General features: G+C 41.4%; 1 protein-coding gene across 1 annotated transcript; it reads right to left on the bottom strand.

Moving 5' to 3' along the window:
• Positions 1-5,921: 5,921 nt before the first annotated feature.
• On the bottom strand, positions 5,922-65,373 carry PRKX (protein kinase cAMP-dependent X-linked catalytic subunit). The gene is made up of 9 exons (XM_083502052.1): positions 64,769-65,373; positions 31,148-31,316; positions 28,185-28,448; positions 19,221-19,340; positions 14,231-14,326; positions 12,865-12,922; positions 11,680-11,757; positions 11,002-11,152; positions 5,922-10,249 (listed from the first exon to the last, which is right to left on the bottom strand). The coding sequence occupies exons 1-8, from the start codon at positions 64,953-64,955 to the stop codon at positions 11,027-11,029; spliced, it is 1,098 nt and encodes a 365-aa protein (XP_083358178.1). The 5' UTR covers positions 64,956-65,373; the 3' UTR covers positions 5,922-10,249; positions 11,002-11,026.
• Positions 65,374-144,179: the final 78,806 nt, after the last annotated feature.

Genomic DNA, 144,179 nt, shown 5'->3' on the forward strand with positions numbered 1-144,179 from the left:
TCTGTCTTCCACTGCCTCCCGCAGTTTAGTCAAACTCATGCTGGTAGCCTCGAGAACACTATCCAACCATCTTGTCCTCTGTCGTCCCCTTCTCCTTGTGCCCTCCATCTTTCCCAACATCAGGGTCTTTTCCAGGGAGTCTTCTCTTCTCATGAGGTGGCCAAAGTCTTGGAGTCTCAGCTTCAGGATCTGTCCTTCCAGTGAGCACTCAGGGCTGATTTCCTTCAGAATGGATAGGTTTGATCTTCTTGCAGTCCATGGGACTCCTCCAGCACCATAATTCAAAAGCATCAATTCTTCGGCGATCAGCCTTCTTGATGGTCCAGCTCTCACGTCTATACATCACCACTGGGAAAACTATAGCTTTTACTATACGGACCTTTGTTGGCAAGGTGATGTCTCTACTTTTTAAGATGCTGTCTAGGTTTGTCATTTCTTTTCTCTCAAGAGTTGCTGAGCTATAGTCCTTTAATCTGTAACAGAAGCCCATGGTGTTTTCTTGGAGAAAGACATAGACCAGTGGCAGAGGATCTGCTTAGCACACAGAAAGTCCCAGATTTGATCTCCAGCCTCTCCAAGTAGGGGCTGAGATCGACTCCTTACCTGAAACCCTGGAGAGCCTTTGCCACTCAACACAGACAATGCTGATCTAGGTGGACCCATCTTCTGACTCAGTATAATGCTCTGTATTGCAGTGTTCATTGGCTGAAGGTGACATGTGGTTTTAAAGCATAGTTCTATGTCTGCTCTACACCTGGGATACACTCGATTGCTTTTGATGCCACGCTAATAGCACAGGAGAGAATCAATGGTATCATCTGTGCTGCTATAAGCAGGCCTTATGTCCCCACTCTCTCCTCTAGCTTTAAGTAGCCTCAAGCTGAGATACATCACCATCATATTTAAGTTGAAAGAACTTGAAAGGAAGCTACTTAGGCTCTGGATTGCATTGCCCAGAGTTTAAATATTCAAATATTATTTCATGTCTACCCCATAAAATGCTTTCCCCATTCATCTTGGAATCTTTTACAGTGGAAAGATAATGTTTTTTGATACGGAAGTGCACTCTTAAACTACTTGGCTGACCAAACAAGGATGAAAGGGAGCACAGAAATATGTGTTCCCTTTCATCCTCCCTAAATTCTAATTTTAGCTTTTCCCACCCGAGCACTTAGCTTATATTTAACCCAATATCGCTTATGTTACTTATCTTTTATTTAACTCTATCTTATATTTAACCCAGCACCTAGATGATGATGATGATTAACATTTATATAGTACCATCAAACGGGGTCCCAGGATTGCTCATGGAACTCAATGTGTAGCCTTGGAAAAGTCATTATTTACTGCACTGAGCTGTTGGGAAGATAATGCAGCATAACCACTGGGACCCTGGCCTCAGATAATGATGTGATTCAAGTGCGATGACTGAAATTTCCAATTCTTAGAGATCTTAGCCTTAAGTGAAGACTGGAAATCTATCGTTAGAAGAACATCGCTGGCATAAGTTGCTCAATCTTGGTACGCTGCAGTCCATTTCCTTTTTGAAACACTTCAATGGGATGCACAACAATATCAAAGAAGGATTTCACTCTGAAGTTTCTTGCCCCTAACTTGTCGGACTAGTTTTGTGAGGAGGCACAGATGAAGGACGTCTTGATCAAACAAGCATAACTTAACGTCACTGAGTGTAGCCTGGGGGGCAATCATGAAAATGAAGCAGGCGCTTCCCAAGCGAAAGAGGAACAATGAAGTATTGATTTTTGTAAAGTAAGCCACATAAAGGGGAAATAATAACTGTGGTCACACATATATTTTAGGTGCAAAAACGGGCAATCTGATTGTCAAGACACACGTACCACATGGCTTTTTTCAAGGTACAGGATGTTACGATGAGGTTATAGTTAGTAAAACAAAATTCACAAGAGGGAAAAACTTTAGGCAACACATGTTTTGAGAATCACTTATTGTTTCCACTCACTTTTTGAAGCTTTTGTCTTTTCAGTTGTTTCAAAGTGTGCCAAGACGTTTTAAAGATGTTATTAATGGACTATATTTTCCTGCAATTTTTAAAAGAAACAAAAAAGGGGCGGGAGAAGCAGCTTTAAGTTTCATAGGTAACTGCTGTTTGCTGTTCATATTTTGGTGAATAAAAGGCATTAGAGAATTGTGTTAAAATCGAAGAGATATTTATAAGCATCTATATTTTTAAAAATATGAGGAATAAATAGCAATAGGCAGTCCTGAGATTTAAATTCAGGAAATGTTTTACCAAACACACACACAATTAAAGCACTTATAGTCCACCCTTGTAGCATAATCACTCAGATATATAACATTACAGTTCAATAAAACAATGTCAAATAATGGCCAAAGAAGTCAGGATCAGCAGTTAAAAACATCAGTAAGACATTTTATGCCTTGTAAAATAAATGTCTGCTGGAATATAAAGGTCTCTGGTAATCAGAAAGATGTTGAGGGACCAACCACATTTTATGGGGTGAAATGTTCCATGATCTGATTGCAGCCACTGAGAAGCTCTGAGATTCAGAATTTAAAAGGCCCCCAAATCCTCTGGGACTAAAGTGTACATTGGGTATTCTGAAATGAGAAATATTTATCTATTTTGCTTTACATTTATATCCCACTTTTTCTATAAGGTGCTCAAGCTGGCACTCACGGTTCTCCGTATCCTAATTTTCTCATAACAACCTTGTGAAGTAAATCAGAGTCTATGAAGTAAATCAAGGTCTCCCAGTGAGATTCATGACTGACAATTTGAAACCGGGTCTCTCAGACCCTAGTCTGATGCTCTAACCACTATACCACACTTATTATCACAATATACCCTAAAACATGTATACTATCACTTTCCTCAAGCAGCACAAGCATGTTTGGCCTCAGTATATAGTATATAATAAAAGGTTGTATTAAATGAAAGTGTAAGGAGAATATAGAATATATGAAATCCTATTTTTGTCCGAAGACAAAGAGTGAATATTGTGATATTAGAAGGATGTTTATGGATGAGGATGATGGTGGATAGAGAAAGAGATGATATGAAAGACCCAGGAGTGTAGAACGATTGCAAGTTAGCATAGCTCATTCTGACTTACCTAGAGAAATAATCTAGTCGGGTAGATAGACGCTTTCTATGTTCCAAGCATCCAATGGTTGCACACCAGTTGTGTCCCAATATTCTGAGCTCCAAATTTTCCTCTTCTGACCAGTGTAAAAATAAGCAAAAGTGAATGCCTATAGGGAGCATTCATGCAATGTCATCAATCCACTCCAGTAGCCACAGATCTCCCAGACTGAATATTCTAACTCAAACGGCTATAAGGAGCATGTTCTGCATACTTGTATAGAAGTACTTTTGCACTATATGGCTGAAACATGCAGTGTGTTTCTATATAGTTACCTTTCCTCACACATCAACAAGCCCTTCACCCTAGCACAGTAGAAGGGGGCACTTCTGAAGGTGCCGTATGTGATGGGAGTACAGTGATACCTTGGTTTACGAACTTAATCCGTTCTGGAAGTCCGTTCTGGAAGTCCGTTCTGGAAGTCCGTTCTTAAACCAAGGCATGCTTTCCCCTAGCAGCAGGGGACTCAATGTACAGTGGTACCTCGGGTTACATATGCTTCAGGTTACACACTCTGCTAACCCAGAAATAGTGCTTCAGGTTAAGAACTTTGCTTCAGGATAAGAACACAAATCGGGCTCCAGCGGCATGGCAGCAGCAGGAAGCCCCATTAGCTAAAGTTGTGCTTCAGGTTACGAACACTTTCAGGTTAAGAACGGACCTCCGGAACGAATTAAGTACTTAACCTGAGGTACCACTGTACAAACAGGAAGCGGAACATGTTCTGCTTCCAAGGCAAAGTTCACAAACCAAAACACCTACTTCCGGGTTTGCAGCATTCTTAATCCAAGTTGTTCATAAACTAAGCTGTTCTTAAACCAAGGTACCACTGTACAATTCCCAGGATCCTTGGCTATTGACTGTGCTAGTTGAGGATAATGGGTGTTGGTGTCTGACATCATCTGGAGGGCCACAGGTTCCCCAAGTTTGATAAACTTCCTAGTGCCTTAGTGTGCTTTTTACCTTTATACCACTTCCAACACCCATGCCACTGTGTTTCTCACAGCCGAGTAACAGAGCACACCATTGTGTCCATAAATTTGCAATCGAATTCCAAAGGACCGATTGCCCCTTTCCAAAGAAACTTGGCTTCCACAAAACATAGTTCTGATAGAAATGTTGCATTTATGAATAGAATAAGATTTCTAATCATAACCAGGGCTGCAGGAAGTAGCACAGGGTAGAGGAAAAGATAATGGACATGCCACCCCAGCTGTAGAATAACATCAGAAGGCTTTGCCACGGAAGGAGACACGGCTGAGAAATGCCAGATAAGTGCATCTAGCTCTGACATGGAAGCTCTGGAAGTTATTTAAAACATCACTTTTGATTTATTTTAATCTGTGGGCCATGCGTATTACGAGTAGGACTGTTGCCAAGAGCAGACATGGCCCCCAACGCTCCCAGCCAAACGGGTTGCAGTAATGCATTTGATGAGGTTCACATCAAAATGTAGCTTTCCCAAAAAACCCCAGGAGGAAAGCTGCCAAGAATAGGCTCCCCATTCTGTTCCACATAATTTGAAAATAATGGCTAAATGGAGCGATGTGACAAGAATATGCCATATCATGCCAACAATCTCCGCCCCCCTCCCTATTGTTGCAGATTTTGTCTTAAGAATATTGTGATGAACTACTCTTTGTATTTAAAGAGGGACTTAGAAAAGGATGTGGCTTTTGCTTTTTATGTGGGGTGGTTAAAATGAGACCACCAGGAATAGCCATTCTAAGAATCCATTTTCATTGTCTACGAAACATTCTACTATATGGAATTTACCCTCAATATCCATTTCAAAACAAATGGGTCATTTCCAGTGTAAGTTCTATTCAGAAAACAAATGGACATGACAAACTTGGGTTCATTACTTTCAATGAGTCTACTCTAATTTAAAGTGGGTATTAAAAATGAAAAAGCATACAGACGCAGTCAAACATTTAAGAAATTACGACCTATATTCCTTCTGGGAAACATGGTCTGATTGCAGATCTAAAGCCATGCCTTCATTTTTTTCTTTTTATTATTAGACAATGTTTCTTTCTTTACCTTCCTCTTCTTTGCTCAACATACTACGATGTATATATGCCTATTTATTTTTATTTAATTCAGCAAATCAACACAGTGGGTGAGGTCCAATGTCAGACTAGTGCAAGAGGTTGGAGAATTATCATTGTTGTGGAAATGACTGCACAAGTAAGCCACGGGTTGCACAAGAATTTTCACAAGTGCAAGAAACCAATTGCAAGCAATCAATCAATTACAAGCAACCAATTGCCGCTAGGGAAAAGTTGTATGAGCAGGTTGTTGCTACAGTTGTAGATCTCCCAGTAACAGTGAGCAAATTTCTCTGTGCCTGTCATCTTGTTTCTTCTTTGAGGTTAAAAGGATGGATGGCGAAGGAGAATCTGCCTACAGGGTCTGTTTTATTCCAAGGTCGTAGATAACAGAGCAGATCCCACAAGCTGAACTCGTATCATATCTTATCCACTAGATTTTGTCTAAAAGGTTCATGCCTACAAAGAATGAATAAATTTGGTCTATGCAGTTACTCATACTTGGAGAAGGATTCATCATCTAATAAAGGGCAGCACAACCTGTCTCTGCCTTCTACTGTGTGCTGCCAGTTCTTAATTCTGTGAGTAGATCGCAGTCTCTTGGGAGTTGGCCACCCCTGTTATAAGAGATTCAAAACACTTTGTAACTTCCAATAGGGTAAAAAAATGTCTCAGAGGTCAAATATAATTAATTTCAGAACTGATATACAATTAAAGAGCTGAATAATTTTTGGACTAAGTTTTATTTACAGATCACAGTGATTTTCATTGTGCAATGAGGACTGACTTATATATTTGTACAGTACTTATACACATGAGTTCAAACAAGCAAGCAACTTCTCCGACATCAGTCCAAGTCAGCGTTGGAAGTCAAATCTGTTCAATTTGGTTTTTTACACAAACGTAACTATCCCTTACTTACTGTACAACAGAGTATTTATAAAGCTGTCATGTTTGCCATAGAAAAGTGCAAAACATAGGAAATCTGTACACAGTACAGTACAAAGGAATTATGCCACAGTTCTTGAAAGCTGAAAAATTCTGTAGTATAGGAATCACTGAATCTTAGTTTTCCAGGATGGCAAGATGACTGGCTTGCTATTTTCCACTTTCCAAGATTTGTCCATCCAGTTAAACAGTTTAGTACCTACATCTCAATAAATTAAATTTGCTCTTCTACAGCAGATCACCTTTGTTAAATTCAACAACAGCACAAACGTTTGAGCAAGCAAGTACATCTAGGCAATTTAAGGCATGACCCCCATTTCAATTATACTGCATCATGTTTGGTTACAAAATTATGCCCATTATCCACCTTATAATTGAATACAGAGAAGGCTGTAGGGGCGATTTGTTTTGGTTTCATCCATATCATGAAAGCTGTGTGTTGATGTGAAAAGGGGAATTTTTGTTTTGAGTCCCTTAAAAAAGATCTAACCATTATAAAAATAAGGCAGGAAGAATAAGAATTCTAATAAAAATAAATCAATAGGTGTATGAAAAAAATTAAGTGGAATTTAGGAGAAGCTAGGGCTGTGAAATGAATTTGTGGCCTGCCACATGTTGTTTGACTACAAACCCTCTCATTCCTGATCACTGGACATGAGGGTTGCAGCTATGAAATTTGGAATCCAACATCTGGAGAGAAACAAGTTTCCTCTTCCTGGCATATAGGACTGCAGCCTAAGCCATCTTCGGGCATTATAGTTCCCATATAAAGCAACATGGGAGCAGCAAAACTGGGCTGTGGTTCCAGATCACATGGAAGCTTTTGTGCACACCTCTGCATTTGAAAAGGTACACTTCCCAGTAGATGCCATGCTGTATGTGCAGACACAAGGGGCATAGATACTCACTGATCTTGCATCGCTCCTTTATAGGGACTATAATGCCCAAATAGAGGTTTAGCTGAACTTGACACCCACTGATTTCAATGATAACCAAGTCAAAGCTAAATTGTTCAATTTACTTCAACTGGACCAAGTTCAACTAACTCAGTCTGGATCCAGCCCAGTGTGCACAGCTCCAGTTGATGTTTTTTAATTCATTCATTTTATTTATATAAACTGTCAATAACTATTTTCCCAAGGCAGCTTACAGCAGAAAATTGGAAGATAAAAGCACAACACCCATACTGCATTATCACTTTTCGAGGCAGCCTTTTGCTGTTTCCAGTTTGGTGGTATCCTGCTAAATTAACCATAAGGCAGGCTTCAGACTTCAGTGCACAATATTTGCGAAGCATCACCAGTGCCTTGTGAACAGATGCATCAGAACAGCTCTTTTATATTGTTGTTTATGCTAAGGGAAGCTATATTCTAAAATGCACCTGTCGTTCATACAAATGAAGATTCAGTTTCTTCCTGTGCAGAATTCAATTTACAATACATAATTGATTTATTTTATGGATGATTAACTTGCCAAATGAAAGCCACAATTCTCTGGTATAACTTTTACAGCTAAGGAAACGTTACTTTCCTACTTACTTATTGGAAGCACTATTTCAGTATTATTTTTTTTCCTTGAGAAAGAAGTTGTAATAGCATAACTGAATTCAGAGGATATAAATTTATGGAATAGCAGACCAACTCAGAATACATTGGCTCAATTTACATATAACAATAAGGCAAATCATGGCTTAGCATGAACATGCATACTCCCACAAAAGAGGCTGTTCCATTCTTCCTGTTTTGAGCTACCCATGGCTTGGCTTAGTGTGTCATGCAAACCTGGGCTGGTTGTTTCTTTTGCTTTAGACAAATTATGAGCTGCACCAGGGTTTGTTCTTGGTTTACAGCTCACAACCTCCTGTCCGGGAACATGTGCATTCATGCCAAGTTGTGGTTTGGCTGAGTGTTATGTGCAAATTAAGCAGTATGTCTTCCTGTATCCACTGTTTTTCTTGCTTAGCGTGGTTCCAACTGTTAAAACTGCTGCAAGCTAGAAACAAACAGAAGTACTCTGTTTGCAAGCACCTTAATATACTGCACATCAAATGCCAAGATTCTGCAACACAGGAAGTCAAGATTTGGAAAGTTCCTCTCGGAAGAATTATGCAAGACACACAAACGTTGTGTGTTCAGAATCAGTAGATGCAGTAACAGCAAAACAGTCACTTATTCTCTGGCAGATAGATTGTGCTAACTGCGAAAAGTACAGAAGGAAAAGCACTAGAACTCATTTGATAATGAGTAGGTGACAGGAAACTGTGAAAAGTTTCAATCCCCTGCCACTTGCAAGACACGCTATCTCCTCTTTTTGGAGTCAGTTTTCCCCACAATGTGGTCTAAAAAAATGTGATCTTATGTACAATAAGAGAAATATGGTTTTTTTTGTAGCATCTCAGGTTCAAATAGTCACAGTAAAGGTCTGTGGGGAAAACTGACCAGAAGAGACCAGAAAGCTGGACAAGTCTTTACATTTATAAATTGCATATGCATGAGCCACCTAACAGTGAGGATTTGCAGACTGTGGGGAGAAGAGTCAGTCATTGATTTTTTTAAACAACTTCTTCAAATGTACAGACCAAACATCTATAACCATGGTAGGTATCTAAAGCCATCATTGGAGAGAATTTCACATACAACAAATATTTCTCTGAATGCACAACTGCTGAAATTTTATTTTTAAACATACATGCCAGTTCAAAGTTAAGCTTGCCAGAAATAAGTAAGCTTAAATCCTAGTAGTGGTACTAGGTGTGAACAACTCAAAGAACTTCTACACATCATAACCCTTCATATGTTGGATTTCCAACTCTAGTCAGTCCCAGCTGATATGGCCAATGATCAAAGGGATGGGACTTGTAGCCACATCTAGAAGGCCACAGGTTCTCCTTGCCTGTTGAGCTCAATCTTGGGATCGTGTAAGTATATAGTCCTAATTCTACATATTCTGGTTTATTTCAGCAGTATAAATGACATTAATTGACATGTAGAAGATTCTACTTCGGAATCTGTAGAATTTTAATTTACACACAAGGATGTTCATTAATTTTCACGATGATGACTCAGAAGACCATGTGAATAGCCTTGTTTCCTCAAGTGATACTTATGCAATGTGAAATCTGATTGTAGCAGTTGATCTGTGGTGAATGTTTCATGCACCAAGCCATCACCTTAGGTTGCAGTTGTTCAGTGATGGTAATTCATGTATGAAACAGTGCATATGGCAGAAGATTTATTAGATGATCTTCAGGTCCCTGTAAGTGCAACGATTCTAAACCTAAACTCAGAGAACACACCTTACCAATAGGTATGATTTTGCCATGATTTCATATAGTTAATGAAAAACATTTTACATAGTCTGCAGTAATCAAGAATCATGATTTGCATGGACAAAATTTCAACTCAAATTCATAAAGAAAACATTGTGTAATCTAAACAAAACATACAGGCCCTTTATCTTTCAGCTTTCAAATAGTAGGGCTGCAGGTGTGGAGCACTGGAAATGTTACAATTTTCTCAAAATTTACTTGTATATTTCTTTTTTACAAAGAATTATAAAACGTATAGAAGATGCTGAAAAACCTATTGATCATTTTAAGATTTTCTTCTTCTAGGGGCATCTTGAAAAAACATTTAAGAATAAAAACCATAGACTCTGTAAAGTACAAAAATTTACATTTCAGCACAGTTTATGTGCCTTTTTCTGTATTGATTTCTTTATATACACATATTCTAATCTGTGCTTTAAATGACAATCTTAGTATAAACTTATAAAGTTAGTCAATGAGATAACTATGCAAAAATATTTGGGCATAGCAAGAAACAAAACTAAAAATAACTGTTTCTTTTTTTAAAAAAACAAACCCCAAAAAACTATAACAGTTTCAAAGTCTACACCTCAGGGTAGGTGCTTCAGTATTTTAGTTTACTGAACTAATGCCAAATCCATACAACTAAACTTATTGACCCTTTCCCAACTTTTAACATTATTTCTTTATGAATAACGAAGTAACGTTCTTTCACTCATTTCAAAGAAATTCTTCATAACTTGTTTCATGTTCTTCTTTGCCGGTTCCCAACTAGCACATTAATAATCTTCCAGTTTCTACAAAATAAATAAAAACAAGTGTTCGATTAATTGATATTGCAGAGTAGTAGATACTTGAATCTCCTTATTCAAAGTTCTGGACGTTATACACTGTATAGACATAACCACAAGAAAATCTCTGCAAGGAAAGATCACTTTCTTTTTTACATGCTATTTTAAAATGCCTTTCTTGACTTTCAGTCAAGAAAGATCTCAAGGAATTACTTTTTACCAAAGGAAAAATCAGTATGGGTGTGATTCTATAAAGTACGAGAGTGGACATTCATAAACACTATCTGCTGAACAGGAATGAATAAACAGGATAAACAGCAATGAATGCAACAGGAATGAATAAAAACATCAAGATCATCATGGATGCTTTTACAATGCAGAGGAAGCAGATCTGATCCTTTTCATTTCTTTACCCCCAACAGATAAGTTTGACAAGTGAGTGGGCCTACCAACCTGCCAATCGTGTGACATCACAATGTCAGGTGACCTGTTTTCAGCAATGTGTCTTGTAATCACTCCATGAAGGCAAATGTTCAGTGCTTTGCAAGCCCTGACAATCAGCTGATCATTGGGACTTTGTGTGCCTGCAAAGGCCCTTTTGGCCCAGCTGCATCTTTACCTGCCTCACAGCTGTTACCATATATGATAGGTGTGGCTTGGCAAGGTGGGTCTAATTAAGTCATGTGCCAGAGCTTTCCTATAGATGTTAAAAAGGAATAAAAAGGAAGTAGAACTTAGGGAAGATGAGTATTCAATACCTTAACGACATTTTGTGTCTCACATTTAGAAGTTCTTGAAAATTTCTAAATCTTTAGGAGGTACAGGAGGCATTTTGTTCCAGTCATCTTCAGGATAAGCTTCAAAGTTGGATGTATCACCATCATTTGATACCTTCGGGACTATAGGAGGCTGAATTAAAAAAGGAAAATAATAATAAATTTAAATCCCATGTCAAATGAAGTATTAGTCTAGAATTTTTCACCCCCTCCCCAATTTTTTTTTGCTTGGCATAAAGTTAGCTCATTATCACAGATTAGTTTTAGCACAATTGCTTGGCCTGATCAGTTATTTATCTATATTACAGTACATTTATATCCCACCTTTCTTTCATTATGGAACTTAGGTTCCTATCTAGGCTCTGACTTGAACCCGAATCTGCTTTGCTCCAGCTGGGTGGATATCTTACCTGCCTTCTGAGAGTCCTATCACTAACTTCTTTTTGTCCAGTGGAATCCTAACTTATAGTAAGTTTGGGAAATGTTTGGTGTGATGGCTCTGGGATTTCAACATAAAGAACTCAGGCATATGACCTTCACTATAATTCTAGGACAACCTTCCAAACAGATTTTTATTTTTATTTTTAGCTGAAAAAGAATCAAATGAAGCAGAAGTATAATGAATTATCTCAAAGCTGCATTTGTTTCTGCACAATTCACCTTTAATTTTCTCTGTGGTACAGCATCCCAGTCTACAGACCTGAACCATCTGTGCCTCTTCACATCATCAGCTCCATTCTTTTGAAGAAAAATCAAATTAGATGTTTATTCACTGACAGGAAATGCCAAAATATATTCTAGCAAACACTTTATACAGACCCATATGTATTTCTGCCATCTGTATTTTGAGGGCACACTCTAGTGCACCCACTCCAGTTTGCCCAATTTTCCTGGTTCTCTCTTAAATACTGGATTCCCCAGCAGCTTTTCCTGTACCAAATTTGGATTCTGCTGGTCACAAATCATCCTTCTACATACCGCGTGCAAGTAATATTGTGAGATTGGGACTGATTTCTACAAAGCATATACTGAGTAAGGTTTTGATTCTTTTACCCACATGCAATAGTACAAGTTTTTGAAACTGATCTCAAATTTGAAATTGGTATACTATGGGTTGTTCCTTTTTGAGGAACACATGACTGGAGTCCTACTGAATGCACAGAACTGTACACAGTATTCCAAATGCAGTTAGATCACAGACTGGAATAGCAGCCGTTTTATTTTAAATTTGTCTCCTAATGATCGCCGGCATGAAATTTGCCTTTCTCATAGCTGCTTTCTACATAGAATCAACATCTCCATCAAACTATCCACTATGACCCCAAGGTTTCATTCCTGGCCAAGTCACTATGTGAAACTAAGGTGTTTTGCACTAACATCGTAACTTTATGCTTGTTTACACCACATGGCGTTTCCTACCTATTCACTCAAGTTTGGATATGCCTGTTTGGAACTTTTCGCAATCCCTTTTTCTTTTAGGGATCTTGAACCAGGGCTTTCTTTCCATCCAGAACTGGAACTCAGTTCTGGCACCTCTCAGGTGGGCGCCATTACCATTATAAGAGAACAAGAGAGGCAGTCATGGTGAGTTCCGGCACCTCTTTTTCTAGAAAAATAGCATTGCCTTGAGCCCCACTGCTCACCCCTAACTCTAGAACGATATGGCTTTCCCACACTTAAGAATACATTAATAAGATCCCCCCCCCTCCACAAAATAAATCGAATGTATTGAAATTTGGTTTTAAGTAAACCAAAAAGAGCATTTCTGGAAACTGAAGATAAGGAAAATGTTTTATGCCAATGGTTAGGATGTGCTGAGATTTAAAAGTAGCATTTAAAGCTTACCTTCATGTTTCCTAGCCGTCTTGTTCGGTCAACCACAAGAAGTTTTTTAATAAGGTCCCTGGACAAAGGGTGGGGAAAAATTAGTCAATTTTTGAAGTTGTATTTGAGTTCACGATGACAGAAAATTTATAAAGGCATCTAATGATAGTGAAAGAAGTAGTAGTAGTAGTGGTGGCGGTGGTGGTAGTAGTAGTAGTAGTAATGTAATAAGGCTAACATTCTCCCTGCAGTTATCAGCTTTCAAATGGAGAGAGATTGTAGCTTGAGCAACAAATCTCCAATGCTTAATACTCCAGTTGAGATAACTGGGGTGCAGCTGGGGAAGGTGAGCAATAAATCCACCTTTCAACACACCTTTGACAGGGATGCAGACAGAGTAACTGAAAGCGGAGTTGCCAAGAAAACATATGGGGAGGGCAGGTACATATTTCAAAATTATTAAATTCTTCGCCGATCTACTCAAACCATTTAGTCAGCATTCCAATTTGATTAAGTGACCCCTTATAAATACACATTAAGCACACAGCTGCCACCGGCTGAACTAGTATAGTTGTATCGTTTTTCAGCCATGAAATATATAGTTCCTACTCTATTAATCCTTGCTGCAGACTGGGGAGGGGCATGGTCTGGGAGAGGCATTTCCTGCAGAGAGGTTCCCATACTTGCTCTAGTGGTTTAGGAGCAAAGGAACTGTGCAATTGGTGAAGGTCAGGCAGACACCTTTAAGATATTCTCTGTAAAGCCCTACTCTGAAGCCCACTTGGCTGAGTCAGGGCTATGGCCCGATTGCTTGCATAAAGTATAGACAAAAAGATCCTGCTCGGGTTTCAGTTCACACTGGAAAGCTTCCCAAAGCTTTGTCAGAAAAGCTCAGGGGTTCTACGCCTCCCTTGTTCTCAAGGGTTGTCAGTTTCCCTGAGCTGTGCCCTATATGCCAGCTCAGGGACAACAGAGCTCCCTGGAGTCTTAAAAATAGGCTCTGTCTGAGCTATAGAAGGCAAGGTAATGTCTGATTTTATGAGATTTGCTAAGCTGTTGGGTGGAAATCTTCATCACACATGCAAATTGCTATATGAAAACCAGAACTAATGCTACTAATTAGGCTCAGCTCTAATTAAAGTTAAATATTTAAAACTCTGAGCAAGCTTTCTGAATTCACATTAGAGCCCCCTAGAATTTAATTAATGTCAAGTATATAAATTAGAGTGTTCTCTCCCCAGAATCCACAGACAGTGCACACTGTACAAATAAATAGTGGCTGCATGTGACAAGCGGCTTCACACACTGTACTTTGAATGACACTTTAAAGTAATGCTAAGGTAGAACCTAAATAGAATAAACCAGTGATTAAGGTGAATGCACTTACTTTACATATAAATCCAGATGCCTGGGGAAATCTATTTTACCAGCAAGAATCTTCTGATATATTCCAAAAGGGTTGTCATCAAAGAATGGAGGAAACCTAATCAAGAGGAGGAAGACACACAAAACCACACAGCTATAAGTTTAAAAATCTTTGAAAGTATATTGCAAAAGCCATAGCCTATTTTAAATGCCATCTGCTTCCCAATATTAGACCTGCAAGTATTTATGCATACAGCTGTACTGTACTTACTGAAGTCCAGAAAAGTGACTTAAACACACACACATATTGACTACTTATGCTGCCCCTTGGCCTGGTGTAAACCAAAGAATACACTTTCTAGAAACATACATAAAGCATAGAGAATGACAGTACGCTTATACCATGCAATGAGTGACAAAATTATGAATGGGTTTTTTAAAAACACTTTGGGTTGCCTTGCAGCCTTCACTTTTGCCCTCTGAAGCACCCTGCGTCACAGTGAAGTCAATCCTCTTGTTAACAGGCTGGGGGTTTTATGCCTTGGTGTATGCATTCCTCACAATTGAGGTACAGGGCATCTGTTAAAGAAATGGGTCTGATTTATTAAGTGCTAGCTTGTGATGAATAGGGGTCTGATCATAAAGCTTGCTATGCTAGCAAGACCTGGGGTGGCATGTTTTAAATACTGGCGAAGCAGCATATCTGTGCCATGAGGATATTACTTTAGTTAATAAACTTAGTACAAATATTTAGCACTTAAGTATAAAGGAGCTCTAACAAAATACCCAAGACCTCTTCAGAAACATGTTTTTAAGCCTTAGATCCTCATGTGTCTTGTAAATTTTGTCCATCTTGGGAAGAATTCCTCCTGCTGTTCCAATTTAAGAAATCATGGGTATTTTGGAATGGTTGATGTTATGTAGTAATAGATCAGTTAAAAATGGAAGTGTTTGTTTTATTGTTGGAGAAGTCGACTCCAGTTTAATGGCTAATACTATTATAAGACCAGCTATCGAGGGGCAGGAAAAACCTTTCCTTTCCAAATCAGGTGGAATTGGAAAGTATCTTTCAACTAATTCCTCATGGTCAAAAGAAGTCGGGGTATGCCTCTTCAAACAGCAACCCCCCGCCCATTGCATGTCTTCTGCTTAAAGGAAGAAAAGGTCAGAAATCACACTGACCATACCTAAGCCCTTAAGATTGCCTAAAGTAGCTCTTTGAACCATTTCCAAGTTAACAGACAATATATTTAGTGAATGTGCATGAAGCAAATATGCTAATTCAATAATTTTGCCACTGTCCTTTAATCTCAGCTACTCTTCCTAAATGAAGATAGTGCAATACTATCTGGTTACTTAATAACCAGAATAAATTGTGTTGAAATATTACTACCCCTTAGTCTGTGACTGGACTTAACTGTCAGGGGTCCTTTACCGTTACCTTTTTATTCTTCAGTTAGAATGGAAAGGCTCAAGTGAATTCTTGTAAAGCTAATTCTATCTTTTTGCTTATCTAATCACGGCCATTTGGATCTTTGCTCCATTCTAAAACCTTTGAATTGCTCTTACAATTACATAAAACTAAACATTAAAAATGGAAAAGCCCAAATAAAGCCTAGCTGGTGACTTGGAACCGAAGTGTCCTAATTCTTATTTCTGGAGCCACAAGGATCGTTGTTGCATATATATTTTTACAAAGCTTTTCCCTGAAGGAACACTGTTGAAGTAAGGTGAAGAAGAAGAGCTGTTTTGGCAAGCAGGCAAGAATCGAGTAGCCAGCAAAAAGCATAATTTATAGGAGCGCATTTGTAAGGAATTATTTTATACAGTCGTATCCTGGAAGTCGAACGCCTTGCGACTAGAATGTTTTGGCTTCCAAACGCCGCAACCCAAAAGTGAGTGTTCTGGTTTGAAAACGTTTTTTGGAACCTGAATGTCCAACACGGCTTCCGCAGCTTCCGATTGGCTGCAGGAGGAAGGCGGGCGGATCTTTGCAACCCAACACCACATATGCTTAAGACGGCCCTGACAACAGGTCTCTCTTGTCTGCCCTTCAAAAATGCCCAAGCCAAACCCCTCAATGGTTCATCTTTGTACTCTGAGTGGGTGAGTTTTTGCCTGGCTGAAACGTATCCTTGAACTCTTAATGCCTTTTGCTTGTGCGAGTGGAGGAGGATGTTGGTGTCTGTAGAAACCAGGCTACTGTACAAAGGGGGAAATGTATATCAGTTGCTCCTCCATCCACTATTGCCTCTGGCCACACTCATCACTGGAATGTGGTCCTCAAAAGGCTGCCCAGAAGGAAATGTGGCCTCTGGCCCAAAAAAGGCTCCCAACTCTGCTCTAGTATTTGCCTACAGGTCGAAATATCATTAGTGTATCTTCCAGTTCAGGGATAATGCATGTGAAAGGTTGCTGGCACGTATTGAAACATTCTGATCCAACTGAGAGAGCTAACAAATTAAATAAAAATTGAAGTTCTCCAGATTTTAATAAGTCCCTCTAGCCTGCCCTTCCCTTTAAGTGATGTTTTCCTTTGTCACATAAGTTTGGTATCAAGCAAGCACAGCTGGAGTTTAGGAATTGGTTTTTTTAGTGTGCCGTCTGCTGAATGCAGTATTGGGACCTGTGAGCCAAAGCAGAAGTGGAATTTTCTTTATTAATGGAAGATTCCATCAAGCAAGCTTTTCAGATTCTTTAAACATAATTCAGAGTAAGATACAGCTCAGATCAGCTTTAAAAGCCTATGGTATAATATTCATTTGATGTGCATTTAATCAGGCAACACCGTGTGGGTGTGTTAAAAATACTACTTAGGAAATTGCTTCTATTTTTAAAAAACATGTCTGTGTCTCTTTAGCTGATTTGTATAACAGATTCACAGTAATGTTTCTGCAGGAAGTACTTTGATACTAGCAGACCACATGTTGGTTTGACTTGTTTTTATCTTTTTATAGAAGGTTATTCTATAAGAAAGACAAAGCCAGTAAAAAAAGAAAGGAAAAGACTGCAGGCCTCATTTAAGTCTTATGTGCACAGGCTCTCTATTTTAGACTGTTTATGAAAAGCATACAATTCTGTCACAAACCTAATGAATCCATATTATTCTTAAGACCAAACAGATTTTTGCACTGATTCCTGAGAATTGTTTGTAACTGATTGAGTAGATTACTGCCTTAAGTTTGACCATCTTTTTAACTGGTTTGCTTGTAAAAAAAACCCCCAACATCGCTTGAACTATAGGAATGAAAATGTGTGTGCATATTCAGGACACAGATCTATGTTTGAAGTGTCTTACTAGTTACCTCCAAGAGATAAGAAGAGTTAAAGGGGAAATGCATGGATAAATTATCTGGTATGCATCCCACTTCTGCAGAGTTATACTAATGCAACATTAAGCAATGATACTTTACACAATTCTTTTATAACTGCACCTCCATCTTTTTTTAAATGCAAAGGATTAGATCTAGATTAAGTTATCTGAACTGAAATGATGATTTCTCAATGAAAATATAGTTCAGCTAACTTGGATCCAACCCTATTGACTTTGCTGGGATAAATCTAATCCAAATGCCAGCTTAACAAATTTATCTTTTACTAGTGTAGGAAATTTCTAAGAAAGCCTTTCTGCAACAAAGCTAGTTAAATCATCTACGCATTAATCTGAAAATGCTGCCATCTAGTGGATTCAAATATTCATGGATTTATGGGATACTGAATTATAATATTCTCGCTCTAACACACACAGAGATGTGTACATGCAGCAAAAAATGTTGATTAAACAGGTACCAGCAAGAAGTCCAACAAACTCAAACAGCATGAGCCCCAATCTAGCATAGAAACATAAGATTATCAGATGTATCTTCTCATACTGAAATACTGACTGCAAATATGGGATTTGTTCTCTTTTCCCGAAACAGATTCTCTTTGAAAACAGCATGCCTGATGAGTTAAAACTTCTTAACATAAATGTGAGAATGTCTTTAAAAGATGTATTGTTTTTTTAAAATTAAAAGTGTGATCTATTTCAATTAAAACTTGTTAGCAAGGCATGAAACCTACCACCCAATGACACAAGTGGATCTAAGTGAGGAACATGGGATTCTTTTTGAATTACAAGTTAATATATGTGCCCCTGAATCATCATCCAACTGAAATATTCTTGCATTTGTCTATGGGTGGCTATGACATGGCTACAGGATATATCTAAAACAGGGTTGGGGAACCTGTGACTGTCTAGATCAGAGCTTTCCAAACTGTGTGTCACAACATGTTAGTGTGTCAGCTGCAGTGTGTAGATGTGTCAAGCGAATGCTCCCCACACTCCCCTGGCTGGAAAGGGTTTAGTTTAACTTCCGGTTTGCTAGTAAAACTGAATTACTGTGTCACGAAATGATGCATGTCCAAAAAGTGTGTCATCAACATGAAAAGTTTGGAAAGCTCTGGAAAGATGTTATTTGACTCCAGCTCCTATCAACCCCAACCAGGATGGCTGATGATCAGGGATGATGGAACTGCAATGCAACAACATCTGCAAAGCCACAGGTCCCCTTTTCCTGCCACAAGCAATTCAGCCATATGAGGGCACCAATTACATGGTTCTATTCTATGAAACTGGCACCTTGCCAGGAAGGGGCCACTACCTATTGCATGGGAAAGGCACACACACAATTAGTCCCAACCATATGCCTAGGTCACTTAGATGTCGTTCCAGTTGTGTGGGAGTCTCCCATGGATATGTAATACCATGAGAATGAATGTTAAAAGCCACTGTTTTCTCACAAGGAAACAAATATTTATCATCTCAATTTTAGAAGACGGGAATTCTGTGCAGTTAAGTATGCTGATGTTGTGCAGAACAGTCTCATTTTCTGTCTCCAAAATTGCTTTTCCACACAACACGAAAGCAATGCTGGGACATGTAAAAGAACCAGATTTTCCATATTAGTTCACTGTGAGAAAACGAAAAATATCTGTACTTCACTTAATTCTATATTCCCCATTCAACTTACCCAGACAGCATCTCAAATATCAGAATGCCAAGGGCCCACCAATCTACTGCTCTTCCGTGACCTTTACTCTGTATGACTTCTGGGGCAAGATATTCTGGGGTCCCACAGAGTGTCCATGTCCTAAGAAAAAAATAACAAGGAACAGGAAGCTAAAATTACATTTCATATTTGTGATGGATTAAGCTTTCATTGAAACTGGGCTACCCAAGACCTAAAGGTTTGTAATCAGAAACAGTTCAGCATGTTTAAAGTTATAGGAGAATCACAGCCACATTCCAATACCATATAAACAGCATAACCTATTATAAAATTGATGAGGCTCTGAGAACTGTTCTGGTTACTGAATTTATTTGTATTTATTGTAATGCTGCTTATATTAGTTTTACATTTTTGTTTATTTGGTTTTTTTAAAGGTTGTAAACCACCTTGGTATTGTTATGGATGACAGTATATAAAAGATTACAAAAAGATAAATAAATGAAGTGAACACTTAGTGAATACAATTAGAATTTCCTTTAATGTAAGGCAACTGGAAGCTCCTAAATGTTTATACTCCACAATGAAAGCAAGTGAGCAGCAACTCTCACAGACTAAGCAGAGCACTTTAAAGAACTCCAATTTATCACCTGAAGCAGGAGGCTTAAGCAAAATGGCCACAAATGCTTGGTCACAGCTCAGGGATAACAGTGCACCCAGAACCAAATGGTACTGATTTTATCCCAGGGATTTCACATTGCATTTACCAAACCTTTGGCCACAAGACCATTCTGCCCAATCAGATTCCTAACCGGTTGCTACACTAGTAAGTACTGAATAGGTTAAGCTAGGTATTTTGAACAAAATTTACAAAAAAAGAGAGAAGACCTTGACTTAGCACAAGAAGAAAATATATACATATATGATAACTATCTTAATCAATGATGTAGCCAAATTTGTAAATATCTAGTATGGAATAGGAATGTGTCCCATTGACAGTGAGTGTATGAATGACAAAATGAGCATAACCGCACACCTGATGTTATTCTCCACTTCAAAATATACACCAAATCCACTTACAAAGCTGCTTTTTGGCCACACATGTCTGTTTTAATGAGGGAGAATCTTTTACTGGAATAGAAAAGCCAATCAAACAGATTTTGAGAGCATTTCTCTGTTGGTAGGTTCAATTTACTTTAGTCCCAGAAAAAGGTAATTTACACTGGAGTGGTGCAAACAAGGATAATTTTAATGCTATAGGGAGCCAAGGACAAACCCAAGGAAGCTCAGGGAAACTGGAAACAAGGATCTGTGAAATCTTTGAGCTTGTCTGACCAAGGTTCAGGAAGCTCCCTGATCTAGATAACTGACAGATTTTGAAAAGACCATCTATATACTCTATGGTGGGTCTCCTCTTCCTCCTTTATGAGAAAGCTAGTGATCAAGTCTGCCTTTTTAAGGCACAACATCAACTCCTGACTAGAAGTTTATCAGCTTCTGCACTTTTGAACTTAATATCACTCTTCAATACGAAGTTCAAAATCAACTTTTGAAAACAGGAAATCATAGCAGCACTAATGCTTGTACACTGGGTAGGATACTTTAATAAGAACTGCAGGAATGGACAATATGGTGTGTTCTGGATGTTGCTGGGACTCCACATCCCATCAGCCATAGTCAGCATGGACACTGGTCAGGATTGATGGGAGTTGTAGTCCAACAGCATCTGGAGGGTATTTACATTGGCTACCTATTCTTACTGACACTGTTATAGTAATCTGTCGTCTACAAGATCTACTCAACCGATCACAGCTGCCAATAAATACACCATGCATATGAAGACTTTTGTCACAATGTAAGTGGAACATGTGAATTTATACAAGGCAAGCTCCTTTTTAAAAGTTTTAGAGATCAAACACATGCTGCATAAAAAAAAAATATCATTCTCTGTTGCAAAAAGTAGCCAAAGGCCAATCACTAATCCCTTTAAAATACTTATTTGAAGCTAGAAACAACCCTGGATTTACAACTCTCTTATATGCTACACAGGAGCTAGGTTAGAGATCCCAGAGGATAATGCACTCTACCATTCCAAGTTTTCTATAGGAATTTATCCCAGTTTAATATAAGAATTAAAAGCTGTCCCAATGAACAATCACACTTGATATTCCTGAGTGTACCAAAACCAAAGACCAAATATACCTGGTCTCTTTTTTTGAGGCAATAATTCTACAATTCATGTGGGATCCTTTACCAAAGGTTTTCAAGCCTACTTCTAAGGTTGCATTTACTTACTTCAACAATTTATATACTGCTTACTACTGTAGTTTCTAAGCTGTGTACCAAGAAGTTATAAAAGAGGTGCAAAAAATTAAAAATGAGTTAAACCATAATCCAGGAAAGTTTACTTAAAATGCTTCCTGAAATTTTTAAAAAATGTCTGTACTTAGGCTATATTTACCGTATTTTTTGCCCTATAGGACGCACCTTTTCCCCTCCAAAAATGAAGGGGAAATCTGTGTGCGTCCTATGGGGCGAATGCAGGCTTTCGCTGAAGCTTGGAGAGCGAGAGGGGTTGGTGCGCACCGACCCTTCTAGCTCTCCAGGCTTCAGGAAGCTATCAGCAAGCCTGGGGAGCCCGCGGGAGTTCCCGCAGGGTTCCCTAGGCTGCGGATAGCAGCCTGCTGCCCAGAGCGCAGGGCGCGCTGAAGCAAAGCGCCCCGTGCTTCGGGCAGATATCATTTTCTCCTCTAAAAACTACGGTAGGTGCGTTTTTAAAAGCTCGGGCTTCCCCCGCCCCAGCCCCGCGGCTGGGGGGGGGGTAATTTTTTTTCTTTATTACCCCCCCCAAAAAAAAATCTAGGTGCGTCCTATGGGCTGGTGGGTTCTATAGGGCGAAAAATACGGTATTTACAAACAATCATTTTTTAGTTATTCCAGCAACTGGCTAGTAACATGCTTCAAATAAAATAAGGATATTGCAAAAACAAAAACAAAAAATGATTTAAATCAAGTACAGTATTTAGATGAGCATTTTTGCTTGGCAAATTAAATCTGGATATAAACCACGCTTCACTTAAAATCCATCCATCCTGGAAAACTGTATATTCAAATTAGAAGGAATGAAGTGTTCTGAATTTATGATACATTGTTTCCTCATGTTTGAAAAAAAACCAAAAACCCTCTTATTGGATTTTTTTTTTTACTTCCTTTCATCCTAAGAGCTTCAGCCCAATAGCAACACTAAATTCAAAACTCAATACATCAATAAAATATTAAACACCAAAATAGATGATCAGGATTAAAATTACCCTGTCGCTGCTTAACACCCACCTCCCCCAAAAAGCATGCCAAATAAAACAAAGCAGTCTTGCAGCACTTAAATATAGCTTCAAAGCCTGAACTTAGAAAGTCTCTAGGATATTTTTTTGGAAAAATCCAAAGCAATCATTAAGCACATCCATCTTCAAGGGTCCATAGGTTTTGACTACAAGTATATTCAAACATTACTCCCATGGTGTCCAGTGGGGCGTTCTCCCAGGTTAATATACAGAGCATTGCTTCCTTAGTCTGTAGCCTTGTGCTCCACTGGAAGAAGGGGCTATGCCTTGCTCTCCTCTTCAGCCCAATCTTTTGGAGCTGCAGGAGGGGAACAGAGTTGTTTTGGTGCTGTCTCATCTAGATGTTCTGCACCATCTGTTACTAAAACTTCCAGCTGCACCCTTCCTCTGTAGCTTGCAGCTGGAAAGGGGAGAGGAGTCCTTTTGATATTTGCACTGAGCCCTCTGAAGCCCCATGCAACTATAGGCACAATCCCCAACCCACTATCTTCCTCTGCAAAGGATGAGCTGGAGCTCCCTCCCATCCTTTTTGCCCAAGGATGCTAAAACACTTGCCATGTCAAGGAGGGGGAACAGAAATGTGAACCCCCACATATCTTCATCTACAGTCAAGAATCAGCTAGCTTTTAAATCCTGCAGTGTAAAATCAGAGAGGTGATAGTATCTGCAGCATTTAGTACACAAGCAGTTCATAGGCAGGCATGTGTGTGCATGCATGGGGAGCCAATTAACAGGTGCAATGTGCTCTCTGCAATCCAACCCCATGAGGACACTATGCTCTGCATCAGCTGAAACCACTACTGCAAGTCACAAAACCTGCTAGCTAGCCTTATCTGAGCCTTATATGGATTAAATGAACTGTCCCATATCCAGTCCATTCTCATGGCCAGATGCTGGGTAGTCAGCACTGCAAGAGTTGGATCACAGGAAAATAATACCTTGTGAACTTTTCCCATGTGTAGAAGTGGCAGCAGTGAGCAAGACTTGGTCGCATCTGTTGCCAAGGTGGGCTTACAGTGTTGTGAATGTGTCACAGGCCCTTTCTGTGTTCTATCAATCTTCAGCCAGTGTCTCAACCATCAATGATTAATAGAGCAATCATTGACTTGTTCACCTAATAACCCTGTCTCTCTGTGTTTAGTGGGTTTACTTTCATGAAAATACATGGAAGACTGCAACTGTGTTCTGCACAGCAACAGGAAACTATCACAGTGAGCAGGGGATGGTTTCAGCCTCCAGGTAGAGAGACAGCTTAGCTTTTGACAGGCCATTCATAACCTAGGGCCTATCTGCTGGATGGCATTTCACCCAGAGAGTAAAGTCGCCTTTGCTTCTGTAAACACTGTGGCACTCATAACCTTAAAAACACACACACACACACACCGCAATCTGTTATCAGCATGAATCAAGCACCAACTGCTCTGTAGTCATCTGCCCTCCTACTTAATCCCCCTCAGTTCCCCAGTAAATCACACTAAGCAGAAAGACGGAAGATGCCCAAGAGACACTGAGTCATGACTGTTGCACAAAGGATAACACAACAAGGCAGATTATCCAGGAGCTTGACCTTGTAATAATGAGCAATGGTTTTACTTAACACACACACAGCCTAATAGTTGGTGGCTCTTTCTCACATAGGACTAAAATAGATTTATTTCTATTTTCAGTTGCATTACAGCAAGCCTTCCATTTAGCTCCACTGCCTGACTTTGTGCTTCCACAGGAGGTTCCCTTTCCCAGCCCTAAGCTACAGAAGAAAGTTACGGGTCCTCTCTTGCTCTCACCAGAGGGCTATGAAAACACTCAGCTCTGGTGAGAGGGTGGGCAAGAATGTGGACCACAGGTGTAGAACTTTCACATTGTACCTTCAGTTTAATATAGTCTCCAATCAAGATTGTATTAACATTCAAACTAAAAGCTACAGAAGTCATTTTCAAACTTTCTGCTTTCAAGTAGCAGTTTCCATAACATTTTGGGCTGCTGAAGAATCCTTGCACACATAGCAAAGGCACTATATCCCACCTGAATCAACGAGATCATTTGTAGGAGCTTTACTTGAATTGGTGAGGCTCATTTGACCTCAACAAATACTAATAATAATGTGAATGCTTCTTTTCTGATAATATAAAGTGTCTCTTCTCCATCTATAGAAGGGGTGAGGAACTGGATCCAGCCTTCAATGCTAGTGGTCCACTCTCATGGAATGCTCTTCCAATACAGATTCAGCAGCAACTTTCCATATTAACCTTCAGACTTCTGCTGAAAACTTTTCTCTACTGCCAGGCTGATGGAGAAAATTGAGAAAAACTTTTCCCATAATAGTAAGCTGGTGATCTTTTTTGTGTGTTTTTTTAATTGCATAACCGTTGTTGTAAACTGTTTTGATTTTTCAAAAAATGAAATTTCGGTATGCAAGTATTTTTAAATATATAAACAAGGTTTTCAAAAGCTACTAGCCATGATGGCTATGTTGGAAGAAGGATGCCTCTGAATACCAGTTTCTGGGAATCACAAGTACTACTGAACTCTAGTTCTCCTACTGTGCTTCCCATAAGCATGTGGCTGGTCACTGTGAGGACAGGGTAGTCTTAAAAGAGTTCTTTCCAGCAGCCTCATGATGCTGAAGAGGACCAGTAGTGGTGCGAAGTCTGCCTTTTAGGTAAGTATGCCTGTAATGCTCATCTTCTCCTGGAAGAACTGAAGGTAAACTTGCAAGTAAACTTAAACACCCAGTATTTCACTTTAGATCTTCCCTTGTCAGATAGTATGCTTCTAAGCTCACTGATGATACATGGGAGACGAAACACCTTATAGAGTATGGGATGGGGAGTTATGGACTACAGTGGTACCTTGGTTTAAGAAGAGTCCAGTTTAAGAATGATCTGGCTTACAAACTCGGAAATAGTGTCCCAGTTTGAGAACTTTTCCTTGGTCTAAGAATGGAATCCAAATAGTGGAAGGCCACCGGGGGCAGGAGGCCTCATATGGGAAAGCGCACCTTGGTTTAAGAACTGTTTCGGTTTAGGAACGGACTCCCAGAATGAATTAAGTTTGTAAACCGAGGTACCACTGTATTTACATTTTGAATGTGGTTAATACTGAGGAGCATGCATGCATTGTCAACATCCCACAAAAGCTGTGATCCAGCCAAACATTAAGCCCTTGTAAATCCCATTGATTAAAGAATGCACTTAACTCTTACTGGGGGGGAAAGGGTTATAAATGCTCGACTCTGGGTGGATCACAGCCAACAGCTTCATATCCTCTATCTCTAACCAGACCTTTTGTAAGCAATGCTTGTCCTCAAATGTAACTGGGTATAGATTAATACCTGTATAGTATTTTACTTTAAAAAATATCTATCTAATGAAGACTTGCTGCCTCCTCATTAGGATACAGAGGCAATCCTCATTCATTTCTGGAGTACAAGTTGACTCAGAATCTGGCTACCTGCAACCTGGCGATATTTTACAAGCCTTGTTTGGCATGCATTGGAGTCAACAGTAAAACTGACTTCCTAATGAAGGCATAATCTGCTCACCACTACTAAAAGTAATATTGTAACCAGTACCAACACAACTTTCTATGGAAGATACAGCAATTTCCCCCCATGCTTATACAAAATACTTTGAAAATCCGAATGCAAACATTCCAGGAAGCTGACAACAAGTTGTGACTTCTGCACAACAGATAAAAACAAACATTAAAACTCTCTGCAGTTGCAAGGCCAACTTCAGAGACGCAAACAAACAAGAGAACACAGATCAAACCACTCTGTTGCAACATATATTTCCCAAATAACTCCAAAAGATTGTCAGTAATTTGCAGTATGTAAACCTTTTTCTTTCTCATTCCATCTAGCTTAGCATTGCAATACCAATCATTCCTCCATAAAAAAGAATGCTAGTTAAAAATTTAAAGAGACAGGTATCTTTTTTTTTTTTTGCCTAACGAATCAGACTGAAAAAATCTAGATTTTGAACATCTAGATTTCATGTAATGTTTTTAGGGCAAGCTACTGCCAAATATAAGCACCGTATTGTCTGGATAGCAGATAACCCGGAATCGTATGCACACTGCCTTATCCAGAATAAGAATAAGGAAAAGCACTTTACACTGACTGATTTCAGTAGCAGGGAAAGAAGCAAGGCTGAAAAATGTGTAGCTTTGGTAGGACTGCATATTTAAGGTATTAAACTAAGTGAGCCAATTTCACTAAGCTTTAGAAATAATTGTTGGTCAATATTTTTAACCTGCATCCATAGAAGTTAATGGATGGGCCTGGAGAGCAAAGTTGTATTTTTCTCACCAAGCATCTGAGACATTTGTGACCCAACATGATTGTGAGGACAAGCTCATCACCCCTTCCCCCAACCTTGACCTGGAGAAGAGGGCTTAGAGGGGTTTGGGAGACAGCAATTCATTTTGCTGTTTTCCCAAGCCTCTCATACTAATTTTGGAGATCAGGGAGCGCTTCTGCTCTTCTACAGATTTTTAAGGTGAAAGGAAAGTATACATTAAAGCACATGTGCTCACAAGAGGTGAGCTGGGCAGTGTGGAGATTACACACACACACACACACACACGAGTCTCAGGATAACCTTCACAAGAGGGGTATTTATACTGAATGGATCTTTACAGAAGGCAGTAAAGATATTCAGATTTTTCCCTGTTACATAAAACAGTGGTGGGGGTGAGTTGTAAGCACAAAATGAAACAGCTACCTATCTTGTGTATACTTACATTGTTTTTGAACTGCAGTCTCTTTTGTCTCCCTTTCATATTCCCTCATCATTTGTTCAAAACTACTTCTTATTCACCCACAAATTACGGTAATTGCTGTTTTCATAGATGTACAAATATACTTGGCTTGTGCATTAGAAGTTTTTAGATGGGAATAGAAGTATTTTTGGTTTTCAGGAATAATAATAATAAATAATAACAACAGCAAGAACCAAGGCATGATTTCCACACCATGAGAAGGTACCAGTTTATATCAACATCTTAAATCTAACCAGTGCTCTATTTAATACAGTAATATGTACCCTGAGTGCCAACAGTTCTTTAACATTGTTGGGGAAGTTCCTATTGCCAGGTAAGATATGTGAACTTGAGGGCAAGCCTAGAAAACTTTAAATGTAATTAATAATAATAATACCTCATTCATCTAACGATTTACTGTGCTTATTGTTTTTAGATGTTTATGTTTTTAAATACATCTTAATTTTAATTGTTGTATCACAGATGTGCTTACTAACCTCGGCTTCTTTGGCAGAAAGTGTAGTATATAATTTATTTTTTTTAAAAAAAATAAAGTTAAGAAAATCTCTCTGAGGATTTGCAAGACATGTTACTCTAGTGGTACCCTGATTACTGAATGCTCTGCCGCAGAAGGTCTGTTGGAGCCTACTTTGTTATCTTTCTCATGCTATGTGAAAACTTCTTAATAAATATACATACATACATTTTAATCCATGTTGCATGTATGTATAGCAGTTAACCAAGCAGACTAAAAATTGAAAATGTTAATCATGGTTGGTACCACTAGTCATGTTCAAAATTTCATTCTCTGCCCTCTTCCCATCATACTTGCATACCCCCCAAAATAATAAAGTAAAATAAAATATCAGTTAAAAAAAGAGCTTACCTATCAACCAGCTTTTTAGCAAATCCAAAATCGGTGAGTTTTATATGCCCCTCTTTGTCTAATAAAATATTTTCAGGCTTTAAGTCTCTGTAAACAATTTCTTTTGAGTGAAGATATTCTATTGCACAAATAATCTCTGCAGAGTAAAACAGTCCAGTGCTGTTATTAAAGCGTCCCATGTTGCGCAGATAACTAAAAAGTTCACCCCCTGGTACATATTCCATCAGCATATATAGAAAGCGTTCATCATGGTAAGTCCAAAATCTGCAACGAAAGAGATACATGTTTAAAAAAATACTAAGAGAACAACTTGTCAGAAAAGCATAAAATGATTTATTTGTTTTTTAAGGGTTCGAAATATGAATGAAGAACTTCCACTATTCAAAACAGAAGATGTAGTGAAGCACAAGCTCAGCAGCGTGGTCATGAGAAATTGTTCTGCCACCCAAGGCCTGAAACCCCTCAAGATATTTTCGGCATTTGTGGAGGTCCCGACACTAGACCTCAATTGACTCATGGAGCTCCTGTGGGTTGATAGATACATCACAGCTCAAAATGGAAGAGAAGCTCCACACAGCCACAGCAAAAAGCAGCTGGGGGATTTTGGGGGAAACGTCACACATGGCAGGTCTGTGAATATTCTCAGTTGGTTTAGACAGGGTTGAATTACAGCTATGGGTTAATTGCCTGTGCATTTTGGCATCACAAATGAAGTGCCACACCAGTATAAACAGGGGAAAGACCTAAAAGTAACAGACTGCTAAGGAATTTTGAGGCCATTCTTTAGGTGTCATTGCCAAGGAATTGATCATGTAGTTGTATACTGCTTTTAAGCCATTTTGGCAAATAAATGGCATATAAAAGTAAAGTAAAAGTAAAAACAAAACAAAATAATAACAGCAGCAGCAGCAGCAGCAAAAGCAGCAGCTACAGCAGAAGGGGCATTTCAGTCACAACACCCAGACAATGCACATTTCTTTCCTCTAACATTTCATTATAATCTGCTCTAGATCTAAATTGCATTTTTTTTATTTGTGACTTGTTTTTATGTTGCTTATATACATTAATCTATCAATCTGTTTTACTGTATTTGTTTTTAGATTTGCTTTTATTCTTCTTGTGTGAACCATCCTGAAATTTGTTTTGTAAGGCTTTGTGCAAACATTTGGAAATGGATTATTATTAGTAGTAGATTGCATTGAGAAAAGATCATTTATTTTTATTTTTCTGGCCTGAGGAATTTCTATACTTTGTTAATTAAGGAGTAATTTTCATCCTTGCTGCTCTTTAACCTGGGAAACTTATTGACATGTAAATAAAAAGCGATATACTGGGAGGGGAGAGAAAGCAAGCAGGTACAGGTTCAATGCACCTGATACAGGTTATATCCACTTTTTGCTAGCCTAAAGCGCAAGGTAGGACACACCTTTTTTTGCTGGTCCTACCTACCTATGGTAGCGCTTTGTGCTCTACCCTAGTCTGTTGTGTGATGGTCTCCCAATCTTCAGGAACAGTTTTTCAGGGGTGCAGCAGCTATAATGGGTAAAGGGAATGAGTAAAAACAGGATGCACCATCTGGTATGAGTTCTGTTTGCTTGAGGTTCCTAGTGGATGTGCTTTCTGCTGGCACAAAGCTGTCCACTAGAAACAATCCTATAACTCTTCAGTCATCAGGTGCTTCTCTGCTTTATGTTTTCTCTTGCCACTGTACCTCTTTCAAAACTCTTTCACCCATAATTGCTTAACAGGTTGTCATGAAAAACTAGCTGTGGTGAGCTCAGAATTAATGCGTTCATTTTCCCCTGGTTTAATTAACTTGGGAGTCTTTACTTGAACACTGGACAGGACTTTTCATTTTAACTGGGTTTGCTTTGTATTCTCTTCCTTCCCTTTGCCTTATCAGGAAGCAATCTTGCTATGTCGAAATTACTTTTGCAATACATACCCACACCCCTTCTGTTCCTATCAGTTTTCAGTGAAATGCTGACATTTCCGGTGGCATGCATTACTCCACCCTTTACCACAAGATATTCAAAGCAAGCAATGAAGCATATACACAGGGATCAGATTTCATGCAGTTTTCAAACGCAGGGAAACAGAGTGGCATGTTAAATCCACTGTACCACCAGCAAGTGCAATGGACAATATTAAAGTCCTCCATGGACAGCTGCCACATTTCCTCTGGGGTCAGGGTAGAACCAAAGTCCTTTCTTTGCCAATGAAGGCTATCAACAACTCTTAGGTTGCTCTATTAAACACATGAAAGAACATAGGGATGCATGACCAAAAATGAGCTTATGATTTGTCAGAGATGCATCACAGACTGTGAGAGATGAATAAAATTCTGCCTTGAACGCACTGATTCCCCCTTCTTTTTGCAGCACTCTGTTCACCCCCACCCCACCCCAAAATATGTTCAAGAAGGTTGGGGGATCTCTGGAACACTGTAGAAGTAGACGTATTTGAATAATTAGCATACAAGACCACATCGTTAATAGCTATAGGAATCACCCTAATTTGAAGGGTGGCAGCTTCCATTAATATGTCACCACCTATGGTATATTCTCCCCCTACTATAGTTTTTGTTTGCTTGCTTGCTTAACCACGACAGCTGTTGGTGCAGTTTGTGAGGACTTGTGCCTTAGTAAAAAGACAATGGAACATTCTGAAGTGGAATCAAACACACAACAGGCAGCCACGACTACTACACCATGTTGGGCATGTTCCAAGGAGCAGTTCTCCACCAAATAAATTTTCCGTAACACATTTTGTTTCCTAGCTTTTCTAGATTATTCCCCCCCTTTAAAAAATATGAACACAATATTGTGTATAATACAAGTGTAGCATTTGCCACCCAAAAGACTTTGAATTAATCCAAACTGGCGAGGGATTGAATGCTAGAATTGAACATTATGCCACAAAAGCTATAAAAGGGGGGGGGAGTGGGAGAGAAGAGAGCTTACAATCTGATCAGAAATGGATGATTCACTTCTTTCAAGACCGCTTTTTCATTGTGCACATGCTGTTCTTGTTTTAGTCGAATGACATCCGGAATGCTCATTACTTTCAATGCAAAGTAGCATTTGGCCGATTTCTCTTTCACCAGATGAACCCGCCCAAAAGTACCTGTCCCTGAAAATTAAAGAGCAAAATGTGTCAGTTGCAAAGAACATTATCTTGCAGTTAAGATGTATAAGCAATGTATAAATGCAACAAATCAATATAAAAGCAAGAGGTAGACATTATATATTCCTTCATAGCTTTGGCCCTTCTAGTCCTAAATATTTCATGGGAATTTTAACAGGGAACAGGCTAAACAGTCAGCTCCACCTACTCTGTCACATCTATAGAAATCAAGGCAAAGAACTCTTTACCCCCCCCCCCTCCATCAACAGTGGCTACAGCCCTTCCTTCAGATACCTCTACTGATCAGTGCCCTTCCCTAGGTTTTGGGTTTGTGAATGGATGTGAGCATATCAGATACCTAAGAAGCTACTGGTATACCAGGTTGGATCACTGGTGCATCCACATCAGGAGTAGACAAGCAGACCATCAGATGTTGTGGACTATAACTCCCATCACCCATGTTATTGGCTGTACTGACTGGGGCCGATATAGTCCAAAACATCTGGAAGGGACTAAGTTGGCAATACCCCTAATTTACACTTATTGGTAGCAGCTCTCCAGGGTTTTTGACAGGACTCATTCCTAGTCCTCCTTGGAGATGTTGGGGCATTTTAAATGCTGGGTTTGTGAGCAATAGACCTCTATAATAGCTAGAATGTATCTAACCATATTTCTCTTGCTTACTGTTCATACTAAGAAGAGGTACCTGAAGTGCTTTTTAACTTTCTCTCTGGTCAGGCTAGTTATCAGCATGCTGACAAGCACACAGGGTGGCTTTGTCTGCACAAAAATCTGTGTTCCTCTTTCTGTACGGGAAGGAGTGTTGCAGCAGCAGGGAGGGATCGGAAATGAGAAGAGCTAGATGCAACCATTATGTTTTCTCTCTCACTCTAGGAAACTACTGCTCAGAGTAAAGTTGCACATTGCATATATTTTATATTGTCTATCTGGAATTAAGCATTTTGTGGAGTCTGATGAAAATGAAAAAAAGCATTGCAAGACATTGTGCATTTGAATATTTATACCCTGCTTGTTAACTGAAGTCCTTGCAGCAGCTTACAAAATATCTAAAACACAATGAAACAGCTAGTAGCACAACTGTTAGTAATGTAGGGCAAATGCATGTAAAAGCTTTCCTCCCAGTCCAACTGCCACTCAGCAGCCTGGAAATACCTCCACTGTTGGAGGCAGCATGTCTCTGAATATGAGCTGCTGGGAACCACCAGTGGAAAGTATGCTGCTGAGCTCAGGTGCTGCTTGTGAGCTTCACACAGGAATCTGGTTGGATGCTGTGAAGAAAGCATGCTGGACTAGATGGACCACTGGCTCATCCAGCAGGCTTTTCCTGTGCTCTTATTGCTGCAAGATGGGCCAACAGCCAGATGTTAATTCCTCACTGAGCTGCTATGGTCTGGCCCTAGCGGCAGCTGAACAATGCATTTGGGGAGCCAAGCTGCCATAACCCTCTTCACAGTCCTCAGGCTATTATTTTCCATGTCAAACATATATTGCACATAGATTGGATATCCATCCTCAGTATCACTTGCACGGCCATATCCCTTGGTTATTTTTCACTTTCTTCACAATTCTCTCAACAAATCCAATTAATTTAAGGAGGAGCAGATGGAACAGCTTCTGTACACCAGAATTAAAAAGACACACAGAGAGACAAAGAAAATCTGCAGTTGGATTTAGTTAGCAAGCATTCGAGTGGATGAGCAGCACACCGTTATAAACACAGAGCAGCCTATGACTCTCTTTCACTAGCTAAGAAACTCAAGAGGCATGCTTCTGAAGTGAGATGCATTCCATTTGAAAACAGCTAGCTGTCTACAGAGCACTTAATACCAAGGATAAGGTTATCAGTTGAAGAGGTACAAAACCAAACTAGGAGCAAAGCAGGCAAGATCTAAGCATTCGAATTTAAAAGCACTTGAGAGTCCATATCACAATGAGGTATGTTTCCTAGTTATGAGTAGAGTAAACCCTGATTCATACAAATAGCAATGTAGTGGCAGTTTCAAGTGTAACCACAGACAAGCTGCTCTGTGCAGAAACCTGATCACATTAAATGATTCAGCACCCGGTTCTGGCATCAGGCAGAAAACGTTCCTCCATAATCAGGCCTTTGACTGATTAAACAATCTATGGACTCTTAAATGTGTTTGTGGAATTGTTCTTTTGGTTTTTCTGTTTGCTTGTTTTTATTATGTTAACCTCTTTTGTATTTACATTTTGTACTTTTATGCTGTAAACTGCCCTGTGATTTTTGGATGAAGGGTAGCATAAAAATTTAATAAAATCAATAAATACCCCCATCTCTTTTCTTGGACTGTAGCAATGTGTCGGAAATAAAGCCTAGTTCTGGCTTCCCAAACTTCTTAGACTCAATGACCCATTGATGAGCTTCTAAAGTTGTCATCAACCTCAACCCAAATTCTTAGGAATGTACATGAAATAGTCAAGAAATATCTATCTATCCATCTATCTATAATTAACATTTATTAATCACCAATCACCAATAAAAATGTCTGTGTTTTACATACACATGCACATATATATGGAAGTAAACCAAGTGAAAATAATGATACCGTATTTTTCATCTTCCCTAATGAGATAGAAGATAGAGGTTCCTTTTGTACATGCCCTTGCCCTCTATTTCCAAGGCTCATAGTTCCTAATTAAAATTTTCACAGTATACTTCTTTTCTACCCCATGCCCTTTTTAACACTCCACCCCCATTTCATCCCCTGCCAAGTCCCACTGTCCCCAGGGAGTCAATATCAACCACTTTTGGAAACCCTAAAATAGATGGAATAGACAGAGGACAAAAGTCTTGGTTTGAAAATAAATTCATAGGAAATTATGGATGTATTCTGTACTTATAGCACTCACTATAACACAAAAGGCCGGGGGATGTCATATAATGTACTTCCTGACTTGCCATCTTCATACTGAGAATACAGCAGCAAATTATTACACCATTGTTTACCTCAGTAGGAAGTTTCTTTGTTTTACACTTGGCATACTGTATTTTTATGCATACACAGAGTGAGATCTTTAATACTTTTTTTTAAAGGTATTAATGCTGAATGCAAGATTTCAGCTAGTGATTATAATCTTCTGAAGCACATCAAAATCCTGTTCTCTAAAATAAGGCAATTCAAATTAATGAGAAGCTGAAAGCAGAAGCTTCCCTGAGGCAAACGTCAAGGTTAAAAAGGGCACATTCATCTTCCACCCCACCCACATATTAATTCTTAAAAATACAGCATCATCAGTTAGCCATAGCTACAATGCAAGTACATAGAGGGGGAACATCTATGTGAAGCTGCACAGACAGATGGATAAGAGCTTAACTCTTGTGGCATTTTCAGCCCCAAGTGGAAAGCTCCACCCTATGAAGTCAAATCATAACTCTGATTAAGACTCTTCAACATAAAAGATTAAACACAATTTCACCACAGACTGATACTGAAGTGAAGATTTCCTGCTATGCAACTTAGATTTGCTATATGAATCTACATGTTTAAATTTTTTAGCTTGCTTTTCTCAGTTGTATACTTTTAAAATGGTTTTCAACGAAGTACAATGCATGCATGATAAAACAGTTGTCTATATACCAACTACTCCCAAGAAATAAGTTGTTATGCTTTAAAATAGAGGTGTACAATCTAAGGTCCCAGGGAGAAAATGTTGCCCTTGGTCTAGCTTCGTGATGGTAGCTAGGAAAAGGGGGTGTCACAGAGAAGTGGGGTGGCAGAGAGAAGACGGGGCACTGCATACTTTTGCCTCCATCATTGGTTTCAGCACATTCCATCATGGGCATGCAATCTGCACCCTTGACAGATCATCATGAAGGGGAGTGTGGCCTTCCTTACACCTACATAAAAATCAGGACCACACAAATGTATCTCTCTCTATGCAGAACTGCTAAAGAGTTACTTAACACACTTGTCAAGAAACAAACAGGAAAACTATAGCCATGCAAAGTCATGGAATACTGAAAAAGCCTGCTAAATGCAAACTGATTTGACAGCAGTAGCTTATCACATCCTGCTTGAGCTACAGTGCTTTGATTTATTCATAGAACTATAAACAGCGTTCAGAAAAGGCTTCTTAACATATTCAACTATGTCATCTAACTACCCTGGGAAATTGAACATGTGATTAAATCCCTTAATACTGTTGTCACGTTGCATGCAGATACCAGTAAACAACCTTGTTTTCACGGTGGGCTTGCAACACAATAATAATTTGGTGAACACTGTACCTGAGTAACACAACTGAAACAATTATCTATGCCACTGTGAGTCCCTTACAGATTTAAATAGTGGAAGAGATAAGAGTTCAACTTTTTAAACATAGTAGTTCTGCTGCCAATTGTTAAGTAGACACTGTAAAAAAATAATTACATAGTAGCAAAGCAGTGTGAAGAAGTTGTTATAGGAGAAATACATGGAATACAGGTTTGTTACAGACGCATTTGCAGAAATATGTGTGCATTACTGAAAGTCAAATGATGCCAGCAATCCTATGTTTATAGGATTCTGTGATTTGGGAAACACTAAAACAAAACACGGGACGCGGGTGACGCTGTGGGTTAAACCACAGAGCCCAGGACTTGCCGATCAGAAGGTTGGCAGTTCGAATCCCCGCGACGGGGTGAGTTCCCATTGCTCGGTCCCTGCTCCTGCCAACCTAGCAGTTCGAAAGCATGTCAAAGTGCAAGTAGATAATTAGGAACCACTCCGGCAGGAAGGTAAACGGCGTTTCCGTGCACTGCTCTGGTTTGCCAGAAGTGGTTTAGTCATGCTGGCCACATGACCTGGAAGCTGTACGCCTGCTCCCTCGGCCAATAAAGCGAGATGAGCACCGCAACCCCAGAGTCGGTCATGACTGGACCTAATGGTCAGGGGTCCCTTTACCTTTACCTTTGAAACAAGACACTTTATGTGAGCCTCTTAATTTGCAAGAGTCTGAATGTGCAAACCAATAATTCTCACAGGTTGATTAAAATGGTTTCTGGCACTTTGAGCAAAGTGAAAACAGCAACTCTGTCGGGTCATCTAGTCCAAACCCTGCAATGCAGGAATCTTTTGCCTAACATGGGGCTTTAACCCATGACCCTGAGATTAGGAATCTCAGGCTCTATCAACTGGTAAATGCCAGCCTTTGCTTCCCTCTGGGATGGTCATGATAGGAATATGTTTGTGACAAGTCCCATGGCATGAAGTTTTGCTTTTGCAACTAGTTATACAGTGGTACCTCGGGTTACATACGCTTCAGGTTACATACACTTCAGGTTATGCTCCGCTAACCCAGAAATAGTATCTCGGGTTAAGAACTTTGCTTCAGAAAGAGAACAGATATCATGCTCCGGCGGTGTGGCGGCAGCAGGAGGCCCCATTAGCTTAAGTGGTGCTTCAGGTTAAGAACAGTTTCAGGTTATGAACGGACCTCTGGAACGAATTAAGTACTTAACCTGAGGTACCACTGTATTACCATGCTTCCAGCAGAGCATTCCTAAATGATGGATACTGAAATACTTGCTCCAAGCAAGGTTCTAATACCCTTCTATTAAATAAAAGTAGCTTTGCTATTTATAAATCTGCAGAAACACTTTGACAGGTTATTTCAGACACGTGGCACACCACCTTGCTTTCTATCCTCTAGGGGTGGAAGAGAAGCCAATAGCCATGCAAGAATGCACAACCATACCAAGCAGCCTTCTGCCTGACGAGAGAGACCAAACAAGGTCATGGTCTTGAAAACAAACCTACTACTGCTATACTGACTACTGAAAAAATGTCTGTGTCTGAGCCAATATTAACACAGAAAAAGCATATAAGAAGCAAACTCTTTTGTACAGAATTCAGTTTTATCTTGAAGACTTCAGCCAATTACACACAATCCTATTTTCCTCTGAGGAAAATGCATCCAAGAAGTTATTAGATTTGCCTACAGCAAAGTGGCTACTTTAATGACAAAGTAGGAGACAACAATGGTCCCTCACACACCTTTCAAAACTTGTGATTTTAATTGTATGCTTGTTGAAAGCCTCAAGCATTAGTGTCATTTTAATTTTTTTACTTTTACAGAGGGTGCTGCAATAAACACACTTCAAACATACTGTAACCATTTTAGCTAAGTGGGGAGCATTGATGCTCACAGGAATGTGCAAGACATTGATGCTGAAAGCATTTAGCATGCCTTCTTTTACTCACCTTGCCTTCCCCCTCCACCCAGCACTCAAATTTCTAATCTCCATGGGACTGTCTTGCATAACATAGTCATATGGTTGTGAAGCCAGACTCTGATCAGGTTCACAGTGCTGTGGAATGTCAGAATGCAGTTTCTTACTTGCCATTATAAACTAAGCCAAATGAAAGTTTTCACGCATTACTAGTACTAAGGAACAGGTACACAGTCTGGGGTGATCCTGAACCCAAAATTATTATTATTTGAAGCACATGTGGCCTTAGTGGTTAGGAGTGCCTTTGGCTAGCTTTGGCTGATAAGACAGCTACAGCCATTCCTGGTCTGAGACTGCTTAACCACCGTGGTCCTGGCACAAGTAACTTTTAGACTGGATTACTCTAATTTGCTCTGTATGGTTCTTCCCTTGGGATACCCTCTCAACACCATATAACCCCTCAGCAAAGAGAGCTGGACTGACTGTCAATTCTAGAACTTCACCGTGGTTTGCTTTAATTGATCAGACCTAGAATGTTAGTTCAGGCACAGATCTGCTCTACATCTTCTGCTGTGAAGAAAGTCGCTAATAATTCATTCAGCTTCTCTGCAATCCCCTTTAGCACACCTTTGACTTCCTCATCGTTCAAACTTACAACTGTCTCCCTAGCTCTTCTCATGCTAACACAGGGTAAATAAATAGTGTTTTGTTGGCGGTCTTTATGCTTCTCTTATTCTATTTGGCATTCCTTATTGTCTCCTTGCATTTCTTTTTCCAAAGTTTGTGTTAACTTTCATTTTCCTCATTGGAACATGATTTGCATTGGGGCCTGGCATCACCACCCACACCAATTCTGTGGTAGAGCGTGCCCCTTTGGGGATTTTTAACTTGTTGGGATTGCAACAGAGTGACACTGCATCCAGGATACCCTACCCTATCCTTTCTATAGAGTTTGTATTGAGAGAAAACTATGTTCCACTGCTTCTCTCCATTCCACAAGGTTCCTATTATGAGCACTATCTATCCGGCAACCAGCTTAGAGTCAGTGTCAACATGTCACTTCCTACATTGAAATTTCAATGAACAGTGTGTGTGTGTGTGTGTGTGTGTGTGTGTGTCTTGTTGCTAGAAGGGGACATAATGGGACATAATGTCGGGTCAGCTAAATCAGGGCTTGTAAGCTTGCAAATATGTGATTGATATGGTTGCCGCATTCAGGAACCTTAAAGAGAAATATGCTCCTAAGCTGGATAAATTGGTAAGATCCCCCACTATGCAAATCATCTACAGCACATATAAGATTGGAAAAACTGCTCAATGACCTGAAAACTGAATTAGAAATCTGAAATCAATGAACTCATCTGAATTAGAAGAATCTTTTCTTAGAATAGTTATTTTTACCCCAGAATATCTGACCTAATAATCTTAACTGGGTCCTTGAGAAAGCAAACACAAGTCTTGGAATGTACAAAGGCTTTTTATTACTGTTGAAGAGCAATAAAAAAACCACTTTGTATTATACGGGAACAATGTTCTGCTTTGCCAGTGTTAGAAGGAAGCTAATCTTTTTTTAAAAAAAGAAGCTTAAAATATTATAAAAGTTTATCTTCATTGTAATCAAGCACAAGCATGGGGAACAAGTTCTATCACAGGTATTTTAATTTAGTACTTAATGAGGAACTACTGGTATTTTCAGTTTGCTTTGTAAACTGCTGAATGTTGACAGCTCTCAACTATTCCAATGATATCTAACAAAGTCATTTAATTATGTACTCGGAACGTAATTCCTTCATTGCTCAAACACTTCAGATGCGTGGATAGCCAGTATTGTTTACATAATAGTGTTCAGAATTGGCTCATTGCAATGTGTCTAGCCTTCGTTCATATAACAAGAAGTTCTGGATATAAACAAAACATCTGCCAAAAAAACTGACCAAATCCACAATTTAGCAAGAAATATGCACTCAAGCCAGGACATATTAAGCAGTAGTGATCTTTCAGCCAGCTTAATTTGTCAAGAATTAAACAAATTTGAAGTAAAAGCATTAAGTTACAAAAACAAACAAACCAGGGATATGCAACCATAATATAATTGCCACCTGTTTTAAAATCCACATGGTTCAGGATTAAGATTCCAAAATACATTTGAAGAACATGTACAAATTTGTACTGCAATGAATTGGAACAGACATAAAGCACTTCTGAAAGATACACCTTGAGTTGAACAAGTGCAGCTCAAAATGCTTTGCTCAACAAAATTGTCACTTTGTCATCCAGATTTACATTAGCTCAGTAGTCAAGTTTGTCTACTTCAGTTCAAATGTGTTTAATGAGTAAAATCTTCTTGTGGTTGTACTACGTAGGGTGGGACCTTTTAAAAAAGCTACTACTAGCTTTAGGAACCTACATTAAATATGAGGAGGAAGGCCCTTATTAATTTTAAAGAGTGCTGCAATTTTTTTCAGTGAAAAATACCAAGTGGTGTTGTTTTCCAGGCACAGTCTTGAGCTAACTGAGCTGCCTTTGAGGGCCAAACTATTACACTACAGGGGACTGAATGTTTCAAGGGTGTCCTAGTAGAGTGGGGTGGCTATGGAAGTTTTTAGCAGCACTACACACTAATGGAAACAAAACAAAACTGCTGCCCCAACATGGTAAACAGTCCAAAACTTGGAGCAAATTTTGCATACCCCTTCAATAATGAAAAAAAAATAGTCACCCAAATAAGGAGGAGGAAGAAGGGAGATTTGGGGTAGCTCTACATTAAAGGGCAAGGAAATCGTCCCGACAAAAGAGACTACTACAGTGGTACCTCGGGTTAAGTACTTAATTCGTTCCGGAGGTCCATACTTAACCTGAAACTGTTCCTAACCTGAAGCACCACTTTAGCTAATGGGGCCTCCTGCTGCCGCCGCGCCACTGGAGTATGCTTTCTGTTCTTATCCTGAAGCAAAGTTCTTAACCCGAGGTACTATTTCTGGGTTAGTGGAGTCTGTAACCTGAAGCGTATGTAACCTGAAGCGTATGTAACCCAAGTTACCACTGTACATAGAAAAGGAACACAAATTTGAACATCAGCTTCACTGAGTGCGTCTTCATTGGAATGCCAGATGCAATCACATGGCCATATGTGATCACATAGTTCTAAAGATGGGAACAGACTAACAGTGCTATGGTACTATGAAGAGCCAAAGGAAACAGTGGAGAGACTAAGAAAAATAATGTACTGCAAACACTATGAAGCCATTCAGGACTATTTCAATCACTCGGCTTTCAGATATGTGAGTGCATGAAGAAGTGACTGCCAATGCAGGGGGAAGGAGTGCCCATCACACAGTCCCCTCTGATATATCAGGCAAAGTGCTGTGCAAATAAGACAGTGTGAATGTAAAAAAAGGAAGAAGTATGTACTATGCACGAATAGCTAAAATGAACACACCACTGAAATAATATTCCATACATCATTCTCAGCTAAATGTGGAGGGTGTAGCTCTAACCTAATCACAAACAGTAGGCCAGGAAGAGTGGCATGGATAGTCAATTGCAATTTCCCACTACTGCTTCAAAGCTCAAGCCTAAACTATGCCTGATGGACTGTAAGCTATTTCCATTGCAAGGGGAGGCAGGTGTGAAGTAGTTTCCCCAAATGAATCACCTAAAACTTTATGGTCGTATGATCCCTTCATAACCCTGGAAACCACCCCCAGTCTCAACCAAAGTGGGCTTCACAGACACCTTCCTATTCATGCTAACATGGGGGCAATTTTCCCATCCAGACTGGCCCTTCAGCTGAAGTTGACAGAAGCCAGGCCACAAACACCACATGGAAGAAACAATACCAGCCTAATAGCCAAAAAGAAGTTTTAAAAACCCTTCCCATCTTTTATGCAGCGTGATTAGTCACAGGCTTTGTTGCCCAAGTGGCTAGATGGGGTCAGTTATATCAACTGGCATCCAAGTCTTGCAAGACCGTGGCTAATTGCACCCTAGAGCGTTGCTATATGCAGTGGCAGAGCTAGCTGCTCTGGCACCCGGAGCGGTGCACATGCTAGCTGCCCGCGAGGGTGCGTCAGTGGCGGCTAGCTTTTGAGGGGGAGCACCACCCACGGTGATGTCACCCCTCCTCAGGGATGACACTCGTGGTTGACCGCCCCACTGCATCCTCCTTGCTCTGCCTCTTGCTATATGAAGCCATTATTTCCCTAGGCCAGTGTTTCCCAACCTTTTTTGGGCAAAGGCACACTTGTTTGATGAAAAAAATCTCGCGGCACACCACCATTACAGCCTCGTGACGTCAGCGCACAGCGTCACGCCGGGAGGAACGCACGAAAGTGAAAGTTTTCAATTTTTTCCCTCCCCCTTGCCGGGGAACCTCCAAGCTTTGGGGGTGGGGGGGGAGGAGGCAGCAAAGCGAGGGACTGAGGGACCCTAACCCTAACCCTAACCCTCACCGATCACCCGGGAAAGCATGCGAACGAGGAGCCCCCGTGTCCTGCTCCCGGCAGCGGACGGCACAAAGCGAGGAGGCCTGGACAAGGCAGCACGCTCCCCGCTCTCGCTGCATTGGGGCTTTTCTCCTCCAGGCCGCTTTTGAAGTCCCCTTCTCCGCTCCCAAGAGCCGGAGCCGCTGCTTCCAGGCCCTGTCCGAGCCCCGACTTGTGGCCTCACTTCGAGGAGCGCCTGTTGCTGGGGACGGGGCTGCATCCCCCTCAGCCGCCGCCTCGCTTCCTTCCAGGAGACCCGACGGCTCCCCCTCTCCCGCTCGCCCTCCTGCGCCCGCAGCAGACCGAGACCTCCCCGCCCCCGCCCGGCTCGGCCCTACCTGGGCGCCTCCAAGCCCGGCCGGCTCCGCGTCGCGCTCCACGCCGGGCAGCTGCAGCGGGGGCGCGCGGCGGCCCGGCTGAGCGCGCCCCGGAGCCGCCGCACCGTCGCTCGCGAGTCCCTCCGAGAGCCCTCGGGACTGACTCCGGAGTCGCGAGGCGGCGCATCGCCCAGGGAAGGGGCGGCTTCCCACAAGTCCTCCGGGAAGCAAACGCCCTCGCCCGCCTCCCTCCAGGCAACATCTCGCGGCACACCAGGCAACATCTCACGGCACACTAGTGTGCCGCGGAACACCGGTTGGGAAACACTGCCCTAGGCCTCATCTTTCCCTCCATGCTGACTCTGCTAATAGAGGAATGGGCACCCTTTTCTCAAAAGCATCAGAGAGTTTTTTTGTAGTTGATCCAATGTCCCAAATGATCCCTTAGAACTCTTAGCCTTAAACAGGTTTTGCAGTTACAGTGGTACCTCGGCTTAAGAACTTAATTCATTCTGGAGGTCCGTTCTTAACCTGAAACTGTTCTTAAGCTGAGGTACCACTTTAGCTAATGGGGCCTCCCGTTGTTGCTGTACTGCCGCCACACAATTTCTGTTCTCATCCTGAAGCAAAGTTCTTAACCCGAGGTACTATTTCTGGGTTAGAGGAGTCTGTAACCTGCAGTGTCTGTAACCTGAAGCATCTGCAACCCGAGACACCACTGTATTAGGGATGATGCCCTGTTGACAAACAACAATTCAGAAATGCTAAAAATACAGCAGCAGTTAAATTTTTTGGGTTGTATCCAACAGTGGTGTTCTGCTATGGAGAGGTGGTTCCACTTGTGAAGGGCATGGCACCTGATTTTCCATGATCCCTTCCATCCAATGCAGACCAACCTTCCTTCCCAATATGCACTTTTCCCAAGGGAGGGGGAGGGCCCTCTGGAACAGTTTGGGGTGTGGCAGAGGGCTGCAAATTGTGTGGGGAATTAGTGGAAAAGAGATGCCTCACCAATGCTTCCATGAGATACAACCAATTCTATGGTGCATTCTAGACATATTACTCTACAGAAGAGCCTTTCTATAATCTTCATCTTGTTCATGCCATGCAATATAACTGTTGAGGACAATTTTCACAGCCTGGAGTTTGTATTAAAATGACTGGACCTAATGGTCAGGGGTCCCTTTACCTTTACCTTTTATATTTAGGACAGCCATCAGAGGTGCTACTGAGTTTCCTGATCCTAATGCATAGGGAGCAGGCTAGTCTCTTTACCAGCAGGTCTTTAGTTGAGACCTAGAATCAAGAAAACCAAACTTCTCTGGGAACTTGGCAGCAAGTATGGTGAATCTGCAAGTCATGTGGCTAATAGGTTACAGAAACACACTCTTTTCTTTCATGTAAATCTTCTGGATATTGTCAGCTCTGCATTCTGAGTAACTCCAGCATAACCTACAGTGCTCAACACCGGACATGTATCTTCTCCTAAACACCATCCCTTCCTCTCCATGCTTCAATCCTACTCTTACCTTCACTAATCATTTACCTCGCTTTGATATTTTTGGAACTGTAACTACAGTGAACTCACAGATATCATGCATGGCTGTCATATGGCTTGCCACATTTTTCTTAAGTTTGACATCCTGCTTTCATGGCCATGCTTCATTTTGTTGACCAGATCTGTCAACACCTTTCTCAGTGTTAACATCCTCAACCACAATTTGAGTATACAATGCTCCAGAGTATACATTTCCATCCCTACAAGTCACAAGTTCAAACCCAGCAAAACAGTGACCTGTTTATTGCCATCTCATTGTTCTTTGGTGTCTCATTTCACAACAGCTGAGATGTGGGAAATGGTTCTCTAGACAAATGAACCCTTGATTCTTCCCTGTGACAAGTGACAAGTAGATATGAAAACAGGATATCAGACATAAGCAAAGTGTGACCAGTAATATGACAAGCATGTGTGATGCTGAGTTTCATTCCAATTATAATTCCTGGAAGACTGATGTCAACACAAACCATTATTAGATGCCAGGACACTAATGCACGAACAATTCTTTAATCCCTAAATTTCACTCACCATGTTACACACCCATTCATTCCATAAGAGTCCTATCTGAATGGTGTTGCTATTCACACGTTCCTAAAATAAAATATTTGTTTTACCCTTTGATCATAGCAACAAAGGAGGGAAAATGGCCATTAAAAAACCTCAATCTATTGTCATCTGCAAAGTCATACAACAGTGCTTTCAGACTCTTAAATAGTATCAGTCCAACATTTAACAAAAAAGAAACAGCTAGACTTTGATTGGAAACTCAGAATGTTACTGAAAACTATGCGCTTTCCAGGGTACACAACTATAGTACAGATACCCCACCCAAACGCTATTGATTTCATTTTCAAAATCTCCCCACCAACACCAGGAATAAAAGGGGGGGGGTGCCCAATGAAGAATACTCCAAGTAAACCCAGTGAAAATAAATCAACTTCAGTAACTTAAGACAAGTTATTTCAACAGATCTATTCTTACTATGAATTAGCACTGGGTATAACTCTGAATGACTGGTTCCACACTAACTTGGTTCCTCACCACCTCTTCTTCACTTCAAATGATGTTCAATTTTGGGCAATATACATCCAACCTGCACCCAAGCTGGTGTGTGTGTGCGCGCACACACACGCGCGCTACAACAGGTTTGTAACAAGAGACAGATGTGTGGATGAAAGTGGTATCTCCATTTTGTGGGTGTCACTTCCTCACCAACTGTTTCATACTTTGCACTTTTAAATTGCCTGTTCAGATTTGGTACGTGTGTGTGTGTTTTTTAAAACCTTCACCCTGACCATCTGTGGCTGTTTAATAACTTGCAACTTTTATATAGTTACGAGAGAGGAGTTGCTAGATCATCAGTGCCTCTTTCAAACAGGCATGTGCTAGTATCTTGTGCTAGTACACAGAATCCATATCACATATTGGAAGGATGGGTTGCTACAAATGCACACATCCCTCACACTGCTCACCCCCTGTAAAATCCCCTTATTTGTAGAGGAAGTCAAACGGCCATAGAATCATGAAATTGTAACATTGGAAGGGACCACAAGGGTCATCTAGTCCAACTCCTTGCAATGCAGGCATCTTTTTGCCCACTGTGGGACTCAAACCCACAACCCTGAGACTAAGAGTCTCATTCTCTACTGACTGTACTATTTTATACACTCCCCCTATCTATCACAAGGTCAAGATCATCCACCAATATTGTGCAACCAAACTGGCTTATACTCTGAAACCGACGTGGGTGGCACTGTGGTCTAAACCCACTGAGCCTCTTGGGCTTGCTGATCAGAAGGTCAACGGTTCGAATACCTGCAATGGGGTGAGCTCCCGTTGCCCTGTCCCGGCTCCTGCCAAACTAGCAGTTCGAAAGCATGTCAAAGTGCAAGTAGATAAATAGCTACCGCTGCGGCAGGAAGGTAAATGCCATTTCTGTGCGCTCTGGTTTCCGTCGTGCGAGAAGCGGTTTAGCCATGCTGGCCTCATGACCCGGAAAGCTCCCTTGGCCTGAAAGCGAGATGAGCGTCGCAACCCCATAGTCGCCTTTGACTGGATGTAACCGTCCAGGGGTCATTTACCTTTTTTACCTAACTCTGAAACTACTCAGAAGCTAGATGTACCCGGGCCTGTTTCAACTTATAGCATAGCACACTAGACAATCAAACTCCTGCTTATTTGCTCTTGCAGATAGACCATACTGTACCCAATGAGGGAATAAATAGAGAAAAATAATACATTTTACATAGTAAGAGGAAGTCAACACATCAGCTTGGAGAGGGGCTCAGCAGACAACGAGGTGGGAAAAGGTGAATGAATGCTTACGTCAATTTTTCACATAAAGACATGTAACCTCGGAATTTTTCACTTAAAGACATGTATTTACAGAAAGAAAATATGCACAGTAGCAATATATGATCATATTACCTCTTGCTTACTAATACAAGCATCAGCCAGACAGGTTCTAATGTTACCAAATGTGCATTTATAGAAACACATATACCTCTATAAGCATATCAACTTATGCCCCAATTCACTGGGACTGGATCAAAGTGTTGTCTAAGTGTACACTAAGTATTTTAATGACATGATTTTGAATCCACTGATACAAAAGGGGTAATTTGCCAAATAGGAATAGATGACAAATATATACCCTGAATCCCCGTAAAAGGGGCAAATTAAGTGCTACCAACACTTCCCTAAAGATGCTGATATGGAAAAATTAGATGGAAACAGGTGTATTGACATTGGACCAACTGATAGATGGGGAAAATGAATTTTATACTTTTGCTGCTTTAAGACAAAAATATCATCAGATACAGCCCAATGGCATTATCTTCAATTACAACATCTCCTAACAAGTGTGTTTGGGGCATCAGCCCTTTCAGCTTCCAAGATACCAGAGATATTGGAGCAACTGGACCACTCATTCAAAAATAAAAAGCCAACAATTACTGTTTATAGATATCTATTAACAATACACAAGTTCATTATGCAGACTGTAAGAGATAATTGGAATAAAGAATTGGGACTATCAACTTCCCAGACATGTATTAACTTCAATACCTAAGGTGTCATTAGATTTAAAATTAAGACTAATACAACAGAAAATAATATTTAGAGTTTATTGGACTCCTTTACAGTTGTATAAAAAAAGGGTTAGCTAAGACAGCTCAGTGTTGGAGATGTGGCAAGGACAATGCCTCTCTGAAACATGTTTAGACAATTTTCTTTACATAACAAGCTTTAGGAGAAAGTGATGGACCATGTAACTATGACTGCAGAAAAAGTTAAATCTTTCAGCAGAGAATATTTTATTGAACTATATACCTGCAGTATGAAAACTATCAATGGGACAATGCAAATGGATTTTCTGTGCCCCAATGGTGGCAATAGACTGATACTGAGGAATTGGAAAAATAAAGATATGGTACCCTCCAATCAATGAACTGACAATATGAGATCACTCGCAGTTTATGAATGGACTGTTTATAGGTGTAGTCTGAATGGATAAATATAAAATTTGGAATGAATTTGTACAAAATGTGGTATGCTATTAACATTTACATAAGCACTAGGACAATAACACTATCCCAATTTATACAAGAATCTACGGGAATATCGTATATTGCTCTCTTTTTTTGCATATTTTCTCTTTTATATGTATCTTTGTTGTTGTTTTTCTCCATCTCACTTTTCCTTCTTTTTCTGTATCACTTTATTTCTTTTAACTGAAACCACCTTAATAAAATATAAATATTAAAAAAAACCACTTCCCTGAAGCAATCGTTCAACTGATAAAAGACCTTTTACTTCTTAAGGTTTTTTTCTTAAAGCTGTAAAAGCTTAGATATCAAGATGAAGGCATTTTCACACTTTTTTGAAGGTGATATATTTAGCCACTTAAATTTAGCCAAATTTGCTGTATTCGAGAAGTAATTATTTGCAAAGCATGTATTGCAGTAAAAAAAGAAGAAGTGTTAATTGTGTGCCCTTTTGTCACTATAGCAAATGAATTCCTCCAGTCTCAATGAGTCATCTTCCTTTTCTTTACATTAGAAAAGGTTACAAAATAATTCGCAAATAGTTTTTAAAAAGAAGCAAGCTAATCAAACCCTTAGCAATCTGCTTGGATAGTAATATATAAACACACCAAAAACAATAACAAAAAAACCCCCATAGTAATATAAAAGTCCTATTTCTTTTCTCCTCAAGCATCTCAAACTATACTGCAAATTCCCACGTAGTGGCAGTGAAAGCTCTTCAGTTATTGGTCAAATTGACGTGATGCCATAACAGTTTCACACACTGTTGGAATTGATGAGATCATGAAACTGAACAGATTGATCGAATGCTACAACTCCTGTCAGGGACTTTGAAGGTTATGTTGCAACCTTGATTATGTTCTAGTAGCTGAAGAGTCACACAGTAACACGGAAGTGAGCTACAGTCATACTGCGGAGATAAGGATGTTCACCCACTCCCCTTTTAACCAATAGGATGTGAATATCAGAGAGGTTAAACATTCACTTGGGAAGGGAGAACAAAGCAGTCGTGCTCATGGGCAGCTTTTCATTCTCTTTACGTAAATGCTTATATGCTGCAGTAGAGAAGTGTTCACTGCTGGGGTGTTGGTTTAAATAAAACAAAGCAGAGGCATTAGGAAGAAAGATAGTATCTGTTCCCCAGGAGTCCAAAAAATTGTGGATAAGCCTGGTACCAAGCCATAATTTGTGCTACCACAAATCATGTTTCTCCTTCAAGAAGGAAAAGGTAGACTCTTGATTGTGACATCACTCTGCACTTTTGAAATACACTCAAAACACCTCTTACACCCCATAATAGGTCAAACTCTTGCCTCCTCCCCAGCTTTAAGCTGTGGAAATGGTTTCTCTTTGTCACAGTAAGGCTTGGAGGGGTATTAACATGAGTTATTGGAGATTCGCCTCATCTTTTTCAGAATAGGCAGGTGTTCACCAGAAGAAAACATTTGGGTGGATCCCTACTCTTATGACTGATTGCCAAAGGCACTATCCAATAGGTGTTTGCAAAACAGACAGAACCTGTACATCGCAGAAGTAACTTGAGTTACCAGGAAAACTCAAATTAGAACCCAAGCCAGCCTGCATCATGCATACACACACATTTTGATCTTTGATGTACCTTTCTGTCTCCGTATCTCAAGACTTCTAACCTGGAAAGTTCTAAATTTGCCATATTGTGAGTGAATTGGCAATCTCCAGTTTCCTAAAAGCTTGACATCCTGATGACTCAAAATATCTCTAGGATGCTTCAGAATTTAGAATAGTTTTCTCTTTTAAATGTTCATTCCTTAGCAATATTACTATATATGTGGGCTGGGAGATCAGGTTTTATCAATTCCCCGCTTTGGCTAGTGTTTGACAAGGGATTTCATTATGGCATTGGATTATGACAAACACAACATTTTTTGTGCATTCTTTCAGATACTATCTGCACAGTGATTACCTGCACAGGGTTTGTAAAGTTCAAAATTCAAAGAAGAACACAGTAACTAATTCTAGAATTAAGTGCAGCCATGTGCTAATAGTGACACTTCTCTTGTCTGTCTTAGAAGTCTTCATCCTATTTGGTGCATTATGCAGGATATAAAAGGTAGAGAAGGGAACATTAAAGAGCATGAATTATTGTAGGCACTATGTCAAACACGCTGATCTTACAAGACCAGTATAGCCACCGCTTTCTGCCTTCACTTCCTGTTCAGGAGTTCAAATCGTTAAGAGAATCTGAAATGCACTTCCAGACTTACACACAGAACAGCTGAAGACAAGGCGTATTATCAATGGCCACAACACAAGATAATGGACTCCATGTTACTGTTCTGCTCCAGCAGCAAATAAGTAGTCTAAAATGCCTCTTATCTGGTAGACATATCTAGAAAGAGTGTATGTACCTGTTCAACTCTGGCAAGCACCTTAGGACAAATTCCATCTCAGTGAAGTGCTGCGGGTGTTATCTTGCCAGAAACCCGCAAGTACATACAACATTCCACTGTGTGTACATTCACGTATTCCACATTTTACGCTACGATCCTCCTCCCTCTTTCTTTCGCTTTCACACTTAAAAAGTGTCATTATATGAGTGCATTTTAATGCCTATACATGATTGACTACACCAAACATTTCATTTCATTCCATTCCATTAAACGCCATGAACTAGTGTAAGGTGGCTCTTTAAGACTTTTCAAACAATTCTTTTTTTCAGCCTAAAAATATACAGATCAGTTGCAAGAAGGCTTAAACTCATACCAGTGCTCCAGCTGCAGCAGTCCCCAAGTACTCATGCTACAGTGTGGTGTAGTGGTTAGATTGCTAGACTAAGACCTGGGAGACCTGGATTCTAGTCCCCACTCAACCACAAAGCTCCCTGGGTGACCTTGGGCCAGTCACAGTCTCTCAGCCTAACCTACCTCTTTGGGTTTTTGTGATGATAAAATGGAGTGGGTGAGAACTATGGGTGAGAACCTTGAGCTCCTTGGAGGCAAAATGGGATATAATAATAATAATAATAATAATAATAATAATAATAATAATAGATATTTAATTTTTCCTGTGAAGATGTGATTCTTCTCCTCTTTTTTGTCCACTACAGTTATGAGTGCTATGGAAGACATGTTTGTATAAATGTGACTGGCCCCTGTCACTTGTGATGAGCAAAAATATCCCCATTCATTCTTATATCATTATGTGAACATTTGGTTGATGTTTGGTTGTATTATCTGTGCTTCCCATTTTGTTTTTCTAATGATTTGTTACTTAAAAGTCCAAAGCAAATACATAGGAAACCTTTAGTTTCATTCTGGCTTGGATACATAACTTAATTTAGGAAGGGAACTGCCTCACAGCACTGACTGAGATTTCCAAGTTCCACTTCACACTATGAAGGAAGCCAAACCCTGTCAGTCTCACTTCTCAGTTTTGACAGCAGAAGTGAAACTGACAGACCTCACTCGCACAGTTTTAAGGCAGGAATCAGAAGGGGATCTTCCTCCCTTCTCCTTCATCATCTAAGGCAAATCTCCCCCACCTCCTACTCAAGCCTGTCTCATGTGAAGCAAGACATTCCACACCTTGTCCATCTACTAATGAGTGCATGCTATAGTAATTAAAGTGCACAGCAAGAAAGGAGGCTGATGCACCCTTTGGAGGAGGATGCAGCTAAGTGTCTCTAAGTTATGCCTTGCTCTCCACCCTTCTTTCCTAATTTGAATGTGGCAAAACAAGTTCTACCCATTCCAAAACAGAGGAGTCCCACACATTTTAAAAGAGTATCCCAAATTACTAGTGGTGCTATTGTATCCAGGCAAGCTAAAATTCCTTGCAGTATACTGTAATACAGTGGCACCTCGGGTTACAGACGCTTCAGGTTACAGACTCTGCTAACCCAGAAATAGCACCTCGGGTTAAGAACTTTGCTTCAGGATGAGAACAGAAATTGTGTGGCAGCGGTGCAGCAGCAGCAGGAGGCACCCATTAGCTAAAGTGGTACCTCAGGTTAAGAACAGTTTCAGCTTAAGAATGGACCTCCAGAACGAATTAAGTTCTTAACCCGAGGTACCACTGTAACTGGTTAGGCATTCACAAGGGAAGAAGCGCATGATCTTGTACAGTCAAAAGCCTCTTGAACATATTCCCTGAAGCATTACTGGATAACTTTAAACCTTTATTAAGAGTATTACTTTTTTGTTTGTAATCTTGGTCGCACATCTGTAGCATAAAAAATAAATGTGGTATCAAAACAAAAATGATTACAATGGTATCTCTCTCTCTCTCTCTCTCTCTCTCTCTCACACACACACACACACACCCCTTCGAATTCATTGTCGAATTGCTACTCCTGGCTCACATTAGGGAGAACAGTACAGAATTCAGTAAGACATAATTAGTGAATTACTCTCATGGGACAGAACACGATTCTTCTAACAGCCAAGGCAAAAACATGGTGACAGGTACTTAAACAACTCAAAGCTGCTCCTTTAAATTCACTCACCACAAACCATGATTCCATCAACGATATTCTGTTTCTTATATGGAACAAAGCTATGATCTCCCAAAAGTAAAGCATGTTTGTCATTCCAAACAAGTTCAACTTTGCTGAATTCTGTAAGCCTATAAGAACTCATTCAGCTAAACAGGCAGGAGATTTAGAATTTACTCATGGTTGTTTTGGCACAGGGAACTTGAAACCTATCAGGATTGACATATACAAAATACTCCAGACGGACACCCTTTGTGACCTGATACATTTAGTACCAGACCAATTAAAACATAATATTTTACTGTTGCTAAACCAATAAAAAGTTACACCTGCAAATGCAAATTGGGAAGTGCTTTGGAAGATTTGGGAAAGGGAGAGGAAACCACAGTTCCCAGACACCACAAGCATTATATTCAAATTCATAAGGACAAGAAATATCATGCTTAAAAATCTCTGTAATTTCAAACTTCTTGTGCTTTTGCATGATCGTAGGAGAAAGCCTACTGGGTCAGATCAAAGGTCATCTAGTTCAGCATCCTGTGCTTACACCATGAGAAGTACATAAATAGGACACGAGTCCAACAGCTATTCAGAGGCATATTGCCTCAGATACTGGAAGTATCACACAACCAAATGATTAGTAGCTATTGGTCACCTTATTATTTCTCAGCAAGCAATACCTGAAAGCCATGTCATCTAATTTCTATTGCTTTTTTAATGGGAGAAAAAGGGTACAAAATGTTCTTCATAGCCAAACTGGGGTGGGGATGGGGAATGCAACCAGGATCTCACGAAGAGAAGAAGTCCCTAATATCATCAGCATCCAGTATGGAAGCCTTCATAACAGTGGCAATGCCATTTTACACGTGTGTTCTCTGGAGACACACCTCAGTCAAAGGTGCCTGAAAGCAGAATGCTGGAGCTTTAACTGTGCACACCGATCTCAAGGAAAATATGTGTGGGCTCTAGTGCAAGGTCTCGACATACAGCAGGCTTCTACTCATGTGTAAGAATTGCCTCCAGAAAAAAGTGGGCCACTTGTTTCACCTTTTAGACAACTGGTGGTAACAACAACAACTAACAACAACAACAACAAACAAACAAACAACTAATATAATAATAATAATAATAATAATAATAATAATAATAAAAAATAGTAGCAGTAGTAGCAATTTACCACATTTTCCCCTCACAGGACTCAAGGCAACTCACAGATAACAACTGTGCTAAAAAGACATATGAGTTCATTTGTTATATGTGATCAAATGAAGAAGTAAAAACATTTGGGGGCTAGTAATGTTTGTGGATTGACTGGCAAGACTGGGCAATACGTATTGTCTCCTCTACGAAAGCACATGCTTTGCAGTGTCAGTTCCACACTCATAACTGAAAACACAGAGAGACATCTGGCTGTATTTCCCAAAATTGCATGAGAATTCTGGAGGAAGTTAAGCAGTAAACCTTGAATAAACTTTGCAGTTGTGTCATTGATATTACCACAATGCAACACTGGCCACGCTTTGTCCCTTGTGGAACGTGAACTCAGATAAAATGCTGCTGAACTGGTTTGGTAGTGGATTGGACCACACATATGCAGATATTAAGTTTCCAAGCTACTTACTTTTTTAAAATGTAGTTTTGCAGACAAAAATCTGATATGTACTGGTCTTTTGAGCAAAAGTTGTCCATCACTATGAAACATTGCAAGAAGAGCAGGGATAATACAGGTCAGAGCTAAGCAAGCTCTCTTATGCCAACAAGCAATATGCAATTCCATGGCAAATGATCCAAAGTCCACCGGTTATTAAAATTATAAATACGTTTGCAAAACTAAGCAGAGTTCAAAGCTACAATCCCATGCACGAAGTAAGCAAATGAAAGTCCCACTGCCTTTAATGAAGTTGCTGCACATAATTATGGGCTGGGCTGCAGCTGAATTCAAAGCAACGTTTAAATGAATATCACAGAGAACATTTCATCTGTGGAAGATTTGAAGGAATACCACTTCAAACTCATATTAAACATGCTATTTCACTTGGAGCAACAGGCAGGAGAACCTGAGTAGTAGGCAACAGAGCTCAAAACTCCAATTTAATTCAGGCACTTAAGACTGACAAGTCACTGCAGAAAGAGAAATACTAAAAATAAATGTGGTTAAGAAAGATCATTTGATGTTCAGCAGTTTAGCATTAGGGAGTCTACCAGCATACAACACAATCTAACTTATTTAATTTTATTTATTGTACTGAATTTATCTCCTGCCCTGCAAAAGGCAAGAATCAAGAAAAATACAGAAGATGTCACTGTTCCTCTAGAGCAGGAGGGGGGAGGAACTTTGGTCCTCCAGATGTTGCTGAACTACAGTTCACATCAGCCCTAGCAAGCATGGCCACTAAAGGTTCCCCATGTCCACTCTAGAGCCACATTTCTCCTAGCATAAGGTTGGTCTACAAAGGAACATATAACTAGTTCCATGTTTCCTTTCAAAACTGTTTTCTCTCTCTTGCCTTTAGCCAAGAGGCAAAACATTCACCCATCCATTCCTTTCTAAATACAAGCAGACTTTGTGACCTTTCGCCTACCAAATCTTAACTGACAGGACAGGGGAAGGATGGTCAACACAACCCCTTCCTCAGGCATTAGTTTTAAACATTTAAACAACAATCCTCACACATCTTTAGAATTGTTTTGATTTTAGGATCTACTCCGGGATGACTTTGAGGGACAAGCAGACCCAACTTGGAGAAGTCATTAGTCCAAAATATGGCAATAGCTGCTACCCTAGAAGCCTTTTGAAAATGATGTGGCAAATTTGTGTGGAGCAGGTCTATCGAGACATTAATCAGCCACAGTCATTAAGCAACAGCACAAATGTTGAAAAGCGATTTCTCTCGGAATGTCAGATCATAGGGATGGAAGGAAACAATCACCTCCACTGCCCTGCTGGTAACCTTCTTAAAGGTGCCTGGCTGACTACTAAAAACACATTGCTCAACCTCATTCCAGGGGTGGATAAGCTGTATTTCATCAGCCCCATCCTGCAAGGGCAATAGGCTGGGATAATGGGAGCTGGAAGATTCTGGAGTGCCACAGCCTTTAGAGATGGATCATCCTTACCCTTACTTTACACATATGTTAAGTCCATAAAGGCAGGTGTTGTTAAACAACAACATCTGTATTTTTCATGCTATAGAAACATACCCAATTTTAATTGTTTGCTTCTAAAAAAAGACTTCTATGTGAAGAGGCCTTCTTCCCACTTGTGTGTTTGCTGCGTCTTTCTGCTATTTATAGCTTGTCAGAATGAATACATTAATATTTGATACTGAGTTGCATTGAAAGTGACTCAAGAAAAAAAAAAATTACGGAACTATTGTGAACATGTTCCATTCCAGCACCATTCTGTTAAAAGATAATCGCATAACTTGTCTACAGTTTACCCGAGGTTTAATGAGAATCATATAAGCTAATAACTCTCCTCAAATGCTCCACAGACAAGGTCCTTGATGGTTAAAAGATATCATGAAAGAGTGGTTCATTCTAGGTTGGGGAAACTGAACCCAGTATTACCCATGCTCACAAAGAAAACCAATGGTACATAACAATCCAACTTTATTTTCTGTGGCAGATATCCACTAACACTATTCTTATTTAGGGCATTAGTAGAACTTTGGAACATGAACCATTGAGTTACCATAAAGAAACCAATGTGAGACTCAGAATAAAAAGGGAGCAACTCAATACTGCAAGGTGAAACACCTGCTTCACTTTGTTTCTTAACCTTAAAGCAGAATTTTCATATCTCAATTTTATTATCTTAATTACTATTAAGCTGAAGAACATAAGGCTTGTTCTATGGTTTGGCTTTAATGTGCAGACCAGCTTACTGAGAGATCTTTAGCTGAGAGTGGTGGTGGGGGGACGAATTACGGTATACAAAAGAAGAACAAAAAGCAGTCTTAAGATTTTAGCATTGCAACAACTGTTGAGGAGTAGAGAGATGATATTGTGTTTATTTACAGTTCTAGAAAGCAACTCCCTATTATTAATGTTGTTTCTATCCCCGCTCAATCCTTTGGATCAGGTTAGATATTAAAATACCTAGTTAATAATAAGTTATATAAATACATTGAATTCAACTATTATTTATTCCACTGTTATTTGCCCCGTTTATTATTTATAGCCACTGAAAATGGGGTGGTGTTTGTGTGTTGTTTAAAGTCTTCTTCCTCTCTGAAAATGATCAAGCTCACATGCTCTCACAATTCCCATTTCAGAGGGCATTTTCAAGACTAAGCACAGGGCAACCTAAGCATTGCTAGGAGGTAACTGTGACAAAAAAAGAAAACAAAAGAATTCAACAAAAGGAAACAAAAGTTTTCTTGAAACTAAACACACAAGTCTACGATAGTTTGCATCAGTGAATCTGTGCCAAGCAACAACAAAGAAAGATAAAAAATAAATAAATGTAATACTACACTGTAGATCTCAGGACATAAAGGGAGTAAGGAAACGATGCAACTGTGTATCACAAACATAAAAAAGAGGATGAGGCTATAAATATGCTACCTTCCTGTTGAAGAAAAGTTACATTTCCATAGCATTTGAGCCTTTTAAACTTGCAACACAACCATCCCCCCCCCAAAAAAAACCCCCAGATAAAAGCCCAGTCTCCCTCTGTGGCTGCATTCCTATATCCATTTAACTGAGGGTAACCCTCATGGAAATCAATGTGACTAACTTCTAAATAAACATGTATAGCAGAGCTTTCCAAACTTTTCATATTGCTGACACACTTTTTGGACATGTATCATTTCGCAACACAGTAATTCAGTTTTGCATCATTTTGTTACATAGTAATTCAGTTTTACTAGCAAACCAGAGGTTATACTAACCCCTTTCGAGCCACGAGAGGAGCTTGGGGTGTGTTTGCATGACACAACTACTGTACACACTGCAGCTGACACACTAATGTGTCGCGACACACAGTTTGGAAAGCTCTGGTGTATAGGATTGTGCTGCAAGTGTCCTTTCTGATACCTCTTCTCTTTTAATAGAACATGCCCTTCAACATAGCATAACATTTCACTTATGAAAATAAAGATGCGGCAATATAATAGTTTTTAAAAAGGCTGAAAACCAGGCTTGAACTCTGATAAATATATCAGAAAAGGAACATTCTGAGAACTATCTGGTAATATCCTTTTTTGGAACACAACACATACACACCCCACCAAAAAGAAACCCAAATATGTTAAAGGATGTCCCACCAGAATAGTCCTCCTGATTTCTCCATGAGTATGACGTAGATGTGTGCAGTGACTACAAGATTCACCTTATATCTGCAACCTCCCTTGTCATTCAAGTTCTGGGAGTTTTCCTGGTCAGCTTGGTTTCATTTCTCAGAAAATGTGGGGGGATGTTGCAACTTTGGGGGGAAACTATTCAAAAGGTTTGGGACTCCAGGGTCCACCTCAACATTCCATGTTAATAGAACAATCCAACTCGGGAATATGTGCATTTGCCCCCAAATCATTGCATTTTGCCTTGATATTTAGGACATGCACAGAGCTGGTACAATTTCCCAGTATGCAGAATGGGGAATTCTGAGTACAACTGTATATCCAGCCCAATATAGTTTAATATTTGCTGAAGGAAAACAATGGGTTTAATGCAGGAGTGTCAGCTTGGCCCCACGACCATGGGTGCCCAGGGCCGTGGGTGCCATGCAATGTTCATGGCCCTGGCACTGAAATTTGTGGGTGCCCGGCCCCTTCATGGGGAATTTTGTGGGTGCTCAGGCACCCAGGGAGCTGGCACTTATGGTTTGATGCTACTCCTTCATGTCTTCCTCTTACAACACGAAGCCCTTCATCTATCAATATAAACAACAGTGTTTCACTGAACATTAAGTAGAGGGGGAAATCGCAAGATGACTTTTCTGTGCCTTTTGGGTTTCCCCCCCTATGCAAACTGTTGAAGAATTCAACCTCCTCATCCCAGAGAATATTGAGCATAAAAATGGCCCCTCTAAATTTTGTCACCCACAAATAGCATGGATAATTTTGGAATGCTTTTCACTCAGTCCTAAGAAAAAGCCGTAGCATTACAAATCTGTGACCACTGCACCCATAAGGTATAATCCAGGAGTCCATAATGTAAATATCCTCCAGCACAATTTCACTTAGATGAAGGATCTTTGAACAGAAAATCAAAGGCTTGGCCAATGCCCTTAAGCAATCTGCTCCCTGAGCAACTATACAAGGCCCTTTTTAACAAGGGAAGAGTAAGAAAAAGCAGATGAGAAGACTATGACAGTTCGGGGATAATATCACAAAGAGATTTGTAAACATAGGGTCAGGCAGCAGACACTAAAAGCAGAGCAGTACTTCACGACATCAAAAAAGTTGAAGCATGTAGAGAAAGGTGCATTGCAGACCAGATACTGCAGGACCACTGAGGGAAAAGAGGACTCAACAACACTTAAGGCCCATTGAATCAATGGACCTCTTATCTTATTGGCATAAAAACTAGCGGGCTAAAGTCTACAATTACAATACATGAATGTAGACAGTAACATTATTTATTACTATTATTATTTATTAAATTTCTATACTGCCCTTCATCCAAGGATCACAGGGCAGTTTACAAAATAGAAATTCAAAAATATATACCATAGTGACAAACAATAGCAATACAGGGCCACAAACATGGCCACTGGGAGAGACTTCCTTTCCAGCATTGCCCAACTCTAAAGATTCTCTCTGTCAAGTCTTTACTTTGCTCTAAACTTTAAAAAGACACAAACAATAGGAGAGACTGATGTGGCTTCAGCCAGCAAGCTCAGTGCTAGATGGTTCTCACTGCCAGATGGTTCAGGATTATCAGTGGAGATCTTTTCTTCCACTTCACATGCCTGGCATAGGAAAAGGTAAGCAGCAGTGAGCCTTTTGCTGGTTTTGCCCTCCTTCAATGCCTGTTGCAAAGCAAGACATAAAAGAGCTCTTCCCCTGGGAAGAGGGACTTCGCAGAAGTCAGAAACAACTAACTACATAGCGTAGCCAAAATTTGTAGACCAATCTATAGCCAAATTTGCACTTTCAAGATCAGGGTAGCCAACACGGTGGACTCCACGTGTTTTGGATTATAACTCCCATCCAATCCAGCCAGCATAGCAAGTGGTTAGGCATTAGAGTTGTAGTCTACAATATTGACTCAAACTTGGGTCCCCTTATGTTGTTGGACTACAACTCACATCCTGACAACTTATCCTGCAAGCTAGGGATGATGGGAGTTGTAGTCCAACATATGTGGACCCACAGTTGAGAAAGACTGCTCAAGGTTGTACCACCTATCAGAGCATGTTTAAACTTCAACATACAGTAGTTCTTAGAGCCTTGGACTGTGTGAAATTGGACCAGTAATTGTCTCTCAACCTAACCTACTACACAGGTCTGTGAATGCAAAGAATGATAAAAGCAGAACCATGTATGCTGCCCTGAGCGCAATTGAGGAAGGGTGGGATAGAAATGTAATTAATAATACAGTTGTACATTGGTTTTCAAACACCTCAGTACTCATAAGTTTTGGCTCCCGAATGCCGAAAACCTCGAAGTGTTCCAGTTTTTAAACTTTTTTCGGAAGCCGAATGTCCGACGCAGCTTCCATTTGAGTGCAGGAAGCTCCTGCAGCCAATCAGAAGGCGTGCCTTGGTTTTCAAATGTTTCAGAAATCAAATGGACTTCCGGAATAGATTTCGTTCAAGAACCAAGGTACGACTGTTTCTAGTGTAACTCAGTACAACTTGAAAGCGATTGTGTTGGAAATATACGGGTGAAACAAGACATAAGGATTAATTGCCTTTGCCTGAACCTTTTTGCAGTATGCTATGTTGTGGAAATGAAAAGTCTGTGTCTTTATTCTATAGCTGAAACAATCACCCAATTCACTATTTTTATAATTCCTTGTTTAAGGATTGTATCAGCCAATTTTCTATTTCCTAACTATTCACAGGGATTCCTGAATGACAATAGGATCTTTATTTTTGAAGATTAAAGCATACATAATTGGGCTGGTTCAATCCCACTTAAATCCATGGGACTTAAACAACTTGTCTACAGAATTGTAGCCATTGTTTCTTTCTATTGGCTGAACATATAATGTAAGTCAACACCATAACACCTTTTGGTTATGTCACAAATTTACAGTGCAATCCAGGGTATGTTTGTTCATAGTTAAGTTCCACTTTGTTCAAGAGAGTTTATTGCCAGATAAGTGTGCCATGTTTTTCATAGGGGAATCATGCAAATAAGCCTAGCAAGTGATCTTACTTATTTTGCAAGTTCTGACTGCCAATAAAAGCCATGTGTTTGAGGCATAGCTAGCAAAATTTGTATCCAGTCCAGATGTTACACCCACTAAAAAGAACCATAAATAATGACAATATTTGAAGAGATAAATCTCAAACTTCAGAGAAACACTGCCACTTAAGATTATATATGTGTGTGTGTGTGTGTGTGTGTGTTCAATTAACTCAAGAGTATGCCTCCTCCACCCTCAATTCTCTTGTGCAGTCACAAATACTGTTTTATCAAATGAATGTGAGAACTTGCTCCAAGCATCAAAATGAATGCAGATATGTAGTTCTGCTTGCATTTAGTGTAGCACATGTCAGAATTCAAATTTCTGACTAGGTATGTAGGAGTGATATTACCTCTGCTGTGCACAAAGCTATACTTTATATAAATTCCCTTTGGTATCAATGGGAGGACACCCAAGTGCTCAGAGAATTAAAGATCAAATCTATGCTTTAAGATGACAGTTTCCTAGTTGAAATGTTCAGTAAATGGATAGAGCACAACACATTTTCTCAGCATATCCATCCCACTCATTTGAGATAACACTCTGCAGGATAATAAAACTGATGTTTTAAGGGAAAACTTTGGTGAAATAAAAATGAAAACCTAAGACATAGGTGTGAACATGGTTATCTTTAAATACACGAAGAAGCAAATAAAATAAGTAGTAATTTTATCTTTTTCTTCCAGCAAAAAAAAAAAAAGCATTTCAAAAGCTGGTTTGGAAAACGCTCATTTTGCCCCATCAAAATATGTGTTATTCTGCCTTTGTCATGTTTCCATTTGTTAAGTGCGGTGTCTACCTAAGTATGTTTAACTGCATCTTTAAAAGTGTAAATAGTCCTCCATATCTTGAAAAAAATATTTGGATGCAAAAACAAAATCCTAGGATTCTAAACAAGGCACGCACTAACTCATGAGCCAATAATCACATTACACATATGAAATGGGTCCACACACTAAACATCATCCTGCTGGTCCCACCTTGAATGTCATAAAGCTTTCTAGTTCTCACTCTTTATGTTTGCTCATGGGCATCTAAGCAAGGTGACCAAGAGGTGTATATCTCTGCATGCAAAGGGTTCCATTGCTTAAGATACCCATTTTAAGGTGTGAATGTCATGTAGCAGAGCCTTTATTTATTTATTCCTACCCCCACAGCATTTGAAATTCACCAGGCACATTTTACACCTGGCTATTAGCCCCTTGTGACCAAGTAAAGATGCCCAGGCACCAGGATGGTACCTGACATCTCCACCATCTGGAGGTGCATGCTGGGGATCCTGGGATCCTGACTGTTTTCGCACACTAGCAACACATTTTGTAGAATCCTATCCATTATATTTTATCTCCACAATCAGAATGAATTTCAGGAACCTAAAGGTTGTATTGAAAATGACTTTCGAACCGTCTGACCCAAAATGGCAATGAGGCATTTCGTTTTGGCAACTGTCACCTTAATTTAAGGAGCCATTTACACCTGGCTTATATATCTGAGTTTCTAGCACTGCTACCCCACCTTTTCCATGACAGAACTCAACGTAGCTTCGCTTACAGATAAAAATAAAGTCATGGAAGTCACAACACGTTGATGGTATGTCTGAAGTGAGCTACTGTCGTTATGTATTTCAGCACTGTCTGTAGGAGGTATACACACAATACATGAACAACTGGTGGCAGGAAATACAAAGCTGGCTTAACAGCCCATCCAAAGCTCTGCCTGGCTCTACCCACAGGGCCGAAGCAAGGATGGAGGGATGTTCCTATATCCATTCACATATCATGTGAATAGTATTTGTTTTCTCTCCCATTGTTTCCCATGGAGAGATTTAGCGCCTGTTCAGAAGTGTGTTTAAATCTTCCACCCGTTTGTGTTGTGTTGTTGGTATGTATGTTGGTATGTTGGGCATTCTATCATTCAGATCCAAGCCACTTCCTAGCACACACCCCTTTTGGCTCTACTGCAATCAATGCCAGTTGGACAAGGAGCTGGGACAGTTGGGGAAGGAGGTTTTGATATCAAAATTCCCTCTGCAATGCCAGAGGGAAAGATGCAACCTATCACATGGCCCCCAGCGATGCCCTTACTGCAGACGCTCTTAGTTGACCCAGGGTATCCAATAATGATCATGCCTCTTGACCCATTCAACACATTAATAGTTTACAGCTCCCTCTTAGTTGCCAGAACTTCTTTAGGAGGTTCACCTTACATGAAAACCATGTGCCTAGCAGGCAAATCAAGCCATGCTATAAATTCCTTAATTTGAAGACAAGACAGTTTATCCACTAGCTGAGACCCAAATTGATCAGAATAACACTGGCACACAAAATTAATATAGCTTCCCAGGAGCTGTAGCGGGGAGATTATGGGCCAATCTTGCAGATAAACCCCGAAGTTACCAGCCGGGTAAGACCCTAGTACCCTGTGTTTCCATTGTAGCTGTGAAGTACTACTGTCTTACCCTTCTCTGCAGACAGAAAGGATACTAGCTTCATAGCAAGCTATATTCCTGCCCACAGTCTTGTAGAGGGGCAGAGAGATACACCCCTTCACTGCCAGCCTGATCATTCACCTGTATGAATTCCTTGCTACCAGATGTTACTCTGTCACTAAACAAATGCACATATGTGGGATGGGGTATCTTCAATATGTCTGGCTGTGCCCCATAACCTACACCAATTCATTTTACCATATCAAAAGACACTATGGACATACACTTTTCTCCAAGGGCAGCATTTTTGCACTAGTGTAAGTATTAGCGCCAATGCAACAAGATCCCATCTCCTCCTTCATGCACCCTGAGCCATCCTCAAATCCGCTCCAGAGGATTGGGGGGAAATCCTGAGCAGTTGGGGGGTGGGCTCCAAAGGGCGGGGCGAGGAGACAAGCAGAACGTTCTGTTGTGCAAGAAGAAATCACTTTAGAGCCATACTAAATACAACCCATGTAAGGAGGAACTCTGCCCCTCCCCCTCCTATGTACTTTTATAAATATGCACTCATCTGATGGCAGGTTTTAATTGTTGTTAGTCACCCTAAGCAGTGCTAGGCACCAAGAGGTTGGGATCTACTGTATGAAATACACAGAGTAATGTATGAAAGGGCCTTTTAAGTCGAAACAAATGGCAGCGGTTGTTTATGTCAGGTGCCCTCTCTTACGAAGTATTTCACATCAGATTTCCCAATGTGTCATATGGCACTGTAATCATATCCTCTCCTCCCCTGTGTCCCTTCTCCTTCCTCTCCCACTGCAGCCAATGCCTGCTAACAAAACCATCTACGCAGATCAGATGCAAACATCCCTCAAGAGGGGAAATTGGGGTAAGAAAGTCATGTCCAAGTGAAGAACTCCCTTAGTCCTGGTCCTGTTTAAGATTCTACAGATTATCTGCCTTTAAAAAGGAATACACATTCCAGCTCATCACGTGAGCAATACTAAAATGCTTTAGATATCATGAAACCTGAGTAGCTGAACAGAAGAACAAGCCCACAGTTGCAAGCCATGTTTAATATTAACAGGAGCTTGGATGGAATTTGCAAGCGAACTGTAGGAAGAGCGCACACATTTAGCAAATACTCAGTATACGCATAAAGAGCTATAAACATACATCAACTTACATAATTACTTCACACACAACACTTGTGAAAGCAAGCATCAAAGTTACTTGCAACATAAGGTTATGACTGATGCACTGCTTAAACAGCATATTATTCAGTTAAACAGGCTGAACGCTCGATGATGTCGCCAGGACTCAGAGCAATTTACATGCAAATATTTTTGTTCAAAGGGTTTGTGGGTTGCAAACTCAAGAGTAGTTTCTGGGATAAACAGGACCACACACTGTTTACAAAACCAGTTCAGCTTTTTGCCACCAGACAGATTTGGGCAAAATCCAGACTACTAGTGGATAAACAGAGACCAAACACCAGTCTTCTCCACATTGGGTTTGACAGTTCTCAAGCACCGCTGGGCACCTGCCTGCTTCTCAACTGCCATCTGCAAAAAGCTTGTTCTGTTTCTCTCTGATAAAAAGTACTGGGGAAGCTTTCCGGATACGAAAACAGGAAGGAAGACACCAAGCCCAGATCATGTTAAGAAGTGAGCCTAGACGCCAAAGAAACAAACTGTTTCCTGGGCATGAGGTGCGCCCATCCATGCTTGTGGAGATGGCACAGTGTTAGCAGCTGGCAGCATCCTCTGGGGCTCTGCCCTGGGGAAAGAAAGCAGTAGCAACAGCTTTCCGGTTGCCGTGGCTCTCACAGAGAATGATCTCCAAAAGGAGGGACACCGCAAGGTTGTATTTCACTACCTGGTCTAGGGAGCGCCCCAGAGGTATGGCATTGTGAGCACAGAGGTGACCAGAATTACGTATCGCGAGGGCGCTAAAAAGGAGGGGGGGTGTCCCTTGCCAGTCAGAGACGCCTCTTAAACCTGGTGGGTGGTCATGGGGGCAGCTGCGGCTGCAGACGAGCACGTTCTATCCCCCCCCCTCCTTTGTTTTTCATTGGCTGGCGCCCAGCCTCACTCACCAACAGTGGCTAAGGTCTCCAGATCCTCCAGTCGATAAGCGGGCGAGTCCGGCGCCGGGTGCGCCGGAGAGCCTCGGCCGGCAGGACTGGAAGACGGCGCGGGCTGGGGCTCGCCGGTGCCGCCCGCCTCGCAGCCGCCGGGGCTCCTGGCCCCTACTTTCGCCCGCACGGCGCTCAGCGTCTCCATGGGGCGGCGAGGGGAGGGAGGAAGAAAAGGCGCGCCCTGTCAAGGCAAAAGGGCGAAGTTTGGGGCGCCGGCGCCGGCCCGGCCTCCTTCCCTCTTCAGCAGCTGCCGCTGCCCCGAGCCCGGCCCGGGTGTCGGAGGAGCCTCTCGGCAGCTGCAAAGCGGCGGCTGGCGCCCCGCATCGCGCCCGGGCGCAGCTTCTCGGCTTGCCTGGTTGCGTGTGTGTGTGATCTGCGCGCGCGCTCGCCTGGCTCTCTGGAGACCGGTCGTGCGCCTTCGCTTCTCGCGCGCTTCCCGCCGGCGCCTCAGCGCAGACAATGGGGCTTGCCCGAGTCTCGCTCTCTGCCTCACTCGCCCGCCAGCCAGCCGGTCGGTCGCACGCGGGGATGAGAGGGCGGGGCTTGGCTTCCTGCAGCTGCGGCAAGAGCCGGAGAGAGGGCGGGGCGCGCGGGCGAGGCGAGAGAGAAAAGCGGGAGGAGGAGGAGGAGCAACAAACGACCGGCTGGAGGGAGCTGCTGCTTGAAATTTACAACGAAAACACGCCGCAACGCTGCTGTCTGCCTTTTGCACATGGCTCTTGCAGCTGCTGACGCGGTCTCCCCCTGCCCTCCTTTTTAACATAATCCTGTCAGAAGCTGAAGGGCGAGGTTGCCCCCCCCCGCACACCCCGGCCCTTTTCGTGCACCTTTCTCGGTGCTTTGGAGGGGCTGTGGGAATTCCTGAGAAGCGCGCGCTTCTCTTCTCCTTAGGTTTAGACGCCGCCAGTTGCATTTTCTTTGATTGGTCTTCGAGGCAATCCTCCCGCCCCCGTCTGAGGGTGGGAGACCTCATTACCTCAGTGGCTATTGGACAAAGAGGTGTGCGTGGGCGGAGCCAAGGGAAGCAGGCGGGGCAGCTGCCCCCACCATCAAGTAAATCAAGAAAAGTACTTAAATGAGGTTCATGCTTCCCCCAATATAAAACCTGGCTACACCCATGGAAGGTGTTAAAGCACATTTTAGCTCTGCATTTTGACCCTCAAACCCATTTTTCTGGATGTCCCTTGGGTGTTTCCACTGCTCAAGCCAGATTCAATGTTGGAAGACTGGCATAATAAAAAGGGGTTTATAAATAGATTATATATAAATTTGCCTGCTGCTTAATAGGGGCAATTTCACCAGGCGATTTGCTCACCTTGTAAGAAAATGGTCATGAGGATTAGGCCTGAATTACAGCTGCCATGCAGTGAATTATTGTTAATTGGGGCTATTAGCAGTAAATGTTTGAATCAAGGCCACTGGCTAACTAAGGCTGATTTTTCTTGACTAACAGCCACAGATTTGTCAATGTGCGCTTTTGGGGATAGATGGTGATAGAATGTTCAAATGCTCTGGTAGCAACTAAAATAGTGCAATGGGAGGAAATGAAGCTATTTAAAATGAAATTTAAAAACACAGCACGTTTTCCAAAGCTTGAAGTAAGGGGTTGAAGGTTAGGTCTGAAAACCTGCACACAGGTTTGCTCAGTCCTATTTGCTCAGCCTATACATGCCCCTAATGTAGATTTGAAACCTAGAACAAAAGGTAAGCCCTAAACTCCATCCAAATTTCCATATTGCAAAAGTATGGTAGGGGAATCTTGATTTGTTGAGTATTATACAGTGTGTGTGTGTGTCTTCTGCATTGTTGTGTGCTAATGCAGTTTTCATGAGGAGCAGTAATCTTGATAATGCAAATGTTCATAAATATTTGAAGATGCCTCTCACCCTAGTAATTGATTGATGTACCTAATGAGCAAAGGTCATTCTACATACAGTGAAACTAATAGGATGAAGCCAGGATTGCAGCAAACAAGTTTTCAGGAAGTGGTGCCTCAATTACATCACAGTTAAATAGGCAAATAACATAACCATTTTAAATCCAAGCATAAACAAAAGAATAAGATGTGCTATGTTTCATTCTTCAGCAAGGTTTTATTCTGGTAACATAACTTCTGTTTACTTTACTTAGGTAACTCCTAGTTTCCCTTTAGTCGTCCATATATACATTCTGTGTTTCACCCTGTAATCTCAGTATGTAAAATACCAGACAAGACAGAATAAAGTGAGTTTCTCTGCTGGCTTCTGATGTATTGGATTGAAAACTTTAGTTTGAGTTGGAAAATGGCTAAGAAGTTGTTATGGTCTGCTCCCAGTTTAGGTGGGGCTCAGCCAGTTAAGAAACAAAATGTGTTCCTCTGACTTTTCTTGATGCCATACCAAGTGAAATTAAAAATGGCACTTTGCGGGGGGGGAGGGGCGCTCTAAAACACATTAACTGTTCATGTAATCATCCAGCCAGTTTGACTGGAGGCAGTGTTGACCGACACCATTTCTGTATCACAGACTCCTCTCTTACCATATAAGATCTTAGAGGAATTATTTCAGTTATTTGTTCACTACTACTGATTTGGCTGGGTCTCCTTGTGCCCACTACAACTATACCATTGGATATCTGGGGCATTTGTGTGAACAACTGTACAATTGATCCCAAGACCACTAAGGAGACCTACTGCCTGAGATGCCATGATCTAATTAAAAAATGCAACTAGTCCTATTGTAGTAGTAGATAGGTAGCCGTGTTGGTCTGCCATAGTCAAAATAAAAAAATTCCTTCCAGTAGCACCTTAAAGACCAACTAACTTAGTTGGTCTTTAAGGTGCTACTGGAAGGAATTTTTTTATTTAGTCCTATTGTAAACATTCAGTATGCAAAAGCTTTTCTGTGTGTGTGAAATCACACTTAGCTGAAGTCAACAGGAAGAGCACTGCTCAAGAATGTCAATTGCTACGGGCAAGCCAGGCCAAAGTGTAGTACTATTAACTGCCACTGAATTAAACTAGCAGAGTTAACCACCTGCTTAAATATTTCCTATTGTAATCTTAAAATTGCTTTATTTTGGTTAGATTGTGCTCTGTGTATTTCATTTCAAAAGTTGCTGTCATTTATATAAAGGCAATAAAATATTTGTTTTTATCAGTCTGACTTTTCTGGCTGGAAATTTTCAAAAACTTTTTTTTCTTTTTCATACGTAATGGTTTTCCAATATGACTCATGTTTTAACAAGCCTCCTTCTATGACACAGACGTTTGCATTCCGCTGAACTGGAGGCAGAAGCCCAAATAGTTGCAATGAATCAATAGAAGAGCCTTCAGTCTCCATGTGGTGTCCTAACAGCATCCTGTTACAATATCTTTTTTCATCAGACAAATAAGAATGATAATATGCTGGTTCCCATAGGCCAAATCATCAGCACATGTGTCACAGCTTACAGAAGCTTGTGCAGCAGGCATAGCAGGCTAGTTGCCCAGAAGGAATTGCTAGTTGTCCCAAGTAAATAATTAACTGCAAGGCTAGCACTGCAATTCTGTTAAGTACATACTTGAGAGTAAGCTTTCCTGAACAAAGTGGGGCTTACTTCTATATAAACAAACACAGAACTGGGCTGCACAGCTGCAGTTCTGTGCATGTTTGCTTAAGAGTATGTTCCTCTGAGTTCAGTGGGTCAGTCGTACCTCCAGGTAAAACATGAACTTTGGGCTGCATTTTTATAAAAATATATAACTCAGCCTTGTTCAACACAAATATATAACTCAACACGTGCAAATGGCAGCCATAAACTAGGAAGTGGGAACCTCCAGACCATGGGTTGAATAAAGCCTGCCAGTGGTCCTAGCTTGGCCCATGAGACAATTTCCCTCACCACATCCATCTGCCCCACAGCTGGCATTATATGACATCATTTGGAGCATAGGGTTTGCATTCAGCACCTTTTGAATTTGGTGCCAAATGCAAGCACTGCCAGGATTGGTTCTACGCAGGAGGTTCTGCATCTTTTTTATTTCTGTGCCAGCTGCAAGCCCATCGAGATCGACTCCACTTAGCAGCTCTTGGGTGGAGCCAATCCCTGCTGAAAGCAAGAGTTACATTTTGCTTTTGGCAGGAATTTGTGGAGTGGAAACTTGAATTCAAGCCATGACTGCAAAAGTGGAAAGGAACAATTGGGAGAACGCTCTTAGAGTGTGCTCCCAATTCTTCCTTTGAATGGTATTGAATTGATATCATAGGAGCCATCCATCTGTCCAAAGTGATCTGTGGAGGGTGGGACAGTTCTGTCACCACTAGATTTGCCTAGTGAGGGTGGGCATACCTGTCAATGCTGAGAATTGTGCCACTGACAGTGGCTGATGTCTATCACAAGCTTAGATACTGTGTTATGTGAAGATGGGGAGAAATTCAATGGGGAGAAATTCAATGCAGTGCACATTTATAGGTAACTCTCAAATTCACACCTTCCAAAACACTATGAAAATCAAAGCAGTCATCCTCTAAAACTTGACTTAATCTGAATTTTGCAATGCAGTTTTCAAACCAGTATTTACAAAATGCATGTACAGTGGTACCTCGGGTTACATACGCTTCAGGTTACATACGCTGCAGGTTACAGACTCCACTAACCCAGAAATAGTACCTCAGGTTAAGAAATTTGCTTCAGGATGAGAACAGAAATTGTGCTCCGGCGGTGCGGCGGCAGCGAGAGGCCCCATTAGCTAAAGTGGTGCTTCAGGTTAAGAACAGTTTCAGGTTAAGAACGGACCTCTGGAACGAATTAAGTACTTAAACCGAGGTACCACTGTATTAGCAGAAAGCATGCATAAACATATCACTCAAGAGAACATACAAAAATGCTTGTAGTCTCAGGAAAATTGCTAGCAAAAATATGCATATTGGTCAAAACTGCATACAAAACTGGGTTTATTAGGAGAAAGTCAAACTAAAGTGCTGATGAATGTTCATTACTTTTTTTAAAATGGCAAGTTGCTGTAGAAATGTGAAAAACTAAATTTAAGATTGGGAAAAATTAGAAACTGGAGAATGGAAATTGGCAGATCCTTCCATTCCTAGTTGTGAGCCTCCCTAGCTCCTGGATTCCTGCCTGTCATTTTCAAAGGCATTACATTAGTTTTCAATATCATACATTTTCTGATTGCATCCAATTCAAATATCTTAAGAACAGGGGTACATTATTCAAAACCTATCTGCTTATTGACCTACACCAACCATATTGCTACTCTCCAGAGTTAGTAAAAGTTACATTTGCTTTCTTACTGAAAATGAGAGGGAAATGTCATCTCAGTTTCTTAATAAATATGTATATGAGGGAATCACTGAATTATCCTTTTCTGACTATGTGCCTAGTTGAACAGTGAAGCATCAAGGCCAATGGACCTGTCTTGACATTTGAACTCATTGTCAAACAGGCTGTTATTTGTTTGGAAATCAATGAGGTTCACATTATTGTACAACGTGGGGACCATGGTGAAGTTCCTTTTCATATATATATAAGGAAGAAGGATGGGGAGCAGACTATATGGTGTTTCTATTTGTGACTCTGCATTGTTTGACTTCTGTGATTCATGAGTTATGTCAAGTTTACCATCCAATTTATCATATAAACACAACCACTAGACTCTGGACCTTGTTCAAACATACGCACGAGATTAATGAGTCAGAGTTTCTTTTGCAGATGGCAATTGTGCTAGTCCAGAGTTTACATATGATTTCAATTAATCATGTTTTATTTTCTAATTTAGTGTTCATTTTGCTTTAAAACCGCCTTAACGTTGACAAAAATGAAGATAAATTTTATAACATTTCTTGTGACTATTTCCTCATTTTAGTATTTATAGTATAAATTCTGTTCATGTGTGAATTAGGGTGAAAGGACTAATACTTTGAATAATATAATATTCATGAGATATGCAGGCACAGGCAACTTCTTCAATTACTTATCAACTCAGTATGCATTGACTTTTTTTTTTAGAATTAGCTAGTCTAGTAAGAATTGTTTTTTGATGGGTTTGTAGATTGAGTTGAGAACACATATCTATATAATGTTCTGCATGCCTGTATTACTGCATGCCCTCTTCTACTGAACCACTTTGCAAGCACAGGTTGGAGCAATCTTTATTCAAAAAAACCTCCTATACTGTCCTTTATTATCTATTGCAAGGCAGTGTGTAATGTATTAAAACAATGTGCAGCCATCAGCAAAAACAAACAGCATAAAACAACAGCAGAAGGTGATTACTCAAAAGTACTTAAAAAAACTTTAAGGCCCTAGGTAAGAACTAGGTGAACCCCACAGATGGAGTTCTGCATGTGGGGTCTCACAGCCCAACAAGAGAAAAGCTGTGATATCAAAAATCTGAAAGGAAGGGAGACTTAATAGTCCAAAGGGAACATTTAACATCCAAGAATAACGTCCTCAACTTCCCCTATTAAGAACCACAGTGGTTAAAAAATAGTATAGCTGACAGAATAAGCAGGCCTGCAAGTATTAGTACCGACGGCAGTCAGGTCATGTATCCATAACAGTGACCAGAAGAGGAATGACCACTGTGAGGGGCACAGAGAGAAGAAACGCCATGGCGCATCTGCATCAACACAACCAGCTGCCTCCAGCTGCCCTAGCTGCAACAAAACATCTCTCTCCCATAGCTCTCTCTACAGCCACAGCCGGTGCTTCAACCTTCTGACAGTTTGACTTCACCCCTTAAAGGTGCACTCCTCCTGAGACAGACAGATGCCAACAACAACCTTCTTATACAGTCCTGCTACCATCACCCATTTGCATGATTACAAATCTTTAAACTCTGTGGCAGAGGGATGAATTTAGACTGGACAAACTGGCACGGAAGTAAAGATGCCAAGCTAAGGTGGTAAGAGAAAGCAGGGAGGAAAGGCAGTGCAGAGGAATCAGAAGGGTAAGTGACAGAAAGGTGGGATATGAATAACTGAAGGCTGATGACAAGAGAGGAGGTGACAGAGGTAGAAGACAGGTATGGGGAACTTCTAGCCTGTGGGCAGATTGTGCCCCTTCAGCCCTTTCTGTCTGACCCTTGAGACTCTACCTAACCCATCACAAGTCCTGTTCCACACTCTCCTTTTGGCCTGACTGGAATGTGTCCTTGGACTCTGACAGTGCTTTTTGCTTGTCTGGATGGAGAGAGGTGTGTATAGAAATCTTTGACTTTTGCACATCCGGAATATAGCTGACTGTGCAAAGATAAGAGTTGCACTCACTGCTCCCACTCACGTTTGTTGCAAGCTTTCCCCACTACTGGCATGCTGTCCTTAGATGGTTGTGCAAGATGGACTGTGGCTACTGGGCTGAACAAAGTTTCCTGCCTGCCCCTGGTCTAAAGGAACAGAGAAGATAAATCTGGAAAGAGAGGGAAGTAGCAAAGGAGAAATGGAAGGAGTATGGGATCTCAAAGGATTGGCATATAAAGCATTAAGAGGAAGGATCATGGGTCAGTACTGGTTACAAAGAGGAATGTTGACTGCAACTTGCCCTCCCAGCGATATCCTTCCTATGGTAAGATTATGCTCACATTTCCACCATTTGGTGGACATATAGGTTCTAGAAGTAAATCTACATAATATGGTGTATTATAATGATATAGTCAGTCCCTTTCATGTTTCTACATTGAACACAGCATCCTTTGTTCACGATGACACTGAGTCATGCTTAAAGCGCTGGCAAAACAGGTTCTTTTTAAGATCGTGGTTAATTAAGTTGTAGTTTAAAATCAAGGTTTGACTCCAGGACAATCACTTAGAACAGAAACATTCGACCCCAGCAAAAGAAAAGCATTTCTGGGTCAGTCATGCAGAATATGGAGAATCCTATCTGAGTTGCACAAGAGACAAATTCTGCACTTGCATTTTTGTGAACTTTAAAACCCAGCCCTTCAAATGTTATTGTTCTGGCAAGCGTACATAGTTCCAACAATTGTACAATCAAAGAGGCATTAGCGCAAAAGCTTACAAGGCATCCTCTATAAATCAGGCTATTAATGTAGACAGTTCCAGCAACATCTAAACAGGCCAAAAGTTAATTGCCCTTGCAGATCTAGAAATGTACTTAGTCCTTAACATTTATGCACTCCTTTCAGTATTAAATATTTACTTTTGTTTTCTGTCAGTGTCACCCTCCTTAGATAGCTGAAGGTAATTACCGTCCTCATTCCGACACAGTACAAGTATGTTCTAAAGCAGCTCATTGCAGTTGCATCGTTAAATAGCTTCTCTTTGGTAATTGCTGGGTCTTGGAAGAAGGCATGGTGATGTGCAGTGCTACCTGCTGTCACCTAAGATCAAAGGCTCGCACCGCCCAGCTAAGAAGCTGGGACATCCTTGGCTTGCCAGATCATTTCTCCCGCACCCCAAAGTAAATTATCAGATAGACACAAATCCATCTAAAAGCTACCTCTGTTCTATCACACTTTGCGTGGCGATGGGGATCCTTAGGCCTGGGAACCAAATGTGCCTGTCCACAGCCTCTCTTTCTGGCCCTCAGGACTCTTCTCAGGCCATACTCCTCACCACTCCTGCTTTGCACTTTTCTGGAATGTTTTCCCTTGGCTAGAATGCTTCCTTACTACTTATTGCTTGCCCAGATGGAGGATAGAGAGGGGTGTGTGCAAAAACTACCGTAAGTGCCACTAAAAAGGTAAAATTTGCATTTCTTGTTTTTCTCATGGCTCTATAGTGACCGGGAAACACAAATCAGAATAAGACCAAACAGAGAAAAATATACATGATTCTTAATGGCTGGAATCTACTTGTTGCCAGTGTTTTTCCTGTTTCCCTATTCAGCTCATAAAGGTGAAGGTAAAGAGACCCCTGACCATTAGGTCCAGTTGTGGCCAACTCCGGGGTTGCGCGCTCATCTCGCTTTATTGGCCGAGGGAGCCAGCGTTTGTCCACAGACAGCTTCCGGGTCATGTGGCCAGCATGACTAAGCGGCTTCTGGCGAACCAGAGCAGTGCATGGAAATGCCATTTACCTTCCTGCCGGAGTGGTACCTAGTTCTCTACTTGCACTTTGATGTGCTTTCGAACTGCTAGGTTGGCAGGAGCAGGGACCAAGCAATGGGAGCTCACCCCGTCATGAGGATTCAAACCGCCGACCTGATCAGCTAGGCTCTGTGGTTTAACCCACAGCGCCACCCGAGCAAGGGGAGCTCCCCCTTACTCAAAAGTAAATGCTAATGAATTTCAGAGTTCATTGGTATATGATTGTTCTCCCATATATCACTTGCTTCATGACAAGTGTTAGATTGTTTGTATTTATCTTTAAAATTTGTTATCACCCACCCCCAACCCCAGTGAGTGTTTCTGTTTTAAATTGTTAATTATGCCTCTAGATTATCTCACAGTGAGGACACTTTATTCTTCTGGAACTGTTGAAAGAGAATATTATTTCTATGATGGCATTTTAAGCCTGTGCATTTTAGATTCCAAAGCAAGCTGCAGTAATGATTTCCCAAAACAACCCTAAGCACTTCGCTTTTGCTGAGCCATCTCATCTTGGCTCTACAGCTGAATTGATTTTGCAGCCTTCTTCCTTTGCTACTGAGAGCACATTTGTTGATCACTTTTCAGCATCTCATTCTTCACCCTCTTGGCTGTTGCTACACAGGTACTTGTGGTAGTGAGAGGCTATCATGAATATTTATTAGAAATGGCTTTCTGATTCAGTTGTGCTCAGGAAATGCATTTGTTAAAGAGGAAGATATGAATGTTGACAATGAAAGCAAAACCTTGTAATAATTTCGGCTTCCCAATAAACACAATGAGGTGCAGTATTCATTCTAAAAATATATATCTAATATTTCACATTTAAATAACACTTTAGATTACTACCCTCTTCTTATGCGTTGACTGAATTTGGTCATTCGTCCAATCTGGTTTATTCCTGACACTAAACCAGAGTTCTCTGGTTCAGATGTTGCAGCAAATTCCAAGGGTACTCAAGCTTTATGCGAGTCAGAGTCTCTGTGCCAAAACTGGTGTGTGGCAGAAAGAAAGGAGGGGTTAATAAAGTGGTGGGTAAATGAACATTTCTGGTCATTTTCTCAACAGTCCATATGCCAAACTTGCAAGGTAAGCAGTAGCCTATGGTCAACGAGAGATTTGAATGAAGACGTTCCTGATTCACAGAGCAGTCCCTCAGCTGTGCATCCCAAACTGTATGTCTTGTGCATCCCAGTGGAGAGGTACCCATGCTGTGGGGAAACTTAGATAGCCCATCACAAGCAGTATCCTAAAGCTGGAAATGAAGGGATAGGAGCCAGGAGAATCAGCTCTTCAGGAGCGTCCTGCCACATATTGTCAATGCCTGGGCTAATGTCCACAAGGTTTGTATATACAAAACTTCAGGGTGTGCTGTGGATAGAGATGGGGAAATCAATCTATTTTGGTGTCTCTCATTTTCTCAGTTTTCTAGTCTTAAGTTAATTTTTTCCATTTTTCCATATTGGTTGGTGAATATTGTTTTTAAAAGTTTAGATGAAAATCCATCGGTATTTTAGTGTGAATTTCTCCTAATATACATATTTTGTAATGCACTTTTGCCTAATATAATGCATTTTTGTAATTATATTTATAAAGATATGTATTTTATGCACACTTTAGCCTGGTATTTGCATTTTTGTGTATGTTACTTGGCAGAACTCGCACTGCAAAATTCAGAGATGTGCAAATCTCAAAGTAGGGCTGTGTTTGTTCATTGTTTCAAAAAGTGCTCATTTGTCAGCTTCACCTTCAAGTGCAAACTAATTCAGATTGATCCCCCTAGCTGTGGGTACTCTATCCAGCATACCTGTAGTGTGTCTTTTCACACACATACATTGTGTGGAAGATCTGAGCCATCTGAGCATGTGACTGCTAGACTAATCCTAGGAGATAAGATTCCCTGCAAGGATCTGCAGGAGATCTACCATGGAATGCTCTGACAATATCAAGGGATTTCCTTTAAAACACCAACAACGCTCAAGACTCTGAATCAGTAGGCTCCAATCAACACAATCAGACTAAAGCTATCCTTGAATGCAAAGGTAGGGAATGAAGGTGCAAGGAACTACTGCACAGCTTAAGTGTGCGTATGTGATTAGAAGTAATAATTTTAAGATACTCTGAAGTTGGGCTGCAGTCTATGTTCATAATAACGTCCTGGTAGTAAAACCCAGGAATGTGTGCAGGGTATATTTTTAGCATGCACTGCCCTTGGCAAGTGTCTGTCAGATCATAATAACTTTAAGCTGCCATTGGATAATTGTTGGCTTTCCAAAACACTGCTGTCCCTCAAGCATTCTTCTGTCTTATTATCAACTACACTTGGGTTGACATGTGAAAAACTCTGCAAGTGAACTTGGCTACTCTTGCCAGCAATTACCATACATTATTTTCCTGAAGATTGTGATAGCTCAGGTGGTTAAGAGCAGAGTACCTTTAGAGCAGAATCTCAAGGTACAAAATTTAAAAGAGATGATTTGGGGAAAGTGGGCCTTGCCATTTCTCCTGGTTACATTTTTTTCAAGCTATTGATCATTTGCTTCATGATATGCCTTCTTTTTGCAGAAGACCAAATTCATCCCCACCCTTCATTGATTTCCCAACCACACCTACTTAGTTACTATGATGGGCATGTCTACTCAGAATTAACCCCCATTTTGTTCAGTTAGCCTTACTTTCAGGAAAACATGTACAGGGTTGCAGCCTTAGTGTACTACAGTAATACTTGTAGAAAAAACTGAAATCATCGTATGATTTTCACATGAAGGATTGCAGGTCATCAATGAAGGGCACATCCACCACATACATTTAAAGCAGGCTTCATCAACCTCGGCCCTCTAGATGTTTTGAGACTAAAATTCTCAGCATCCCTGACCACTGGTCCTGCTAGCTAGGGATCATGGGAGTTGTAGGCCATAAACATATGGAGGGCCGAGGTTGAAGAAGCCTGATTTAAAGAATTCTTGTGGAAATTTAAGAGTCACAGCTTTCCCCCCAAAAACCTTGGAACTGTAGTTTGTGAAGGTTGTTGGGAAGTGTCTGGATACCACCTATGAGAAGCAAATAGAGGGCTATGGAAACTGGTGATCAATAACAGATGATAGGTTAGGGATCTGTGCCATAATTACCTGCTGATTGAATACCTAGTGGACATGTGCAAGCCAACAAGGTATTTACAGCCCTATACTATACTATTTAAAAAGCCAGCCACTAAAGAGTGCATAGGCCATTCCTCACTATAGCCCGTCCATATGTAAACTTTATTTAAGACATGTTAAATTGTCCATAAATATGGTTGCCAAATTGGTGGTCCAGAAAAAATATTTTGCCTTTAAATCTGATGTCAGTACTTTACACCGAAGGCAGTACTTTACACTGCCAGTGATCATGGCAAACAAAGGAATGAGGAAGAAAAGAGCTCCATGGCAAGGCCCAGCTGTGGTGACAGCATACAAGTCTATGACTTCTGAAGGGCCAACAGCACCTTATGTTGTTGTTGCTGACACATAAGAACACACACCGATGTGAGGTGCTTCTGATCATTTGTAGTCATACCCTAAACCAGGCATAGGCAAACTTGGCCCTCTAAATGTTTTGGGACTACAACTCGCATCATCTCTAGCTAACAGGACCAGTGGTCAGGGATGATGGGAATTGTAGTCTCAAAACATCTGGAGGGCCGAGTTTGTCCTAAACAGTGCTGACAGAACAGCACCCCTGTCTTGGCTGCTACACGGCAGGTCTCTGGCTATCCCCTTGGCTGATGCTCAGTGGTTATGGCAGCAGTGAACCTGGTTTGCAGGAGGTTTCAAGGCAAAGCAGTTTTTTTGGATCAAATTATACAGATCACTCCACTCCCACCCACCACAGCTGAAAGCCAGCCATTACTGCAGCAGGAATCATGTGGGTGTTTTCTCATACAACAAAGAATTGCACCCTACGAGATATCCAAAACAAGAAGCGACAAGTTCCCTAAACCTGACTGACACTGTAAGCGGAATGTGTGTGGGCAGTGGGTAAAAATAGCTCCAGTGTTTTGGTCACATGCCAGTTGGGCTAGCAACTATATTATTGAGTCAAGTACTATGGAATGCTTTTTTTAAATGCCATGATACTCAGCATGACCACAGACTATAGGGAAACATCATATTGATTACATCACAAGAATAAGATGGAGATAGCTTTTGTTAAGGGGCCTAGCAAGCGAACATGACCAGGCTTCTGAGGTATTTGACTACATTCCTGAAGGCTACTGGCTGACTCTAGTCTCAAGCTGAAATAAGATCTAATCCTCTGAGTTGGAAAAAACAACAACCTTCATATGTTTGTAAACACACCAACTTTACGAACTTGAAAACCCTTATGAGTCCTGGACTTGGCCACATACTTCTGTATAATTTATCCTGTGGTATTTGAAAGCTCCGTTCACCCAACATGGTTGCTAGTTGGATGTCACATGACATTTAATGAATAATAAAAAAATATGCGCCCACATGGTGGCTGCTTTGTGTGGCTTGTCACTGGTATCACATGGAATGGCAGCTTCCCCCGCCCTCATTCCATCGGTGCATCTCACATGGTTAAGAGGAATATTTGGTGTTGACATCTTTGAGATTTAGGGGTGTGGAACACTTTTCATTCCATGGGGCGCATTTCCTCATGGACAACCCTCTGCTGGCCACATGCAATCAAGTGGTATATAAATTTTATGCAGTAAATAATGCCAGTGGTGGGTTGGGCAATTGATATGACTCTTGCATTTGTTTAGTAGGCTATAGTCCAACCATGAAAAAGCCAGAGGTTTCTATATGTATATCTCACCATCCAGGCAGTCAAGAGGGCAATGTTACAGTTCAAGGCCACATTCCATCCATCCTGGCAAAAGAACTGGAGGACGGTGTAAATCAGTGCCAGATATCTCTAACCCTAAGAGTCACATTTGTGCCCCAGGTTGAAGGTTCCCCACCCCAGATCCAGAAAAGCCACCTGGAATGATTATTTGGTGAGCCACCAGACAAAAATGTCTCACTTGAAAGAGCAGCCAGCAAACATATGTAATATATTGGCTCCGTGTTTGTTTATTTTTATTTGCAAGTGAACTTTTCGCTCCCAGTTGTCTCCTTGCCAGGAAAAACTTCTTTAAAGAAAAAGAAAAGGACTATTGTTAAAGCACAGGAGCGAGCCCATGAAATCCAGTTCAAGTAAGCTACTCCTTCATGTGAAAGTGGCTTGGTTAAGCTGAGAAGGCTTCAGTAAACAGGTCTCAATATTTTGTGTCTTCATGCAGATAAAATAAAACAGTCTTCCAATGCATGTAATTGATGCCAGGCTGCATTGCAAACACACAGCGGGATGGAAGGGGGTTCTGCCTATCAAGACCTTTGCCTGTGGCTGCTTTCTAATACTGCTGAAATGCAGAGGAAGAAGATAGATTTTAAGGAACACAAACCATTTAGGTTCTCCACAGATAGCACACACACTAAACCAGCATGGTTTCTTTCCTTCTACCCCCCCCCCCAGATGCCTGAGGTGAATACCAGTGTAGTTTATGCCCAACAGATAAGCACTAAAATATATTACAGCCTTGTAAGCAAAATAAAGAAACAGCTCCTTACCAGGTTTTGTGGCCTCTGCTGCCTTTCCTATAAAAGGCTCCTAGACACATTAGTTCAGCTTGCCTTCAAGGGATTATGGGTTCAATCCAATTGCAGGTTTCTAAACCATTTTCCTCTTAAAAGGATCCTGGACATGTAATCGCATTAGTCCCTGACTGGCCTCCATTCAGGGAAGCCAGAATGTCAGGAGTGATGGTGCTGTATTGTGGCACTTGGCAAAGCCAGGTCAGAATGCTTTTTTTTTTTTAAGGGGGGGGTGATTATCTGTAGAACAGTCCTGGCTATGGGATCACAAAAGGGATCTACAGCTGGGCTTGCCCATCTCTAGGCCTAATACCTTTTTGTGGCTATTCAGTTTGGGATCTTTAAATAGGAAAGTCAGTCAGTCATCCGTTTGCTTAAACACTAATGGGGAGTGCAAAGCTGTGTAAAATTTACAACATGACAGGTCCTATTAACAGGTACAATGCATCAGCAGAGGTGTCAAACATTTCTGTAAAGATAATTGTCCTGGTACTGACTTTGTTAAATGAAACAAGATTTATTTGTGCCTTTGGCATGCACTCATGGTACGTATACAGGCCCATGCAACTACTCTTGTATACTCGGCTTCCTGGCTAACTTGTAACACTAAGTCAAGCTATGACTTAGCACAAGCTCCTGGAATGGACTGATGTCAATATCCCCCAATTTCAGATCACCTTCTTCCTGCCCTGTTGAGAAAACAAGGTCCAGAGTGGGACTTGTCACATGCATTGAGCCGATTACATGTTGGAACAGCCATTAAGTCCTGAGCCACCCAAGCCAGTTGCCTCGTCATGGATGTTGACGTCCCCCAAAACCAGCAGTCCGGGAGTCCTCAACACTGCCTCTGAGACCAGCTCTGTCAGCTCAAGCAGGACATTATTATTTAGATTTTCAGAATCTATTGCAGAGTGAAGCTGTGATCCCTATCTGCCTCTGCAGTTTCACTGCTCTGCTCGCAGACATTGAAGCTGAGGGGTAGGTGGGTGTGGAGATATTTGGTGATTTAGGTAGTGGGGAGGGGAATAGGGGCAGAATTAAGAAGCCAAGTCGGAGGGCAGCAGTGGTTCTTGCTCTCACTCCTGTATATGAAGCCTTCAAGAGAAAAAGTTAACAAGGCAGTGATGAGCCCCATCACCTCTCCTGTGAGGTTCATGAAAACAGGTAGGCATGCAAAACCTGAGAGGGGATACAGTACTGCGAAACCTTTCACCCTGAACCGTCATGTTTCGAGTGGGAAATTCTTCAATAAAGTTCCAGCTCAGCTCTATATTTATGTCTGTGCTGGCTTGGGAAGATGGGAGTTGTTGTCTAAAACAGCTTGAGGGCATCAGGTTGGCTGATTTAGAGTATCAGAAAAATAAGATCGAAGTGAAAATATGTCATTACGAGGAAAGCAGTGTGTGTGATATAATTGTAATGAATTCAGCCTTACAGCTAAAGGGCCGTATAAAATGTTGTGGATCTAAGTTATTACAAACCATCTGGATTAAGAGGATGGAAAACCTCCCTAGCAGTTTATTGTTATAATAGATACTTTGCCGCGTATGTGCATGCATTACAGTGATAAGATACCAGATGGCCTTTTTTGAAGAGGGGGAAAAAAGAGAGCTGTTTCAAATAGTAAATCCCTCTTTATCATCCCATACCAATACTCCTTTAGTGAATAAGATAGAGAGCCGAAAGGGAAGAAACACTTTTAAAAAATTGCTTTAAAGAGTCATATGTGTAATAGAAAAGTCGCTGTAAGTACACGATTCCCTCCACCAATAAATTAATCGAGTCAACGAATGAAATAAACTAGAATTCAGAATGACTTGCCACTTGAGAATGTTGCATGGAAATGAATAAGACAGGATACTAGGTTCATCTTGACATAAATGACATTCCAATATGTATATGAAATTTGAATACAATACGTAAGGCTGGTATGAGATGATGTGGAATGTTGTTTAGGGAAGCTTTTAATGTTTGATGCATTACTATATTAATATTTTGTTGAAAGCTGCCCAGAGTGGCTGGGGAAGCCCAGCCAGATGGGCGGGGCATAAATAATAATAATAATAATAATAATAATAATAATAATAATAATAATTAGACAGTATCTGATCCGATCTACTAAAGAAGTTGCAAACTGAATTAAGCTGTGTTGTACATGGAGATTGATGATTGGTTGGTTGGTTGATTTTAAGAAGCCTCCATTGGCTAAACTACTGTGATATCAGAGAATGCTTATGAACATTCTAGTTCAGATGCTGGGACACGGCTGGCAGGATCTCTGTACTCGGGCTTCACTAAAGGAAATCATCAGTTTGTCTGGGATTAAAATTTCATATGTGCACCTGGGAAAGGAGCAGCTGGGTGGTATGTGGACAGCCTGGAGGTTGGAAAGCTGAAGGTAAAAAGATTTGAACAGATAAAAAAAAAAGCTAAGAAGCATAGTGCTGAGCTGCAGAGGCAGGAAAGAAAGTAAGGGGGGGAGGAACACAGACCATGGAGTAAGATAAAGGGAGATTAGGTGCATGAGACACAAAAAAGGGCCGATGGGGAGCAGATGGACAGATAAGGAGGAGTTGAAGAAGAGAAAAGTCAGTAAAACACGAACTGCAAAAAACAGCTCATATGTGATTTTAGGGCAGAAGTAGTGTATTGTTGAAAGCCAGTGAGATAAGAGGAGAAGAAACAGGCAAGGTGAGCAGGCAGGAAGGCTAGCTGGGAGGGTTTAAAGAAAATGAAACAGAGTAGATAGTTGCCAGAAAACTAGGGGCCTAATGAAATTATGGGTAGTGGAAAGGAAGGAAGGAAGGAAGGAAGGAAGGAAGGAAGGAAGGAGAAGAAGAAGATGATGGGAGCAGGAACCTTCACACATGTTAAGTTGTGGGTAAACATATCAGACTACACAGCGATTCTTCAAACAGCTCTTGTTTATTCACAGGCCAGAATAGAACTGAACTGAAGGGTTCAGCCAACCTGCTTATATAGAGCTCAACTACAAGGCAACAGTAACAATCTTTCTGTAACTATCCAATCACTGAACATCACTTCCAATCTCTTATTTGCATATGTGGACCTGAGTGAAAACTATGTACAGTATCCCCCTGCTGGCTCAGGGTGAGAACTTCAGTACATAACAACACAGGGTCTAAGGGCAGAGTTCTCAGCAGAAGGGAGAGAAGAGACAAGGAATGATGGGGCTTCTGGATGAGAGGCCAACAAGGGAAGGCTATTGCTGTATCCACAACTTTAGTGACCATTCGTGTGCCTTTTTAGAGTTGCCTCCAAATAAAAATTCTAGTACTTTTATCCCCTCCCACCACCATAGAATTTTGCAGAGCTGGCAACCTAAACGGGGCAGCAAGAGCCGAGAGGGAGTGTGGTGTTAAATTTAATATACTGAAGCAGCGGTTTAAGACAATAGCAATAGTGTAATATCCAGTGCAAGGAAAATGCCTCTGCACATGCCTGCCAGGATGCATTTCCCATTCTGAAAATTAATCTTTAATGGTTCCAAATGGATTTTGCCTCTAAAGTCACTGATGACACCAGAGACCACAGGAGCTGTTTCACTACCGTTGTTGTCTTTCATAGCAACGCACATCAACAGAGGCTCTAAGCTGTGGATTACTTACATGATTAAAGATATCCTCATCTCAATAGGATTTTAAGGGTCTCTAGAAAGAACTATAATCCACATGCTGTAAGTACAATAATGTAAAACCCTAATGCTAAAACAGTTATTGCTCACACACTCTGTTGTAGGCAATTTTTTTTTGGGGGGGGGGAGATCTGTTTAGTATTTTGTTTATTATTCACAAAGTGTGTTTCCTACTGAATATTTTTATCTCCTTTAAGTCATACAATGCCAACATCTGAAAACATTTTTCTTTTCATATATATAAAGAGAAAGAGGGAGGGAGGCTTCAATCCCACACACGCTTGTGACTCAATCGCCTTGAAAGCCATCAGATTTTTTTGGTAAACATGCATAAGAATGCACTCTCAGGCGGCAATCGTATACCACTTACTTACAAGTAGGGATGTGGTGAAAACTCACTTTAGGTTGTATTCCCACAGTATCCAAAACAATATGAGAAGCAAAGCACAGCCTTCTTCCAAAATCTACACTCATCTTAATTTTGTAATGCTGTACTCCAATCCAGCAAAAACTTGTGTGTACAGTGGTACCTTGGTTCTCAAACGCCTTGGTACTCAAACAACTTGGAACCCAAACACTGCAAACCCAGAAGTAAGTGTTCTGGTTTGTGAACTTTTTTTGGAAGCCGAGCAAGCTCTGTTTTGAGTGTTACACTTCCGTTTTGAGTGGTACGCTGAGGTCTGTCTGTTTCTGCAATTTATTTTGTGTTTCTGTTTTTGCGGCTCTTTTTGTTTTGTTTTTGTGACTGTATGGAACTCTGTTCAGCTACTGATTGATTGTGTGACTGCTGTACATTGTTTATTGCTTTCATTTTATGGATCAGTGGTCTCGTTAGATAGTAAAATTCATGTTAAATTGCTGTTAAAAGTCTGTAATGGATTAATCCACTTTGCATTACAGTGGTACCTCGGGTTACATACGCTTCAGGTTACAGACTCCACTAACCCAGAAATAGTACCTCAGGTTAAGAACTTTGCTTCAGGATGAGAACAGAAATCAAGCGGCGACAGCGCGGCAGCAGCAGGAGGCCCCATTAGCTAAAGTAGTGCTTCAGGTTAAGAACAGTTTCAGGTTAAGAAGGGACCTCCAGAACAAATTAAGTTCTTAACCCGAGGTACCACTGTACTTTCTATGGGAAAGTGAGCCTTGGTTTTGGAACTCTTTGGTTTTGGAACGGACTTCTGGAATGGATTAAGTTTGAGAACCAAGGTACCACTGTGTGTGTGTGTGTGTGTGTGTGTGTGTGTGTGTGTGTTGGTCTACAAAAATCCATATACTAAGGAAAAGTGTTTGTAAAAATGCCACCTCCAGCTATGTGAGCAAAAATGTTGGAAGGATAAATATTTTAAAGAAATACATAACAAGAGGGGGAATCACCCAAAAAATGCCTCCAATTCTACTGCATGAACATATTGTATTTTTATGTTGTGATCTATGGATGAAGGGCAGTATGCAAATTTAATAAATAACAACCACAACAATAATTAACAATAGGAAGGATGGAATAACAGGCAAACTAGAGGCCCCTGGCCTGACTACTTCTGAATGCAAAACTAAGCCATGAATCAACATTATGCCTGAAGCAGCTTTGTATTTTGCTTCCTTCCTTCTTTTCCTCCCATCCTTCCTGTCTCACTAGCTCTGGGGAAAGCTAGGGAGTGTGAAACAAGGTTGTTATGTTGTTGTTTATATTGTATGCATATTTGAAAAAAAAATTAACTGTTTTTATGAATATGAAAAACAATAACATTTGTAACTAAAAATAAAATAAAATGTTTGCTTTCTTTAAATGTCTTGGCCTGAAATCATAACATCTTGTTACATTTTCAGAAGAATGAGGATATAGATGCATATTTGAGATTGGGCAACTGAAAAGCAATCACCTCTTGCTTGTGAAGACAAAGTCAAACAAATTCAGCATTTCAAACTGGCAACAACCTGTCTGATTAGTTCCATATATGACAATTTGGCAATCCACATGGATTACTTCATCAAATGCCTAAAGGCATACATGCACTTTAAGATATTCATCTGAGCTCATTTGAACCTTAGTTTAGAGAAGCCAAGGATATTAGAAGTGAACATTTGGTGTAGATATTTTTTTCTTAGTAGAGTGGGGTGGGGGACAAAATAATTGCCACAAATAGCAATCTCTGTTGTGGACTTGGATTGGGTCCCCCCCCCTTTTTTCTTTTTAAAAGCTTGATAGTTTCAGTTATTACACAATTTCTTCCAGTGTAGCAAGAATGTAGATCAGTGGCATCTCTGGAGCAGCTGTGATGTAGGCTATACTGAAGGAACTCTAATAGTAAAATTACACTAATGTAATTTTAATTCACAGATTCCATGCAATTCTGCAACATGTTCCAGCTGCTATTTTAGCAAACAACATCGTTAAGTAAAAGCACTGGATGTTCTCATAGTCTGTTGTGAACCACCTTGGGATCTTTGGAAGAAGGGAAGTATACACATTGAATAAATAAAAAATAAATAATGCTGCCTAGACAGGTGGGTTTCACAGTCACACCTGGCCAAGAAATAAACATGCGATTAAATATAGTAAGCAGGGAAGTTTGTAGAACAGGGTTTCCCAGCTGTTTTTGGACTGCAACTCTCATCATCCCTAGATAGCAGGACCAGTGGACAGGGATGATGGGAACTGTACTTCAAAAACAGCTGGAGACCCAAGTTTGGGAAATCCTGCTGTAGACCCTTTTAGAGCACAGCTCATTATACTGGGTTCAAATCACAGACGTTTGAGGCTTCTGTCTGCCAACTCAGAAGTCAAATCATACAAGTGGCATCTGCAACAAAATGCAGCAATGTTTTCTCCCTCCAAAAAGGAAGGCTTTTGTTCAGGTGTCATCTAGCCATTCCTAACAAGCAGGCACTCTGCAGCTCTTATCCTTGAGTCCCTGTCTCCACCTGCCCATGGGCTTTTCAAGAAGGAAGTCTGTCCAAAATGTTGCTTGGAGAGCACTGAAAAGTACCAGATTTTGGTTGTTGTTTGAGTACAGCAGTCAACAGTTGTTGTTGTTTTTTATAAAAATTTAAAAGCTTCATTGAAGGTTACTTTGTCTATCATATGCCACTCTAGGGGGAAAAAGAAAAGAAAGACACTCCAAAGCAATTTACAACTTTGCAGGCAAAATCTTTGACAGCCTCATGTAGTGGGGCCTATCAAAGCACACAAAAAGCACCAGAAAGGCTAGTGTGAAGCTGTAAAGTTCTTTTTTTAAAAAAAGTACAACCAATAAAACATTTTAACGTATCAAACAGCAAGAGACAAATCTCCTCCTCCACACTTCTAAATAATATTCTTTGCATCTCTCTTTTTAAATTCTAATTGTTTTTTAAAAATGAATAAACAAATAATGCAAAACTAACAATGGATTTGGGAGTTTTACTGAACAAAATAAAAGTATGGCTCTAATATGGGGTATGGAGGAAAGTGAATCATTTTTACTTCCCTCACCAAAGTCCTTGGATGCACCTGTCGGCAGGGTTTTTATACCAGGGACACCTCTCTCATGCCAACAGTTTTCAGACTGATTACTCACAAAACACTAGGGTAGGTTCACTAATTCCTAGTATTTTAGACACCCCGTAGCTATCCTTCTGAAATCTGGCAGGTTTCATGCCCCCATAAAAGCTACCTGTGGCTGCAAACTGCATCCAATTTGGGAAGAAGATGAAAAAGCTGTAGAGTTTTTATTTTTGAAAAATCAAACATTAGAGAAGCCCGGCACAACAACTCCCAGGTGTGTCTGCCTGCCTATAATTGGGCTCCTATGCCTGCAAATTTCATGCACTTTGACCAGGGGGGAAAGTTACAGCTTTATTTCTCTATTTATTTCTCGTTATAGTGAATAGAGAACACAGAGCTTTACTTTACATAGAATGGCTTAGAATCCAAATTACAGAATGAAGCAGAGAGAGCACAGAAAGACCAAGAAAGAGACCAGTTTTTTTTAAAAAAAACAAAAACAAAACACAGATACAAGTTGAATCTTAGGACCTTCTTTCAGTCTTTCCCTGTGTTTTCCCTCTAGCCCCACCTTTTCTCAGGGAAGAGAAACCAGTTTTTCCAAGTCAGAGTAAAATAAAAAAGCAGAGAACATGGAAAAATGCAGTCCTAAGAGATTCATCCTTTCCATTATGCTAGACAGATCCAAACTGAATCTCCCAGGGACCACATTTCATAGTACTTATGATAAGCAAGCTTGCAGCAGCTGGATGGTATGTTTTCCACATGGCTGATTTTTTTTGCATCGAGATCAAATTTTACATTGGCAGCACCATAATGCCAAATGCATTCTTGAGCAAAGTCATGGGGAAAGGACTTGTGGGTTTGGGATGAAGACGCTGTGGGACGTGCTGCATGTTTGAGCCCGGAAGGATTGCCCAAATTACGTTGCATTCCTTATGTTTTGTTCCAGGTTCAGACTTAGTCTGCAATTTCCACTATTACAAAGCATGACTTAAGTGGCGTATGTTCACAGCACACAGTCTTATGGGTTTCCTTTTTTTATTTTTTTATAATATTTTTATTGCTTTTTTCCAAGGTCAAATACATCGTCAGTAACTCAGCAAAAGCGACTTTACAGAAGAAAAAAAAGATTAGAAAAGAAAAGATTCACAATTTCCAAACAGTTTTTCATGATCCACTGGACTTCCCCACATCCTCCACACCCTGCATTCTTTACAATAAAGAAATAACAGCAAATTGATACCTTGTTTCATGCGTTTTTGTATTTTCATCTAATTATATTTTAGATTTAGAGTACATGTTGTTAACTTACTTTTTCCCATCATCAATCCCAAAAAAGGGAGCATTACTCTAAACTTTAGTCTTTTCACAGTCATAACTTAGTTTCCACCATTTTCAAATCTAATTACTGAAGCTTATTTTCCCAAAACTTAGCAAATTCTCAACATTCATATAACTTATAGTGTTTTTGTAAATAGTCCTTAAATTTTTTCCAGTCCTCTTCCACTGCCTCTTCTCCCAGGTCTCGGATTCTGCCAGTCATTTCGGCCAATTCCATGTAGTCCATCAGTTGCGTATGCCACTCTTCCAGCGTGGGTAACCCTATCAGGGTTCTGTGAGTAGAGTTATCCGTGTGTGTAGCCTCAAGGCAGTATCTTTTAATTACTTGAGGAGACACTGTTCACCCATGATGTTAAGGTGATGTGTCTGAATAAGAGCTAAAATGGCTGAAGAAGGCCAAGATGACATCTGCCAGAAGGATGAGGCAAGCCAGGGGCAAACTGGTAGAGAGACACCCATCCAAACTTCTGTTTGTCCCATCCAAGAGGAAAACTTGCTGTTTACTGCTGAATCAGAACAAATGTCAACCCACAGAAAGCCCGATTCACATTTGTTCTGATTCAGAAACAGTAAACAGCAGGTTTTCCTGGGGAAAGTGGCAGGACAAAAAAAGGCTTCTCAGTCCCATGACTTGAAATCACAGGACAAACAGAAGTGTCGATGGACCTATTGAAAATACATATACAGGTGCTCTCTGAAAGAATCTGTAGTTGCTGATTATCCCTTCCCTCTGAAGATCTGATAAGGAAACAGCTGACTTTGGAGTCGGTTGAGGCGTTCAGTGCTGTATCACCACTTGCCTATTTGTAAATACAAATATTACAAAACATCAACAAACTTATGGCATCCTCATTCTGAAGGAAACTAAAGCCAGGTTAAATGCTGGAACCTGTCAAACCTCTCCCTGCTTGGACACTTGGGGGTGTATAACATTAATCTGCTATAAGCAGGAAGAAAATATAAGGGAAATAAAAGAGTAAATTGTATAGGATTTGTCTTTCTCTGTTCTATAATCAGCTTGACCTTGAAAAGAGTTTTTTTCTCCCTCTCCCTTTCCCTCTCCTTCCTTCCCTTCCTCCGACATGCCTTTTATTTTAGCTGGACTTTTACCAGAAGAACACTTGAGTACTGCCTGAACTCTACTGGGATTCAGATTTGCATCTTACATTGCTTACTAAATACATACAGGTGCACTCGCTCTCTCTCGCTCTCCACACACACACACACACACACACACAGAGAGAGAGAGAGAGAGAGAGAGAGAGATGCCAAAAGAACATGACAGAATAATATAATTAGGCTGGTTCTCAAGTTCTATGGGCTGCAGCTCTGCTAGAGCAACAGACTTCCATGTATGCATGAGAGCTCCCTCTCCCTCTCTTGTCCCCTCCAGCCCTCTGCAAACCTTCAAGATTAGCTGTCTTTTAATACTAATTTTAATGTTTTACTTTTTATAAGCCGCTTTGAGGTTTTATTACAATCAAGTAGAATATAAATTGGGCTTGCCGATCAGAAGTTCGAAGTTGGCGGTTCGAATCCCCATGATGGGGTGAGTTCCCGTTGCTCGGTCCCAGCTCCTACAAACCTAGCAGTTCAAAAGCACGAAGTGCAAGTAGATAAATAGGTACCACTCTGACGGGAAGGTAAATGGCATTTCCATGCGCTGCTCTGGTTTGCCAGATGCGGCTTAGTCATGCTGACCACAAGACCTGGAAGCTGTACGCCGGCTCCCTCGGCCTATAAAGCGAGATGAGCGCCGCAACCCCAGAGTTGTCCGCAACTGGACCTAACAGTCAGGAGTCCCTTTACTAGAATATAAATTCTGTTAAATAAACAAACCAAAGCAAAAACCAACTTTCCTCCTCCTCCTCTTATTCAGTAAGTAACATTCATCTTCACACAGGGAGTTTCCTTCTTTGCTCCAGAAAGCAACAACCAATGAAGGAGAGCAGGGATGAGGGAAAGTACACTGCAATGACATCATCACATAAAAAGGTAAAGGTACCCCTGCCCGTACGGGCCAGTCTTGTCAGACTCTAGGGTTGTACGCTCATCTCACTCTAGAGGCCGGGAGCCGGCGCTGTCCGCAGACACCTCCGGGTCACGTGCCCAGTGTGACATCGCTGCTCTGGCGAGCTTGCACCAGCGCAGCACACAGAAACGCCGTTTACCTTCCCGCTATAAAGCGGTACCTATTTATCTACTTGCACTTTAAGGGTGCTGTCGAATTGCTAGGTGGGCAGGAGCTGGGACCAAAAGACGGGAGCTCACCCCGCCGCGGGGATTCAAACCGCCGACCATACGATCGGCAAGTCCTAGGCACTGTGGTTTTACCCACAGCACCACCCGTGTCCCTTTTATACAGTATTATATACAGTATTACAGTTTGGGGTGGGAAGGGGGCTTTCACCAGTGATCTGTGACCATACATTAGTTTGTACTATCATTCACCTTCAACCATAGAGCTAACACCTGCCGAGCTGGACCACAGCTCCTACCTTTTTAGACCATTGGCCATGGGGATGAGAGAGTAGAGAGTCCAACAACACTTGGTGTCAAGGGGGCTTCCCAGCCGAGGAATGCACATGGCAGAGAGTTAAGTATATATTGTCAAAGATAACACTTGCAGTCACTTCTACAGCTCTGGATATCTACGCATGCCAATCTAATAGCTAGGCAGCTATTCCCAGGTCTGCACTCCATGGACCTCAACCCGTTTATGTACCTTCCCCCGACGGGCTGCTGCACACATGTAGCCTACATGGAAACTTTCTCTGTGCATCCTGTTTCAACCCCCTCCTGGTTCTGGGAGAGTGTTGCAGGAGAGGGTGGGCAAGCACCTGTCCCTTCAGTTCCCTGACCTGCTTCTTCCTCCTCTTCTTCTTCTGACCCATGCTGTTCTCCACCTTCCAGCTCTGAAGCTTCCCCTGCCTCTGATTCTTGCCTCCTGCCTGGTACAGCCCCCCCCCAAAACCACTGCTCCCCCTCTCCCAAGTCAGACTCCAGCCCCCTGCCCCTGGTGCACACTCACCTGCCAGTCCCTGACACTTGAAGGGCCACAGGGTCACCACCCAGCCTAGCGCTAGCCTAAAGTGATAAGGACATAAATAATCCTTACTCAATGGTCCCATAGTAGTGTGTGATCTTCTACGCAGGTTCAGAATCTAAGCCCGCACACACACGACATGTTTAAACCACATTTAAAGCACATGACTTCCCCTGCTCAGGATCCTGGGAACTGTAGTTTGTTAAGGGTGCTGGGGATTATAGCTCTGTGAGGGGCATACTTGCAGTTCCCAGGATTCTTGGGGGGGGGGGAATTATGTGCTTTCAATGTGCTTTAACTGTTAGGTGTGTATGCAGCCTCTGTCTGCAAGAGTTCTGAAGTCTTGCAAGTATAGCACCAAAGCTTGCCTACAAAATACTACTACAGTGGTGCCTCACAAGACAAAATTAATTCGTTCCATGAATTTTTTCGTCTAGCAAATTTTTCGTCTTGCGAAGCACGGTTTCCCATAGGAATGCATTGAAAATCAATTAATGCGTCCCTATGGTAAAAAAAAAAAGTCCAAAAAAGCCAAATTTGGTACAACAAGAGTTTATTAAGTGCTCTTTAAAGTCACACATACTGTAAAGAGCACTTCAAAATTCAAACCCAGAATTTTTTTTAAAAAAACAGCAGAGTGGCCCAATGGTCACAGAAAATCATAAAAATGCAGAAAAAAACCACAAGCTTCCAGATTCTTGCAAACCCCTCCCCAACTGTTCCCCCAGCCACCCAGCACACAGAAATTCAAATCCAGAATTTTTTTAAAAAAACAGCAGAGTGGCCCAATGGTCACAGAAAATCATAAAAATGCAGGAAAAAACCACAAGCTTCCAGATTCTTGCAAACCCCTCCCCAACTGTTCCCCCAGCCACCCAGCACACAGAAATTCAAACCCAGATTTTTTTTAAAAAAAACAGCAGAGTGGCCCAATGGTCACAGAAAATTATAAAAATGCAGGAAAAAACACAAGCTTCCAGATTCTTGCAAACCCCTCCCCAACTGTTCCCCCAGCCACCCAGCACACAGAAATTCAAATCCAGATTTTTTTTTAAAAAACAGCAGAGTGGCCTAATGGTCACAGAAAATCATAAAAATGCAGAAAAAAACACACAAGCTTCCAGAGTCTTGCAAACCCCTTCCCAACACCAAGTCCTTGAATTCCAAACACCCCAACCCAAAATCCAACCCCCCCCCAAAAAAAGTTTTAAAAGCTTAACTTACCAAATGGCTGCAAAAGAAGTTTTGGAAAAGCTTCAAAAATCACCAAAGTCTTTAAAAACCTCAAAAAAGGCTACTATGTACACTGCGTTCTATGAGTTGCTCCTCGAAGTCAAGTCGCAACTGTATTAACGGTGTTAAGAAAAAGGAAACAAACTTGCAAGACGTTTTCGTCTTGCGAAGCAAGCCCATAGGGAAATTCGTCTTGCGAAGCAGCTCAAAAACAGAAAACCCTTTCGTCTGGCGAGTTTTCCGTCTTGCGAGGCATTCATCTTGCGGGGCACCACTGTACTACTACTACTACTAATAATAATAATGAATATATGCCTATGCAGAGTAAAATGGTCTTTATCCTTTTAAAAAAAATCAAAGATAAATCTTACAAGCTGCCTAGTTTTACTGAGCAGGAATGTGTCTGCCACATGGCTCTCTCACTGGAAATAAGTATGCTATGCAAGTTGGAAGGGAATGGAGCACAGGATATATAGGTCAGGTGTTTTCCCTTATGTAGGTTTCTTTTCTTGAGAAACACCTTTCCATCCAAAAACACACAGCCACCTGGGTATTTCCAGCCTGAACTCAAATCTCCCCCTGCCCCTAAAAGAAAATATGTTCAGTTGGCAATCCTCCCACTACAGAAACTGCACTCAACTCCAAGTTAATATCAGCAAATTTAAGTGCAGGGCATAAGAGGTCAGGCAGCTGTTTTTAAATATATATCTACAACATATACGGAAGATAAAGGCAAAACCGAAACTGTGCTGTCACAACCGATAGGAATGTGCATGCAATTTATCACTGATATAACTGATATTTTTTAATGGGGATGGGAAACACAGGATTAGACCAATTTGCAACGACATCTGTACATCATCTCATACACTTTTGCTTGCATGCATTGTGTTCATACATCTGTCTGAATTACAGCCACAAGCTGTCTCAGAGGGGAGGAAAAATGAGCTGTTCTAATTTGGCACAGCAGCCTGTGTGTTGATGTACGGCATTTAATTTAGCTAGGATTTACATATTCCTTATTTAAGCCATACATCAAACTGCACATAACACATTTTTATAGCTGCTGCCTCACTGGTTATGGTACCACCCCCGCCCCCCGCAATGCCAGTGAGGATCCCATGGTCACTGCAGGTAAGCACCTAAGGTTCAGAAGAATATAACATAAGAAGAATCCTGTTGACCAGACCATTGGTTTTCCATCAAGATCTAATGGATCGGTGAGCCAAAGAGACCTCTTCAGTGGTGGCCCCATCTCTTTGCGTCTCCATCCCAAGAGCCCCTTCTTTATTATTATTGAGAATATTATAATGCATGCAGCACATAAACTATGGAAATTGTTCCCACAGGGGGCAGTGATGGCTCCCAACTTGGCCATTAATGGAGGATAAGGTCATCAATGGCTACTAGACATGAAGTCTATCCTCTGCGTTGGAGGCAGGAATGCTGCGGAATACCCTTTGCTGGAAAATGCATGACGGGAGAGGGCTCCTGTGCTCAGGTCCTGCTTGGTTTTGCATAGGCATCCAGGTGGCCACTGGATGGACCATTGGCCTGGTGCAGGTTCTTATCTGTTGCAAAAAGGCTTTGAAAATGCCTGCATTTTAATCTACTTTTAATTAAAGAGTTGTGCTAGGCATTAGCAGGTGGTATGATGGCGCTGCACAGTTCCCTGACTTCCCTCTGGCTGGGAATGGGAATGAAAATGGGAAGAGTGAGCAGCAGCAAGTGTAGGGCAAACCTTTTCGTACTGCACTGATCTCACCACTGCCTCTCCATCCTAGTTTGCATCATCAGTTGCTGGGTTTCACAAGACTGCTGGTTTTACTTTATTATTAGTATTTTCCACTGAAGTGTTTGTGTTAGGTTTTGAACTGCTCTTGCTTACTTTTTTGCAGTTATAGGTGACTTGATTTTATGACACTGTTGTTGAATGATTATTATCATTTGAAATATTGGGACTCACATAGTTCAGGCACGTCCAACAGGTTGATCGTGATCTACTGGTAGATCACTGAACGTCTGTGGTAGATCACTGGTAGATCACTGGCTCCCCCCAAAGTAGCTCAACCATTTTGCCCTGCACCCGCAAAAACAAGGCTTTCCTCCTCCCTAAAAAAAGCTCAAAAACTCTAACCTGAATCCCTAAAAAATGGGGCTTCCCTCCAGAATTCCAAAAAAGATCAGAATCCCAAAAAACAGGGTTTTCCTTCCTAAAAAAAACTCAACAACTTTGACCTGAACCCCCCAAAAGGGGGTAGATCACTGCCAGTTTTTAACTCTGTGAGTAGATCGTAGTCTCTTGGGAGTTGGCCATTCCAGGATTGGTTTAAAAAGACATCCTTATAAAGTGAGATACAAGTGTGTACATATTTTTTTTAAAAGTATCATATAATACATTGTGTTTTCCAGAACAACCACTGGCAAGCACACAAGCCAGACAGGAAAGCAATATCTCTCTGCCTCTGCTGCTCCCCAGAAGCTGATATTCAGAGGTATGTTGCCTCTGATCCTGGAGATAATAATAATAATAATAATAATAATTTATTATTTGTACCCCGCCCATCTGGCTGGGTTTCCCCAGCCACTCTGGGCGGCTTCCACAGAAACCAAGAAACACTAAAATATCATACATTAAAAGCTTCCCTGAATAGGGCCGCCTTAAGATGTTTTCTGAATGTCAAGTAGTTGTCCATCACCTTGACATCCGATGGGAGGGCATTCCACAGGGCGGGCGCCACCACCGAAAAGGCCCTCTGCCTGGTTACCTGTAGCTTCGCTTCTCGCAATGAGGGAACCGCCAGAAGTCCCTCGGCGCTGGACCTCAGTGTCCGGGCAGAACGATGGGGGTGGAGACGCTCCTTCAGGTATACTGGGCCGAAGCCGTTTAGGGCTTTAAAGGTCAACACCAACACTTTGAATTGTGCTCGGAAACGTACTGGGAGCCAATGTAGGTCTTTCAAGACCGGTGTTATGTGGTCTCGGCGGCCGCCCCCAGTCACCAGTCTAGCTGCCGCATTCTGGATTAGTTGTAGTTTCCGAGTCACCTTCAAAGGTAGCCCCACGTAGAGCGCATTGCAGTAGTCCAAGCGGGAGATAACTAGAGCATGCACCACTCTGGCCAGACAGTCAGCGGGCAGGTAGGGTCTCAGCCTGCGTACCAGGTGGAGTTGGTAGACAGCTGCCCTGGATACAGAATTGACCTGTGCCTCCATGGACAGCTGTGAGTCCAAAATGACTCCCAGGCTACGCACCTGGTCCTTCAGGGGCACAGTTACCCCATTCAGGACCAGGGAGTCCTCCACACCAGCCCGCCCCCTGTCCCCCCAAAACAGTACTTCTGTCTTGTCAGGATTCAACTTCAATCCATTAGCCGCCATCCATCCTCCAACCGCCTCCAGGCACTCACACAGGACCTTCACCGCCTTCACTGGTTCTGATTTGAAAGAAAGGTAGAGCTGGGTATCATCTGCATATTGATGGACACCCAGCCCAAACCCCCTGATGATCTCTCCCAGCGGCTTCATATAGATGTTAAAAAGCATGGGGGAGAGGACGGAACCCTGAGGCACCCCACAAGTGAGGGCCCAAGGGTCTGAACACTCATCCCCCACCACCACTTTCTGAACACGGCCCAGGAGAAAGGAGCGAAACCACTGTATAACAGTGCCCCCAGCTCCCAACCCCTCTAGACGGTCCAGAAGGATGTTATGGTCGATTGTATCAAAGGCCGCTGAGAGATCCAGCAGAACTAGGAAACAACTCTCACCTTTGTCCCTAGCTCGCCGGAGATCATCAACCAGTGCGACCAAGGCAGTTTCAGTCCCATGATGAGGCCTGAACCCTGATTGGAAGGGATCCAAATGGTCCGCATCCTCCAGGCGTGCCTGGAGTTGTTCAGCAACCACACGCTCAATCACCTTGCCCAAGAATGGAAGATTTGAGACTGGGCGATAGTTGGCCATACTGGCCGGGTCTAAAGATGGTTTTTTAAGAAGCGGTTTAATGACCGCCTCTTTCAGCGGATCTGGGAATGTTCCCTCACAGAGGGAAGCATTCACCACCCCGCAGAGCCCATCGCCCAGCCCTTCCCGGCTAGCTTTTATAAGCCAGGATGGGCAAGGATCAAGGAGACAGGTGGTTGGTTTCACTCGTCCAAGCAGCCTGTCCACATCCTCGGGGGTAACGGATTGAAATTGATTCCATGCAACTTGACCAGACAGGGCTCTAGCACTCTCCCGCCCCAGCCCTGCTCCCACGGTGGTGTCTAGCTCCTTCTGAATATGAGTGATTTTATCTGCAAAAAACTTTGCAAAATCGTTGCAGGAGATCTTGGGGTCTTTACAAGGCCCCGATGGTAAAGGTGGTTCCGTTAAATTGCGGACCACCTGAAAGAGTCTCCTGCTACTATTTTCTGCAGATGCAATAGAGGCGGTGAAGAAAGTCTTCTTCGCCGTCGCTATTGCCACTTGGTAGGCTCGACGTTGAGCTCTAACCTGTGTCCGGTCAGATTCGGAGTGAGTTTTCTGCCACCGACGCTCTAGCCGTCTCAGCGATTGTTTCATCGCCCTCAGCTCCGAAGAAAACCACGGGGCTGTCCGGGCTCCATGCAATCGGAGAGGGCGCTTCGGATCATAACATCCAATGATCACAATGAGTGAAGGTCAAAGGTCAAGGACCCCTGGAGGGTTACGTCCAGTCAAAGGTGACTATGGGGTTGCGGCACTCATCTCACTTTCAGGCTGAGGGAGCCAGCATTTGTCCACAGCTAGCTTTCTGGGTTGTGTAGCCAGCATGACTAAGCCACTTCTGGCACAACAGAACACCGCAATGGAAGTCAGAGAGCATGGAAATGCTGTTTACCTTCCTGCCGCAGTGGTACCTTTTTATCTACTTGCATGTGTGTGCTTTGGAACTGCTAGGTTGACAGGAACTGGGACAGAGCTATGGTAGCTCACCCCATCACAGGGATTTGAACCGCCGACCTTCCGATTGGCAAGCCCGAGAGGCCCAGTGATTTAGACCACAGCAACTCCCGCAACTGGAGATAACATTCAATGATCATGACTAGTATCTACTGATGGGAACATAAGGTTGCAATACTCACCCCGTTCACCTGGAATTCAATAGGAAATACCCCTAATGGACATGCTTAGGATTGCACTGAAACTGCCCATTAGACTGCAATCTTAGACATGTTTACCTGGAAGTAAGTCTCAGCGGGACTTACTTCTGAGTAGACATGCCTATGATTGCACTGTTAATGACTAGATTTCATTCTTCAGTTTAAAAGCAGAATAAGGGCTTCTTTGCCCCTTACGCCTTTTAGGTATATTCCTACACTACTTGAAACATACATGCAAAAATATCAAAGTGTGCATGTGCCAAACAAGTGCTTGTAATTGTGAATTATGCAAGTAAAGAGCTTACTGTGATTCACTGTCAAATCTATGCTCCATAATAAACCTGAGTTTCCTGCTATGTAACAGCAGTTTACGAGGCGTTAATTAGACTGCAGGACAGTTAACAAAAACTGCACAGATGCTCTGGGTAATCATAATAAGAAATCAAGATACAGCCCAGTTTTATTTTTTTATTTTGCATTCAAATTCATTCAAGTTGGCAGGCAGAAGTTCCGGCCTTCAGCTATATTGAAGAATTCAAATTTATATATCACACAATTTGGCACTCTTATAGCAGAGCAAAGCTGGATTTTTTAAAAAAACAAAAAACAAAAAAACAAAAAGCCACATGCACACCTAAATGCAAAGTTGTAGAAATATTATGACACTTTCTCATGATTTGCAAATTATAATAAAATAAAAAAAAACATGGAAATGTCACCTATCAAATATGTTTAAAGACCTTTCATGGATTTGTTTGTTTGTTTGTATTAAAAAACATTTTCTCCTGTTGCAAATGGGCAACCCTGCTTTTCTGTAAACTATTTAATATGCACTGTATTAATAACATTTGTGTGTTTCCCCTCCTGATTCACTAGGTGGGTACATAGGGCAGTATAGAAGTAAACAGTTCTGCCAGTGCAGGGACTTTTAGCTTCCCAATGGAACTTCCTCGCCCCTTTCCTCTCCCACATGCTACTTAGGAGGATTTGGGAAAACTCTGAAACAGATTTATGGGTCATATGGGGACACATGGACAAGAGAGGGCATGGAAAATTCCTCTGCACAGCTGAAAGTCCTTGTAGTGGTGGAACTGTTTAGTTCGATTCTGCCCATGGTCTAATTTATGACGCTTCTAACTGTGTCCTCCTGTGCTCATGCTCTTGCCTTGTGGCATAGGGGATCTTGGGAATTAAGTATTCCATTGTCATTCGTTATATAAGGGAGTGCCTTGTCATTTAACACGAAACTCTTGCAATATTAAAAAAAAAGTGCTAGCTTTTACAATGAAATCCTATCATCCTATCATCATGAGTAGAATTGGACTTTCTCCCATAGAAGCATGGGACTTACTACCACATCAGTACTATTCATTGTTTCGCAATGATTAGCCCCGCACACACTGGCTTGTCTCACCTCTAAGCATCTGCACATGCAGCATAGACATCTTCAGCAAAGAAGCTTTTGTGTATACAGCAGTGTATGTGAAGGGCCCCACATGTTCTGGAGTGCTGCATAACTGGTTTTCCAAACTGTGTGGAATCCTATGCGGGAAGGCCTACCTGACCCTGATAGGGATGTTTGCATTGTACAAGTGGCCGCCAGAGGGCATGGTAAGATGGAATGTGGATTACTGCGGGTGCAGATCCTTGCTGAGGCACACTGGTATTGATGCAACATGCGAGCAACATTTCTGAAGGGGGAAGTCTTCAGTGTCTTGACCGCTGGCATTGCCCCTGAGAACAGGGCCGAGTTGTGCTTTCCATTCAGTCATTGAAAGTTCAGTTTATGTGCTGTGCTAATGTTATTCAGTAGAAAGGCTACACTACAAGTTTGTTAGTTGCCTTGTTTGTTTGTTTGTTGGAGGAAAAGAGGTGTAATCATAATGGAACATCTGTTGAGCAGTTAGGGACCATAGTGAAAGTGATATGCATATTGCTCCATGGACCATGATGCTATTTAAATGGTAATACAGAGTCCACAATCACTAGGCAGAATTACAGAAACCAAGCCATCTATCTCCTGATCAGTTCTTAAAAATTAATGGACCATGAAAGCTTGGAATACTTGCTGATTAAAGGAAAGTGATCAAGAAATTCCCTCCCTTTTGTTACATGACCACCTTCCTCTGTATATAATTACCCTTTGGTAGGCCATCCCTTCCTTTACCGCTTGAACAACTGAGAGTTTTTTTTAAAAAAATAAATAAATCTGCAGTCTCTGCAGCAAGCATGAACGAGAAGACGATCATCTTCTCTGGCATGCTCCTCAATAACCTCACACATGTGGTTAGCTCATGTAACCTAGGCTGATGTAACAATCTGGTATGTATTGCGGCAAACTGCTTCCATTATCTTTCGCCAGGTTTGGCTGCCAACTCGACTGGATTTGTTGAAACAGCGTGCTTTTCCCAAGCCATGCTCATTCTTTCTCTTAGCAACACAAAAGCTTCTGACGTCAGTGTGCTTATTTTGGAAAACTATCCTCCCTCTTCACTGTAGTGTTAGAGCACTTGGCATCCCCAAGGGCTCAGAAGTTGAACGCCTTCAACTTGCAAATTAATTGACTAGGTGGAGAATCCACCCTGAGACAAAGCAAGGAGTTGATCCAGTTTCAAATTACGGTAAGTTTGGGAATCAAACCTAACCTTAGATTGCTTGGGTTGTGCCTACTCCAGCATTACACACACAGAGAGATGCAATGCCTTCATTTTCCCATAATAAAATTTTGTGTTACCAGCAACTTTTACCACTTGTAAATAGTATATTGTGTATTGAAACTAGTTCTAATCACTGCTGAGAACCCAATGAAGATAATGGTCAATGGGATTACAACTGATTGATCAGAAGTACCGGTAATTCAAAATAATTTGAGCAGGTTCTTTGCAAGTGAGCATGTTTTATGCATGCAGAGGTCCAATGAAGCATTGGAACTCACAGGAGAGATTTCGTACTCCCTAATCCCAAATGGAGGTGTCTTATGATCCCTAGTCATGTGTTCAAAATAAGTACACAAAGAGGGGACAGCGTGGATGAGCATCCATGTCTGTCTGCCACCACTCTCCATGTGTTCAGGAGTGACTGTGTACAACACAGCGTTCACTGCATGGGTACAGGAGGCTTCTCCTGCTACAGACAGTGCCTTGAATACATGTAGGGTAACATGGATCCTTCCTTTCCCCCTCCTTGTATGTTTATTTAAGTCAGGGATGGGAAACAGGATCTTGCCAATGAGTTGGATTCTGCGCTCCAGATGAGCTGTTTCAAAAGGTGGGAAGAGCTGTCCATCTGTGAGTCAGCAATCAGCTAACATCACAGTAACAAGTGACACAACTTTAAAGGAAATAATAGAAAATGTGCTTAAGTTTTTTCTTCTTTTTGCAGCCATGGCTTGAACACATTCCAAGCTGCAAAGGAAAAAACGTTCCCTTGCAAACTCGGCTAATTTAAGTCACACCTTGCAAAGGGACTTTTTTTTCTGTTGCAGCCCAGTTTGAGTTCAAGATGTAGCTGCAAAGGGGGAAATGTTCCATTGTGAGCATAGCTAACTCAGGCTGTGGCTACTAAGGCTGGCAAAAAAGGGGGGGAAAAGATGCCAAATTCAAAGGAAGAACCAGGAGTGCATTTAGAGTGTGCACCTGATTTTTTTTTGTTTTTGTTTGCAGCTGTGACATACAATTTCTCATGCTTGACATTGTGATGTTGGATAAAGTAGGTGCGGTTTGCTCCAACTAGGCCCATAGGCTACAGACTTGCCACTTACAAATACAAACCCGTCAACGGCCCCGGAAAAACTGGGACATCCCATTTTCTCCCTTGAGATCACAGCAGCCATTTTGGGCATACCACATGGATGGATTGGCAATGCATTCAGTTGTAACTGGAAGTTTGCCTGAGAGCCCTTAAGAGAGTGGACTGAGATCCTGTTTTTAACATTCAGATCAAATTCTTCATCAGCAGTTCTTTTTACTTCTGTTATAGCTTCTTAAAAGTTCACTTTCTCTTCCCCCAGGGGCTTAAGAGCTTGTGACAGTCTTAGCTTAATCAGTTTCTGATTAAGCAACCTAAATTTTGTGTTAAAGTTAGTTCATAATTTTTGTTTACCTTTCCAGGTTTCTGTGAGGTTGAGATGTCTGATGAATGCTCCACGGTTACTGAAGGAGAGAGCCACAGGTTAAGTGGGTCTGCTTTGTTTTTCTTTCTTCTAGAAAGTGTGTCCCATCAGTGGCTCCTGTTTTAAGAAAAATAGAAATTTTTAATTCAGTAGCATTTGCTTATTTAAGGACTGAGGCAAGACAGTCTATGCTGCCATATTGGTCAATGGTTGGCCACGCCCCGGCAATGGATTCAGAAGTGTATTTCTTCATGCTGCATAATCAACACACAGAATTTGCTACCACAACATGGTTTGTTAGAATAATTAAAGACAGGCCTACCAGAAGCTATTCCCCATGAAGGCTAAATGGGACCTCCAAGTTTAGAGGCAGAGTATGACTCTGAAGGCCAACTCTGAGATGGGGAGGGAGTCTGAGGAAGGTTGTTGCTCCTCCATGATCTTTGTGAGGGAAGGGAAAAAGAAGCTGCCTGACCAGCTGCTTACTCATGTCTATCATCACCAGCAATCAGCTTAATTGGATGGCAGCTGGGAAAGGGTGGGGCTGAAGGGATGCTGTAAACTTCCAAACTCTTTCTGAAAGCTTAGAAGTCTCAGAGAGTCAGAGAGGAGGGTGCCTCTTGAGGGGGGTAGGGCAGAAACGTGAGGAAGACAGCCCTGAACTTGTGAAGGGGTAAGATGGGGATATCCCTTCCCAACAATGAGTCTTACAGTGGTACTTCGGGTTACATACGCTTCAAGTTACATACGCTTCAGGTTACAGACTCCGCTAATCCAGAAATAGTGCTTCAGGTTAAGAACTTTGCTTCAGGATGAGAACAGAAATTGTGCTCTGGTGGCGCGGAGGCAGCAGGAGGCCCCATTAGGTAAAGTGGTGCTTCAGGTTAACAACAGTTTCAGGTTAAGAATGGACCTCCGGAACGAATTAAGTATTTAACCCGAGGTACCACTGTAGTTGCTTCTGTCTGGCAGAGCTATCCAACCTGTGAGAGACTAGGGGTCTCCTAAAAGCTCTCCGCACCCTTCACAAGCTACAGTTCCCAGGATTTCTTGAGGGATGCAATGACCTTTTAAAGTGGGATGGTGAGGCTTCAAATGCATAGTGCAAGTGCAGCCTTTGAATCAGCCAGTATGAAAGAGCAAGGGCTGAAACTGTGTCAATACACTATGGGGACGGGGAGGACTTGTTTCTGTTATGAAAGGGTATCCTTTTCTGATATAAACAGGTTTAGAATAATATTGTTTATCCCCTCCCCCCTCCCCTGGCAGTAAAGAACTTCTTTTCTGAGGGGGTGGTATTTTCTCTAAACATTTAAATGTCACTTTTATTTTCCCCTCAGTAATTCTCTGTCTGCAGTATACCTGTGTGTGTGCGCATGCCAAAATTGCTTTTCAAAACTGTGTCCCTTTTAGCTAAGAGACACTTTCCCTTGTTAGCTTGCTTGGGTATATCAAATGCGCAGCACTGTCTTAAGCAACAATTCATAGGCATTTCCACTTTCTGACACCAGAAGCATGTAGCGGGAGCAGGGTGTGGAATCTGATACTTCTCTTGTTGCCATAGCTATATGGATTTATTTTCCAATGCACTCTCCAGTCAGGGGATATGGTGACATGATTCAAAGGCCTCCGATACAAAAATTGTTTGGAAAGGGCGATAAGAAAGGTTAAAACGACTGCTTGGAGACTGCAGTGGCTTGGAACTAAAATAAACTTTGCTTCAGAAGTTGGAGAGTAAAGCTGTATATTAAACAGATGAGCAATATCACAGTGTCTAAATTCACTAGATGACAAATCTTCCAATCTAGGGTAAAGTAGCAGGCCAAGTTGGCATGAAAGATCATCCTGCATTTCAAGGCAGCAGCAGTGGTTTTGCTGCTGATGCTGTGAGAAACATGACATTGTGGACTTCCGGGTTAGCGCCATCGGCAATGGCGAAGTTCCTCTGACCGAGAGGAACCTGCTCCGTGAAAATCAGGTCTTGCCGCCGCGGCGAAGGCGGAGACCCTTCAAAAAGCCTGGGAATGTGGGATTCGGCTGACACCAAGAGCGCCTCCCCTACTCGCGGGAAACCCTTTTTCGGGGTCCCGAAGCGAAGTGGGGTGAGTGGCGCGGTGTTTTGAATCGACCACTACTTTTACGGAGTGAAGCCGCACAGCCGTTGCCGGAGAGCGCTGACTTTTTCCTGTGGACAATTGGACTCTAAACAACTACCCGTGAGTAGAACGGAAAATTGGACTAAGAAACATTTTAATTTGGCACCGAAGCGGGAAGGTTCTAAACAGGAAGTCCGCCTTCCGCTTTTGTAAATAGATTGAAGCAAAATTTTGCAAGCTAAAGTCTGGAAAGTCGTATATAAATTTCCTTCAATTAATACTACCAAAACCCCTCTTGGAAGCAGGAGAAGAGGAGGGGGAATTTTAGATTGTTTAAGCCTGCAGGAGGGAGAGTAAAGAAAGATAAATTTCCACTGGCTCAAACCTGGGAACGGGGTGTCAGAGACAGACGTTTTGGGGAAGTTCATTGACTGTGAATGAAATGTCTTTTGACAGATAGTTAAAAAAGAGAAACATATTGATTCCAATGTTGCCTTTTGCATTTAAAAGAAACAAAATATTTGAAAAATGAAAGTAATTTTCTTTTGTTGGACCTGCTTTTAAAAGATGGATACAGATAGAAATTGTCTCCTCTAGAGGGAGCTTGTTAAACTGTTGCTGGAGTCGATCTGGGGAATTCCACAGCTGTGGAGATTAAGGATCGTGAGACCAGACTTTGACCTTGGACAAGAATGTGCTTAGAAGAAGTTTTGGTGCTTGCTTTTTGCAAGACAAGCGCTTTGTTGGAGCAGCTGCATGAGAAGATGGATTTGATGACTGTTGCAGTCAGTAATTTTGGACAAACAGTGAATACGCATATAGAAACCATTCAGGAACCAACCCAGGAATCTGCTTTGACAGGGCAAATGCAGAAGATAATGGAGGAGGCTGTTGTTGAACCTCAACTAACACAAATGGAGAGACCCGAGGCCCTGCAGGAGCATAAACTGCAGTCTTTGAAGACTGAACCTGGAGAAAGTCAGATTTGGAGAGATGGAGTACTGTTTGGTTTGGAGATGGGAAGTTGGATGGATTTGCAGGGCCGTTTTGGCTCTTGGGATTTGGTTTTGGGCCAGGGGGGGTCTGGAGTTGTGGGGGCTCTTAACTTTGGAGGGACTTTGAAACATGCTTTCAAATACTTTTTGGATTATAGTGCTGACTGTGGAGAATGGGCTGACCTGTCGAGGGGGGATGGAGATATTGTTGGGCTGGAGTCTCCCCGAGACCTACTCCTCAATGAGAAAGGAAAGAAATTAAGAAAAAGATCAACAAAAGACAAAGTAAAGTACAGGTATAAACAAGAAGAAGATCTGCAGAAGGGACATGTAAAAGACTTAAGAGTCTAGGACAGAAGATCACCAGGTTGATGGACTAGATGGAATGGATAGAAAGGACTGACATAACCCGAGACCAGGAAGAAGAGACGATGGATGAAGATTGGAAGAAAGTTTTTAAAAATTTATTTTGAGAAATAGTGTAAAATTAATGAGTGTTAGGAAAAATGTTGGAATGAAACTATTTGGCTTTAGTAGAAACGATATAAGGAGTTATGTATAAATAAGTATTAAGTTTTAAGTTTAAGTTTCAAGGCTTTTTATGGTAAGATAAGGTTAAAATAAATTAAGGTAATTTAATGACAGAATACAGTGAAAGATGGAAAGGATTTGCTGAGTTAATTAATAGGTTAGACCGTTAAGATAAGTTATAGAATAAAAATTGAGAAAGATGGAAAGAATTTGCTGAAACAATTAATTGAATTAGAATACAAAAAGGGAGGTGTGAGGAGGTCGATGAAACAAGTAAATGAAAGATAAAGATATGGAATATGGATGTGTGTTTTAATGTTATTGTTCTTTTTTGCTGTATTGTTGTATTTTTTATGCTTTTTTTCTTTATGTATTGTAATGTATGTCCTGTTAATTTTTTTTGTTTTCTTTTCTTATTTTTTCTGTAATTTTTAAACTTCTAATAAATATCATTTTTTAAAAAAGAGAGAGAGAGAGAGAGAAACATGACATTGTGGTGCAACATGGTGGTTATCCATGCCAGAGTAGTAGCTCTTAAGCCATGTCTCTTTGGAAGGTTTGGTGTCAACACCTGGCACAACTGGGCATCTTCTGGGGCCACAGCTGGACCTACCATGTTTGCCAACCAAATAACATGTTCATTTCACACAGTGCCCCAGATTGATGCTTCAGAGCCCAGTGCTGATCACATTACTGTATGTGGCTGGCACCAGGGGACAACTAATAGAGGATTGGTTCCACAAGAGGGCATTTTGCTGATGGTCCCTCAAAGCAAGAGCAGGCCATGTTCCTCATCGGAAGGAAATCTGCAAGCCACTGGATGGCTATGTAGATAAAAGGAGATCACCCTGTGTATTCTGCTCAGAGCTCCTTGAAGGGACACAAATGATGTTCTAAATTTTCAATCTTATTGTTTTAAATGTTTTTAACTGTTTTAACCTGGTTTGTTTAATTGAATACTTTAATGTTCTGTGCAATTTAAGATTAACATTCAATTTATAGCTGTGAACTGCTTAGAGGCCATTTTGGCATATAAGTGGTACGATAATAATACGAATAAAAACAGCAGTATATAACTTTTTAGGGAAGCATTGCACTTCTTTCTTCTATGAAACAGTTAAACATGCAGCTCTCTACCCATCAGGTCCATCACCACTGAAAAAATGTTTTAAGCCTTTTGCGATTTGGCCAATTTTGTAATTTGACCATGTGAAGTGTGTGCGTGTGTCTTCCATTGTTTTATTTCCTTAGGATACATGTAAGTGGCATTTAGAAAAAAGAATTGTTCTCCTGCTCAATAGTTTAAACAAGTAATGAAAGTTCTATACAATTCATACCTGGTAACGAAAACAAAAATTTGAACCCAGTGTTTTCTGCTGTTTGCTTCCAGCTGCTCTTTTGGGTTCCCCTTTTTGTTGGTCAATTCAAACACGGCATGGAATTTGTTTGATGTAATTGGCGCTCAGATGTCTGCAGGTGCAACAGTAATTCCCAAGTTGCTGACTCTTCACCATCTGAGAGCACACCTGCCGAGTTGAATGCTAAGGCAGGTGTCTGGCAGCTGCTTTATCTCCCCATAGCTGATAGATTTTTGGAAGCAGTGGTTGCATGACTTCTGCCCACCTTGCTCTTTTGAACTCAAACTAGTACCTAGTCTGTGACTCCGTTCCTTCAGCATGCAATCACCTTTCCTCTATCAAACAGATACAATGTGTGCTATGAAAATCCTGCTGTTCAGTGCCAAATTTCCATGATAGGCAAATAAAACAAATTGGGCATCTGGTATTAATAGATTTTTGATTTGCTCACAATCTACATGTTGGTTCCTATATATTTGTTAAAAAAAAGGATGGGGAACCCTGTGGACTCTAGCCCCCAGGTATTGTTGGAATCCCACCCGCCTCAGTCCGCATGATCAGTGATCAGATAGGATGGAAGCTGAAATCCAGCAATACTTGGAGGGCCAAAGGTTTACCACCACTGTGTTAGAGGTAAAATTAGTTTGGGTACCTCAGCACCCCTTCTCCCCAGTCATTCAGCAACCCTGTTTGGAAACTGAAAGCGTTCCTTTTCCTGCCTGCCTACCAAGTTGCAGTCCCTCCCTATAAACAGAGGTGTTCTTTTCAGGGAAGCTTAAAGCCAAGCGTGAATTTCACATGGTGTCTGCATTCCAAATAAAGGCTTCATTTTAAGTACAGCTTTCGGAATAATCCCTTTGCTTTCCTGTACACAGAACAACTGCAACATTGTCATGCTGAATCCTCTATCAAATCCTGTTACATCAAGTCACGAGGGTTCTGTTTCCAAAAATAGGTAGAGGAAATAAAAACCCAAAGCAGGTCTCCCCCCTCCCCCCCTGCTCACTTGTCTTTTGAACTCATGTTGATTTAACTCCTGAACCAAGAGCAGAATTTCCCTTTATCACGTGGGAATTCTTGAAGGAAAATTATATATTTTTCTTTCTTTTAGAAATTAAGTGCCACTATCCCTTGATGAAAATGCTTTTCTCAGGGGAGTTAATTATCAGCCTTACCCACAGCATATTAGCCTTCAATGCTCTGCTGTCACACAGGACCAGCCTAGAAATACCAGCTGATGTTAATTTATGAACCCATTTTTTAAACAAGGCACAAGTCAATGCCAATCACAGACACGTAAAAACAATAAATCACAAAGACTGCGTTTACACAGCAGTTTATTCAGTTTTCCTAACTGTTAGCTTTTGCAATATATTTGAGCTTTCACATAATACAAAAGCAACTCCTGGAAATTTAGTGGAATCTTCTTCTTCAGTGATCAGTCATAGCCGACTAAGATTGTCTTCCATGAACACAGCTTTAGCAGTGAGTCCATAATTCTGGATCCACACATCCTTCCACAGTGGGGACATGGGTTTCCGGGTGAGAGTTGATCAAGTTGAGAGTTTGCCAAATGTGCCTTCCTCTTAGCATGTTTCTCTCTTTCATCCTGAGTTTGAGTGTCTTCAAAGCCCATGGTAAACCTTTGGTAAAGGTTGTTCTCCAACTGGAGCGCTTGCAGACCAGTGTTCCCCAGTTGTCAGTGTTTAAATTACATTTTAAAAGATTTGCCTTGAGAGAGTCTTTAAACTTCTTTTGGTGATCACCAGCATTACACTTTCCATTTTTAAGTTTGGAATAAAGTAGTTGCTTTGGAAGGCGATAATCAGGCATCCGAACAACATGGAATATAGTGGCAGTTTAACTCTCATTTTTGTGTTAATCACTTCCAGAAAAAAAGCAATTTGTAACCCCATCAACCCCAAAAATTGCAGAAGTGACAAAATGCAGATTTTTATTGGTTTTACAGCATTTTTTAAACAATACAAACAAATAAAAAGACAAACAAACATGTATAATTTCATAACCTTTTTTCCATAACCTTCGTTTCTCGGACTCCCCCATACCTTCCCTTTCTGCATCCCTGTTTGCAAAATTATTTCAGCAGCTTCTGAACCAGAAGTGACAAAATGTGTGGGTGAAATACTGGCATATAGTTTTTTCCCCTGCTACTTTCATTGGGAAACTGAAGTACACACTTGTGTGGAAAGGATAGGGGAGTAGCAACATGGTCCAATGACAATTGTTATAGTGTCACACCAACCTCACTAGGTAGCCATGTTGGTCTGCCATAGTCAAAATAAAAAAAAATATCTGAAGAAGTGTGCATGCACACGAAAGCTTATACCAAGAACTAACTTAGTTGGTCTTTAAGGTGCTACAGGAAGGATTTTTTTTTATTTCAACCTCACTAGGGTTAATGAAATTTAGTATGACATGCCGGTATGCTAAAGTCACAGTTCCGTAATACAACAGGTACTGTAGTTTGAAATGAATGCTAGAAAGAAGATGCACTAGCATTGTAAGCAGGAAAACTAATGCAGTACCCCCCACATAAATGCTACTGATTTCCAGCATAATTCTATTAGGATGGCCAGCTGAAATGAGGAAAAAGCTCCTACACCTTTAAGAGTAGAATACATGAAACTTTGGATTTGTTTCAGGTATTCCCCACAACACAAGCACATGTCTTAAAGGGTTAAAAAGCTTTACTTCCTTCCCAGTAATTTTCCTTCCCAGTATTTCCTTCCCATGGCTAAAGATACAGTGCCCATGAGAAGTGCCCATAATCTGTATTGCATTTCCAGAATCTTTAGGCAAGGAGACGCCTTACCTCCTGAAAGAGAACAGCACCCTCTTCTGGAAGAATTAGACAACTGTCTCCCTGTCACAAGAGAAGGGGGAAAAAGTCACTTCAAACTTCTAAATACGGTGGTACCTCAGGTTAAGTACTTAATTCATTCCGGAGGTCCGTTCTTAACCTGAAACTGTTCTTAACCTGAAGCACCACTTTAGCTAATGGGGCCTCCCACTGCTGCTGCGCCACTGGAGCATGATTTCTGTTCTCATCCTGAAGGAAAGTTCTTAACCTAAGGTACTATTTCTGGGTTAGTGGAGTCTGTAACCTGAAGCGTATGTAACCCGAGGTACCAGTGTACTCAGTTGCAAGCTGGTGTTCCACACCCTGTAGCCATAGGAAATAAACTTTAGCTTCACTGATAAGCTGTATTTGATGTAGGAGGGAGGGGGGGGGAGAGATTCATGTCTGAAACTGGAGGGTTATTGTCACTAAGTGTTTGCAATATTGGGCTTGAGGGGCTAAAGGCAGGGCTTTTTTTCATCCAAAACTCAGTTCTGACACCTATCAGGTGGGTGCCATTGACATTATAAGCAAACACGTGAGGCGCTCATGGTGAGTTCTGAAACCTCTTTTTCTAGAAAAATAGCACTGACTTGGGCTGCCATCACATGATAGTTTATTCCATGTTCACGACTTTCCCCTAACTGTTGAATTCTGTGTTATATTTGAGCTCATGATGTAAGCTACTTCTGGAATTAGGTTTAATGCTTGTTTCTGTGTCATTTGCTTCCAGAAAAGACCCATTTGCAAATAATAAGGAAATGCGTGTAGAAGTGGCTTTTACATCATGTGAAAGTTCATATAAAATGTGGAAATTTACAGTTAGGAAAAGGTCGTGAAAATGGAATAAACTGCCATGTGAATGCAAGCTCAGTATATGGCCGTTTCCTAAGTTCCTAAAGTTTCCTAAGTTCCTAAAGCGGAGAAGTTTCACTAAGCTATAATTTACATTGTTCTCCTTCTTGACAGGTACCAAATGTAAAACAGTAATGATTCCTTAACTGATTAGCTGAAAGTATTTTATAGAAACCTTTAGTCAATTAATGGGATGGATGAAGTGATTAAAAATACAGTGATTAAGAGAATGACACTGCAGGTTCAGGATGAGGTGAGCATCTTTCTGTACAACTAACCTCAAACCTTAGCTATCTGTCAAATGAGAGAATTGCACCACGCTGCTTTTTTTTATTTCTAAAAAAGAGAGAGTTAAATATAGATCTGTTAGCAAATGAAATCACATACATCAGGGGCGGGAAACCAGTGGCCCTCAAAATTTGCTGAACTCCAGTTTCCAACAGAGATGATGGGAGTTGCGTTCTAGTGATAGCTGGAGAAGCCCAGGTTCCCCACCTCTGATTTACAATTATACAGCACTCACTTAGAAAGTTAAAAGTATATAACAGATAATAGTTCAAAAATAAATGCACTATAATACAACTTAAAAAATATAAAACAAATCTAGTAAACCTATCCAGTAAAAACAGCACAAAACCATTAAACGCACTTTCCTTAAATGAGTCTGTTCCCCAAAGTCTGCCAGAATAAAACTGCTACAGATAGGTAGCCGTGTTGGTCTGCCATAGTCAAAATAAAAAAAAAATCCTTCCAGTAGCACCTTAAAGACCAACTAAGTTCTTGGTATGAGCTTTCGTGTGCATGCTCCAGTGTATCTGAAGAAGTGTGCATGCACACAGCAACTCTTCCCAGTAGATCTTGCCCTAATGAGGCAGTTGTGAGGACTGAAGATCCCTGCCTTCCCACCGCTCCCTAAGACTCTCCCTCCCCCTGGCCCTTCCCAAGCAATCTAAGATTCCTTCATTGTCTCTCTTTGTTCTGCCCTCTTCATTCCTCTATGTGTTCTGAGAGAACAGAGGGGAGGGGAGCTGGCTGCAGCAGGAGGGGGAAAATCCCTGGAATTGTTCAACAGCCTGCCTCATCTCTGCCTCTTGGCCCCACTCCTCTCCAACCTCAGCTTCTGTGTCTCATTCTGGGCTACTATCTGCCACAGTCTCTCCCTGCTCACTAAACCCTGTTGCCTCTTCAGCTTCTGAATCATCCTCCTCCCACTCTGTCCCTTCTTCTCCCTCTGACCACTCAGCGTTGTCCCACCACTTGGCACTGATCCTTCTTCCCCTGGCAGTTCCTTTGCAGATTCCCCTGCTGGTGCTTCCACTGAGAGACTGAGAGAAGAGCCTCCACTGAAGATTTGGGCCCTGGGGAGGTTTATAGTAGGGAATATGGTCCTTCAGATAGCATGGGCATAAACCATAAAAGGCTTGAACATGATTCAGACACTAAGTTCTCATCCCCCACCCAAGTGGGAGGTTTAAGTCGTATATATTTTACTTTCCTGTAAAACCATATGAGCAAAAATGCTTACATTTAGCTGGATCATGCCCATTGCTTTCTATCTCCTCAGTGCTAAGCATACATTTGCTCTGGATTAGTTTCCAAGCATGCTTTTCTTTAGAGTGCTACTATACTCTTGTTATGATTAAGCTTTTTTGTGCTAAGCACTTGATGATCATGCTGTAATTTCTGAATGTATTGACTTCTGGTCGGTGCCAGCGCTTAATGGCGGTCCTAGCTCCGAGCTCCGGAGAAGGACTGCTTCGCAAGTTCGGGTCTTACCCGCTACGGCGAGCGGGGGACCCCTAAAATCCCAGGCGCTGAAGCCTGAGAACAAGGAGACTCGGTGGGCACCTTTGCGCCCCCCGGTACCGTGAAAGAGCCTTTTTAAAGGCTACGGATCGACATCGGGAGTGAGCGCGGTGCTGAGAGTCGCTACCCAGCCTGCGAAGTGAAGCCGCGTCGCCATAAGCGGAGAGCGCCGATTCCTTCCTGAAAAGAAAATTTGGACTGAATTCCCGTGAGTAAGAGCTGGAAAATAATCGGGACCCCTTTTAATCTTGAAAATTGGGCTAAAAATGGGGAGATTTAAACTAAGGAAGTCTGCCTCCCCCCGACTGCATGAAAGTGAAAGCAACGGAACTCTGAACTTGCATCCGTTGAAACCCGCTCTTTGATCAGCTAAACCGGACATTTAGACCTTTGATCTCCCCTCTAGCTAGCAGAGCAGAGGGGAGGCGTATGAGATCAATATCTGTATGATCTGTATGAAGTAAAAAACCTCTGCTGTCTCACCTATTGAAAGTATGAAACGGTCTGCCTTCCTAGGACACTGAACTGACTTTTCCCTGTGAAGTGATACTTTGATACAAAGTTTCCACAGTGCCTGGCTACTGTATAATACAAGAAGAAACAGCATAAACTGGGCAACTGTGGCAATTTGAAGTTATAAGTTTCTAGTAATACTGACTTTGACTGTGTTAATCTTCTTTTTTACATCTTTGGATAATCTCCTTTGTTTTTGTATCTGGATATTTTGCTCTATGGCCATTTTGATTTGCTCCCTCTAGAGGATAAAGCAAGCTCGGCACGGCCTAAGACAGTGGAATTTTCCAACGGAGAACAGATCCCGTGGGAATTGACCTTGACATGAGTGGCTCACAAGAAGAGATAGTTACAAGAGCTAAGACCAAGCAACAACAACAACAACAGCTGCAGCAGCAACAGACAAAGAAAAGAGGCTCAATTTCAGGCGCAACAGCCGGATCAGCAGGAACAACAGGACAAGATAAAGGTACAGCCGCTTCTATGGAAGCTGTGACAGATGCTCTGCTTAAGATAAACCAAACTCTGGAGTCTTTGACAAAACAGACTTCAGAGAACACACAAAAATTAACAGAAATATCAGTAAGATTAAACCAGAATACAGAATCTATAAATAAATTGGTGGAGGAAAACGCCACCACGCGCCAAATTGCTGAAGAAGCTAAAGCTACTGCTGGAGAGACACAGGAGAAATTAGAGCCGATTGCCAAGAAGGTTTATGAGCATGATGCAACTTTGGCCTTGTGGGAGTTACAGAGAAAAGAGAGGAATTTAAAATTAAGACTGATCCCGGAGAATGAAAGAGACAACCTTGTGGAATATCTGACACGGGAGTTTGTGGACTGTTGGGACCTTGAGGAAGACGAAGTTAAAATTACGACAGCCTTTAGACTGGGTAAAAAGCAAGACAGAAAGACTCCGAGAGATTGCTTGATCACACTCAGATCCAAGGAGGAAAGAGACAAAATATTAGGACTACACTTTGAAAAGGCCCTGCAAATCGGAAACTCAGCTGTACAGATCTTTAAAGACATCCCAAAATATATTCTGGATTTAAGAAATTTCTACAAGGATTTGGTTCTTTTGCTAAAGAAAAATTCTATCCGCTTCAGGTGGGAGTTCCCACAAGGACTGTCATTCGACTACAAGGCAAAGAAGGTGAAAATAAAGACAATTCAAGACAAGGACAAATTTTTGGCAAGAAATCAGGAGGACCTCCAGAAGGGGACTGTGGACCCACTTGCAGAACAGAGGAGAGCACTAGAGATTCTGAATCTCTCGACTGGACAAAAACTACCACCATCAGAGGAAGAGCAACAACTCGGAGCTGTGGGAGGAGTTTAGAAAAATAACAAGATGGCTTTGCAATTCCTTAGTTGGAATTGTAATGGGCTCAATGGGCCTTTGAAGAGAAGACAGGTATTTCATATATTGAACAGACAACAATTAGATCTGATATGTCTGCAAGAAACTCACATAACCAGAGCCCACAGGAGACTACTCATAAATAAAAGGCTAGGACAAGAATTTATTTCATCAGATAAAGTCAAGAAAAGAGGAGTTGTAATATACGTGAAAGAGAAATGGGCCCCAAAAATGATATTTAAGGACGAACAAGGGAGATACTTGGCAGTGGAGATACAAATACAAGGAGAAAAATTCTTAGTTGTCGGAATTTATGCACCAAATGAAGGCAAATCTGACTTCTTTAAGAGACTCCATGAAACCCTCACCGACTATTTGGATTACAATATGATAATCATGGGAGACATGAATGGCGTGGTCTCCACTAATATGGACAAGGCACAAAGACTAACAGTTAGCAAGGAAGGGAGACTCCCTAAGACTTTTTTCGAAATGACAGAAAATATGGACTTGATAGACATATGGAGAACAAGGAACCCTCTGGAGAGAGAGGGAACTTTCTTCTCCCAAGCAATGATGACCTGGACCAGAATCGATCAAATTTGGATTACTAGTGGAATGGCCCCAAAGATCAAGAAAGTGGAAATCTGCCCAAAAACTTGCTCCGACCATAACGCCGTGAAGATGGAGATGAAACTCACAATAACTGGTCAATTTAGATGGAGAATGAATGACACCCTCTTCCGAGATAAGGAGATTCTCACGAAGGCCCAAAAGACCCTAAAAGACTATTTTGAAATAAATTTGAGGACCGACGTGGAGAAAAGAGTGATCTGGGATGCAAGTAAAGCGGTGATGAGAGGATTTTTGATTCAACAAAATTCAATAAAGAGGAAAAAACAAAATGAGAAAAAAGAAAAGATTCTGGAAAAGATAAAGGAAGGAGAGAGAAAATTAAGAACAAAACCAAAGTCTCAGGACATTTTAAGAGAGATTAAGTTATACCAAACACAATATATGGAATTGATGAACCAAGAGATTGAATGGAAGATAAAGCAAATGAAGCAAAAGACTTTTGAATCAGCAAATAAATGTGGCAAACTTTTGGCTTGGCAACTGAAGAAAAGGCAGAAATTAAATACAGTCACAAGTCTAGAGGTCGACGGAAAGAATATATCTAAACCCAATGAAATTAGAAACTGCTTTTTAAGTTATTTCAAAAAACTCTACACTCAAGGCCCGCAAAATGAAGAGGACATAGACAAATTCCTTGGAAAATATGGATTACAAAACATCTCCCATCAAAGTAAGATGGATTTGAACCAGAGAATCTCAGAACAAGAGATAGAGGCTGCCATTCAGAATATGCAACTGGGCAAATCTCCGGGACCAGATGGATTGACTTCCAGATACTACAAATCGCTGAAGGAATGGTTGACTCAACCATTAAGAGAAGTTTGTAATGAGATCCTTGAGGGAAAAAGGGCACCTGAATCGTGGAAAGAGGCATATATTTCACTCATACCAAAGTCAGAGACTGAAAAGACCCAACTTAAGAACTACCGCCCAATATCATTGCTCAATGTGGATTACAAAATTTTTGCAGACATTTTGGCAAAAAGATTTAAAAGAGTGTTGATGGAGAAGATTCATAGGGACCAAGCAGGCTTCCTCCCTAAAAGACACCTGGCAGATAATGTAAGGAATGTAATAGACATTCTAGAAAAGCTAGAGGTGAACATAAACACTAAAGCAGTATTGATCTTTGTGGACGCGGAGAAAGCCTTTGACAATATTTCTTGGAGTTTTATGAGGAAGAATCTTCATGGGATGGGGGTAGGCCAGGGTTTTGAGAATGGTATGGCTGCAATATATTCTGAACAAAAAGCTAAACTGATTGTAAACAATGTTGTGACTGAGGAACTTAAGATAGAAAAAGGAACACGACAGGGGTGCCCGATCTCCCCATTACTTTTTATCTCAGTTCTGGAGGTGTTGCTAAACATGATAAGAAATGACCAGCAGGTCAAAGGTGTGCAGGTCGGAGCTAAACATTATAAGTTAAGAGCGTTTGCAGATGACTTAGTATTGACTTTGCAAGAGCCAAACACTAGTACGAAAAAGGTTTTAGAAATAATACAACAGTTTGGCCAGGTAGCTGGATTTAAGTTGAATAAGCAAAAAACTAAAGTTTTAGGGAAGAACTTAACAGATATGGAAAAGGAGAAATTTCAAGAGGAGACAGGTTTGACTGTGGTCAAGAAGGTGAAATACCTAGGGGTTTACTTAACATCTAAGAATGTGAATTTGTACAAGGATAACTACGAAAAATGTTGGTCAGAAATTAAAAAAGATCTAGAAATATGGTCAAAGTTGAAATTGTCAATGTTAGGCCGAATTGCAGTGATTAAAATGAATGTATTGCCTAGAATGTTATTTCTGTTTCAGACCTTGCAGATTCTTGACAAGATGGAATGTTTTAAGAGGTGGCACAAAGATATCTCGAAATTTGTCTGGCAGGGCAAAAAGCCCAGAATTAAATTTAAGATACTGACAGATGCTAAACAAAGAGGGGGTTTTGCCCTGCCGGACTTAAAATTGTACTATGAGGCAGCAGCTTTTTGCTGGCTGAAAGAATGGATGCTCCTCGAGAACACGGACATCTTGGATCTGGAAGGTTTCAATAACGCTTTTGGTTGGCATGCATATCTTTGGTATGATAAAGTCAACAGTGCCTTTAAAAATCACATTGTCAGAAAAGCATTGATTAATGTTTGGATAAGATACAAAGATCTATTGGAAAATAAAACCCCTAGATGGGTGTCACCAGTGGAGGCTAAAGCAGTGAAGAAACTCAATATGGAGGTCGGATGGCCGAAGTATTGGGAAATTTTAGAACAGGATGGAGATAAGTTCAAACTACAAAGTCAGGAGAAATTGAAACACAAAGTAGAAAATTGGTTCCAATATCGTCAAATAATGGAATTTTTTAAACAGGACAGGAAAATCGGTTTCCAAGTGGAAAAATCAAAATTAGAAACCGAACTGCTAGAACCCAATACTAAGAATTTATCTAGAATGTATAACTTGTTGTTGAAGTGGAATACACAGGATGAAACAGTCAAATCGGCTATGATTAAGTGGGCACAGGATGTTGGACATAACATTATGTCAGCTGACTGGGAATGGTTATGGAACACCGGTATTAAATTTACGGCATGTAATGCCTTAAAGGAAAACACCATGAAAATGGTTTATAGGTGGTACATGACCCCAGTCAAGCTGGCAAAAATCTATCATTTGCCCGACAACAAATGTTGGAAGTGTAAGGAGACTGAAGGTACCTTCTACCACCTTTGGTGGACATGCCCGAAGATTAAGGCCTTCTGGGAAATGATCTATAATGAAATGAAAAAGGTACTTAAATGTACCTTCTCTAAAAAGCCAGAGGCCTTTCTTTTGGGCATTGTCGGCCAATTGGTGACAAAGAAGGATAGAACTTTTTTCATGTACGCTACAACAGCAGCAAGAATACTCATCGCAAAGTATTGGAAGACACAAGACTTACCCACTCTGGAAGAATGGCAGATGAAAGTGATGGACTATATGACATTGGCCGAGATGACAGGCAGAATCCGTGACCAACGAAAAGAGACGGTGGAAGAAGAATGGAGAAAATTCAAAAGTTACCTTAAGGACTACTACAAACTTAATGAATGCTAAAATGTTGTGGTTTCCAGAAACAAAGGGGTACAGGGATATAAGGTTAGAATATAAAAGAGGACTAAGATGACAGAGATTTGAAAGCAACAATTGGGAGTTGCTAGTTGAAGTATGGACATTGGGATGCAGAGAGGGGGGGTATGGGGAAGTCCAAGAAAAGAGGTTTATGAAAATATGTTTGAAACTATACGTGTATGTTTGTCACTTTTAGTGTTTGTTTGTCTTTTTAAAATTTTGTAAAACCAATAAAAATTTTATAAAAAAAAAAAAATTCTGAATGTATTACTTTACACATTTATTTATTAATTTTAAATATTTTTTGTTATATTTTCATGCTGCCTCTAGTGGCTGGTTTTATGAACTGCTTGTTTCCTGCCCAGCCAAGACATTTTCACACCTGTTAGCTTGGACTAAGGAAAACATTTATCTTTTAAAATGTGATCCAAATGGTTATTGTGCCCAGCATGTGAGAGAATATTTGTTGCCTTGGCAGCTGCATCTTAGCTGAGCTGCATAGTTCACATTAACAGGAACACATAAAGGGTTATGTGTACAACTGTGATAACAGCACAGTTGCACTCTGGTTGTTAAAGTTATCCTCCGGAATGCATATGTTGGTAAACTGTGCCAGCGTCATGACTTTGAGCGTAATTGGCAGCTGGGGAATGATTCCGTGTTATAAAAGATGGTCATTTGGCAGGGTAGGTTCTTGGCAAAAGCTTCACATTTGTCAAAGGAAAGTTAGGAGAACCTTGAACACACCAGGAAAGACATGAGCAATTGGCACAGCAGTAGCATCTGTCTGAGTATTTATAGGACAGATGGCATCTGCTGCAGGGACTTTAGCTTCCTTCTGCCACTCAACATTTTCTTAATGGTAGTACCAGCAGCAGCTCTGTGGCTCATGCTATCACAGCATCCATTTCATTTTTTGAAAAAATACTGCTTCAGTCATCAAAAGTGTCTGTGCTTGTTTGACTGAAAGCTAGAACAAATTTGCTCACTAAATACTATGCTGCAACCTTTTAATCAATCCTTCTATTTCTGATGCTCCGGCTTTGAGTCCCATTGAGTATGTAGCCGAAACAACCCTCAACTACCTGGAAGGGTATCAGCAGGCTCAGGAAAATGCCAAAGTTTGCAGAAGTACAAAAAGCAATCTATTTGACATCTATATTTAACACCAGAGAGCATTTTGCTTTCAGCTTTTGATGCTTAACAATAGTTGGCATGTAATGGGACTTGATGGCTGACATGCAATGGTATTTCATATATGACAATATTTGATGATTGGCATGTCTTTGACAGCTGGGAGGTAATGGTATATGGTATTTAGTATTTGAAATATTTAACAGCAAGCATGTTATAAGAGATTCTCTTTCATGCCTGCACAGGTAATCAAGAGATGAGATGGCACATTCAGAGCCCAGCTTCCACTTTGGAATGCTTTTTGTTACAAGTTAATGGAATTTGCAGGCATACTAGCCCCTCCTGGTTAGATAAAGCCTGCCAATCATCAAATAAATAGGTTCTGGGTGTTTCTTTCTTTCTTTTTCTTTTTGTTGTCTAAAACTTTATCGTTTAGCATAATCAGATGAAATTTGCAGGTGTGCTCGCACCTTCTGTTCAGATGAATGTAAAATACCAGACAGATGGGTGCAGGTATTTTTGTGCAAGTCACCTTTAAATTTAAAATTGAGACATCTTCCTTGGATTTAGGTGGAAAGGAGAAACAAAACTGGATATTATCAGCATACTACTGATACCCAACCCCAAACCTCCGGACAACCTCTTTCTGTGGTTTCATGTAAATACAGTGGTGCCCCGCAAGACAAATGCCTCGCAAGATGAAAAACTCGCTAGACGAAAGGGTTTTTTGGTTTTGCATTGCTTCGCTAGACGAATTTCCCTATGGGCTTGCTTCGCAAGATGAAAACGTCTTGCGCTTTTTTCTTAAAACCGCTTGAAGAGGCGCAGTTGCGACGGACGGTGCTTCGCAAGACAAAAAACATCGCAAGATGAAAAGACTCGCGGAACGAATTATATAGCAGTCTGAAAGCATGTCAAAGTGCAAGTAGATAAATAGGTACTGCTCTGGCGGGAAGGTAAATGCCGTTTCCGTGCACTGCTCTCGTTCGCCAGAAGTTGCATAGTCATGCTGGCCACGTGACCCGGAAGCTGTATGCAGGCTCCCTCGGCTAGTTAGGGTGGTTAGGGTGGTAGTCTGGAGTTAGAAGAGACAGAGAAGATAAGTCTGTGGGTTGGGCTAGTCTGGTGTGAGAAAGTGAGAGAATTTGTTAAGAGGAGTCAGTCAAACAGTTGCAATAATCAGTCAGAAGGTAATAGGAAGGTATAGGCCGGCAATAAAACTAAAGTTAAGATACTGACAGGAATATTATCTGGGGGGGGGGAATAAATTTGTTAATGTTTGTAAAATAAACTTGTTTTTTTTGTTTTGTTCACTTTCAACTACTGACTGGACTCAGTGTCTTACCAGAGAGTAACTGGTTGGTGGCAGCGGGGAAGCGAGCACAATGGTGGCACAGGGATCAATAGATCATTAAAAGTCTGAGGACCCTGTGTGATCGCCACAGATGTCAAGAATGATGAACTGTCAGTTTCAAGAGCATCTGTGAAAATGAAAACTAGGTATGACACCCCCCAGGGGATGGGTTGGGCTATTTCGGTACTTAGCCAATCAGATACCAAAGGGTAGTGTCACAGTTTAGGGATCCAAAGAGGTAGGACCCAGACTGTGTCATCAGTTTCAGAGCCACCTGTTCCAAAATTGGATTCCCACATACCCAAAGGTGTCTTGCTGTCTTATTGCTTACTACTTCACCAGCTGCAAGTATCAGCTTTGTCCTATTGGCGATAACTTTGAAGCAACACATTTCTGTATCTTTATCACAACAAGCTTTGTATATAATCCATGCCTGGTGTCTTCTGGTCTTGTCTGAATAGCCAGCACACTCCAACGAACCTAAACTATGTGGTAGCTGAAGAACTATCTGCACTGAAATGATATAATGAAATTAGGATAATGTTTTCAGAGAAATTAGGCCTAAAATTCAAACTCTTTCATGGGGAGCATGCCACAAGTGGGGAGGCACCACATTTCCATTTCATGCTTAGCCTGTGCATATGTGAAAGCAACACCACATATCACAAAGGCACCTGAGGTGTGTGGTGGGACCCTTGGAATCTGCCACTGCTCAGAGGTAGTGTACATGTAACTGTTTCAATTTTTATGGACACACTGTCTATGCCCTTGTTTACCTCTGAATCATCAATGGAGCATTGTGGGAACCAGACTTGGTTTGGATTGATTCAGAGAACCCTTGACTCACTTCTGATGACTCCTGAATCACCCTGTTTTGATTTCGGATTCGTGATTTGTCTGAAGCCAATGCACACCTGTGACACAAATTCCATGCCAAATGAAGGGCATTAAATTGTTTCCATGGCATAAACATTTGCGAACTAGTCCATAGTTTAGATCCCCTCCCCCTGAATTTGTCAATAATCCTCATTCATTTTGCAGTTAAGGAGATTATCTCCACTACTCTCCTATAGCTTTCAGTTGTCTAGAAAGAGAGCTGAATGAAACTTTAAATGTATCAAACTGAAACCACCAGAGGGCACCAGAAACTGCAAAAACAAAACCTCACAACGGCCACTAACCACTTTTAAAGAGCTCTCTCTTTTATTATAAATTGCCAATAATAAATGACAAAATTTAGAGGAATGGCTTAAGCCACAGCCCAATCCCATTAGTGTGCTTTTGATGACTCTCCTTTACATGATGAGTGAGACAGAGTTGCCCAATTCTACTCTATTTGCTATTAAAAACCTCTTTCATACTAGATTAGATGGGTAGGCTTGTTCTGCAATTCTCAGCTTCTGGCATTGTCACCAGATTTTAAATTGGGGATCCTTAGGATTCTTGTTTTCCTCTCTCAGAACTCTTGTACCAGGAATCAGAGATAATATAGCTCTTTACAGATGTTCAAACTCTCCATGAATGCACTCTGTGTGTGTGTGTGTGTGTGTGTGTGTGTGTTGTTGTTGTTGTTGTTTAGGCAGGCTTTCATGCCACATGGTTCTCATATTCATTGGTACATCCACAATGTGGCTATACACGTGCAAGTGTATACACATGAATGCCTCTCAACATAGTCAACCTATGCATGTACAGGTGTAGTAGATATGTTGAGACATGCCAACAAATATGCACATGTTGGGTCTTGTACCACCACACAGCATGCACAGGGAAATGCGAGAGACCACAGTAGTGGAGACATCTGTAGGAGGCCCAACTACTGTCTATGGCCCTGTTGGCAGCCTCAACCACCATCGTGCCCAGGTATGAATGAACTAGGATGGTGTGATTCCTATGGGTCACCCAAGCCTGGAGCTGGCTCTAGACAGGAGCAGAGTCTTCTGCACCATCACCATCACCCTACTGTTTGCATATTCTGGAAGAGATCCTGGATGTTGGTAAAAGGCTACTAACTTGTCTCCCCTGCATACACATACCCCATTTGTTTTCCTGCAGCACCATAAAGTCTGGTTAGCATGAGAGACATGACCTTTTGAGTGGTGGCCCCACGGTCATGCCAGTCCCTGTAACAATGCCTGGGCTTCAACTGTGCCTTGAAAACTTGGCCTATGCCAAATACTGCTTATGCTCCTGATTCTTGAGATTCTACAGCAGGGGTGGTTCCAGTTCTACTTGGATGGTGTCTTCCAGAGGGTGATGTTTGGGCCTGTGGAGCCTTCAATGTGGGGTTCCTTGGTGTTGGAATTTATTCCCCATGCTGTTTATCATCTACATGAAAATGTTGAGTGGGGTCATCTGGCCTTTTGGAGTATGTTGTCAGCAATATGCTGATGACACACAGCTCTATTCCTCCTTTACATCTGTAGGGGCAGTGGATGTGCTGGACCGCTGTCTTGCCTTGATAACAAACTGGATGAGAGCCAATAAACTGAATTCCAATCCAGATTAGACTGGCGCATTGTTACTTGGTGGTTCCTGAAACCAGATGGATGGGAAGTTGGCTTCTCTTCATGCAGTTATGCTCCCTCTGAAGGAGTGAGTATGCAGCTGGGGGTACTTCTGCATCCTTTGCTATCACTTGAGGCTCAGGTGATCTCAGTGATGTGGAGTGCCTTTCATCAGCTTCAGCTAGTGGCCCAGCTGCACCCCTGTCTGGACAAGGATAGCCTAACTTTTGTCATCTATGCTCTGGTAACCTCTAGGCTGGATTACTGCAAGACATTATACCTAGGGCTGCCTCTGAAGACGGTTTGGAAACTTCAGCTGGTGCAGAATTCACCAGCCAGTAAAATACCGCCTTCTTATGTACATCATTAATGCATCTTTTTAAAGTCTGTTCTGGTCCACATCCTGCTGCATATCGCTTTCCAAGTCAGACCCAGATAACATGTGTGATCTGCTAGTTGAAATCCTCTTGTATTTGTTAATCAGATCACAGGAAGCTTTTGAGATTGTTAACCTAAAGGAAAACACACACTGATCAGACAGTCAAGCTAGGGGGGAATCCAGGCACCAGGGTGGTACAAAGTCCAAAGCAAATGATAATACCTTTTAAATGTCGGCACTGTGGTTAGTGACAGCATAGCCCAGCACTTTAAAGGCTTTCACTGCTCAGCTTGAATTGGATAGTGCACGAAGTGGAATTTAGATAGGAGTCTTGTCTTTGCAGGTGGAAAATATTTAGTTTACAGGGACTTTCATCAGTACTGGACTTAAACAAGCCACAATTGAGTGTGTTCCTAAAAAAACCCAGAGAGATTCCAGCTGTTAGCTAACCCACATATCTATAGCTGTATAGATCAGGGCAGCAACTGTAATTTCAGCATATGAAAGACGGTGCCTCCTATACGTTCCTGCACAGATTCACATGTTTACCAAATGATGCCAGAAATGATACACTAGAGAGAGAGGTATCAGAACCATGCTGTGCCTTATGGATTATATCTGAAGCCCATTCGGTAATAGTTGCTATAATGGCATGTGGAAAACAGCCAGTTTGGGCACAAATTGTATCAGGGAATACTTCAAATTACTTGCACAGCCACAGTTTATGACACGGCCTCTCCATTTCAGGGATTCTTGGGAGTTAAAGTTTGTATAGAGGATACAAACAGTAGAGAAGCTTTCTTCTATGGATTTTGAGGTCAAATATCTGCTGCATGCTTGATTTAAAAGAGTACTGGAAGCCAGCCTTTAAGTCGTTGGTATTTGATAGCTTGCAATCCATAGGTTTTCTACAATCAAGTGGTATATAAATTTTATGAAGTGTAAATGAAATAGGGTTCTATCCAATGTTAGTTGTACTCAGAGTAGCCCCATTGAAATTGATGCAGTTGAGTAACTTAAGTCTGTCTATTTGTTCTGCTTGTATTATGATGTAGGCTGCAATTCTAACCCCCCGTACCTGTGAGTAATCAGGAATGGCAGATATACTGAAGGGAAGAATTAGCCAGGGTAGAATTCTCCTTTGCCAGAGCAAAAGTCTTGTCACCTTCTAACTTGATGCATTAGGCCTCAACCCTAACCCCTCCTAACCCTAGAAGTCAGCCCCATTGAATTCAGCCTGGCTTTCCTTCTGAATAGATTAGGATCATACTGTTAGTTGGCCATCAACCATAATCTGTAGTATTTGTTTTATACATTATTTTATAGCTGACGATTGACAGAAATGTTAGTATTTAAAATGAATGCTGATTTGATGTGTTAGAAAGTTTCCAGGATGGTTTGTTGTCTGTTTTTGCAAAGGCTGCAAAACATGCACATGAAACCTATTTTTTTTTTGAGGAAGAGACTTTTTTTTAGGGAAGAAGTGGCAGCTGAAGGTGCCTAACCCACGCCCTGCCTGCCACTTTCCCCCTGAAGTTGCTTTTCTCCCACATCTTTGGGGAAGGACCATAGCAAAGTGGAACAGCAACTGCTTTGCATGCAGAAGGTCCCAGGTTCAGGGACTAGGAATGTCCCCTGTCTGAAACCCTGAAATCCCCTTGCCAGTCAGTGTCTGCATTACTGAGCTAGATGAACAACGATCTGACTCAGTATAAAGCACTTTCCATATTCCTAACAGCATATTTGACACGTACTGTAAGCAAGGGCAAAGAGCCAGAGGGTTTGCAGGAGGGAAAGCGGTGGACAGAGGACCTCTGCCTGCCGCTTCTCTGAAAACTATGTGCCTCCCATTGTTATTGTACAGTGAAGAATCAGTGATCTATGCTCCCAGACTTGTGTTTTATGTCATTGGCCTGTTTTCATCCTCAGTGAACTTAATCAAAAAGCTATTGGATAAAAACATGCCAATTCTGTCAATATGAGTTTGGGTACATATACTTGTTTTAAGAAATGTCATCACATCTAAGTGCATTTCTTTCTTTCTTTCTTTCTTTCTTTCTTTCTTTCTTTCTTTCTTTCTTTCTTTCTTTCTTTCTTCAGCTCCAGCTGAACACAATAATATTACCTGTGTGAGTGCCCAAGTGGATGAATAGGATAGATATAAAAGAGTTTTTTTATATTTTTTTATACAGCACTAAACTGCCTCTTTTCCAGGTTCATAACGACCTTTACATATTATGTTTGGTGAATAGAGTTTCTGAGATGCTGATATGTATTCCACACACACAGTCTGCTGGTGCTGTGGCTAATAAAAAGTGAATAAATTACCTGAGGCTGGTCTTCAGTAGATCAAATCTCCTGGTTCCACAGCCCAGCAATTTGAAATCCCTCTATATCATACCTTCTCTGCTTAGGCATGAATAGCCTCCTTCATTATGTAAGGGAGCTACAGAGTCATGTTTAGCATAATGCTGAATATTTAATAGAATGCACCACACTGATTAGATGTCTTCCCTTTTCTCCCTGGCCCCATCACCTTGGAGAAGATGGGATGATATTCTCCAATACTGTAATTGGGGAGATGGAAGAAGTGGCTGTAAAATAAAGTTTTATACTATGGCTTGGATCCAGACTGAGTCATCCTTAGAGTAACTTGTCTGGGCATATTGGTGGAGTGGATGAGGCCCAATAAGCTGAGCTTGAACAGAGGCACTGTGGGTTGGTGGTTGCCATGTTCAGGGGATCAGTAAAATGCCTGTTCTAGATGGGACTCGGGGCGCGGGTGGTGCTGTGGGTTAAACCACAGAGCTTAGGGCTTGCTGATCAGAAGGTCGGTGGTTCGAATCCCTGCGATGGGGTGAGCTCCCATTGCTCGGTCCCAGCTCCTGCCCACCTAGCAGTTTGAAAGCACGTCAAAGTGCAAGTAGATAAATGGCGGGAAGGTAAACGGCGTTTCCATGCGCTGCTCTGGTTCGCCAGAAGCGGCTTAGTCATGCTGGCCACATGGCCCGGAAGCTGTATGCCGGCTCCCTCGGCCAATAAAGCGAGATGAGCACCGCAACCCCAGAGTCTGTCACGACTGGACCTAATGGTCAGGGGTCCCTTTACCTTAGATGGGACTGTCCTCCCTCTGCAAGAACAGTTTGGGGAGTGTGAAGGTGATCATGGATGTGGCTAGGAGAGCCTTTTGCTAGTTATGGTTGTTATGCAGTCTATGGCTATTCTCAGACAGGGGTAGTTTGGCCATAGTCATTTACGCATCCGTAATGTCAAGACTCAGTTATTGCAGTCCACTCTATGTGGGGCTACCCTTGAGGCTGGTCCATAGGTTTTGGCTTGTGCAATATGTTGCAGCTAGACTGTGGATGGGGACACCCATTGCTCAAAAGCTTGCACTGGCTAGGCCAGGTTCAGACTGCCTGATCCCTTATATCCCTCTTTAATCAGTGAGGTCCTCAGAGAAGTCACTGTTAGTCTACACAAGAGTGGCAGGCCAAAAAATGTAGTCTTTTGGTCCGGTGTTGTGGTGTGAGCCAGCTGACTCGTGCAAGAGTGCTGGACTGAAAAATGAGACATTTAGGGATCCAATCAGAAGCCAGGAATGGTTTCTGTTATTCTGGGATGTCTTGCTTAAATCAGGATAGTTGAGTGGTATTTCCCAGCACCTTTTAGCACATCAGATGCAAAGCTTTTCATCAACTGGATTAAAATTACTTGCTCACTAATCTCCCAGCCCCCAGGACACAATGCAGAAGCCTTTCTGAAGCTAACCAGGTCATGCCTACATGAGAAACTGTCTACAGACCCTATGTATACTGCTTTGAGTTTTGTGGAGGAAATATGGGATATATAAATTTATTAAATATACAGATGACAAAGATGTGTAAGGCCTGGCCATAATTTCTCCATCATAAATATTAGGCTGTTCTTACTCTCTGTCACTTTTCTTTAAAAAAAAAAAGGCTTTTGGGTAATGTTTACATCCATTGGTTTATTTTTGACATTAATATCCAAACAAGCAAAGATATTCCTCATTAAGTCCTGAGGCTCACAAACCCATGACTTGCAGTACAACAAAGCACATGAAACAGGGCTGGATCTAGGCACATCAAAGAAGTGTTTCAGTAATGTGTGGTAAATTTAAACAGGGGAAACAGGTAGAGAAAAACAGGACTCCACGTCGCCATCTGGTGGCACAATGTTATATCGCACATACAACACATATACCGTAAATAGCTTTTTCTGTACCAGTCTATCCAAGTCCCAGGTCAGCTCTTATTTATTTCCATGGTTGCAGGCCTTAACATCTGGCCAGTAAACTTTTATCTTCCACTCCATGGGGGTAACCCAAGTCCATTTAAACAAGCTGAGCTTAATTGAGCTTGGCTGCATCTGATCTGTTGCTAGAGTTTGCCCTAAAACAATAATAGCAAAGGCTGCTGCATGTACCAGAAGGGCTTCTATTCGGTATAAGTATGAGATGGAACACAATACAGAATGGCTGGCAACGTGAGGTGGCCATTTCATGATGGCGATGGAGGAGGAATTGGTTTGGCCTGCTTTCTGCTGTGGATCGACCCAAGCACAACTCCCAATTGGATTGCACACTTCTCCAGGTATCACAATGTAGTTTCAGCATGCAAAGCAGCGCATACAAAATAGAAATTTTACAGTAAAAAAAGTATTGAAAAAAGTTGCATGACACAGGATGGACCTATAATTGAGTGCCAGAGAAACTGAAATGGGATGCAATTGGGCTGATTAGTTCATCTATCCCTGAGGCGATGGATCCTGGGAGGTGGTGGTGGTCAGGTACCAAATTTCAAATGGGGAAAAATGCAAAAATGGGAGAAACCCAAATTAACAGATTATCCTTTTCTGATGTTCAACACCATGCCACCCTTGCAAAAGCAACTTATTTATGTACCCCCATACCCTACACCTCCAATTGCAGAAACCTTTGTCAGATATTCAAAATGCACTACCTTCAATTTGTGACATACCCTTCCACCAATCTCTACCATTTTCACACAATCCCCTACAGAGTTCAAATGATAAACCTTGAATCTTTGCTTTTTCAAATGAGCATTTCAGAATTCATTTCAGCTCTGCTCTCAACTTCATGGTCCCCATCTTCTTTTCTTATAATCATTCCATGTTTTCACAGTATACAAATTATCATATTCACCTCTACACCAGTCATGTCACATTCATATTATTTTCATTTTATAGATGATGCACGGTGGCAGAGCAAGTGAAAAACTTCCAGACCATTCAGAGCAAGGGTGCCAGCCCCAGGATACTGGGACTGTATCCCCACACATAGGATTGTGCTGTTAGGATTGTGGCTGATATATCATTTCTCATATTTTAGATGACTACTATCATTTTTGCTAGATTGATTGGAGGGTATATATGCTTTCCTATCTCCATAGAGTGAATGATTTCTCAGGTCTCATCTGCCTCTACCATTTCTATGATTCTATGAATATTTTCCCACAGAGAGGGACATCAAAGACAGCCTAGCATAGCTTACAAATGCATCTTCTTGCTCTAGAGATCCATAGGCTGTTTAGATATTTATATTTTGAGAGATAACAGCAATGCTGAGCTGGCTCCTGCTGTGCTAAAGTTAATAAATAACTTGGCATAGGAGAGGAGGGGGAGCGATAGCCCAATTGCTTGAAAATGGTTTCCTCTCTCTGCTTTCCAATCCTACATAAACCTGTGAAATGGCCAATGGACCCAGGAGAGATCAAATCGGAGGCTGCTGGTTTCAAGAATATTTATGGCCTCCTTTCCACAAGTGACAATTGTTCATGACTGCTGATAAGATCAATCCATCATAGGCATATAAAAACCCAAGAATGATCCAAGGTGTGTTGAGCAGAAATATTTTTGCATTTCATTCACAGATGAATGCTTTGACATATCAAATAAAATCACAAGCTGTAACCTGCGCTGACATCCTGACTCTAACTGGGAAAAGGAAAGAGGGAAAATAAGAAAAAGGTAGAGCAATAGAGGGAGCTGTTGTCCAATGAAGAAAAAGAAAAGAAAAGCATGTTCGATGAGATTGCCCCCTGCACCTTCTAGGGAATAATTACTGATCTGTTTGCTTAAATATATGCAAACGGAAAGAAGCAAAATAAAATAAGACCATGGCTGTTATGGGCGGCGGGGGGGGGGGGGATGCCATTACATTCAATGACTTGACATGTCTTACAATGTTTGGGAATGAGACTAAGAGATAGGCAATGCCCTATCTAAAAATGTCACTGCAGTAGGTTTCTTGCGGGAAGCCACCCATATCATTGACCTAATTAATTGTGCATGATTCAGCAGGATATCCTTCAGGTCCTTCATTAATTCTGAGAATAAAGCTTTCAGGGTACTTCCATGCTGGGAAGAGAGGAAGAAAGAGCTGCGTCTTTGAGAGCTCTCAGTGGCCAGGCTCAGGTTCAAAAGCAAAACGGGCATCTGCCAGGCATAATTTTATCTTGATTGCTCCTCCATTTTTTAGATGGGTTTTTCTTTCCTGTGCAGGTAATCCTTTCCAGGAGAGTGGAATTGATTCTCATGAAGCATCTGCCTGCCATAAAGGAGGAGGAATATATTTTACAACAGCGGCAACAACAACACCATCACCACCACCAACAACATAGCTTTTTATGCAGAGCTTTCACTGCACCAAGGAAGTAGTGGTGGTTGGGGCTGAAAAGTGAATATAGGGGCAGGGTTGGCCCACAGCCTTCTGCTACCTGAAGAAAATGACAAAATGGCTCCCACCATCTCTTCCCTGTACAGGGTCCGACTGGTCTGGTAGGTGAAGCTTAAAAGTCAACACTGCCAATGAGACAATGTCTTCCAAGGCACCTGAGGGTAGCAGGCTAGATAAGGAGGCACAGGACACGCCACACATACACCTCAGTCTACTCCTCACTCCTCAGCACCTGCTGCTTCACTCTGCCAAATATTAGGCCTGGCCCTGACTAAGGGTCAGGAGGAGCCAAAGGGCCTTGCGACCATCAGAATGCCAGATGAATTCATCTGGAAAAGGTAGCACCAGAATCTGGAAGCACCAAATTAGGCTAGGAAATGCTGAGGGAAGGAGCAGAGTAGAGGGGCTGTGAGACAGTTATGGAAAGAGAGAGGCCACTCCACAGGTTAAAGGGGTACAATTTTTCTCTGAGGCCTCTTCTTTTCTGTGGGCTGTTTGCTCTATTCACCATGTACCTCGGGTTAAGAACTTAATTCATTATGGAGGTCCGTTCTTAACCTGAAACTGTTCTTAACCTGAGGTACCACTTTAGCTAATGGGGCCTCCCGCTACTGCCATGCCACCGGAGCACGATTTCTGTTCTCATCCTGAAGCAAAGTTCTTAACCCGAAGTACTATTTCTGGGTTAGCGGAAGCGTCTGTAACCTGAAGCGTCTGTAACCTGAGGAACCACTGTATCTCACCCCAGTAGGTTGGAAGTATGGCTTTCTTTTCTCCTGTTCCTTGCATTCCTCTATAGCCTCCTTAAGTACCGGTATTTTGCCTGACTGGAATGTGCTCTTGAACTTTCACAATGCCTCTTGCTTATCTGGATGGACAGATGTGTCTACAGAAACCTTTGGCTTTTGCATGGCTCGAGTTGTAAAAAGCTGCAACCTACTTTTGTGACTGGTCTCACCCACCACCGATATGTGGCTCCAAGAAGATTGCCCCAAATGGAATGCAGCCCCAAGGCTGTAAAAGGTTCTCCACCTCTGTCCTAAAGTAAATGTTGTCAATGGAACAATAATCAAAACGATGAAACGAATGCTGGTGAGGCCCACTTCTCACATTACTTGGGGGAAAAATTGATTCCTTTGTGGCAATTACATCTTGGTCTAATAAACCAAAACTGTAAAAGCTCCACGAGAGTCCGTGTCTTTATTCTTGGTCAGAATAAACATGCTGGCAAAACATATCTCTGAGGGCCAGTTCAGATGTTTGCAAAGCCCTCAGAGTTGCCCAGGGACACAGGGGCATGGAGAAGATAATGCCTGGATACAGTCAGGGGTGCTTCTCACTGCATTTTGCACCACAGGTATTCCTCCTCCTGGAGACATCTCCATGTGGACTGACTGACAGATGTTATCATCATCCCTTAGTAAGCTGAGTCCTTATTGCCTTTAGTACAGGAGTCATACTCAAGCACATGTACAGCCTACATTTCACTGTACCTCTCCATCAATGCCTGATGAAACACTTACCCTGTGATAGCTTGATTTACACAATTCCTCCTGAGGATACCTGGCAATTTTGTCACATGAGGAACCCAGATGTTAATGGCTGCTATCTTCCAACCACTTAAAATAAAGGCCAATTCAGACACCCAATTTTGAGATAGAGGACTTACCATAAGGCGATTCCTTCCCTCAATTTCCCTGTGATAGGGAGGTGTTTTTCCGAAGGAAGCACTCGCATGCTCCGAAAATTGCCAGTGTTTCATTGACCTCAATCTGCCTGCTCTTGGTAAGCGTTTTGAGGATAATATCTTAACTTTATCCACCTGTCTCACCATCCACCTAGTTCCTTGACTTAATGGGTGCTGTCATTTTAGATTCCTTTTCGTGTTTTATGTTATATCACATCTTCCACTGAGGATTTAGGAGCATCGCAGCTCGACATCTTTTTCTTCCTTGGCAGAGATGCATTTTGTTCTTGTAAGGTTATCAACATACACGTACAAGGACAGAGATGATGATAAAGAAATTGCTGCTCCTTCCCCCCCACCCTATCCCTCAATCTGATAAGGTGGACCCCCTCCCCTGGCCTACTTTGTCCAGAAAGAGCTATGTGCAATGCATTTCCTATCACAGATTTTGCCCCATTGAATTTCTGTTTGAAGACCGGAGAGCAGATTCTCTCCAGGGGATCTTTATCATGCGTGTTGTTTTCTGAATTACTTTCTTGGTGCTCAAAGTTGTCATTGTTTCATTTAATAAAATATACGAAGGCAAATACAAATAAAATGGAGGAAAGGCTCAGCATGAAAGCATCTGTTTTGTATGCAAAAGGTCCTGGGTACAATTCCTTGTTAAGTATAATGTTTAGTTCACAGAGAAATGAAAAAATGTATATGTATGAATGAAGGTTTAAAATGGAAAGTGGCTAAATGTGTATTGCTAACACTGGAGTCTTTTCCACAAGAGGTTTTCTAAAGAACTCTGAGCTCTTGCTGAGTTAATGATTAACTAACTGGTCTCTGGTAGCTCACATGTGAGGGTTGTAAACTTCAATCATGTGAGAGGTATTGGGTTGCAATCTCCATTTTGAAAGGAGTTACCTTGAGTCTGCCTCCCAAACTTAATGGAGTGAAGATGGAAATGGAGTCATCTCTCTGAACACTACAGGGAGAACAATTCATGTAAATGGCTTTCCTGAAGGGACAGCAAACAGCTTAGAGACTGGAAAGAAGGCAGGGGTGGGGAAGAGAGACCTTTGCTTATAGGTCTGTTTGTTTGGATTACAGTGGTACCTCGCAAGACAAAAAACTCGCTAGACGAAAGGTTTTTCCGTTTTCGATTTGCCTCGCAAGACGAATTTCCCTATGGGCTTGTTTCGCAAGACGAAAACGTCTCGCGACTTTGTTTTCTTTGTCTAAAAACAAAGACATGTTTTGTTTATAAAGTTAATTTATTTTCCCTTCAATTTTTGAACTGCTCTTTACAGTATGTGTGACTTTAAAGAGCAGTTAATAAACTGTTGTTGTACCAAATTTGGCTTTGTTTGGACTTTTTTTGACCATAGGAACACATTAATTGATTTTCAATGCATTCCTATGGGATTTCGTGATTCGCAAGACGAAAAATTCGCTAGACGACAAAACTTGCGGAACGAATTAATTTCGTCTTGCGGGGCACCACTGTATTTCATATTTTGTAAGATGCTGAGCCTGTGCTGGACAGCACAATATATTGTATGGATATTTTTGGTGTTTAAATTCTGTTTTAAAGGAAGTTCTGCCAGCAAAAGTTTGAATAATATTTCTGTGGGCCTGGACAATGGTTCATTTCCAAAGGCATCAGTTCTTATGCTTCCAGTCACTTCAAATTGTACAGTATTTAATATCTGCAGCATTCCTGGCATCTCCAGTTAGAGCTGGAAATGTTTCCCCTCAGAAACCCTGGATAGTCACTGCCAGTTGATATGAATGATACTGAGCTAGATAGACCTAAGGTATGATTCAGCTTCCTATTTTCCTACTTGGGGGGAAACACCCTTAAATGTCCAAATTGCAAAAGCCGAAATCTGGGGGTGGGGATTTGTGGAAGGGTCCATTTGTTTTAAATGAACAATGTTTTCAAGCTCTAAATCAACAGAGCAGTTTCTGAACGTTTTCCTCCCACCTCTCACCTGCTAAGCCAATCCCATAGCAAATCAGTCTCCAGTGGGAATTACTTTTGCTTTGCCAGCACCAGATATGCTATCATGAAATTACAGCTCATATCGCTCCTTGGTCCGTTGGCCTGTTCATTTCCAGCTCGTAAAATTTGATGTTTGTAAATGGCAAGCCCATCATTTCTTATCAGAGCATGTCCAGCATAACTGCCATTAATTATAAAACTCTCTATCATCCTGGGATATTGTACTGAAATAACCATGAGATGAAATTGCTGCCAGGACGTCTGTCATCAATTGGAAATGTATTTTCAACTTGTCCCTTGGAAAAAAATAATACCATAATGTGGATTATGTCTCTGGTCTGGCTTAGTGAATGCTATTTTAACAATAGATAATGGCCATTACTGACTTCCCAGAGTGATTTTAACAGATGATAATACAAAATTTTGTCTGGAGGTGAGACAGTGTCAAAACATCACTATTCTGAGCTGCCCTGCACATATGCTCTGACATGTCTGCTTTTGAAATAAGCTTTTTGGCATTGCACTTAAAGAAATAAATTTCAAAGTCACATGCATCTGAGTGGTAGTGCAGAACAGAATATAATAATATTAATAAACCCTCATAATTCTATAAGCATTAGCCTGGAAACATAAGTATGAAGGTGACAGCAGATGTGAATGAATGCAATAGGACATCAATATATGTTGTTGTCATCTTCAGTGATGCTGATTATTATTATTTTTATTTTAATTAGAGGTAAAATTAGAGTAAAGGACATGGAAGAGGTGGAGGAATGTGCTCACTGCAATCAATCTGTATATAATTTTGCTTCGATTTTCTCAGCAGTAATTTTGAAGGACGCTTAAATGTTGTGGGATACCTTTCGCTTTCTGTGCTCTGAGGATGGAGATAACCTCGTGTAACTAGCTGCTTGTGTTTTGGACCTTATCCATGCAGGCTGATTAAATCAGTTTGGCCAGAGCTCTTTGTACCCGGGTTAATGAAGTGGCGACTGCTTCTCTGACAGAGGGTTATGTGCTGATGACACTGACGTCATTCAGAAAGCATGAACTGGGGACAGCGGAGAGGAGTACACTAGCTCTGCCCCCTTTGTTGTCATTCCTTCAACTCATGGAGGGCAACTATATGAAGTGGAGAGGCTTCCATACTCATGGTTGTTATGTACTGAAGTTCTCACCCTAGGCCAGCAGGGGGATACTGTAGATTGTTTTCACTCAAGTCCACATATGCAAATAAGGGATTGAAAGTGACGTTCAGTGATTGGATAGTTACAGAAAATGGTTACTGTTGCGTTCTAGTGGAGCTCTATATAAGCAGGATGGCTGAACCCTTCAGTTCAGTTCTGTTCTGGCCTGTGAATAAACAAGAGCTGTTTGAAGTATCGCTGTGTCGTCTGATATGTTCACCCACAACTTAACAATGGTGTTATAATATAATAATAATAATAATAATAATAATAATAATAATAATAATAATAATTTATACCCCGCCCATCTTGCTGAGTTTCCCCAGCCACTCTGGGCGGCTCCCAATCAAATGTTAAAAACAATACAGGTATTAGATATTAAAAACTTCCCTAAACATACTGCTCCTTTTCACTTAAGTGGTATCCAAGAGCCCGCATAGAGTCCTTAAGTAGGTTCTCTACCAGTATGAGAAAATAACAGAGGCCAACCAGAGAATATTGAGAAGCAAAGCAGCTAGTAAGCCAGATCTTTATTAAGTGTTGCAACAGGGTGCTCACAACCACACGCAGGAGGGAGAAGGTACACCCAGAACAATGGTGTGCAAGCCCTTACATAGACTTTTGAAGTTACCTACCCTGTAGCCAGACACCACCCCCCAAAACAGGATACATGCATCACAGAAGGAGGCGGACTACAGCAGAAATACATCACAAGGGACTGTCTACAACACAAATCCTGTCTGGCAGCATACTGATAATGATCACTTGATTGCTCCACCTGGGCAGCCTGGCCATTCCTTTTGAGATGCTAAATACTTAGTTCCTGAATCTAGGTCACAGGCTCACCCTATTCATACACAATACACCCTTAAAACAGGATTTGTGACCAATGAGACAATGGGGAGGTTTTCCCATTTCCTTCCTCACTGCAGAGAATTTTTGAGGTGGCTGGAAGAGTCAAAATGGCTTCAGGATTGCTCTCCTGTACTATTTCAGATATTTGGTTAATAATGTTCATAAATCTACAAGGCAAATACATACATATGATTTTTATATATGAGACCTTAGAATTCCTATAACAATGGAGATGCCCTACACATTTTAGAGCTCTGATATTCCAAGGCTCTAAAATATGTGACAAGACTACATGAGTACAAGGTTGCTGAGAGGTTGGCACTGGTGCACTCATATCTACTGTTCCCCGCCACCATGTGTTTTCTGAACACCCGAGTGGGCCGAACGTGGGTCATTGATCATGTGGATTCCCTGTACAATTCTCCTCCCCTTTCTGAGACGGTTAAATCAGGCAAACTGAAGCCCTATCTTGGCATGCTGTTCACCTGGAAAGGCTGCCTAGAAGCAAAGCAAGTGAAGACAAGCTCTCTACACTTCAGTCCCACATGTGATGATGCACACCCCTCTCTACAAGTTGGAGGACAAAGTCCGAAGAGGGGAGCCTTCTCTACTTGTGGACCTCCCCGCGTGATCTGTGAGGAAAGGAGGCTCTCTGCTTCAGACTTTGTCCCATAACTTCTGGCAAAGGACATGCATAGCAAGGGGAGGGAGGGGCAGAGCTTAACATGAAGAACTCCTTCCACCCTGTTTCATGTGTTTTTTTAATTCGCGAGTTGCATGCCAAAATGAGGCTTGAGTTCCTATGCGATCTGACATTTGAATGGAGGTGCTGCCTCACATAGGAAATTGTCTACATTCACGTTCAGAGCTGGGGGTCTTCTAGTGAATGTAGGAACAAATGCTCGGGAGATCAAGTGAACTATTGCTTATTTTTCCTGGAAAAGGACATTGCTACTTTAGAAATAAAAATGACATTTCCCCTCCTATTTGATAGCTACTTTTAGATTTCTTTCTACCCTCACCATAATAAAAAACCTTGTTCTTTTAGTCAAAACAATTTATACATTTCATTGAGAAACTCTCATGGTGACACTATGTGAATTTGCCCTTTGCAAGTTATCAGGGTTCCCCAGCCCCATTTGAGCATGAAAGAAATAACTTTTGATCTTATGCTGCATAAGGCGGGGGGACGACCTATTTTAAGGCCATGATAGCTATTTAAGGTTCATGATACAGCTAAAAATAAGCATATTGACATTCCGACAGCAGCATGCTCTAGCCACCAGCTATTGTGGCTCCCCTGGAAAGTTTCCTTACTGCAAATAAACAAAGCCAACATGGATTATTGTATAAATTTGTTCTTGCTTTGGTTTCATTTCCTCTCTCCTTCCTGGTGCAATTTCAAGGAGAAAATGTTCAAGATGTTTACTTACTCTATGTATACCATATAAGCACTTCTGATTATGTGACTTTAGTAAAAGTGCACTGCTGAATAAATATGGCAAATAACTACTTTTGAGTGTGATTGTGTCCAGCTGTTTCCCATTCTCTGTTCTCTGCATTTAAAATGGGAAATTGAGGTTTCAGTCTTATGTAGAATCAAAGCCATATTTGGAATCAGGCCCATTTAGGGGGGCAGGATTCCTGTCATAATAATAATAATAATAATAATAATAATAATAATAATAATAATAATTTATTATTTGTACCCCACCCATCTGGTTGGGTTTCCCCAGCCACTCTGGGCGGCTTCCACAGAAACCAAAAATACACTAAAATCACACATTAAAAACTTCCCTGAACAGGGCTGCCTTCAGATGTCTTCTGAATGTCAGGTAGTTGTTTATCGCTTTGACATCTGATGGATGTCAGTGTCCGGGCAGAACGATGGGGGTGGAGATGCTCCTGTCAGTAGTGGATAGAGGGGTACACTCACCTAACCTCCCATCACTGACATCCTGGAGGGTTACCTGAAAGGGGAGGGAGGCAATGGTGTGGTTGGTGAATTGCAAACATGCTGGCAGAGGCAACCTGGCATTCCCACCAGTGCACTTGCACCACACTGCACTTGTCTCTATTTTCCCCTTTAGGTAAGCCACAGCTATGCCAGTGATGGGAAGTTAGTAAGCATAACTCCTCCTTGGAGTTCAGATTAACACACCCCACCAATGTCTGCTACTGCTGAAGTAACATCTAACATTTAGCCATCAGAGTGGACTCATGCTGTACAATGGGATTCCTTCTTTTAAAATAGAGTCTTACCTTGGAAGTTGAAAGGCATCTGTTCTGGAAGTCCATTCAACTTCCAAAATGTTTGGAAACTAAAGCGTGGCTTCCTGCAGCTAATCAGAAGCCACAGAAGCCCTGTCAGACATTTGGGTTCCAAAGAACGTTTGCAAACCGGAACACTCACTTCCGGGTTTGTGGCATTCGGGAGCCAAAATGTCCAAGTACCAAGGTGTTCAGGATCCAAGGTACGACTGTAAGTGCTATTTCTTTGCCTCATCATATATGAGGGTATTCAAACTGAAATTTTATCAGAATGAAACAAACTCAGATTCAAGTTCTCCACATTCAGTAGTTGGATACTTTTTAATTAGTATACGCTATTGCATTCTGTTTTCCCATAAGGAACGGCAGATTGAGCAATGATAATGTGGAATGTCAAAGCAGTCCAGTGCATGCATGTCTTTCCAAGTAATAAAAATTATTTCAAGTTTTATGTTTAACTCTTTGCTCTTTATCCTGTATTATTAGCGGTAATGAAGGCCATTTGGAGCAAATATTGCCTACATGTAGACAACATATACACTTGGACATTTTTTTAAGAAGATGCTTCTCTTGTTCGTTTAGCTACTTCACATCTAGACGAATAGGTTCAAGAGCTCATTTCAATTATTTTTATTACGCCTGGCTACAGCTTTCAGCTATTAGAAATGTGGGCATGCAGTTCATTTGAAGATTCAATGTCCCTGTTAAACAGTAATTCACGCCACTTTCCCCATTAACCATCTAGAAACTCGTGGGATACCACTGATTTATAGCAGTATTTGGAGCTCGAATCTTGCCTTTGTACGTTGAGTGTTGTTTTGTATAAGGTACTTGTCCAGAAGCGTAATGGTTGATAATGAAGCAGTTTCCACTTGGGTCAACTCCTAACATTATTGTTCTTGCTAATTAGATTAAGGTAATGCCTTCCTTAGAAATGATGGTTCATCCATATGCACTTTTCCTTTTTGTAAAGGCACTGTTCCTCATCAAGGCAGCAAACCATTAGAGCGGGATTAGCCAATGTGGTGTCTTGTGGTGTAGAGCCAGTGTGGTGTAGTGGTTGAGAGCAGTAGTCTTGTAATCTGGGGAACCGGGTTCTCATCTCCGCTCCTCCACATGCAGCTGCTGGGTGACCTTGGGCCAGTCACACTTCTCTGAAGTCTCTAAGCCCCACTCACCTCACAGAGTGTTTGTTGTGGGGGAGGAAGGGAAAGGAGAATGTTAGCCACTTTGAGACTCCTTAAAGGGAGTGAAAGGCGGGGTATCAAATCCAAACCTTCTTCTTCTTCTTTTGGATCATGCTGGGCTTCAGCTCCCATCATCCTTTTGTTGCTGAGCTCAATCTCTGAGGTGAATCTGAGTCCACGGTGAAGGTGATCATCTTAAAGAGCCATGGTACACAATGGAAGAAAATGTTTGGCCAAGAAGCTCTGGCTCATAGCTAAAGTAGCCCTGAATGTCTGCCTTGGAATATGAGAAGAAGAAATTATGGCAAGGCAAGGCATCAGTGTGAAATAGATAGAGGCTTGTTATCGGATGGGAAAGTATTCAAAGAAAACGCTAGAAGTCTGCCTGCAGTAATGGCCAGACACAAGACGTCAGACCACTTTCGGTTTTAAGAAAAGCAAGATGGCGAAAGGTCACTACACAGTAAAATTGAGTCCTTGGAGTAGAGGGGAAATGCCAAAAATGATTGATTGCAATAAGAAAGGTTGTTGTTTTTTTTAAAAAAAAAAATCCACACAGAAAGTTACCAGATATAAACTCCTCTTGCAAATTAAAGGATATGGAACAGTTAAATACGAACGAAAGTCAACACACCAGTGGCTGTTAAAATAAAGGATCAGCATTGGAACTGTATTATTTGGATTAAATAAGAAGATTGGAGCAGGAACAAGGAATCAACATCTCCTAAAAATCTCCTAAAATCAGAACATGGGAAGTCAACCAAAATGTTTAATTTGGAATCTGACAATTGGCTTTTTAAATTAAATTATGATTTGGTATTGTACTAATGTTGCCTATATTGGATTGTTATTAATGAAAAATTAATAAAAAATATTATTATAAAAAAGTAAAAGATAGAGGATTTGTTAACATATGCAGTTAGGAATGCTGGGTAACTGTCATGTGTGTCCACAAACACTGTTCCTTGCAGGTGTTTGACCCATATACCAATTCAGAAATTATGTTTAGTAAGGAAGTAATGAATAACTTTATTTAAACAGGCTTGCTTTCAACTCTTAACTCTCTGTCCCCCCTGTCCTATCTCTATACGGCTTGTGCTGAGTCACTTCCTGGTAGCTGTTCCCCTAATCTGTGGCTTCCCTCCATGTTACAAAATTTATCTCCCGGTCTGTTGTGGTAACCCTTTTATTTAATTCCACATGCATTGCTTATATGAATGGGCAGTTAATCCACAGTTATTCCTACCCTGTTGCTTCCACGTAATCCTCCTTGATGCAGAAAGAGGAGTTTGTGGAGCTCCAGTTTCTTTTGGTATTAGCCTGCAGTTTTCCAAATTAAGTGGAAAATGATCATCACATTTTTTTCAGACCAAAGGTTGCAATCCTTTTTCAGAGGGTTTGGTAGGTTTTTAATGCCTTTCGCTCGATGTCACTGTCTCCCTTCCTTTCCTGACAGTTCTTTATACTTGCAGACTTTGGGTGCTAATGGACACACACTCAAATTGTGCTGTTTTTCTCCCATTCTTCAACAGCACAAGTTTACAGGTTGAGTTCCCCATTTAACACAGTGTTCTGAACCTTTAAAATTTTCTTAAGCACCATGAACAAATGTACAAGCTGATCAGATGAACAGCAAGCATACAGATCTTGTTACTTCCATAGTACCTTTAGTTATGATGAATCTTTCCTTACCTCAAATTCTAAAGATTCAAAGTGCTTCTCCACTATTCAGCCACAATGTTTTTCTCTCGGTTCCCATCTAAAAGGGAGTGCTTTTAAAATTATGTCTTCCAAGAGGTTGAAAATAATGGGATTCTCACCGGTGACACTTAATCCCCATTGAATAGCAGATCCCCCCCCCCCATAGTTTGCATAGCAGAAAAAAAATGGCCTTTGCTATATCATTTCCTCTCTTTCTGACATAAAGGCTGTAAGGGCTGTTGTTTATGTAACCAAAACATTATCATCTGTGCACATTCTTAAAAAAAAAAAAAATGGGGGGGGGGAATCAGTGATGACCATGTATGCTCAGTGGCTCCCGAGCACTAACTGGTTTTTGGAGAGGGGGAATAAAAGAGAGAATGAAGAGCACTGGAATGGAGTGGAGTGACTGGAATCCTAATCAGGGAGCCCTCCACACGGCAGCAACTTGTGCTGATGGAACAATCTCCTTAGTGCAATGTTGAATACAGTTCATGGACAAATGGGGCCTGCAACAATTGTTGACATGTGGAGGGCTCCCTGATTAGGGAGCCTGAGCAACAATTCCTAATAGCACTTTCCCACTTCATCCTCTCACCTGCTGTTCTGGGGGGGTTCTCCTGACCCTCTGGAGTAGATTTGGGGAGGGTGCATGAAGGGGCGGGGGGGGGGGAGTCCTGTTGCACTAGCAAAAATACAGTGTTGTTGTTTAGTCGTTTAGTCGTGCCCGACTCTTTGTGACCCCATGGACCAGAGCACGCCAGGCACTCCTGTCTTCCACTGCCTCCCGCAGTTTAGTAAAACTCATGCTGGTAGCTTCAAGAACACTATCCAACCATCTCGTCCTCTGTTGTCCCCTTCTCCTTGTGCCCTCCATCTTTCCAAACATCAGGGTCTTCTCTTCTCATGAGGTGGCCAAAGTACTGGAGCCTCAGCTTCAGGACCTGTCCTTCCAGTGAGCACTCAGGGCAGATTTCCTTAAGAATGGATAGGTTTGATCTTCTTGCAGTCCGTGGGACTCTCGAGAGTCTCCTCCAGCACCATAATTCAAAAGCATCAGTTCTTCGGCGATCAGCCTTCTTTATGGTCCAGCTCTCACTTCCATATATCACTACTAGGAAAACCGTAGCTTTAACTATACAGACCTTTGTTGGCAATTAAGTTCTTAATACAGGTACCACTGTATTTTTGTTGCTTGCCAACTGTTCTTAACCTGAAACTGTTCTTAACCTGAAGCACCACTTTAGTTAATGGGACCTCCCACTGCTGCTGCGCTGCCGCTGCACAATTTCTGTTCTCACCCTGAAGCAAAGTTCTTAACCCGAGGTACTATTTCTGGGTTAGAGTCTGTAACCTGAAGCGTCTGTAACCCGAGGTACCGCAGTAATTGCAGTGCCTTCTGTTAGAGCAAAGATTTAATTGATTATAGCCCAACGCCTATAGCTAATCTATGACAGTGGACAGAAGGTTACATCCATGCGCTCACATTTATTACTTGTCAGTGAGCAGAACGTTCCATTTAGCTCCTTGTCCCTTGCTAACAAGCCAATATGCCAAAGTCATGGGCTAGAAGCAATGATTTTTATTGGGAGCCACGATGCCCTTAATGGATAAGTACTCAAACAGGAGTGGCCGCAGGATGAGAAAGTTCAAGTGTGGTGTGATAATGGGTTATGATATAAAGAGCCCTCAGCTTCGTGAGAATTTTATCAGGCTGAAACCATCTTTCTCCATGCTCGATTTGTCTTGTAATCAAAGCACCCTGAAGGAAGCGCCATGTTTTGTTTCATGCAAATGAAAGAGCGATAATAAGGGTGGGAAGAAGCAGCCAAAGATGATGCACAGGGTGACTTGATATCTCTTCTCAGAAATTATTGCACTGAGAGTTTCACCTAATCACTGTTTCACTTTTCTCCAGGCCACGCTAGCTTTTCTTGATTTTTCAGGAAGCCTGTGGAGTTACTTTCTCTGAAAGCATTAGCGATGTGTTGAGTGCCTCACCCTGATGCCACATTACTCATCTATCATCCATTGCTTGAGAAAGGGGCAAATTACAGTCCACACATTTCTGTGCTTTCTCAGAAAATAATCACCGCAAGCATTTCAGTTTGACACTGCCAGACAATCAAATCAACACATGTGTTGCTGTAAGGTGAGCTGAATCAGCCACATGTTTACAACCATCGCCAAGTAGTTATTTTAGCATTCAGTTAAATAGCCAGCTTGCAGGGAGCAGGATTGCCTATATTATTATTATTATTTACACGGGGCGGTTCATAGCATTAAAAATACAAAACGAGAACACAAAATACATAATAAAACAAAAACAAACCAATAATCCCCCCTCCGATAAGCACATTTACAAGGCCATGGAATGTTAAATCAGCCCAAGACCTGGTTGCAGAGAAAAGTTTTTCCCTGGCACCTAAATATATGTAACGAAGGCACCAGGCAAACCTCCTTGGGGAGAGCATTTCACAATCTCCCCACTGCCTCACCTTTACCACTCCCTGCCCTGGTAAGCAGCAGAGACTCAGCTGTCAGGAGGTCAGGTGAGCATCAACAGCCCACCATGCCACCTGCTGCTTGTTGGAGGCCTACAAGAATATCCATTGGAGGTACTCTGTTGCCAGTTTTTCTGTACTGAACAGGAGATGGCCTAGTTTGCCTCATCTGCTTATGGTTCTTCTTTCCCCAGGCTTTGGATTGCTCTATTAACTACTCATCAACTCCTTACAGTGTTCAGTCTCCTGGTTGGCTATTTGACTTTAGAGCAGTGATTTACAGAAGCAGAAACATTTGCTGAAATCAACTGGAATACACACTGACATTTGTCCAAGAGGATTTGGATTCTGAAAAGGCTTAGTCCCGACTCAGTGGTTTTGTGCAGATGTGCCTTAAAAATTTAGAAAAAATAATAATTACTGGAGCAGTACATGAATGACTTTGCCTACAAGTATTATTTACTCATTTTTGACAATAGAAAATGATCCCTTATTATGATGGGCAACACATGCATGGAGGGAGATTCATTATAACACTGGGACTTCTGAGGCTGCAAGTGATGCATGGTCTGAGATTAGAGGTGAGGAAATATTTTCAGATGCTATTTTGGAGCATTTGCAGGGGGAAGGGCAGACAATTTCTGAAGTTCTAGGGGGAAGGGATTGGGTCAGGAGGGTTGACCATACAAAAAGCCTTGCTGTCTGGATTTTAAATGTTTAGTATGTAATATTTTTCTTTGTCTTAATAATAGGTTGGAGGGGATTTGCATCAGGAATGGAATGCATAGGGAGAGACAGTTTAACCCTTCCCCAGCCACAATACAATATTAAACCCCATGAGAGCCCAAGGTTCCCATTTGCTCATTCTCATAATAACAATCCCTGGTAATGATATATGAATCAGGCCCTAACATTTTTTAAAAACACTCCGAGATGAATGAGAGCAGAACTATAATCTAGAAAAGATGTTAACACACCTTCATATGTGGGTATGTCCTAAGACTCAAGAGTCATTTAAAACAGGGCACACCATTGCTTTTAATATCATGATGTGATTGAGTTTTGTTTAAAACAACAACCCAGATCTCATTCTCTCCATCTTGATTATTT

This window comes from Podarcis liolepis (assembly GCF_965112155.1).
Source record: "Podarcis liolepis genome assembly, chromosome: 4".
NCBI classification, from domain to species: domain Eukaryota; kingdom Metazoa; phylum Chordata; class Lepidosauria; order Squamata; family Lacertidae; genus Podarcis; species Podarcis liolepis.

Coding starts and splice junctions, on each gene's coding strand:
- PRKX (XM_083502052.1), bottom strand. CDS start 64,955: ATGGAGACGCTGAGCGCCGTGCGGGCGAAAGTAGGGGCCAGGAGCCCC. Junction 28,449..31,147: donor CATCCATTTCTGATCAGATT/GTAAGCTCTCTT, acceptor CTTTCGTTGCAG/ATTTTGGACTTACCATGATG. Junction 11,153..11,679: donor TACCACAGAGAAAATTAAAG/GTGAATTGTGCA, acceptor TTTTTAATTCAG/CCTCCTATAGTCCCGAAGGT.